The sequence below is a fragment of the Cetorhinus maximus genome, chromosome 8 (assembly GCF_964194155.1).
Source record: "Cetorhinus maximus chromosome 8, sCetMax3.hap1.1, whole genome shotgun sequence".
NCBI lineage: Eukaryota > Metazoa > Chordata > Chondrichthyes > Lamniformes > Cetorhinidae > Cetorhinus > Cetorhinus maximus.
The window spans coordinates 10,123,823-10,268,001 of NC_135886.1; the positions used below are offsets into that span (position 1 = coordinate 10,123,823).

Sequence of the window (144,179 nt, forward strand, 5' to 3'; positions counted from 1 at the left end):
AATTAACAAGAGTTAATTATAGGTCATACCATCAAGATCAGATAAATACAATGCAAACATTTCCTGTTTAACTGAACTTCTGCTGTTGAGACCCATCCTCAGGGTTACAGAGATACAGGGAGTTTTCCGCTCGGGCTCCAGCTCTAATGGTAAAGGGGAGGCCGCATCATTCAACTTTCACCCCTCACTGCGGGAACCTGGGTTCACAACTTGCCAGATCATGGGGACAAAAGCAAAATCCTGCAGATGCTGGAAATCCGAAATAAAAGCGGAGGGCTGAATGTTCACCTCGGGCGAGTGGGCGAGCATCCCCGACGTCCTCGCGCGATATTTCGGTCGACGCGCGCGCGCGGGAGTCGGCAGCACGCCTGCCGACAATTAAGAGGGCTGTTAAGCCCATTAATCGATTAATTAAATAGAATTTTTCCCTGCCCGCCCAACCTTACGGTTGGCGGGGGCGGGCGAATAGGCCAAGCGGGCCTTTCGATTTTTGAGGAAACCTCATCCACCGGGCGGGATGAGATTTCCGATGTTAATTAAAAATGAAATAAAAGTTCTCAGAGCTCATTTTCGACACGTCCCTGCTCGTGTGGGGACGCGTTTTCCTTCGTCTCTAAAACTTTTATTTTTAATGTGGGAAAACCTTCAGCTCCCTGAGGCAGCGCTGTGGCCTTCAGGGAGTTTTCTGTGAGCACACCACCCCCCAACCCCCCGGCGCACATGCGCTGACTTCCACGCTCGCCCCCCCCCCCCCACACACCCACCCAGGTAGCGCTGAGTGTTTCGGCGTGCCAGCCGGCATGAAATCGCGGTCAGGGCCGGATCACAGGCGGGGGAACTTTGCACGGTCGCTCCCGGCCCACCCACCGTGCCCGCCCGACTAAGGGAATATCCTCCCCTGAAAAAGTGCTGGAAGCACTCAACAGGTCAGGGAGCACCTGTGGGGAGAGAAGCAGAGTTAGCGGGTGCGATCGTCAGGTCCTGCCTGTCGCGGGACCGGAAATTCCCGCCCGAAGCCAAAGGACCTTTCGCTGGTCCGTCAAACCTTCGGTCCTGCCTGCGACGATTCCCGTGTGGTGGGTAGGACCGGAAAATCCTGCCCAACGTCGTCACAGCCTTTGAGATGGAGGTGGGAGGTCCTTCACCTGAAAGGTAAACTCCAGTTCTCTTTCCGCAGACGTTGCCAGACCTTCTACATACTCCAGAATTTTCTGCTCTTTGCTATTTCTTTGCAGCAAAGGTCAGTTAGTGCATCGGTCCCAAGTGAAATCAGTTTGCATTTTCTCAACTGAAACCCATAAGCAAAAAGGGCCCAGAACACAAAATTGCTCCAAATTTGACTTAAATCAGGTATTTTATTTAAGACAGTCCACAGAGTAGTAGCAGACAAGCTCGTAAGAGAAGACTTTCCGAGTTAAGGCTGAAGCTCATTGTTGTAAACGGGGTACAACTTCATAGATTTATGCAGAAGGAGGCCATTCGGCCTACCATTCCTGTGTTGGCTCTTTGAAGGAGGTATCCACTTAGTCTCAATCTCTTTGCTCTTTCCTCATAGCACTGCAAATTATTTTCCTTTCAAGTATTCATCCAATTATCTTTTGAAAGTCACTATTGAGTTTTCCTCCACCCCTCTTTCAGGCAGACATTCTAGATCATGACAACTTGCCACATTAAAAAAACACCTCCCTGCTGTTCTTTTGACAATTGCATTGAATATGAGTCTTTTGTTACCCAGCCATGTTAGTGGAAACAGTTTCCTCTTACTTATCTGTCAAAACCCTTCACAATTTTGTACACCTTTCTTAGATCTCTCCTTACCTTCTCTGCCTCAAAGGAGAAACATTCCCAGCTGCCTCTCCACGCAACTGCAACCTCTCATCCCTGTTACCGTCCTAGTAAATCTCCTCTGCACCATCTCCAGGCCCTTGGTCATCCTTTCTAAAATGTGGTGCCCAGAATTTGACACAATTCGGTAACCACTGGGCCCAATCATGCTCCCTTTTACCCTGAGTACTTAATGTCGGCACTGGAAGCCAAAAAAGTATGAGTTGATGAATGGGTGTTTGAACACAGAACTTTGTTCATCTCTGAGGCCCAGCACCAAAGGAATTAGTCATTGAGTTAGTGGGGGCTCAACCTGTAGGAACCTGTGGTACAAAAAAATCTAGGAGAGGCTGCTTTTGGTTCAAAGTGTCAGCATTAGCCTCAGGTGAATTTTATTTGATTTTTGTCCTGGGCAATATTTCGCACTCAAGTGACATCAGAACAGATTACCTGGTCATTAGCACATAGCTATTTGTGGAATCTTGCTGTGTGAAAATTGGCTGCTGCGTATTTCCCTACATCACAGCGGTGACTACAATTCAAAAGGACTTCATGAGCTGCAAAGTGGGCTTTGGGATGCTCTGAGGTCACGAGAGGCGCCACATAAATGTAAGTCTTTCTTTCTCTTCTCAAATTAACCTGAACTTTCTTAATGCCCTTGAGGATCCTTGAGTCAGAAATCCCTGTGACATCAGGATGTCCCCGTGTGGGCTTTCCCAGCATTCAGTGCGTGGTGGATCCCAGGATTGAGCAGGTGTCAAAGGGGCCTTGGAGACATGGAGCTTTTTCCTATCTATGGAATTGTTCTCATGGAGATCACACTACTCTATGGGTAGGGACACCTCTGCTGCATCCTCTAGAGCTCCGTTTTGCTGCAACCCAACAATTCTTTGCCCACCTAAAAAAGAGAACAAAATACCAGGGCCAAAGCAGCAGCGACCAACCCACAGATAGGCAAGGAGAGTAACTCTGAACAAGAGCTTGGATAACATGCCAAGCTCCCTAATGAGTCTAGAAGATTGAAGGGTGACCTCCTCAAGGTGTTTAAAACGTTAAAAAGATCCAATGGGGTGAAATATCGAGAAACTGTTTGCTCTAGTGGGGGGAGTTCAGAACAAGGGACATCATCTTAAAATTAAAACCAAACCATTTTGGAGTGAAATCCAGCAATTTTTCGTGCAACATATAGTGGAGATCTGGAACTTTTCCCCTGCAAAAGACTTTGGCTTCTGAGGAACAATTGAGGCTTTCAAGTCAGTGATTGATAAATGTTTGTTAGGTATTAGCTTCAAGTTTAATGGAACATAGGTGGGCAAATAGTGCAGATCACCCATGATTTAACCGAATGATGGAACATGATTCAGGGCTGAATGGCCCCCTCCTGTTCCTGATGATAGTCCAATGGGGCTGGATGGCCTCTTGCTGCACCCAATGCTCCCTTGGTCCCAGACTCAACTAAAACCCGAGACCAAACAAACTTCAGCGACTCTTAAACAAGCAACACACAGTCTATCAAAGTTAACAAACTCAAGTTTGCCATAGAATTGCTGCATGCACTGACTGATCAAAATAAACACTGGCTTCACAATAATAACTCACATTCATATAAATGGTCATATTGAACTTGAGTATTGCTGAAAAAGATGCAGTATAAACTGTTGTTCCCTTTAAGGTTTAATATTCTTGCGAATCTGTCCTGGTGAGTGCAAGGTGAAAAGTTTTGACAGCATGTCTCTTTTTTCAGCAACGCATTTATATAGCGCCTCTAACATAGTAAACCATCCCAAGGCACTTCAGAGGACAAAAATAGTCGACACGTGAGGAGGTATTAGGAGAGGTGACTAAAATCTCGATTAAATAGGTAGCTTTTAAGGAGAGTATTGCAGAAGCAGAGAGAAGTGCAGAGGCAGAGAGCTTTAGGAGGCAATTCCAGAGTTTAGGGCTCAGGCAGCTGGAGGCCTGACCGCCAGTGGCGAGCGATGAAATTTGGGGTTGCACAAGAGGCCTGGGTTAGAGAAGCTCAGAGGCTTCGGAGATAAAAACAGAAAATGCTGGAAAAGCTCAGCAGGCCTGGCAATGTCTGTGGAGAGAGAAATGGAGTTGACGCTTCGAGTCCAACATGACTCTTCTTCGGAACTCAGAGGGTTGTACGGCTGGAGGAGATTGCGGAGACAGGGTGAGGCTGGGGCGAGCTCAGGGAGGAAGTTGAGAGCAGGGATGAGAGTTTTAAAAATTGAGGCACTACCAGACCAGGAGCTGACATAGGTCAGTGAGCACAGGGGTGACGGGCGAATGGGATTTTGTGCAAGTTAGAACACAGGCAGCAGAGTTTAGAATGAGCTCAAGTTATTGGAACAGGTATATCCCTGAGGCATGGACACTGGGAGGGTAAAGGGACTGAGACTGCAGCCTTGCCTTTAAGTCACATAATCAGTTGACATTTTCCCAAAACAGTACAGTGGGCTGAAACATTATTCCTTCTGTCTCCTGTGCTACTTGTGTTCCAGCCCCCTTTCACTATGTTGATCAGTAAACAGGCTGTTTCTGCCTGACTGAGAGACAACCCGCAGCTTGAGGCTCGAGCTACTGGAACACTGCGGACATTTTGTGAAAGATTTGGCAGAGTTAATGTGAGGGGTGGTGGTGGTGGTGGGGGAGCAGTTTGAGGGAAGGGGGTTGCAAGGGAGAAATAAAAAATAACCCCAAAGGAACAGTACACAGGATTGGTGATGGAACAGGAACAGGCAGCTCTCAGAGTGACAGGAGGCTGGATCAAACAGTCTGGGGAATGTGGAGAGAGCGAGGGAGAGGCGGAGTCGGGACTAATATCAGTGCTTAGTGTTGATGTGATCTATGCTCTCATCAGACCATGAAGTATGTGTGCGTATGATGCTCTCTAAGGGAAGCTTCCAGACACTAAAATCCAGTGTTGCTGAACCACAACTAGCTGAAATCTAGTCTCTTCTTGTTAAAGTCTGTAAGTGGCTGTTTTTTTTTTAAAACATTTCTGCTTGGAATATTCTAGAAGTAATTTTACAACTCTTGCTTTGATCCTGTGACACTGTTGTAAGTATCTGATGATTTACAGAGATCACTGTAATTAGCAAAACCTGCAACATGACTCCTTAAAATGCCAAATATTCCTAAAACGCTTGTACAACAGCAGATCCTGCTATGGTGCAGGGAGAATGCTTTATTGCGTCTTGATACAAGGAGGTTAGTCAGTAAAATTTAAGTATGTTGCAAACACTCTTGTCAGCCCTCCCTCTGGGACTAATGCACACAGCAGGGCAATGAAGGGAAAGGTTGTGTGGTTTTACTGCTGAATAAGGGACTGTAAACAATAGCCATGAAATCTGGGGATGTGGTATCTCACAGAATGCTGAGGGATGGCGGCTGTGGGATTTCAGCAGCGAGGGCACAGAGTGCACTGTTGATTTTTACCTTAGCAGTGGAAATCTGAAACTCTCTCCTGCAAAAAGCTGTCGCGAGTAGGGGTGGAAAGATAATATCAAAACTGAGGTTGATAGATTTTTTGCGAGGCAAGGGCATTAAGGGTTACGGAACTAAGGTGGGCAGGTGGAGATAAGATACAGGTCAGCCTGGATCGAATTGAATGACGGAATGGGTTTGAGGGGCTGAATGGTCTACTTTGATTCTTATGTTTCTATGTTTATAATGTCTCTATGTTCCTATGCATGATTATGGCACCATGTACAAGATGAACTCATTACGAGGTGACTGGCTTCACGAATCTGATCCCCTATTCTGCTGACCAACCGGGCTTAGACCAGTAGCTTTAGAAAGATGATGGGAAGAGACCAGATGGAGAGAGGGGGGTAGGGGGTGTGAAAATCAGGCGCTCATGAGGCCACACTTGGGGACTGCCAGTCTCGAAAGAAGTGTAGTTCGAGGCTGAATCAGGTGAATAGATGTAGCGGCTGAAGAAAACATATCCGGAAAGCACAATCGAGATCGCTGGCTAGAACTCAGAGGTTATAACTGAGGAAAGACTAAACGGGCTAGAAAAGAGAAAGTTGACAAGTGACGTAATCAAGGTCTTCAAGATTATGAAGCAGTTTGATAGGGTAGATGTGACGAAGGTACTTTCACATGGCCAAACCAAAACTAGAGGTCATAAAGGTAAGATAGGGAATAGGGAATTCGAGGGAAACTTTTCCCAGAGAGTGGTGAGAATGTGGAACTCACTACAAGGGGTAGTTGAGGCAAATAGTATAGACGTAGTTAAGAAGAAGCGAGGTAAACACACGAAGGAGAAATAAATAGAATATGCCGATAGGGCGAGATGAAAAGGGGTGGGAGGACGCTCATGTGGAGCGTTGGAAGGCCTGTTTCAGTGCTGTAATGATTGTGAAACTCTGTGTAAGAATAAATTCTGTTTTCCTCCTTATCTTCTTCGGAGATCCTGACCCTTGCTGGGACAGAGTGCCACAGCTCGCAGACTTTCTTCAGTGCGTTGGCCAATTGTCTCCCATGCGAATCCAGAAGAAGCATGTCGGCAGCTATTCGACTGTGTGCAGCATCACAGTTGAGTCTGATCCTCTCCAGCAGTGCTCACTCACAGTGTTCTGGCGCAGGAACAGCGGCTGAGTTTTTTTAACCCATGCGAGGGAAGATGCTGCAGCAATACACCCTGATTTCCCAAAGGAAATCAAACAACCTTCCTGCCTATTGGGTTCAGAGGGATAACACTCTCCCCCTTTGAGTTAGAAGGCTGTGGGTTCAAACCTCGCTCTGGTCACTTGAGAATTAGCCATTGCAATACCGATTGAGTGCTGCGCTGTCAGAGGTGCCGTCTCCTGGATGAGACGCGATATTGAGGTCCTGTTTGCCCTCTCAGGTGGATGTAAGAGATCCCATGGCTCTGTTTGAAGAAGGGAAGGCAAATGCTCCTTGTTGTTCTGACCAATATTAATTCCTTAACCGACATCATTAAAACAGACCTTCTGGTCATTATCACACTGCTGTTTGAGGAAGCTTTCTGTGTGTAAATTGGTTGCTGCATTTTCTACAATACAACAGTGAGTACAATTCCAAAGTGCTTCATTGACTGTAAAGGGATGTCCTGAGGTCATATATATAAATAAGTGTAATATAGATGCAAATCTTCCTTACTTTCTTTCATCCTCTCATCCCCGCTATTCAAGCCTGGTCTGCTTCCCTCCAGGCTTTGGGGTTGGTGTGGGGGTGTGGAGCTTTCAAAGCAATAGATTTTTGGTAAATTAAGAGGAATTAAGCCTAATTAAGCCAAGGCAGCATACATGAAGTTGAAGTTTGGTTCAGCCACAATCTAACTGACTGGCAGAACAGGCCAGAGGGGCTGAATGGACTATGTTCCTTTCGAGCTTATGGGGGGGAGGTTTGGTGGGAGGGGAACCTTCCTGGTCAGTCACTTGCTGTCTTGAGACTCCACACAGTGCTCATACCGAACACCCCACAACTCAGACAAGGCCCAACAATGGACAGCGGACAGCCACAATTAAATGTGGAGAACTGTCGCTGTACAGCATGATTTGAAGCCCACATAAAAATCAAGTTTCATTTCACTTCGCATTACACAGAGCCTCACTCTCTCTCCCATGCATCATCTTTAAATGTTCTCCCTATTCCTCCCTGTCAGACAAATTCTTCGAAACTGTGAAAGCAGGCCGCCGCCGGTAGAAACAATAATTCTTTCCAAAATATGCGTTTACGTAACCAATGGCAACGGTCCTACTGCTTAGCAACCAACTGAAAAGTTACGACTGGGAAAGGCTGCCTCCGATGGCTCCTTTGATACACACACCGCCATGCTGAATGGAGCTGCTCAAGGGTCCCTGGTCCCTGTCGACTGAATGGGGGAGTTTTAACATGGGGGGATTGGGTGCAGACAGGAGAGTTAAATGGGTAAAATTCTTGATCACTTCTGGAAGTTGGTTCCAACCAGGTGTTACTCAGATGGGGCATGAACTGGGCGCCTGAGCCCCCCTCCCTCCTCGCAGGGCTGGCATTTTAAATACCTGAACGAGGCTGTAAAATTCAGGGCTAACCTGCCTTCAATGTGTCAGTCTGGGTTCCCCAGGCTCCAAAAGCTCAGCCGCTGCAGTGAGGTGAGGGGGGCCTTGGAGGGGAGATAAGTGCCTTTACAGCACTGCTTGTGGGCCAGGCGGAACTGAAACGCTTCCCCGCCCACAGCACCCGCCCTGCGCCCTCTCCAAGCTCCCCACCCATCAGACAAAGGCTCCCATGGGAAACGTCACACCCCTTTCCAGATTGGACCCACCCAGGGCCAGGGACGGGGCCCTGCTCTTGGGATCGGACCTACCTGGTCCAGCAACCTCCTCCAGATGCTCCCCAACCAACCGAAAGCCAAGCGGGAACCTATCAGTGGTGAAAGACATATGCTATGAAGTTAAACCTCCACAGCTTGCAGGGAACTTCCAGAATTCTGTCGCACTATTGGGCCCTCCTGGTCCCAACATTAACATTTCTCCTAATATCCTGAGCTAAGGAATGAACCCAGATCTGGTCATGGTAGAACCATGGAGTTATTTTGTCTGATGACGCCCCTGTAAAGCACCTTGGACGCACTTTGCTGCATTAAAGATGCTATATAAATGCAGGTATGTTGTTTTAAGACAAGAAGGTTGCAGGTTCAGATAGCTGGTCTGTGTGGTGTTCGCTGGTTGGAACAACCCTGAGCTAGGGAGGGGGGAAAGATCCCTTTTGAAAAATGCACGTGCGGTTGTCAGGTGAGGCGTGGAGAGGATTTTAGCTCTGTGAATCAGTGAATCATAGAATTGCACAGAACTGAAGGAGGCCATTAGGCCCATCATTTTGGTGCCCCCTCGCTTGTTCCCCATGGCCCTGTAACTTTCTTCATTTAAAGTATTTATCCAATTCCCTTTTGCAAGTTGCTATTGAATCCTCCGCCTCCTCCGCTCTTTCAGTCAGCATGTTTCAGATCGCAACTCACTGTGGAAAACAAAGATTCTCTTTAACCATCCCCCACCGACTCACACCACCTAGAGGAATGTCTGTTTATTGGCCGAGGAAAGGACCAGGCTGAGTTGCAACACTTCTGTGGTCGAATAGCCTTCGGACACACACTGTGCGGGCTCTGCCAGCAATTGTGGGCAATTGGGCACATTACCAAGAAGGCATCTATAAAAACCCCTGCAACCACAGGGGAGAGTGAAAGGAAATCTTACAGTGAGCGTGCACATTGTCACAGAGGCAGATGTTGGGCCTGCCCCCAATCCCCTTTTGTAACACCACAGTCTCTTTGGGGTTTTATTCAGGTGCTGAATTAGGGTGCTTTGTGCACAGGCTTTCACACCTAGTTCAATGTCACAATTTACGGTGCTCATTTTCATAAATGATACTTAGCAATAAATTGCAAGATTGAATCAGTTTTTGTAATTGCACCATCGCAGTGAGTTCTTTAATTGCATAATCATACAACGAAATTATAGCTATGCTACGGCAGAGTCACAGATTATGATCCCAGTCATGGTTCAATGGGAAGCACTCTCAATTTTCAGTAACAACTTGCATTTACATAGCACCTTTAACTTAGCAAAGTGCTCCAAGATGCTTCACAGGAGACAAAATTTGACCAAGAGCCAAAAATTGAGCTACGGTAGCATATGAATAATATTACTAGCTTTGTAATCTAGAGGCTGTGATTAATATCGTAGGGACATGAGTTCAAATCCCACCCTAGCAGCAGGTGGGGAACTTAAATTTAATTAAACAAAATCTGGAATAAAAAGTTTGTCTTACGAATGGTGACCATAAAACTACTGGATTGCTGTAAAGACCCAACTGGTTCATTAATGTCCAGGTTGGGACTGTTCTCCTTGGAGAGAAGGAGGCTAAGAGGAGATTTGATAGCCTCGTTCAAAATCATGAGGGGGCTGGACAGAGTAGGTAGGGAGAAGCTGTTCCCGCTTGTGAAAGGACCAAGAACGAGAGGGGCACAGATTTAAAGTGACTTGCAAAAGAAGCAAACGTGACGTGAGAAAAAAACTCTTTCACACAACGAGTGGTTCGGGTCTGGAACGCACGGCCTGGAAGTGTGGTGGAGGCAGGTTCGATCGAGGGCATTCAAGAGGGCATTAGATGATTATTTGAATAGAAACAATGTGCAGGGGTACGGGGAAAAGGCAGGGCAATGGCACTAGGTCATAATGCTCATTTGGAGAGCCGGTGCAAACACGATGGGCCGAATGGCCTCCTACTATGCCGTTAAAATTCTGTGATTCTTCAAGAAGGTGGCTCATGACAACCTTTTCAAGGGCGGTTAGGGATGAGCAAGGTCCACCTCCCATGAACAAATAAAGAAAAGAGGTGACCAGAAAGCTTGGATGATGGGTTAGATTTTAAGGAGCACCTTAAAGGAGGAGGGAATTTCCAGAGCTTAGGGCCTCAGCGACTGAAGGCAAGGACACCAATAGCAGGGATAAGGGAGAAAGGGATGCACAGGAGGTCAGTGGTGGGGGGCGGGGGGGCACAGAAGGTTCAGAGGGCTGTGCCTGGAGGAGGTTACAGACATAGGGAAGGGTGAGGGATTTGAACACAGAATTTTAAAATGGGTAGGATGGAAGCCAAGGTGGCTCAGCTAACACAGGGGTGACTTACAATGATAAGTGGGTGGTGCATTTACCCACCAGGCCCAGAGTGGTTCACGGAAAAATTATAACTTTGTCTCCGTCAAGACGAAGGCCGGATATTTTCGGCTCCGCCCGCCAATGGGATCCCACTGAAAGTCAATGGACTTTTGGCTGGCCCGTCGCATGTCTCGCGGGCGATCCCACCATGGCGAAGCCGGAAAATCCCACCCTAAGACTTGAACAAGACAGCAGCTCATACCCTCGACATGGCTCAAAATCGGTCACCCCGCTTCACTATCTTTCTGACGCATGTCGTTTTACTTTCCCCATTTGCGCAACCAAATGGCAGCTCCTGACGTGAATCTTTGCCTGGAAAAAGTTCCCAGGAGAACGGTGTGTTATGAATCGAAGGAATAGGACTCGGAAAACTGACAGGGATACAATCCTTTGACAAGGCCCAGTTATATTTCTCTTTGATGAACTCCAACAACACAGCAGTCGAAAAATATTATGCTATTCGCCAATCCTGACTTATCACTCCAGAGTCCAAAGTTCGGGAACTGCCCTTTGTGAACACTTGTTTCTGCTCCGACTCTTGCATGCGTTGCACAACCAGTCTCACCCAAACTGGTGTAACTGCGGAGATATTGGAATAATTTGCCAGCAACAGTTATTTTTGTGTCCTCAAAGCTCTCACCTCTATTGATAATGGGCTGGAACTCACCGGAATGGGGCATCTCGCTGGCTTTGCCCTTCAGCTCAACCACTTGCTTTGCCCTGCACGTTTTGCTGGGAGTGTGAGCTGATAACAGTGCGTCGAGGGCAAGTCAGGCATCTGGGGCCTCAGCAAACAACGTGACCAGCAGTCTACCTCCTTAACCGATGAGGTGTAAATATTCAGAAAGAAACAGAGAATGACTGAGCAGGAAATCGGACGAACTAGAATGAAATCAGATCTAGAAAGAGAAATAAAGAGGTTGAAAGAAAGATTGGATTAAGAGACAGAAAAAAAAAGAGACAGAAAGGGAAAGTAAAAAAAAATAGAATTTTGACATTTTTTAAAATCTGCAACAACTTACAGCCTGAGGGAATGACACTCCACACTTGTAATTGCTCACTTTCTGGGCTAGAGAGGTTGATTTGCAATTATTAAATTATCACATTGTCAAAAGGGGACTTAAGCTGTTAATTCCAAGACTTAAATTTCTGTGGTAAGTTTGACGGCTAATTTATGTACAATCGCAGCAATTTCTGGAAATTCGTGGCGAAGTTCGGGGCAAGATGCCATTTTTGTGAAGCTAATGGAGATGTAGCACAAATCGTCCAGAAAGTTTTGGCAATTTGTAATAAAGGGGATATTGCTTCCTGCCCACAAATTGCTGGTCGATTTGTACATTAATAACAGTGTCCACCACTCAGATGCCATTATATTTTGCAGCAAATCTTGAAGGATGGCCTTCAGTGGGAGTTGTGATTTACCTTTAGACTCTTGTCCTCAGCCCTAGCACAAGTAGAAACTCAAAGTTCTTTATGAGCCACACTAGTCGTTAGAACTGGGTGAACTGCGGCTGTGAGTGGAGCGAGAGTTTCAATGTTCAATCCTCAATGATTTGTGAGAATTATCTTTTATGTAGACACTGATTACACAAGCAGAAAACAGACTTGCATTTATATAGCACCACTCATGACCTCAGGACGTCCCACAGCATTTTACAACCAATGAAGTATTTGTTTGACGTGTGGTCACTTTTGTAACAAAGGAAACATGACGGCTAATTTGCTACACAGCAAGCTTCCAAATAGCAGTGAGATAGATAACAATCTGTTTTGCTGGTGCCTGAGGACAGGATTGGACTTAGCGCAAAGCCCTATAGTCAAATAGCCATACACACACGATGCTTAGGCTCACAAATAAAAAAAATGGCAACATGGGAATAGTAGGGTAGCCATTAGGAGTGTGACCCTTGGCTGATATTTTTTTTGCTCTACAGTCTACAGGCATTGAGGCCAAATGGAGCTACTCTGACTGAGCATAGCCTGTCCCTGAGGTCCCAGATAATTAGCCAATGGGTAGCACACAACAACAATGTGAGATCAGTACCCTCGCATCTCAGGGTGTACTGACCTCAGGCAGTTGTACCAAGTAGAGCTGTACAGGTTCCAGCTGCAGAGACCTCCCGCTGCCCACCTCCCACCTCAATCATGTCTCCCACGCCCGCCTCAGCCCATCTGCTGCTGAAATCCTCAGCTATGCCTTTGTCATCTCCGCTGTTGTCCCTTTCAATGTCCTCCTAGCCGGTCTCCCATCTTTCAGCCAATCCCACCCTTCAGATAAAATTAAGCTCATCCAAATTCTGCTGCTCATGGCCTAACGCATTATCACACTGCTAGTTTGTGGGAGCTTGCTATGTATTGATGCTCCATTAGAATAATAACTACACTTTGAAAGTATTTCTTGACTCTAAAGTGCTTTGGGATGCTGAGATCATGAAAGGTGCTATAGTAATGCAAATCTTTCTTTTTTTTCTTTAAAGTCCCACTTTGTATATGTTTGTGATCAGCATTTCATACATGCCCTTGTTTTTAACACAGTTTCTGTAGTTATCTCATTCCATCTCAGTGAAGCAACTTGTGGCTTCCTTCTTCCTTAGTGAAATTCTCTAAGTGAAAGTTGTTTTTTTTTTGCAGCGAGTGACTTGAACCTTATTATTCCCTCCCAACTCTTCTTTCAAATAGTTTTCTAATCCCTTTAATGACTTCTGCCTCAATAGCCACGTGTGGTCAAGCATTCCACGTTCTAATAACCAGAGATACGTGCGCCAAAAAAGAACAGGTTCTTCTGACTTCCCCTTTGAATTTTGGACCCGGGAGAGTGCGGTATTTCCAGTTCCCGAACAGGGCAATTTTATGCCTTCTCTCAGTGGGATTGCCAATTTAGAGCTAATTGCCTGAAGTGCACAGCTCTCAAGTGTGTTTAATGAGGGGATGTTTCCCCTCAGTCACACTGTGGCGTATGCCAAATACTCAGGAGCCGTTACATTTACTAGTCCTTTTTCCACTTATTTGGTGGGGGGGAGAGGGGTGCGGGGAGGAGGAAGCTTGACCTACATTAGGGAGAACATCACTTATTAAATGATCAGCAGGGAGCCACTTGGGACGATAGTACGGCTGTTTACAGGAGATTGACTGACTTTGGTTGGTTATGCTTTTGTAATAGATTTCTTTCTGGTGTTTTTTTTTCTCCCTCTCCCGTGGTGTTTCCCTGGCTACAACCTCGGCACGGGATAGATGCTGCGTTTTGACAACCTTCACTTGCTCGAGTCAACGGCAGGCGAGACCGTTTCCCAATTAATTCGTTGGCGCGCGAGATTAGTGGTTTAGTGTTAATTGCTCCGAAGCCTGGCACTCTCCCTTCTGCGCAGGTTGTGGTCAGAATCTGCGCGCTTCCGTTGAGCTGAGATGCCCGCTGTGCAGTTCTGTTCACAATGGGGAAGCCCTGGGATAATCCACTCACTCCCCAGTCTAGGAACCGTGGGCGGGGAGGGCCTCTGCTGGGTGGAAATCGACCGGTGCCAAATCACTGCCGCTATAATTCCCCTGTTCACCTGGAGACACAGAATTTTTTTTTTAAAAAGTACATATTTAAAGGGACTGTGCACTTGAATTGGCCGAATTTGCTGGCACTGAATTTTGCTTGAAGTTTTAACATCTACCGTTCATAACATATTCCTTTAATATTTGTTAATATTTTTGGAAAAGACAAGTGTTCAGTTTTTAACTTTAAAAACATTTAATATTATTAGTGATAAAACAAAAAGTGCTGGAAAAACTCAGCAGGTCTGGCAGCATCTGTGGAGAGAGAAACAGAGTTAACGTTTTGCGTCCGTAGGACTCTTCCTTAGAGCTCTGAAGGAGGGTCATACGGACTCGAAACGTTAACTCTGTTTCTCTCTCCACAGATGCTGCCAGACCTGCTGAGTTTTTCCAGCACTTTTTGTTTTTATTTCAGATTTCCAGCGTCCGCAGTATTTTGCTTTCATAATATTATTAGTAGTTTCTTTTAGAAGCTAGACGTGTTCTGACATGCAGAAACCCAGAGGGCTCTTCAGATCAAACTTCTCAGAAATCCATATGGAATTTCCATTTTCGTAGGTGTGAGTATTTATAAAATATGTGTCCATATAAAATAACCAACAACCTGCATTTATATAGTGCCTTTAGCCTAGTAAAATGTCCCAAGGTGCTTTGCAGACGCATTATCAAACAAAATTTGACATTGAGACATGTAAGGATATATTAGACCGGTGACCAAAAGTTTGGTCAAGTTTGGTTTGTGAGGAAATTCCAGAGCTTTAGGCCTAGGTAGCTGAAGGCACAGACACCAATGGTGGAGAAATTAAAATTTTCAAAACTCAAGAGGTCAGAATTGGAGGAGTGCAAACTCAGAAGGTTATATGGTTCGAGGAGATTACAGTGATTGGAATCGATGAGATCATAAAGGAAATTGAAGACAAGGTTGAGAAGTATAAAAATGAGGCATTGCCAGACCAGGAGCCAGTGTAGGTCAGTGAGCACAGGGGTGATGGTGAATGGAACTTGATCTGATATATGTGAGCACGCGTGTTGCATGTGTGCGTGTGCGTGTGTGCATTTAGCTTTGTTACAAGGCAATAGTATTGAATGTTTAAGTTGGAAGACTCCCTTCTCCAAGAATGGAAATCATTGCTTTTACACAGTGCTATGCACATCCTTCCGATGTCTCAAACTGTTTCACAGCCAATTCATTATTTTGAAGCATAGAGAGATATCAAGCTGAGGAGGAGGCTCCACAAACAACTCCATCCTCAATAAAGACAGAGTCCAGCATGTCAGTGCCAAAGGCAGGCTGAAGAATTTGCAACCATCTTCAGCCACAAGTGCTGATGATCCATCACAGCTTCCTGGTTAGGTCCCCTCCGTTATAGATGCCAGTCTTCAGCCAATTCCATTCACTCCACATGATATCAAGAAACGGCAAAGGCAGTGAATACAGTAAAGACAATGAGCCTTGAAAACATCCTAGCTGTGGCACTGGAGGCTTGTGCTCCAGGACTAGCAGCACCCCTAACTAAACTGTTCCCATACAGCTACGACACTGACATCTACCTGACATTGTAGAACATTACCCAGAAATATCCTAACCACAAAATGCAGGACGAATCCAATCTGGCCAATTGCCACCGCGTCAGTCTCTGTCAGTCATCAGCAAAGTGATGGAAGGTGTCACGGATAGTGCTGTGACGCCGTGCTTATTCAGCAATAATCCACTCACCAGTGTTCAGTTTGGATTCCACTAAGGCCGCTCGGCTCCAGACCTCATTACAAATTTGGTTCAGACATGGGCGAAAGAGATGAATCCTAGGGATGAGGTGAGAGCGACTACCCTCCACATGAAAGAAGCATTTGCCTGAGTGTAGCATCAAGGGGGTCTAGCACAATTGAAGCCAATGGAAATCGGGTACAAATTCTCCACTGATTGGAGCCATACCTAGCCTAAAGGAAAATGGCTGTGGCTATTGGAGGCTAGTCTCCTCATCCTGAGGGCATTATTGCAGGGGCTCCTCTGCGTAGTGTGCCAGGCCAAACCACCTTCAGCTGCTTCATCACTGACCTTCCCTCCATCATAAGTTTAGAAGTGTGGATGTTCGCTGATGATTGCACAATGTCCAGTACCATTCGGAACCCCTCAGACACTGAAGCAGTCTGTGTCCACATGCAGCAATACCTGAACAATATAGATGTTTAGGCTGATTAGTGAGCGAGTAATGCTTATGCCACACAAGTATGAGGCAATGGCCATCTCCAACAAGAAAGAATTTAATCACATGCCCTTGATATTCGATGTCATTACCAACGCTGAATCCCCCACCATCAAATTCTGGAAGTTACCATTGACCAGAAACTGAACAGGACTAGCCATATAAATACTTTGGCTACAAGAGCAGGTCAGAGGCTGGGAATCCTGTGATGAGTAACTCACCTCCTGGCTCCCCAAAGCCTGTCCACCATCTACAAGGCACAGGTCAGGAGTGTGATGGAATACGCCCCACTTGCCTGGATGAGTGCAGCTCCCACAACACTCAAGGAGTTTGAAACCATCTGCTCGATTGGCACCTCATCCACCACCTTAAACATTCACTTCCTCCACCACTGGTGCATACTGGCAGCAGTGGGTACCATCTACAAGTTGCACTGCAGCAACTCACCAAGTCTCTTTCGACAGCACCTTCTGCCTAAAACAATAAGAACTAGTATTTCTGTAGCGAGTTTCACACCCTCAGTACATCCCAAAGTGCCTTACAGCCGGGTGCTTTCTGATGTGTAATGTATTGTGTAATGCAATAAAACACATAGCCAATTTGCAAGATCCCCGCAAACAGCAATTGATTAAATTTGTTTAGTGGCGTTGTGTAAGGAATGAATATTCTCCAGAGATAAAGCCCTGACCTTCTTGGATCTAAATCCACCTGAGATGGCAGACAGAGCCTCAGTATAATGGCCAGAATTTTCCCGTCGGCGAGTTGGGGGCGGGGCCTGCTCGCTGACGTGAAAATGATGTGGGATGATGTTGGGAGGAACCCCCTATGTCATCCCGGTCCATTTAAATATTAAGGAAGGCGGGGGCACAGCAAAATCATCTGCGGGCCCGCCGACCTGTCAATGGCCATTGAGGCCATTGGCAGGATAATTAAACCAATTAAAGGCCCTGCCCATCCAACCTTAAGGTTGGTGGGCAGGCCAGGAGCCCCAGCGGGCAATCCACTGACGGGATGAGGTTTCATGTCCGTTTTAAATATGTTTAATAAACTTTATGTCCTTTTTATTAACATGTCCCATCTCGTGCGACATCGTCACATGAGGGGGACATGTTAATAAATTTTTTATTTGTCTATTCTTGATGTTTAAAAAACTTTCAGTGATCTCCTTGAGACAGCACTTAGTCTCAGGGAGCAGTGCGCTCTTTCGTGTGCATGTGTGAAAGAGCGCACTCTCGCATTTGGGGAATCCCTCCCCCCCCGCACAGGAAGCGCTTAGCGCTTCCCTTCGGGTGGCCCGCTGGGCGGGGCCTTAATTGGCCCACCCACTTAAAATGGCGGCGGGGCCCGCTTTGGCGACGGAGTTCGGCTGCCCGCCTGCCGCTGAGCCGGTGGGGCCCACCCGCCCACCAAGGGCAAAATTCTGCCCAATGTTTCATCAGAAAGGCAGCACACCTGACAGTGCCGGACTGTACTGAAATGTCAGCCTACATAACGTGCTCAAGTCTCTGGAGTGGACTTGAACCCATAACTTTCTGACTCCTATCTGGGAGCATGCTACGCTCTGATCCACAGCTAACTACAAAATGGGGGACCTGTGATGCACACTTTGTGAGAAACAGGTGGCATTCTTGCTCACGAATTAGCCAATGGCAGGCCGCAATATAATATTCCACATTTGAGTGCCTTGTAATATCTGACTGGTGTGATGGGTTAATCTGGTGGGATGGATGATCCCAAGAAAGGGAATTGAATTATTCCCAGTCACTATCCTGTTCTGCACTAAGGTGCGATGACTATCAACATTTTACATTTTCTTTTGCTTCTGTAAATAAATTGGCTTACGCCAAACAAACGCAGAGAGGGAATGGCCCTGGACTGGCTACTAGTCTCCAGTTTTTGCATTAGTATCCGAAAACCACTAAGGAAAACTGAAGATCACGGGTGTTTGGACCGCAAGCATTCCACACATAACGCTTCATCCTGAAGGAGTACCCTGGAGACTTTTTACAGGCTGCCAAGGAACAAGAGAAGGCTTGTACGATCTATCTAAATATACTGATCCATTTCAAGAAAAGTTGATAGCAACAGTTGTCCCAATCTGGAATTAACCACCAGTGATAGCCTAAAGCTTGAGGTGGAAAGATTAGTTCCTGTGTGCTGCTTCCAGTTGTCTTACACTGATAATGTGCTGCATAATATTCTGCTAGTCTTTCTGATTCTGTGTGTGATGTCTTGACTAAGTCTGGACAGTAGCTTAGCTTGTAGGAATTTGTTGAAAGCATGGGTGATGGGTTCTCAAGACTCAGATAGATAGACTTTTGTTGGGTAAGGGCCAAAGGAGGTATTGTGGTGCAGTGGTAACATCCCTACATTTGGGCAGAAGCTTTGGGTTCAAGCCCCACTTCAGGACTTGATGGCCATGGAAGGTATATTCACGATGTGGCCAAACATGTTGATTATCAACCTGTAAATCCTTCCAAAATGCCTGATGGCAGGCGGTAATAGCAGGAGAGTTTCCTGGTCAGCCATACTGCAGAAGGCAATGGCAAACCACTGTAGTGCTTTGCCAAGCAAAATCATGGACCAATCCAATGGAAGTCCATGGTCACCACTGCCCTCTCAGGGCATCTTACCTGGAGGAGGATGGGCATCAAGGGATATGGAACAAGGGAGGTAATTAGAGTAGAGATGCAGATAGCGGAATAGTCTTGATGGGCTGAATGAGCTTCTCCTATTCCTATCAGTACCTTTGTTTTCCAACTTCAGAACTCACAGGAGATGCAGTGGGCATTGTATGTATTCTTTATTAAGCAAGTTAAGGAATTTATCATGATCAGAGCTAATTATTGGAACAGAGCTACGCTTACTTAATAAAGCAGTTAAAAAAAGATCAGGTAGCAGCTTGTCGATGAGACAATCTTACTAAAACTGTCGAGCTGTTTATATGACGAAAAAAGTGTTAGGAAAAGTGTTGATTGAATGTGGAACCTACTTGCACAAGGAATTCTTGAGGGAAAGACCATGGATGAAATTAAAGGGAAGCTACATAAGCACATGAGGGAGAACGGTATAGAAGTTAGTGATGAAAGGAGTTACATTGATCTGGATTTTATGGAGGGGTGGGGCATACTGCTGCCCATCTCCCCCTCACACCCCCCACCCCCCAGAGGAAAATTTGGTTCTAAATGGACTGACGTTTGAAAAGCCTGGGGGCGGAATAAACAAGCTGAGGGTCAGACGGCTACCTCTCACTGGACAGGAAGTATCGCCCTTGAGAGTTGCCGGGCAATCTGATTGGCTGACAGCACTAACGGTCCCAGCAGTGCTAGCGTTCAGTAGTGGGCACTGCTGGGACTGCAAGCCAGCCTACGGTGATCATGGATGGCACCTGGACTGAGGTAAGTCCGGACTTTTAGGGCGGGAGGGGATTGGGCAACCCATAGATTGGGAAGGGAGGGCGGTGGGGTGGGGGCTGGTTCTGGAGGCCAGGCAGGGAAGAGCAAAGTAGGGGTAGCATCTTGGGGGAAGTGCCCCCAATCGCACAGGGCATCCCTTGAAAAATGTGCCCCCCCCTTCCTTCCCACCTTTTCAACAGTTGTAAACAAAAAGGTTTTCTGCTCTTGCCCACCTGCCACTGGCCAATGGAGGTGGATTGAGGGCCTTAAGTGGGCAATAATTGACCATTTAATGCCCTCAATAGGTCAGGGGTGGGCAGGAAGGCAGTGGGCTACCAACCCATCATATTTTACATCCCCCCCGCCCCCCCACACCTATAGCACAGAAACGAGGTATTTAGCCAAACTGGCCCATAATGTTTATGCTCAAAACGAGTTTCCTTTGTTCATCAGAAAAGAGACGACTGAGGGCTGACCTGATAGAGATCTTTAAGTTAATGAGAGGATTTGATAGGGTAGATGGAGAGAAAATGTTTTCATTTATAGGAGAGACCAAAGCCAGAGGTGATAAATATAAGTCACTAATAAATCTAATGGGCAATTCGGGAGAAACTTCTTGACCCAGAGAACAGTGAGAATGTGGAACCCGCTGCTACATGGAATGTTTGAGACAAATGCATTTAAGGGGAAGCTCATAAACACATGGACTGTTTCTGTGCTGTGTTATACGATTAAGACATGAAAGAAATCCAAACTGTGTACATCAGACTTTATTCATTTTTTTTGCTTTTTTTAAAATGGACTTTTGCTGAACCACAAGATGGCTGCTACAGGTCACATGACTCAAAATTAGCCATCTGTACTAGAAGCTTCCAGCAGAGATTACAAGGACAAAAGAGTTCCACTCTCAGCCTCGTGGAATCTCACACCCCATTGTAAAGCCACATTATAATCACAAAACTAGATGACTAACAGACAAACTGACTACCACCCCACCTCCTCCTTCCCCCAGCCAGAATGATAACAGAGACAGAGACATCAAAGCTTGTTATACCTGAAGAGGTTTCAACAGCCATCATTTCACTCCGAAGGGAAACAATGGACTTTGACCAGAAGCACAAAATCTGCTTGGGCGGCTGCAATTAACACATTAAAGGGCCATGTCACATGACCCTATGTTTCTAGCCTTTTGGATCATTTTAGTATTACATTTCTAGCCTCATAGCTCAATCTGCTGCTTTAACACCAACTGGAAGGAACTCCAGCAGATCTCCCGGCTGACCAAGCAGCCAACCACCATCTCTCAACTCCTTGAAGCCTGTTTGATTTTAAAGTCTCTGATCATCACCTGACAAGTGGTCTAAGCACAGAAACCCCATCATGCTGCATCGTCATTTGTTTCAAAGATTTTTGTGTTGCTGTCTCTAACCAGAAAGTCATTTGGACCGAACTCCGCCATAAAGGAAACCCCCTCTGGGATTTGACTTCTCAGGCTGGCAATGGGGTTGACTCTTAAATGCCCTCTGAAATGGCCTAGCAAGCCACTCAGTTCAGGGGCAATTAGGGATGGGCAATAAATGCTGACCTAACCAGTGACGCCCACATCCCATGAACGAATTTTAAAAACTCTGGAAATCACATGAACTAATATCCATTTCTGTGGTTCTTTTATTGTTGTTATCCATAGTTGTAAAAGCTCCCTCTTTTCTATACCTCCTTACTGTATATATAGTGTGTGTGTGTGTGTGTGTGTGTGTGTGTGTTACTTATAAAATTAGACCACACTAACTGAGGGTTTGGGGATACATGCCACAGCCTACTTTAAAAATAATTCAAAAACACCTCAGCTTATGGACAGACGGGGAGAGGATAAAGAACAAAAACAAAAATACCTGGAAAAACTCAGCAGGTCTGACAGCATCTGCGGAGAGGAGCACGGTTAACATTTCGAGTCCGAATGACTCTTCATCAGAACTAAGGAAAAAGAGAAAAGAGGTAAAATATAAGCTGATTTAAGGGGGTTGGGGTGGGACAGGTAGAGCTGGATAGAGGGCCAGTGATAGGTGGAGATAAACAAAAGATGTCACAGACAAAAGGACAAAGCGGTGTTGATGGTGGTGATATTAGCTAAGAAATATGCTAATGGGGACATTAAGGGTGGAAAGCAGGACGAGCAAGGGACAGATAACCCTGGGAGGGGGGGGATTGAAATAGGCTAAAAGGTAGAGATAAAACAATGGATGGAAATACATTTAAAAATAATGGAGATAGGTAGGAAAAGAAAAATCTATATAAATTATAGGAAAAAGAAGGATCGGAAAGGGGGTGGGGAAGGAGGAGAGAGTTCATGATCTAAAGTTGTTGAACTCAATATTCAGTCTGGAAGGCTGTAAAGTGCCTAGATGGAAGATGAGGTGCTGTTCCTCCAGTTTGCGCTGAGCTTCACTGGAACATTGCAGCAGGCCAAGGATGGACATGTGGGCATGAGAGCAGGGTGGTGTGTTGAAATGGCAAGCGACAGGGAGGTCTGGGTCATGCTTGCAGACAGACCGAAGGTGTTCCGCAAAGCGGTCACCCAGTCTGCGTTTGGTCTCTCCAATGTAGAGGAAACCACATTGGGAGCAACAAATGCAGTAGACTAAATTGAGGGAAGTGCAAGTGAAATGCTGCTTCACTTGAAAGGAGTGTTTGGGCCCTTGGACGGTGAGGAGAGGGGAAGTAAAGGGGCAGGTGTTGCACCTTCTGCGGTTGCATGGGAAGGTGCCGTGGGAGGGGGTTGAGGTGTAGGTGGTGATGGAGGAGTAGTTCAGTTTGCCTCTCTCCTATCCGTAGCAGATGTAAACCTGAATGATAACAGAGAACACATCCCACTTAACTAAGCCCAGGGATTGTCGATGCCGGACTGAAGGAGCCTAGCCTCAGGGAACCTTGAATACCTGTGGCTATCCAGGTTAACCATGCACTTCATCAGCACTGACTGAAAGGCTGGTGGCAGCAGTTTTAAAAGTAACTTTAAAAGGGAGTTGGATAAACACTTGGGAACAAAATAAAATGCGGAGCCATGGGGAGAGAGCTGGAGAGTGGAACTAATTGACAACATTGATAGACTTCTTCTGCCTGTCCTAGCTATGACCAACATATCCACTGGGGCACAGGGCTTACAGGGTTACCTGGAGCTTCCAGGTGCTATCATGAGTCTGGAGTCAGGAGTGATATATATGGAAAGTTCTGTGCCAGGAATCTAATCTATCACAAATGATCAGCTCAGTCTCAAGGTTGATTGTGTTGAAATTAATTTGCTCAATGATATCCTTCTTATCTTTGAGTCTGGGAAGAGTGTCCTCTGCAGTCACCATCACTGTGAAGCAGTCTGGGAAGAGTATCCTCTGCATTCACCGTCAGCGTGAAGCAGTCTGGGAAGAGTGTCCTCTGCAGTCACTGTCGCCAAGTGAAAAAAAGCAAAGGGTGACATCACAGGAAAACCGTAAGTTCTTTGGTTGGTAAGTAATTGCTAGTTTGAACTACCTATTCTAAGTTGATTTCAGATTAAAGGTGGCTACTGGGGCCCAGGATCGGAGGCCTAACACTTCAGCTTCAACTCAGCAGAGAGAGCGAGTTCCAGTTGATTTTAAAAAGTGTATTTTGAATCTCTATTCTAACTTGCTTTCAGATTAAAGGTAAATAGGAGGAATATTTTATAGATTGTTCAACTAAAGATCAGTAGGAAATTTAAAAACAAATTGGAAAACTAATTAAATAAAATAGAGGTGCAGGGCCAGGCGATGTGTTGTAGCTGCATGATGTGGGAGCTGGTGGACCCCATTGTGGTTCCTAGTGACCACATCTGTAGCAAATGTTGGCTGCTCGAGGAACTCCGGCTCAGAGTTGATGAGCTGGAGTCTGAGCTTCGGACACTGTGACACATCGAGGAGGGGGAGAGTTACCTGGACGCTGTGTTTCAGGAGACAGTCACACCTCTTAGATTAACTACCTTAAATTCGGCCAGTGGTCAGGGACAGGAGGGTGTGACTATGAGTGAGGCAGGTAGAGGGATCCAGGAAGTAACACTGCAGGAGCCTCAGCCCTTGCCCTTATCCAACAGGTTCAAGATTCTTGCTCCCTGTGTGGATGAGAGCGGGGACTGTAGGGAGGATGAGCAAACTGACCATAGCACCATGGTGCAGGGAGCCATTCAAGTGGAGGGAGAAAAGAGAAATGTAATTGTAATCGGGGATAGTATAGTTAGGGGAATAGATTCTGTTCTCTGTAGCCAGGATCGAGTGTCCTGAAGGCTGTGTTGCCTACCTGGTGCCAGGGTTAAGGATATCTCATCTGGGCTGCAGAGAAACATGGGGCAGGATTTTCCCGTCGGTGAGCAGGGGGCGGGGCCTGCTTGCCGATGTGTAAAATGACACGGGATGACGTCAGGCGGAACTCCCGGTGTCACCGCGCCCCATTTAAATTTTCCGGTAGGCGGGGGCGCAGCAAACTCAGATGCGCAATTGAGGCCATTGACAGAGTCATTTAACTAATTAATGGACCTGCCCGTCCAACTTTAAGGTTGGCGGGCAGGCCAGGAGCCCTGGCGGAATGAGATTTCATGTAGTTTTTAAAAAATGTTATTGAAGTTTTTGTAAAAATCATGGACATGTCCCAACTCATGTGACAGTGTCACATGAGGGGACATGTCAGGGATTTTGTATTTCCATTTTTCATGTTTGTCACAGAACAGCCGATCTCCCTGAGGCTGCACTTAGCCTCAGGGAGTTGAGTGCGCTCTGTTGTGCACATGCGCGAAAGAGCACACTCTCGATTTTGGGATTCCGCCCCCCCCACCCCGCCCACACAGGGAGTGCATAGCGCTTCCGTGCAGACATCGTGCTCGGCGTGCATTAATTGGCCCGCCCACATAAAATGGCGCTGATCAGAAGCGCGCCTGTGCGCACCCGCCCTTCAACTTCGGCCCCGATGGGGGGAAAGTCCTGCCCATGGATTGGGAGGGAAAAGATCCAGTTGTCGTGGTCCACATAGGTACCAACGATATAGGTAGAAGGAGGAAAGAGGTTCTGCTGAGGGAATTACGAGCCGCTAGGGGCCAAATTAAAAAGCAGAACCAAAAAGGTAATAACCCTGGATTACTACCCGAGCCACGAGCTAATTGGCACAGGGTCAATAAGATTAAAGAGGTAAATGCGTGGCTCAAAGATTGGTGTGGGAGAAATGGGTTCGAATTCATGGGGCATTGACACCAGTACTGGGGAAAGAGGGAGCTATTCCGTTCGGACGGGCTCCACCTGAATCAGGCTGGGACCAGTGTCCTGGCGAATCGCATAACTAGGGTTGTAGATAAAGCTTTAAACTAAATAGTGGGGGGGAGGGTCCAGTTGCATTGAAATATAAAAAATCAAAGTTTAAGGAGAGGGTAAGAGTGCAGGTTAGTGACGAGGCTGATTGTTACCAAAAAGTGAAAGGAAGGGACAGAGTGTGTGAATACCATATTGCACCAAAGGATCATATAAGAGTAGGGAAAACTGACAATAGGGCAAACTTAAAGGCTTTGTATCTGAATGTGCGTAGCATTCGCAATAAAACTAATGAGTTAACAGCGCAAATAGAGATAAATAGGTATGATTTGGTGGCGATTACTGAGATGTGGTTATGGGGAGAACAAGTTCGGGAGTTGAATATCCAAGGGTACTCAGTGTTTCGGAAAGATAGGCAGGAAAGAAAAGGAAGTGGTGTAGCTTTGTTAGTAAAGGAAGAGATCAGTGCTATAGTGGGGAATGATATAGGCACTGGAGAGCAAGACATAGAGTCAGTCTGGGTATAAATAAGAAATAGCAAGGGAAAGAAGTCCCTGGTGGGAGTAATCTATAGGTCCCCAAACAGTAGTTCAGCAGTATGACACAGTATAAATCAGGAAATACTGGGAGCATGTAAGAAAGGCACGGCAATAATCATGGGTGATTTTAATATGCATATAGGCTGGACTAATCAAATTGGCAAGGGTAGCCTCGAGGGAGAGTTCATAGAGTATATTAGAGATTGTTTCTTGGAGCAATATGTTGTGGAAACAGCCAGGGAGCAGGCTATTCTGGATTTAGTTTTGTGTAATGAGTTGAGATTAGTTAATGATCTCATAGTAAAGGATCCTCGAGGGAAGAGTGATCATAGCATGATAGAATTTCGAGTTCAGTTTGAGAGCGAGAAACTTGAGTCCCACACTAGTGTTCTGGGGTTAAACAAAGGTAACTACATAGGTATGAGGGCAGATTTGGCCCTAGTGGACTGGACAGGAGGACTACAAGGTAAGACAGTTGATGAACAGTGGCAGATGTTTAAGGAGATATTCAATTCCTCCCACATAAAATATATTCCAAAGAGGAAGAAAGATGGTAAGAGGGAAAAAGCATCCATGGCTAAGCAAGGAAACTAAAGATAACATAAAGGCAAAAATTAAGGCATACAAAGTTGCAACTGTCAGTGACAGGCTGGAAGATTGGGAAACTTTTAAAGATCAATAAAGGGCTACTAAAAAAAAATAAAAAGAGCAAAGGTTAATTATGAAAGAAAACTAGCGCAAAATGTAAAAACTGATAGTAAAAGCTTCTACAAGTATATAAAAGGAAAGAGAGTAGCTAAAGTGAATGTTGGTCCCTTGGAGGATGAGACTGGGGAGTTAATAGTGGGGAACGCAGAAATGGCAGAGATGCTAAATCAATATTTTGCCTCGGTTTTCACAATGGAGGACACTAGTACGACCTCAATAGTAACAGGTAGAGCAGAGGATACAGAGAAGGAGGAACTTAGAACAATCACCATCACTAGAGAAGATGTACTGAGCAAACTATTGGGGTTAAAGGGTGACAAGTCTCCAGGACCTGATGGCCTACATCTCAGGGTCTTAAAGGAAGTGGCAGCGGAGATAGTGGATGCATTGGCTATAATATTCCAAAACTCCCTGGATTCTGGAAAGGTTCCAGTGGATTGGAAAAATGCTAATACAACACCCTTATTCAAAAATGGGGGAGGCAGAAAGCAGGAAACTATAGACCAGTTAGTTTAACATCTGTCGTTGGGAAATTGTTGGAATCCATTATTAAGGAAGTAGTAATGGGGCATTTGGAAAGTCAAAATGCAATCCATCAGAGTCAGCATGGTTTTATGAAGAGTAAATTGTGTTTGACTAATTTGCTAGAGTTCTTTGAAGATGTGATAAGCAAAGTAGATAATGGAGATCCTGTAGATGAAGTATATCTGGACTTCCAGAAGGCCTTTGATAAGGTGTTGCAGAAAAGATTAATACACAAGATAAGATCACACAGAGTTAGGGGCAATATATTAGCTTGGATAGAGGATTGGCTAACCAACAGAAAGCAGAGAGTCAGGATAAATGGGTCTTTTTCTGGATGGCAAGCTGTAACTAGTGGGGCGCCACAGGGTTCAGTCCTTGAGGCCCCAACTATTTACAATCTATATTAATGACTTGGATTCAGGGATAGAAGGTACTATAGCTAAATTTGCAGATGACACCAAAATAGGTTGCACTGAAGAAATAAGAAATTTACAAATGGATGTGGACAGGTTAGGTGAATGGGCCAAAATTTGGCAGGTAAAGTTTAACGTGGATAAGTGTGAGGTTATCCATTTTGGTCGGAAGAATAAAAAGGCGACTTATTATTTAAATGAGAGAAACTTCAGAATGCTTCAGTGCAGAGGGATCTGGGTGTCCTCGTGCATGAATCGCTGAAAGCTAGTATGCAGGTACAGCAGGTAATAAGGAAGGCAAATGAAATTTTGGCATTTATTGCTAAAGGAATAGAATATAAAAATAGGGAAGTGTTGTTGCAACTGTAAAAGGCATTGGTGAGACTGCACCTGGAGTACTGTGCACAGTTTTGGTCCCCTTACTTGAAGAAGGATGTAGTTGCATTGCAGGCAGTTCAGAGGAGGTTCACTAGATTGATTCCAGAGATGCGGGACTTGTCTTATGAGGAGAGATTGAGCATGTTAGGTCTATACTCGCTGGAGTTTATAAGGATGAGAGGTGATCTAATTGAGGTGTATAAGATGCTAAAGGGGATAGACAAAGTAGACGTGGAGTGAATGTTTCCCCTTGTGGGGCATTCTAGAATGAGAGGCCATAGTTTTAGGCTAAGAGGTGGTAGATTTAAATCAGAGATGAGGAGGAATTACTTTTCTCAAAGGGCCGTGAATCTGTGGAATTCACTACCTCAGAGTGCAGTGGATGCCGGGACGCTGAATAAATTTAAGGAGGAGATAGACAGGTTTTTAATTAGTAACAGTTTGAAAGATTATGGGGGGAGGGCGGGAAATTGGAGTTGAGGCCGAAATGAGATCAGCCATGATCATATTGAATGGCGGGGCAGGCTCGAGGGATTGAATTGCCTACTCCTGCTCCTAGTTCTTATGTTCTTATGTTATCTCTTCCCTGACACCACTCCAGCCTATCTTCCAAAAAAATAGAACGCTCATTAGTTGGGTACAGTCACAGTCTAGTGATGGTGGCCATGTTTGGTGTTTATGGGTGATATAGAGATGCACGGACACAAGTACAATTAAATTAAAAGGTTTTTGCCATCTCATTAGGAAGTATCCAGAAGCGTTCATAGAATCTCACCAGCTCAGAAGTAGGCCGTTCAGCCCATTGTTCCTGTGCCAGCTTTCTGGAGAAGCTACCAATTAGACCCACTCCCTTGTTCTCTCCCCATCGCCCTGCAATTTTCTTTTCCATTCCAAGTAATTATCCAAGTAAATTCTCTATTAAAGTTACAGTTCCATCTGCCACCACTACACTTTAAGACAGCACATTCCAGATCGCAGCAACTTGCTATGTAAACTATTGTATTTTCTTATAAGCCCGCTGGTTCTTTTGCCAATTATCTTAAATTGCTTGAGCATCCAGCAACTGTATGGCCAATGTAGGGAGGTTTATGCAGTAAAGAGAGCGTCACCTTACATCTGCTGCAGACTGAAGCTTTGCAGATCTTTTTTATATTCATTCACAGGATATGGGTGTCACTGGCAAGGCCAGCATTTATTGTGCCCTTGAGATTGTGGTGATGTGTCACCTTGAACACAACTGAGCGGTTTGCTTGACCATTTCAGAGAGCAGTTAAGCATTAACAACATTGATATGGCTCTGGAGTCACATAGGCCTAGATTTCAACAGAGTCGTGTAGACTTCCAGAGCCTTTAAAAATGGTGGGTAAGGTCCCGATGATGAAGCCAACAGGTCCTTTTTTCACCTCGGAAGGCATGGAATGGGGGCGGGATGAACAGCGGCGGGACATGAGTCGAACATAAGGGAAACCTGAACTCAGCATAGCCATTTGAAATCAGTGCTCAGTTCAAACAGACCCCATTTTCACTGGAGCAAGGGCCTTATCCTGCAGTGTGTGACTTATGAATTTTTAAAGTAGACATAAATGCTCGTAAATAAGGTGGATAAGGTCTGTGGAACTGTCACGCTGTGATGTTATCTAAATAGCCTGCTCTTTAAAAACTAATTAAAAACTGCCTTTGTCTGTGAGAATTGAAAAAAAAAAACTGTTCTAGTAGATTCAATAGCTGTTTGTTGACATAACCCTAACTGCTATCATTATAGCATTATTACTGCTTGATTGTTTTCTACAACCTATCATTACCACACTGAGGGGCTGTACATTTACAGCTCAAAGAGTTTAATAAAGGATTAGCTCTCTTTGGTGTGGGGTTATGAATACTAGTGTCTGCTTTTATAAGGGATTATTTACTTGTGGAGATTTAAATGCATTGAATAGACTTTCATGAACGGGAATGTTTTTATTATATAGTGAAGCATGTCATAGAAATGTAGAACTTTATTTTGTTTCATCTCAGTATGGCTCCTGGGGTCTGCCCATGCTGGATACTGGGTGAGTTGGCATGGAGGCTACAAGGGCAAAGAGTGGTGGGTTTGGGGGGCATGATTTAGTGCTAACTTGGTATGGGGCTATAAGGCTCCATGGGGGTGGGTGGGGTGCACGGGTTAGCATGAATTGGCACTAAGTTGACCATGGGGGTGGGCAGGGGGTCATGGGTTGGCATGAGTTGGCATGGGGAGTGGGTGGGGAATGAGGGGGAGCGAGGGCTGAAACTTCGAGGGGTCTGATGTTTAAGAAAACAACTGGGATAAAGTCCCAGAGAACTGAGGCGGACCTTTTAACCAGGCCGCTTTGGCACTCGGCAGCCTCTGATCTGCTTCCAGGAGTGATGGGCCCGACCCCGTCCCGAACCCGCACCCCCCACCAACTCCTGAGCCGGGAGCGGTGAGCTGGGAGATTTCCGGAATTTCCTGATTCTGTACACCGACCTCGGGAGCAAACGTCCAGGCCATAGAGTCCAGTGAGGGCGAGGACAGCATATTTCTTTAAAGGACATTAGTTAATCAAATGGGTTTTTAAAAATAACCCAGAAGTTTCAAGGTCGCAGTTATTGATACGAGCATTCCCTTCCAGGCTTATTTAATTATTTATTGAACGCACTGAATTTCAATGCCCCTGGGGTTTGAACTCACATCTCTAGATTATTAATACAGACTGCTGGATGCTAACCCAGTAACATAACCACTACCATCATTAGCAAGGGGTGCTGCTCACATATTCTTAACTCAGAAAGATAGCTAGGCCTTGAAATTCTTTTTGGCCATTTGGAGAGGGGCAGAAAGGCTGAGGGAATGATCCCAAAGCCTGAAGGCTGGAAACTGACTCCAGGGCCTCCTCAAATCAATTAATAGTGATCTTGAACCCCCCCACAGGCACTCAACTGATGAAAGGGTCCCATTTTAATTGGGCCTTGCAATTAAGTTCAGGGAGCGAGGAGGACAGCCCAAGGGGGCCTGATTATGGCAGGAAGCAGCCATCAGGAGTACTGTGGAACCAAGAGGAGAAGGAAACCCTCCAACTTCCAATTATAACCAAAAGTTTACTAATAATCATTTGGTAGTACAGAACTTGAGTGTTTCTGAAAAGAGAGACGTGTCTAAGCTTTTCGTCTTGCACTCATCAGGACACTTTGCAAGAATACCAATATAAGGGGGAAAACAACAGCTTATACTGTATGTGAAGAGAGTGCTGATTGGCAAGTTGGCGTTGCCATGGAGAATGCACCACTGATGGTGACTGACAGTTAACTGCCAAGCATTGTTTAAAATTTAAATCAGGCAGCTTGACCCTGACAAGTGACAGCCATTCGCTGACTCATTCCTCAGGGCAATGCCTTGACCAATCATGGTCAAGCTGCCTTGTTTAAATTTCAAATAATGCTTGGCAGTTAACTGTCAGTCACCATCAGTGATGCATTCTCCATGGCGATGCCACTTGCCAACCAATCAGCACTCTTTTCGCATACAGTATAAATTGCCGTTTTCCCCTTGTATTGGTATTCTTGTGAGTGTCCTGATGAGTGCAAGATGAAAAGCTTAGACATATCTCTTTTTTTCAGCAATACTAAAATTTTACTTCTCAGTGGAGGCTTGTTTCTATGCTGCATGTTTGCCTAGAAACCTGAGTTAAGGAAGCTCGGATCAGGACAACATGTGGTCCTTCGATTGGCTTTGGGCCCTAATTAACAGCAACAATGCCAACTTGCTTTTATATTTTGCCTTTAAAGTTGTAAACCGTCCCGATTGGCCCTTCCCAGGAGCAATTATCAGATAAAATTGGACGCTGAGGCACATAAAGAGATATTAGGACAGGTGACTAAAAGCTTGATCAAAGAGTTAAGTTTTAAGAAGCATCTTTGAGGCGGAGAAAGGGGAAGAGAGGTTTAGGGAGGGAAATCCAGAGCTTGGGGCCCTGGCCGGTGAAGACACGACTGTCAATGTCAGAGCAAAGAAAAATCAGGGATGGATAAGGGTCCAGATTGGAAGAATGCAAAGACCTTGGAGGGTTGTGGGACTGGTGAAGGTTACAGGCATAGGGAGGGGTGATAACATATCCAAGAAGCTCAATACCTGATTTATAAGACTGCCCTGAACGCTTAAGAAATGGACGTGATAAATCTGGCCGATCCCCTGTGCAGATTGAGCCCAGGTTCTCCCCTGTTAAAGTAGTCAATGTTACACCATCTGTTCTGCATCCATGGGCATCCTGTGCAGCTTGAAAATAAGTGTAATCACTGAACTTTTTTTAAATTAAAATTCGGCATTGCTAATCATGTCTTTGTACCCTTATCTATTTAACTGCAAAATGTTACCACAACCATGCAGCAAGCAACCTGGACAAAATTAGAATACATTAGGACAATGAATTCACACACTGTCGAGGTAGGATGTGTCTAGCAAGTGAAAGATTGTGCGCGTGATTTTTGAAAGTTTAAAAGCATTAAAGTGAATTTAGAGACTTGCGTCAATCCAACTGAAGTAGGATGAGGGAGAATGATTAAAAAACTATTTTCTGCCTGTCAGCTTGAGCTAGTAATGTAAATATGATAATATCTTAAAATATTCACTTAACTATCTACTAATATTTATTACCATTTATTAATTACTCCCTTAATTATCTGGATAACGTAATTGAGCATGGACCGATGATGGAATCTGGGATTCTCTTGTTCTGTATGGATCAGTAGTCACACTATTTGGGCAATGAGTAGTTGGGGATCCTCCATTAACAATTCCTTAATCAGTAAAAGTGAAGTTAAGGTCTTACAGATCAGTCATGATCTTGTTGAATGGCGGAGCAGTCTTGAGGGGCCAAATGGCCTATTCCTGCTTCTGTTTCTTATTTTCTTCTGTTCTTATGTTGGCTTTACCTTGGGGTAAAACTATCCATGTTAAGGTGAATCATCTGATACAAGCAGCTGTGTCGTCCCTCAGCTAAATGTTGTGAAGTGATTTGGAAAGAAAATTATTCGTTCTCGGGACGTGAGCATCACTGGCAAGACTGGCATTTATTGCCCATCCTTAATCACCCCAAGAAGGTGGTGCTAAGCTGCCTTCTCCTTAAGGCACGGTGACGGGTTGATACGATTGGGTGGGAGTGAGGAGAGGGATGTTGCCTTTCCCGTTCTAGCACTATGCTGCGTAGGTTTTCAAAATGATGTCACGCATGTAGAGGGTGAATAAATCTGATGAGATCGTGCATCATTGATCTGGGTTGGCTTAAAACCAAAATGAAAATCAGGGCAAATTCAGCTGACAATTTACAGGTTGTTCTGACAGAAGCCAGTCCTTACCAAGGTTCAATAGGCACTGGCAACCTTCCAATAGCTCATCCAAGCGTTTAGTCTTCAAGTGGTAACACTCTTATCTTTTAATCAAAAACTCATAGGTTCAAGCCCAACTCCACAATGGAGTGCTATATTGTCAGAGGTTCTATTTTCTGGATGAGACTTTAAAGCAAGGCCCTGTCTGCTCACTCAGGTGGATGTAGAAGATCCCATTACCACTATACAATAGCTTTCATCTCCTCAGGACAATCCAAGGCACTCCACGGCCAAATAATTAGTTTTTGAAGTGTAAGCCTTATTGTATGTGGGCAACATCCAGCCTGCGCACAGCAAGGTCCCTCAGCAATGAGGTAAATGAACAATTAATCTATTTTAGTGCTGTCACTTGAAGGATAAATGTCAGTTGGTACACCAGGATAATTCTCCCATTCTTCTCCAAATATTGCCAAGTAATATTTTGCTAGATTTCACCCCCCACCGCTTTCCCACCTCTCCACCCTCCCCCCTCCCCCCTGACCTCTCCCGTGCTGTTAGGAAGGGAGTTCCAGAATTTTGATCCAGCGACAGTGAAGGAATGGCAAAATAGTTCCAAATCAGGATGGTGAGTGACTTGAAGGGGAACTTGAAGGTGGTGGTGTTCCCATGCGCCTGCTGCCCTTGATCCTCTAGATGCTAGAGGTCGCTGACTTGGCAGGTCCTGTCAAAGGGGGCTTGTTGAGTTGCTGCAGTGCATCTTGTAGATGGTACACACACTGCCTGCCACTGTGCCTCACTGGTGGGGGGAGTGAATGTTTAAGGTGGCGGATGGGATGCCAATCAAGGAGAGGAAAAATGGAGAGGTTAAGGGAAGGAATTCCAGAGCTTAGGGCCTAGACAACTGAAAACACAGTCACCAATGGTGAGACAAAGAGCAGAGATTGATGTCTGAACTGAAAGCAGAAAATGTTAGGACTACATAATCAGCATCTGAAAAGAGAAAAAGCAGGTCACTGTTTCCAGTGGAAACACTACTTGCGTTGGCTTTCCATGCTGGAGATCAAAGGCGTTCTGGAGGCCTGTTCTCTTGTCTAACAGCTGTTTAGAAGATGCAAAAATATTTCTTGTAAATTGATTCAACTAACAGCTCTGCAAAGTGCCTTTCCTTTGCCTTTAATGAGAACAGTGCTGACTGTTTGATCTAGCGCCTGTTGAACAAACGAGAGCTCTGTCTCTCGCTGTCTCGCTCTCTCCCACTGACCATCAAACCCATGGCAACCAACACTTCCTCAGGCACTATGCTGCATTTAACCACGAAGCTGGGAAAATAATAATCAATGAGGAAAATGAATCAGGGACATCTATAAGTGTTACGCGTGAAAGCTCAGCTTCAAAGTAACCAAAGTCTTCCAGGTTTTGTCACAATATATTGACTGATTTTGTAAACTAGATTCTTCATATGAACAAATTATTATTTGTGGAGTGTCATTGCCTCTCTTCAACCAGAATATCATTTTTTTTAAGCAATTATGGTTTCTTGGCGCTGATGAGGGGTGGAACTTCAGGTCCTCATCGTGGTAGGGGTGGGACCATAAAACGGGCGAGCTGTTCAAAACTCCATTGATTTTGGCGGGAATGGAAGGTCGGCCAATAGGAGGGGCTGTAAAATTCAGCCCTAGGTATACCTTGGATTGATGTAGTTAGGAATATAGGAATGTGTACAGCCCATCAAATATCACAATCATTCATGTGAAGCACCTCAGAACACTAAAGACGTTATATCAATGCATATGTTACTGATGTTCACTGGCCACGCCTGAATAATAGAGGACTGCGAGCGCTTATGGCTGACATTCCTCAACCAACACCACAAAAAGAACGCATTCATGATTACATTACTGTTTGTGGGAGCTTACTGTGCACAAACTAGCTGCCACCTTTCTTACATTACAACAGAGATCATACTTCAAAAGATATTCCATTGGGTGTAAAGTTGCTTGGGGCCTCTTATGTTATGAAAGGACTGTGTAAATGTGTTCTCTCTTTTCTTTCTAGCTAGGTCAGAGACTTGGGAAAAAAATAAGAAAACAGTTAGCAAAAAGAAAAACAAGAACTGATGAAGAGTCATACGGACTCGAAACGTTAACTCTGCCTTTCTCTGCACAGATGTTGTCAGACCTGCTGAGTTTTTTTCCAGCTATTTTTGTTTTTGTTACAGGAAAGTTATGTTTGATTAACTGTGATCTCTTGTTCTCTCTCTTTTGAGAAGACATTCGCTGGTTTTACTAACTTTTATGGACAAAGTTTCAGCACCAGAGAAACATTTTCGCTCTCTGTTTTTCTCCCCTTCCCCATTAAAGCTGCTAACTCTTGCTCAGGTATGGGTTTTACAGAAATAAAAACAGAAAATGCTGGAAGATCTCGGCAGGTTTGGCAGCATCTGTGGAGAGAGAAACAGAGTTAACGTTTTGAGTCCGTATGACCTTTCTTTAGAGCTGAGGTCTTACAGAAACTGATTGTCCTGGCAGTTACTGGATATTTACATTATTTTGTTATTCATTCATGGGATGGGGGCCTCGCTGGCAGAACCGGTATTTGTTTCCCAACCCGACTGCCCTTGAGAAGGTGGTGATGAGCCACCTTTTTGAATACAACCGAATGGCTTGCTAGGCCATTTCAGAGGGAAGAGTCAACCTCGTGTCTGTGGGTCTGGACTCACATGTAGGTCAGATTGGCAGATCCCCTTCCCTATAGGACATTTGTGAACCAGATGGGATTTCATGACAAGCCAGTAGTTTCATGGTCACCATTACTGATACCAGTTTTAAAAAAAATTCCAAATATATTTATTTAATTGAATTTACATTTCACAGCTCTTATTGTGGAATTTGAACTCACGTCTCTGGATCATTAGTCCATTAGCATAACCATTAATATACCCTGTACCTTTGACCAGGAGCAGGAACACTGTCCTTGACTGCTACTAATTATAGTGGCCATACTCACCAACATGATACATATTTCAGCCCAAACGAAGGGGCAATTCTTGGTGTTTTGTTTCTGTGCATAGTATCAGATATCCCAGCTTAGAAATACAATAACATATGGGATTTATGGCACAGAAGAAGGCCATTCTGCCCACCATGTCAATGCCAACTGATAAAGAACTATCTAGCCTAGTCCCAGCTTCCAGCTCTTAGTGGGTACAGCACCTCCTGTACATATCCAAGCGTTTTTAAATGCAATAAGAATTTCTGACTTTACTCCTGACTGAGTTCCAGACCCCCACCACCCTCTTGGTGAAAAACAAATACTCCTCAATTCCACACATTGGTGCCAAGATATGTAACAGAGTGAGACCTGACATTCACTTTAATTGCCTCCATCATCTCCTCTTTACCATCTTTTTTTGTATTATTCTGTGACGGGTGTCACTGGCAAGGCCAGCATTTGTTGTCCATCCCTAATTGCCCTTGAACTGAATGGCTTGCTCAGCCATTTTAGAGGATAGTTAAGAGTCATCCTCATTGCTGTGGGTCTGGAGTCACATGTAGGTCAGGCAATTTCCTTCCCTAAAGGGCATAAGTGAACCAGGTGGGATTTTATGATTCTCTCTCCACAAATGCTGCCAGACCTGCTGAATTTTTCCAGCATTTTTTATTTGGGATTTTATGACAATTGATAACAGCTTCACGGTCACCATTACTGAGACTAGCTTTCAATTCCAGGTTTTATGAATTGAATTTAAATTCCACCAGTTGCCATGGTGGGATCTGAACCCATGTCCCGAGCATATAGCCTGGGTCTCTAATTACTAGTCAGGAATGTTACCACTATGCCACCATCTTCCCCATGGTAGTTACTGGATGTTTACAATTTTTAATTATTCATTCATCTCTATAACCTCTACCTGCCCATTGCCCTGCCTCTAGATTCTCAATATGTTTCTCTACACCATTGTGGGGGTTGTGCCTTCAGTCAGCTAGACTTCACGCTCCAGAATTCCCTCCCTTTTCCAAACCCATCACGTTCTTCAAAATCATCGTCTAAACCCACTTGAGCCCTCCGAATCTTTCTATTTCTTTTATTCTATATCCATTTTTTCTGATTCATCTCTAAAGTTTTAAGAATAAATTAGATAGATACATGGATGGGAGAGGTCTGGAGGGTTATGGACTGGGTGCAGGTCAATGGGACGAGCGGAATAATATTTTGGCACAGACTAGAAGGGCCGAATGGCCTGTTTTTCTGTGCTGTAGTGTTGTATGGTTCTATGGTTCTAAAGAACCTTGGGGACCATTATCTACATCAAAGGTTTGTTGACGTGTTTTTAGGTGTCATGGTCCTTTTAAATATGTCACGGAGAGTAGCTTTGCTTTTTCTAATTTGCTAACAAGTGTGATTGTGTTGATCTCTGAGGCAGTGTTAAACTGTGCAGGGATCACATGCTAACAGTCTGACACTTTGGCTATGAAAGCCCATAATTGTAAATCTAAACCTTGTCACAGCAGCTGTGATCCAGAAAGTTACTGATTTACTCTCCCTGCCCTTTTTGACAACAGGGTATAATTTAAAACAAGAATCTCCCTGATTAAAGAAAGAAAAACTTACATTTATATAGCACCTTTCATGACCTCAGAACGTACCAAAATGCTTTACAGCCGACAAAGTGGTTTCGAAATATGGTCATTGTTATAATTCAGGGAATGTAGCAGCCAATTTGCGTTCAGTAAGTTCTCCGAAAGAGCAATGTGATGATGACCAGACGAACTATGTATGCAATACTGGCTGAGAGACTTCCTGACTCAGAAGTAAGAGTGTTATCCCAATGATCTTAGGCTGACACTTTATGTTGCAGTATTCCAATCCCAGGTCTCTGTTCATTCAACACTTCAGCATCTTCCCACGGAGTATAGGCTCCACTTTCTTGTTTCCCTCCCAAAATATATTGCCTCAAAGTCGTTCACATTAAACAGCACATGCCACCTTTCTGCCCATTTAACTAACCTGTTTATATTCGCTTGACATTGTTTGAGAGGATACAGATCCCCAATCTCTTTACGGACTGTTAAGTGCAGTATATCACTCATGTCTTAGACCTTACGATCCACCCCAGGTCATGGGGCATGGACGAACTGGAATGATGTCCTTCTGCTCCTACATTTCTCCTTGATTTGCAAACCCCTACTTTTGTGCGGTGAAGCCGTAATTAAAATCTGTTGCAGTATCCAGTCAGCTGAGGTCTTTCAGATTCCTCTCACATTAATCACATTGGAATAATTTAATGTGGAAATCAACTTTATAGCCATGAGGTTTCATGGTAAGCGATGGGGAAGCGTTTCTTCAGCTCACACACTCCCACTCCTTTCTTGCAGCTTCATCATTTGGAGCTCGGATAAATAAAATGAAGAAATTTAAGCGCCGTTTCTCGCTGTCAGCTCATCGGACAGAGACGATTGAAGAGTCACTCGCAGAGTTTCAGGAACAGATCACAAACCAGATAAAGAACAGGAGGAACGATGGTGAGTTACTGAGAATCCTGTAAGCCTGGCCACCAAGTACACTGTTAGATTATTGACTGACCAGTATCCTGTAGATTACTGACTGACCGATCGGTATCCTGTCGATTACTGACTGACCATTTAGTATCCTGTAGATTACTGACCGACTGACCAGTGTCACTCCAAGCCACGCACCATCCTGACTTGGAAATACATCGCCATCCTCCACTGTCGCTGGGTCAAAATCCTGGAACTCCCTTCCTAACAGCACTGTGGGTGTACCTACACCAAATGGACAGCAGTGGTTCAAGAAGGCAGCTCACCACCACCTTCTCAAGGGCAATTAGGGATGGGCAATAAATGCTGACCTAGCCAGTGATGCCCACAACCCATAAAAGTGCATTAAAAAATCTTGTAGATTACTGACTGACCAATCAGTGTCTTGTTAGATTACTGACTGACCGATCGGTATCCTGTAGATTACTGACTGACCGATCAGTGTCCTGTTAGATTACTGACTGACCAATCAGTGTCCTGTAGATTACTGACTGACCGATCGTTATCCTCTAGATTACTAACTGACCGATCAGTGTCCTGTAGTTTACTGACTGACCGATCGGTATCCTGTAGATTACTGACTGACCTATCAGTGTCCTGTTAGATTACTGACTGAGCGATCGGTATCCTGTAGTTTACGGACTGACTGATCATTATCCTGTAGATTACTGACTGACCGATCATTATCCTGTAGATTACTGACTGACCGATCGGTGTCCTGTAGTTTACTGACTGACCGATCAGTATCCTGTAGTTTACTGACTGACCGATCGATGTTCTGTAGATTACTGACTGACCGATCATTATCCTGTAGATTACTGACTGACCGATCAGTGTCCTGTAGTTTACTGACTGACTGATCGGTATCCTGTAGATTACTAACTGACCGATTGGTATCCTGTAGATTACTGACTGACCTACCAGTATCCTGTAGATTACTGACTGACCGATCGGTGTCCTGTAGTTTACTGACTGACCGATCAGTGTCCTGTTAGATTACTGACTAACCGATTGGTGTCCTGTAGTTTACTGACTGACCGATCATTATCCTGTAGATTACTGACTGACCGATCGGTATCCTGTAGATTACTGACTGACCGATCAGTGTCCTGTTAGATTACTGACTGACCGATCAGTGTCCTGTAGTTTACTGACTGATCGATCATTATCCTGTAGATTACTGACTGACCGATCGGTGTCCTGTAGTTTACTGACTGACTGATCGGTGTCCTGTAGATTACTGACCGACCGATCGGTGTCCTGTAGATTACTGACTGACCAATCGGTGTCCTGTAGATTACTGACTGACCGATCGGTGTCCTGTAGATTACTGACTGACCGATCGGTGTCCTGTAGATTACTGACTGACCGATCGGTGTCCTGTAGATTACTGACTGACCGATCGGTGTCCTGTAGATTACTGACTGACCGATCGGTGTCCTGTAGTTTACTGACTGACCGATCGGTGTCCTGTAGATTACTGACTGACCGATCGGTGTCCTGTAGATTACTGACTGACCGATTGGTGTCCTGTAGATTACTGACTGACCGATTGGTGTCCTGTAGATTACTGACTTGTTGGCCTTGATCATTCATGAAAACTACTCAATTTTTAAAAAATCAGTGGAGCCAATAGAAACATTGAAATTTAATGTTTTAATTTTTCACCCAGCCAGTGGATAACTCTGGTTACCGGAAAGGTTGACTATTCCCTTGGCAAGACATCAGCTAGAACCCAATTCCTTGTGTCTAATTCTTGGCTATGTACTTTTCAGGAGCAGAGATTCTCCAGCGGCTCCACTGAGATGCCTGTGTGTAATTGGGTCATATAGTCCATGATGGTCTGAGACTTGCTCTTCACCTGAGCCAGGTTAGGTACTCTCAGTAGGGAAGCTGCAAATTCGTTCATTCAAGAGGGTTGTGAATCTTTGGAACTCTCTACCACAGAGGACTGAGTGTTCAGTCATTGAACATATTCAAGACTGATTCTTGGGCACTAAGGAAATCGAGGGCTACAAAAACAGTGCAGGAAAGTGGGACCGATGGGGAGGATCAGCCATGATCTTACTGAATGGCAGGCTCGAGGGGCAGTAACGCCTACTTCTGCTCCTATTTGTATGTTTTTACATACTGCCATTGGTAGAGGCAATCAAGCAAAATCCCTGTTGGAAAGTGTTTGTCAGGATGTAAGGCAGGCAGTATCAAGCTTTTTAGTGATGAGCCCCCTCGCCCCCACCCCCACCCCAGCTCCACCCTCAGCCCCGATGACTCATTAGATAGTTGACACTCATGATTGAAGCTCAGACAAGAAAATTGGATCCATAGGATGATCTACTGGAGAGAGGATCTCAGCACCTGTGTAACCACAGCTCAACACAGTCGGTGCCTTTGGGAGGGCAGAGGACAAAATTAGGAACACAAGGAGCCATGGCAGAGGCCATTCAGCCCCTTGACCATTGAAGTAGATCATGGCTGCTCTGCACCTCCACTCCATTTACCCACCTTTGCACCATAATCCTTGATGCCCTTAACCCACAAAAATCTACCCACCTCGGTCTTCAAAGCTCTCAAGGTCCACGGCTTTCTCAGGCAGCAATTTTACAAATTTCAGCTGGGTGTAAAAGTGCTTCCCCGAATTTGTTCCTGAAAAGCCTGGATCTTATTTTCAGGTGATGATATTATAAAAATTAGAGGGAGGAGCCATGCTGTACTAGTCTAACGAGTTATTATTGACTAAATTGTGTTCCTACTGTGCAAGATTGTATCTAACAAACACAAACAGATATCATTGACGCCATCTCTTGTGCCTGTATTCACTAAGCATTTTTTTTTGGTTTGCTACTTTTCCAACAACTGCCTGGCCAAGGCCTTCTTTAACCCTCCCAATTCTACAAGTGCCACTACTCACGATTCACCCTCGAGACAGCTTTTGCCACCGTCTCGATTGTCACGTGCTTTTTCCTTTCACCAAATATAATTAAACCGTAAAAAGAGACATGTCGAAGCTTTTTGACTTGCACTCATCAGGACACTTGGCAAGAATACCGATATAAGGGGAAAACCAACCACCTATACTGTATGTGAAGAGAGTGATGATTGGTTGGCAAGTGGACTCTGATTGGTAGAGACCAACCAGAGTCCACTTGCCAGCTAATGAGCATTCTCTTCGTATAAGATATAAATTGTTGTTTTACCTTTTATACTGGTATTCTTGTGAAGTGCCCCGATGAGTGCAAGACATAAATAAAGCTTAGACATGTCTCTTTTCCAGCAATACTCAAATTCTGTACTACCAAATGACTATTTATAATTAAATCATTAAAATTGTATTCAATCAAGTTAAACCTTAGGGAAGCTAAGAATGGAGGAGAATGAATGAAGTATACATAATGAGACATAAACTCAAGGCTCTGGGTGAACTGGCCATTACTTTTTCCCCATGCTTCAGTTTTATGCAGCATCATTTTGACATTATCCAGACTCTGTGGGCAGAATCTGCTGCACGTAAATGATCTCATGGCTACAATACAAAGAAGGGCAGGGAAGCTTTCCCTGGTACTCTGGCTAATGGTTATCCTTCAACCAATATCACAACACAGATTATCTGGTCCTTATCTTGTTGCTGTTTGTGGGAGTTAGCTGCGTGAAAGTTAAGTTGCCACACTTCCTACATTACAATTGTGGTTACACTCCAAGAAGGAAGCTCATTTGTAAGGCGTTTTGGGATATCTTGAGATTGCGTAATATAAATGCAAGTCTTTCTTTCTTCATGCCTTTCTCTGATGTTCTACTTCCAGATGTGTTGAAGATGCTTTGTCAGTATGGAATAATATAGACAGTAAATACTCTAGGAACGTTTAGTGGCAAAATATGAGTATTGGTCCAAGCACAACCTCTTAGCCCACTGGCATGCTGTGAAATGTGGATATATTTTCTGCTTCCTCTGGTAACTGCAGTGTCAAACATGCACTCTCTAAATCCAGCAGTGCCCTCATCACGGGAGGCAATGCATAATCAAAACCGTTGCTGCTTTCGACTGAGTATTCATGTCACTGATTTTAAGTTTTATTACGAGCTCTCTAAATTTCACCCCATACCCCCCCTCCACAAAAATGACATTGAATTCTTGCTACTTCTTTTCCACTCTTTCCCTTCCACCCCGCCTCCCTCCCACAGGTGTGGAGCGTGTCCCACATCCCTCACACTGTACCTTAGATTAGAAAGTCATTTGGACAATGTTTTAAAATTGGTGATATTGAATCATCGGCTTATTACATGCATCATTCTCAATGTTTCTTGTTACTGAAGTCAGAGCCTGACGTATAACGGGTGGATAATTCAATATTGTCCATTTTATACCAATGCCCATAAGTTAACATTAACCCCACTCTGCCATAAATTGTTGCCATGACCTTGAATCCAGCAACTCGATGTTATAATGTCTCCCTCTACCAGTGCACTTCACCATCCTACTACACACTTGATTCTCTAACGTAATCATATCTAACAATGAACATTACCACTTGTGACACTGTGGGTCATCCCTCACTCCTCACTAAGTGAATTTGCCAAGTCTGCACTCCTGCTAATGGATTTGCAGAGATTTGTCAGTCACAATAGATCCCTTGGCTAAAGGTCCAATTCTGCAACTTGTGCTCTAGGATAGTGATCACCTAGGCTGAGGTGCAGTGTCACTGAACTTACTGTTAAATTCGCCTACTTTAGCTCATTGCCTATTACACCCTCAGAAATTGTGCAAGTTCTCAATCTTCTCAGTTGGAGCCAAGTAACTTACCTCTTCACTCCCCAAAGCCTGTCCACCATCTACAAGACACAAGTCAGGAGTGTGATGAGTACTCTCCTGGATGAGTCCGGCTCCAACAACACGAGAAGCTTGATACCATCCAGGACAAAGCAGCCTGCTTGATTGACACCCCATCAACCATCTTCAACATTCACTCTCTCCACCACTGATGTACATGGCAGCAGTGTGTACCATCCACAAGATGCACTACAGCGACTCACCAAGGTGCCTTAGACAGCACCGTCCAAACCCATGACCTCTTCCACCTAGAAGGACAAGAGCAGCAGGTGCATGAGAACATCTCTACCTGCAAGTTCCCCCCCCAGGTCACTCATCATCCTGCCTTGGAAGTATTTCGCCATTCCTTCACTGTCGCTGGGTCAAAATCCTGGAACTCCCTCCCTAACAGCACTGTGGGTGTACCTGTGCCACGTGGACTGCAGCAGCTCAAGAAGGCAGCTCACCGCCACCTTCTCAAGGGCAACTAGGGATGGGCAATAAATACTGACCTTGCCAGTGACGCCCACATCCCATGAATGAATGTAAAAATCTGTCACTCTTCCTTTAACCTATAACCCTAAATGCTTTACCAAGTTCGGCTTTATGTAACTCCTCCTTGATTCATCTCGTCCCCACTCGCGTTCTATTCGGCCTTGGTGACGTGTGGCCTCCTGGGTCTAGCCCCTTGTCTACGTTGGAAAAATATTGGTCCCTGACACTAAATGGGTTAAAGTTTTGGGCTTTGTGTGGTACAAGTGTTAATCTTCAGGATCAAAGGGATGTGGGCAGAGAGAATACTCTTTGAATTCTAAAAGCTTTTTGGCAGCATTCGTGTGCAGCTCCACATCCGTTTCCTTTGATATCCCAATTCTCATTATTCTGCTTGACAAAAATAAGCTTTAATAACAGCAGCAATATAATTAAAATAAATCATGCATGCATCCCATGTGGTGATGAAGTGACAATCATTAGCATTCACCTAACGGTGGCGAATCTCTTGGAGGGTTCGTTGCTGTTAAACTTTGCAGCCTTCGCCCTCCCCCATCAACCCCAGCTCCCTTGGGCTAATTTAAAGACCTTCTTTTCCCTGTTCCGCCTCAACCTCCTCATTTCATGGTCCACTCTCCGGTGTTTCCCCGTGCTTGCTCATCACTTTCTAATCCTGTTCCCTTTCCTCCTCTCTGCCCCAGTGATGTTGAATCAGGCTGACACACTGGCCTCTGTGGTTCCCCTGCAATGAGTCAAAAGCTGTGAATTGTGCACAGCCCAGGATTTTCACTCCTTTCACTGTGCTGGGTGGAGAATCCACCAACCTTTCCCCTAACAGACGCTATTGGTAGACGAGGAACCATTCAAACAGACGGCTATTCACACAATTTACCTGCAAAGTGACAATAAAAATCCCCGAATAGTAGAAAGATGAATCTGATATTAAGTGAAGTGACCTTTCATCTAATCACCAATAGTTACAGTCAGAAAACATTTCATTCAACACTAACATCATCCCACCACTGACCTAACATTGAACTGACAAGTAAAATGCAAACCAGACACATTTCTAGAGGATATGCAAATTGGTCAGTAATCATACATTGCTATTTAATATTGTTTTTTTTTGTGTGCTTGTCAATCTCTCATGGGGTTGCAGAAGTCTTAAGCTAAAGTCAGGCAAGAGGGTGGGAGATAATTGGACCAGGGTGCGATGAAGTAGTTCAGCCCCATTTTAAAGTCGTATTCCTTTGTCCACGTTTATAATGGAAAGCATCCATATAAACTTTTCATGCCGCATTTTTTTATTCATTCATGGGATGTGAGCATCGATGGCAATGTCAACATTTGTTGTCCATCCCTAACTGTCCTTAAAAAGGTGGTGGTGAGCCGTCTTCTGCAGTCTATGTGGTGTAGGTACACCCACAGTGCTGTTGGGAGGGAGTTCCAGGATTTTGAGCCAGCGACAGTGAAGGAACGGCGATATATTTCCAAGTCAGGATGGTGAGTGACTTGGAGGGGAACTTGCAGGTGGTGGTGTTCCCATGCCTCTACAGCCCTTGTTATTCTGGATGGTAGAGGTTGTAGGTTTGGAAAGTGCTGTCAAAGGGGTTTTAGCGAGTTTCTGCAATACATTTTGTAGATGATACAGACTGTTGCCACTGTGCATTGGTGGTGGAGGGAGTGAATACTTAAGGTGGTGGATGGGGTGTCAATCAAACAGGCTGCTTTGTCCTGGGTTGTGTCAAACTTCTTGAGTATTGTGGGAGCTGCACTCATCCAAGCAAGTGGGGAGAATTCCATCACACTCCTGACTTGTGCCTTGTAGATGGTGGACAAGCTTTGGGGAGTCAGGAGGTGATACTTCTACTAATGGTGGCACTAAAGTATCTCCACCACTTTGGGGTGGAAAAGTGGAATCTAGCCCTCGTGATATTTCTCTCTTGTTCTTCTCAGTAACACAGGCCACAGGGATGAGAGATGCTGGAGAGTAGCTGCAGCACATTTTGTAGATCATATACATTGCAGTTGTGGCAGACCAGTGATGGATTGGATGGTTATTTAGCACAGCAGCAGGGGTGATCACATCAGTCCCCAATGGTGTTTTAATGGAGGCTTCAACTTGTTCATTGTAAATTGCAGCTGTTCCCCTTAGTTGAAGGGTCAGTCACGAGGGGACATAAGTTCAAGGTGAGGGGCAGGAGGTTTAGGGGGGATGTGAGGAAAAACTTTTCTACCCAGGGATTGGTGACGGTCTGGAATGCGCTGCCTGGGAGGCTGGTGGAGGCGGGTTGTCTTACATCCTTTAAAAAGCACCTGGATGAGCACTTGGCACATCATAACATTCAAGGCTATGGGCCAAGTGCTGGTAAATGGGATTAGGTAGGTAAGTCAGGTATTTCTCACGTGTTGGTACAGACTCGATTGGCCGAAGGGCCTCTTCTGCATTCTGTGATTCTGTGAGGTAATGGCTCTCCCAGAAAAGCAGTGAGAGGAATCTGATTGGAGAGATTAGGGAAGCAGTGAGAGGAATCTGATTGGAGAGATTAGAGAAGCTGGGGTTGCTCTAGGAGTAGAGAAGACTAAGGGGAGGTGTGATGGAGGTGTTCAGAATTATGAGGGTTAAGTAAGGAGACACTGTTCCGAGTGGCAGAAGAACCCGAGGGCACAGATTTAAGGTTATTGGCAAATGAACCAAAAGGGAGATGTCAAGACTTTTTTTCTAATACAGTGAGTTGTTATGATCTGGAATGCGCTGTCTGAAAGGGCGGTGGAAGCAGATTCAATAGTACTTTCAAAAGGGAATTGGATAAACACTTGAAGGAGAGAGAATTGCAGGATAATGGGGAAAGAGCAGGGTAATGAGACCAGTTGGGTAGCTCTGTCAATGAGCCAGCATAGGTACGATTGGCAAATGGCCTCCATCTGTGCTAATATCATTCGATGATGCAGGCGGTGCCCATACACATACAAGCTCTGACAAATAAGAGTCAGATGATGGACAGTTTCATTATTCAATGCACAATACCTGTGGAGTTGTTACTATCCTCCTCCTTCCAAACATAAATTGAAATATTGAATTAATAAATTTGTAGTTAACTCAGCCTTCTTTACGCTCAAAAAGTTCAATTATGATGCCTCCTCCACTTGTTATCAAAACAAGTCGCTGTCACATCAGGTGGGTGGAGAGCACAGCTTCCTGCCAAATTTGGAATCTCCATTGAATCTGTCCTTTGGCAGTTCAAAGTGACAGAAATTTCGGGTGCTTTCTGTCAAGTTCCCAAGGAGGATTGACACTTCTGTTTATTGCTTATAAAAATATTAGACATATTGAAAGGCTGCTTGACTGACAGACCAGAATCATCCAATTGGGCAATGAAGTGCTTTCCCTTTCCAAATAGCGTGGGGAGGCGGGACTAGCAATAATCTATGTGTTGGCTGGTAAATGGGAGGTGTGGGGTGGGGCAGTCAGAGGCAGGAGGTCATGTGATGATACCTGCAGGAATATATTCAACCAGAGTTGATAACCCTACTCCCCAGTGTGTGTCAATGTACACAACTGAAAATTTTAAAACTGAGATTGACAGGCTTTTTTTTAGGCAAGGACATCAAGAGGTAAAGAACCAAAGTTGGTGGTGGACCTAAAGGTGGCGATCAGCCATGATCTAATTGAATGGTGGAACAGACTTTGAGGGGCTAAATGGCCTACTCTTGTTTCTATGTTCCTGCAATGGAACCATCCGCTCCTAAGAAACACTGCTAACTCCTACCAAGATATGAAGTACATTAACTGGATTGTGTTTAAGTTGTTTACTACTCAGGTCAACATCCCGCAGGGGTTACCATTAACCAGAAACTGAACTGGACTAGCCATATAAATACTGTGGCTACAAGAGCAGGTCAGAGGCTAGGAATCCTGTGGCGATTAACTCACCTCCTGACTCCCCAAAGCCTGTCCACCATCTACAAGGCACAAGTCAGGAGTGTGATGGAATACTCCCCACTTGCCTGGATGAGTGCAGCTCCGACAACACTCAAGAAGCTCGACACCATCCAGGACAAAGCAACCCGCTTGATTGGCACCCCATCCACAAACATTCACTCCTTCCACCACCGACGCACAGTGGCAGCAGTGTGTACCATCTACAAGATGCACTGCAGGAATTCACCAAGGCTCCTTAGACAGCACCTTCCAAACCATCTAGAAGGGCAAGGGCAGCAGATACATGTGAACACCATTTAACTCTCACCCTCTCTGTCTGTCTCTCTCCTCCTTTAAAATGTTCCTTAAAACCTACCAATTTGACCAAGCTTTTAGTCACATGTCCTAATATGTCCTTATGTAGTTTTTGACTGATAACACACCTGGGAAGCATCTTGGGGATTAAAGGTGCTATAAATGCAGATTATTTGTTGTCCTGAACCACATCAGCTGTAGCTGTAAGAGGAAATCTTGGCAGATGGTTGGTTGGTTTGACCCGAGCATTTTTCAAAAGTCATTGCTTCAGTGCTGGTTTTTCTCTCCTGCGTACCAAGCCCCTCCACAGGCAATGCCTACATCAGTCATGATCCAGGTCGAATGATTTGCTTTTCACTGTTTCACATTTTTCCAAGCTATCAATGTAAAAAGCGCGGGCAGCCAATCAATGGTGCCACTTTTCTCTGATTAAAACATGATTTGCCCACCCAGCAAACTGTGATATTGTAACGTAGGTGGAAAATAATCACATCTGTCAAGTGCTACAATCTATTATTAGCAATCAGCTCTGCCATCCTTGTGGGATTCCTCTTGTGTCTGAGAAACCAGAAGTAATTTATGACACTCAGGAATGGTTTTCTAAAATGTACTCTCAAATAAATCAACCAGTGTGAACATCATACAGAGAGAATTTTGACACTGACGTATCAGCCAATGAAATGGGGGTGGGGAAGAGGCTTGTGTTTTTAATTTACAGACTCTTTGAGCTCCTGACTGAAAATGTTTCATAACAAGAGCTACGGTAAATAGGGTTTCCTAACAACAGCGAAATGCAGTGAGTGGAGGACAGTTACTTAATACAAACCATGTGCGTAAAATTAATCACAAGCATTTACAGCAATTCAGTCTTCAGCCTTGATTGATTGGAAAATTAGCCAATCAGTTCCATTCTGTCTTAGTCTTGTGCCTATATATATATGTATGTATGTATGTACATATATACAAATGTATATGTATTATATATTGTGTATATATATATGTGTGTGTATAATATATATTGAAAATGTGTGCATTTAGTTTAAATTCATTATGGCTGATTCCCCCAGATACCCTGCTGGTATGGTGCCTTGCACCCACCCCACCCCCACAGTGCATGGTGCGTTACCTGTGCTGTAGCACGGCCGAGTTGTACTATTACTGATAGAGTTGATCTGCAGACATTTCTTGGGTGGAAACATTAAGTTTATTTACCATGCACTCAGCAGCAATTACACGTGCGCTTTCAACTCCAACTCTATCTCTACACTGCCCCCTGAGGTTGCCCACGCTACTTTCCTATTTGTCACTACAGATCATGTGACCTTCCTTAACAAATATTATTCTTAAAGGTACACTACACACCAAATAAAACCAGAATTACCACAACCTGTAACTTACTGTTCAAATGAAAATTATATTTGGGTATTGCACAGCCTTTTCACTTAAAGAAAGACTTGCATTTCTACAGCGTCTTCCCCTAGGACATCCCAAAGCACTTCATAGCCAGTGAAGTACTTTTTTGAAGTGTACTCACTATTTTAATGTAGGAAACTCAGCAGCTAACTTGTGCACAGCAAGCTCCCACAGATAACAGCACGATAATGACTGGATAACCTGCTTACTAGTGATGTTAATTGAGGGATAGATATGTTGGCCAGGATACAGGGGAGAACTCCCCTGCTCTTATTGACATTATTGCTGGGGGATCTTTTAAAGTCATTTGAGAGGCAGATGGGATCTTGGTTTACCATCTCATTCCTATGATTGTTGGGGTGGGGAGGTGGGATTGGTGAGGGATGAGATTGTAAGTTTAATTTTGTGCGATTTTAATTTCCAAGTCAATGTGTAACAAACAGCTGGATACCACTTTCCTCTGGTTTGATATTGTAGTTTTACAACTATGAGATTTATAAAATTATTATGCTTTGGGACAGTATCTTTAAATTTAGGGTAAATAAAGCAAGTCATGTGACCTGTTCTAAAGCCTTCCTGACAATAAACCTGGATGGTTTGATTGTTAGAGACCAAAAGAAGTCTTAGATTGTTTTATTGCAAAGAAGGTACAAGTTATTTACACTTGGAGGCAATGGCAGCAGGCTCTGAGTTTACAATAAGTGGACTCTGAGTCTCCTAAAGTCCCAGTATGGTTTTGAAGGTACTGGATTGTAACCAGTTGTGCTGTAAACTGTCCATTTACTCCTAAATTGAAAGGGAGTTGGGAGTTGAAAATAGCTAATCAGTTATACCTGGATGTAAGATTAATGTGTTTCACATCGCCATGGGGAAGAGGGTAGAGGAAGCCATTTTTGAGTTCAAGTTACAGTCTTCCCTGCAAATTAATGAACCTCACAGACAGACAGCAGTTCAGTGTGGTCAGCAGAGAGAAGAGGCTACTTGGCCTTGGCGCGCTACCATAGCCAGATGCAGGAAGGAGATGGTCTTTAGTCCAAGAGATGCATCCTGCAGCTATCTATGGATTCCAGAACATTTGTCCTAGCATGGCAGGAGAAGAAGAATAATCGGAACAGGCTTTACTGCCGGTGGTGGATTTCAGAAACTCTCTGAGAACTGAGGACAGCAGCTGGGGACAGTCCCTCGAAGTTACTGTTCTGTGAAGCGGAGATAGGGGAACCCATTGGAAGCCGGGAGCAACTGTGGGCTGTTTGCTAAAAGCACTGTAATTCCACGGAGAGTGCGATGGGTGTTAAGCATAAAAGAGGAACATCAATTTCAGTAGCTCAAAGTACAAGTTACCAACAAAAGGAAAATCGTGTTTGATGGATAGTATTTTAGTCATTTTTTTACAGTAAAAGTTGTAAAATGGGAAATCTTGGCATGACACTCTTTCAGCTAGTAATTGGAAGTTCTTTGTAAAAAATTATTGGTCTCTACGGAGATTGTGACAATCGGTAAATCCGACAAAGCAAATCCTCATGGATGTATTTTCAGTTCCGGTTGTTGATCTATGTTTCCCTTTTACTTAGATATTGCACATGAGAATCTTCCGCTGACCTTGAATGTGCACACGGACCGGATGACATCAGAAGATGCTCATTCTCCAAATCCCCTGCGTTACAGGAATCACCGACAGCGCAGGTTCTCGATGGAGGTACAATATAGTCTCTCACTTCATACCAGCGGCAGGGGGCATGGTGGTGTTGCGGGCCTCGAATATTTGAATTGTCTCCTGGCTGGCTTCCATCTTCCATCAACTTCAGCTCATCCAAAATGCTCCTGCCCGTAACTTAGCTCCCACCAAGTCACGGTCACCTATCACCCCCGTGCTCGCTGACCATTGCTGATCCAGCAATGCCTTGATTTTACAATTCACATTCATCTTATTAAAACCCTCCATTATCTTGCCACTCCCCCTACCTTTGTAATCTCCTCTAGCCCCAGGACCCTGTGAGATTGGTGCATTCCTCAAATTGTGGCCTCTTGTGTCTCTCACCTATTTTAATGGCTGCACTGTTGACTTCAGCTGCCTGGGCCCCAGACCTGGAATTCTCTCCCTAAACCACCAACCTTCCTCTTTCCTCATTTAAGCCGCTCCTTTAAACCACCTTTTTGACCAAGCTTTTGGTCACCTGTCCTAATATCTCCCTACCTGACTCAGCGTCAAAGTTTGTCTGATAATGCCGCTGTGATTTGCCGTGGGGTGATTTACTGGGTTACAGGTGTGATATAAACGTAGGCCTATGTTGAGAGTCACTTTTGAAATTTGGATTAGGATTCCAACAGCAGAATTGCATAAAATTACACAGAATTCATAGCATGGAGCAGACCATTCAACGCACCTGGTCTATGTTGGTGTTTCTGCTCCAGCCTCTTCAACTAATCCTACCCGCATATTCTTTCTACTCCGTATTGTTTGTCTCGCTTCCTCTTAAGGAATCGCTACCATTCACCTCGGCTACTCCAGGGCCAGAATTTTAAGCCACACGCGCCCGACTCGAACCGGCGTAAAATCGCGCGAGATGACGTCAGACGAGCATCCCAACATCATCACGCACTCGCGCGATATTTCGCTCGGCGGGCGCGCACGCGGGGGGCAGTCGGAAGAGCCCCCGCTGACAATTAAGCTCATTAACGGCCCCAATTGTCAGCGGTTTGTCGCGGCCCGTCCGACCTTAACGGTTGGCGGACGGGTCAATCGGCCGGGCGGCCTTCACATTTTTGATGAAACCTCATCCAAGGGCAGGGATGAAATCTCCTGTTAGGATTTAAAATAGAAAGAAATATCTGGGGGACAGCATTTTTTGTGAGGTCAGGTGTTGGATTGTGCCGCATGGACATTTTGTGCAGCGTTTTTGTGCTGTCTTTTATTCTGTGGGGGTCTGCAGCCCCCAGGCCGCTGTCTGCCTTCAGGGTGGTCAGTGGAAGTGCTCACCGGCACCCGCGGTGAGGTCTCAGCGCCCACCCTCTCCCCGCCCCCACCGGCAGTGCCGAACCTTTCTCCGGGCCGTTAGTTGGCCAGTCAGCGTGAAATCGTGGTCAGGGGCCAATCACAGTCGGGGGACTGTTTGCAGTTCGGTCCCGGGCCCGCCGATCATGCAAAATTCAGGCCCGGGTTGGGTGGGGGGGAAATTAAATTGAATGCGCAGAATACGCAGCAGAAAAGCAAGGCCATTCAGCCCAACCGTTTCATGCTAGTGTTGATGCTCCACTAGAACCAAATGTGTTCTCTCTTTCGCCTCTACCCTGCCTCCCTCCCCATCCCCACCCCACCCCCACCCCACCCCAGGACTTCAGCAAGAGACTGTCGCTGCCGATGGATATCCGACTACCAGAGGAATTCCTGCAGAAGCTGCAGCTGGAGAGTCCACCCCTTCCCAAGACGCTGAGCAGGACATCCCGCCGGGCCTCGCTGGTGAGTCAGTCACTGCGAACATTCGGAGGCTCCTGCCCGTTACATACAGCACCGACTTAAACCCGTCCCCAGTGCGATCGATCGATGGTGTCCTCGGCTGTAGAGCATCAGAGAGCAACTCGGACAAAGGCCAAAAATACAAAGGCAGCTGCCGGGAAACTTGCGATAGAAACAGAAAAGGCCGGAACTACTCAGCAGGTCAGGCAGCGTTTCGATGAACGGTCATCGATCAGAAGCATTAACTCTGTTTCTATCCCCGCACAAGTTGCCTGACCTGCTGATAATTCCCAGCGTTTCCTGTTTTTATTTCCTGTCCCGAACTGGCTTGTGACTACAGAAGATTAAGGGACGGATCTAATTCAGGTGCTTAAGATGCAGGGAGGTGTTTATGAGGCCCTGCTGAGTTTTATACGTGTTTGTGGGATCCTCCTAACAAAAGGTAACTAACATTCCGCTGTCCGTGCCTGGCAAGGCTCCGGAGGCTGTCCTCTGTTGTCGGGAAATCAAACACCAGTGCGCCAAGGCCTGGGTTTTCCGCTCCTGAGTCGGGATATTTCCTGGCTCTGCGAACCTGACCCAGGGAAAAGGGATCCCAGGAAGTTGGGATTTTTTTTTCTGAGGGTGGGGCTGGATTAGACATCGGGCTCGCTCTCCCCCACAGAGCGAGTGAGTGGGCTGTCGGGTGCAGAGGCAGGTTGGCCAGAAGGCCTGTCTCTGTGCACCGGTCCTGTGTGAAAGATATAAAAAAATACCCAAAAAGACACCCCTCTAGCCTTCACCACCGCCCCCCCCCATCCCCCTCACCCCTCCACACACTCCCCATGTCCCACCCATGCCACCTCATTGCCCTGTACCCACCCCCCAAATCCCCCATACCCTCCGTGCCAACCCTATGACCCTGTACCCATAGCGAGCAATTTTCTTTAATACTCCAGGCATTTTTTTCCCCAAAAATTTAAAGGGCAGGTCCTTTAAATGCCTTGAGAGCCTGACAGCTCACTTTGACAGTTGCTTTTGATAGGTGCTTCCGACAGTTTTGATAGTTGAGTTTTGACAGGTCCAATGAACTTGACAGTAAGGAGTTTATGAGCTTTTTATTGCACATTTATGCCAAATTTCAACGATTCCAAAGGGCACTGGACCTACCACAAATGGCACCTGACCTCCACCAAAGGCCACCTTACCTCACCACATGGTGTTCTGGGACTAAGTCCAAAGGGGTACCTTACCTATCCTTGGGGTACCCCAGCTAACCAAACGAATCCACCCAGTTCAAACCTGCTTGTAATGGTCTCATCCACGCGCTTCAGGTTTCACACCCTTGGCCTAAAATAATCCCACTACAGTGGAGGTAGCTGATGGGTTAAGTGTCCAGCTGCCTGTGCGAACCCCAGCCTGACCCCATTCCCGCGCCTGCGATAATCGGAGGTGCCGTGTTCAGGGGCGGGGCCTTCGATTTCTGGGCTCGTCCGCCATTTTCTCCGGGGTGGAGAGGCTTTCCGTCATGACGAAAATTCAGGCCCAAAACACAGCCTGAGGAATGCAAGCTGAAACCGTGCCTCCGTTTAGTGTCATAGAGTCATTTAGTTGAGGGGTTTAAGATGTTTAAAAGGAATTGATTAGGTACCAAGAGAGAAACAATTTCCTCTGGTGGGTGGGGCGAGTTTGGGACAAGGAGTCATAACCTCAAATGAGAGCTCGGCTGTTCAGGGGTGTTGCCAGGAAACACTTCTTCAGGCCATGGAGGGTGGAAATCTGGAACTTTCTCCCCCAAAAAGTTATCGAGGCTGGGCAGTCAATTGAAAAGGTTCTGGGCCCAGTGCTGGTAAATGGGATTAGGTGGGTAGGTCAGGTGTTTCTCACGTGTCGGTGCAGACTCGATGGGCCGAAGGGCCTCTTCTGCACTGTGTGATTCTGTGATTCTGTGAAAATCCCAAAACTGAAACTTATAGATTTTTGTTGGTTGAGGATATTGACAGTTACAGAACCAAGGTGGGTAGATGGTGTTAAATTACAGATCAGCCATGGAATTAAATAGTGGAGCAGGCCTAAAGGGCTGAATGTCTTCCCCCCCGTTCCCCACGCTCTATTAGTTTTTTTTCAGTGGTAGCATGGTTGCCTCTAGGTCAACCTGTAGCAGGGGATGTCGATTTTCTCTTAGCCTTTACACAGTCAAAATCTATCTTTCAATTTTGTTTCACACTAATTTCAAGCCAGTGGTGCACGTCGCCACCGAGTGGTGATATCCATTTACTACATAGTTCGTGGATTCACAGGTATAGCCTCGATAATAACTACCCCTCGCCCAAAGGCAATGTCACCTCGGGAAGGAGATGATATCAAGGCCAGGCCTACTTATTGACCTGGCGCATCTCCCTGTCTTAGGCACAAGGACGCCGTTCCCTGTCTCATGGAAAGTCCCAATAATCCCAGGCCAATACAAAATGGGGTAGAGAACCATGTGTTGTATTTTGCCCACTTTTTGTATATTTTATATATTCGATTTACCTCAGAGCGATGCAGAGTTGACACTAGTTTCTAAGTATTGCAACAGGTTTATTTACAATGCTTTAAAATGACCCTGCAATCCTAAAATGCCTGCTCCCATGCTGACCCCAGTTTAGCTTCTAGGTCAGGTCAGTCTGCAGTGTCTAATCACTTCAGCTCTGACTCAACACCCAGGCTTAATCAATCAACCACAGTGATTATAGATCAATTACCAGATTAACATGATTGAACACACAACAATTAAACGCTTCGCCCGTGTCACAAACTCCACCTTTAATTCCTGTCATTAGCAGCCCTTGGTGGTCAGGCTTGGCTCAGTGGGTAGTACTTTCAGCTCTCAACCAGAGTTGAAGGTTCAGGTCCTACTCCGGACTCTTGAGCACCTGGCACTGACAGAATGCTGCACTGTTGGAGGTGCTGAGGCATTAAAATCAAGTGGGTGCAAAAGGTCACTTTGCACTACTCAATGAAGAGTAGCTGGTGGTGTGTATTAATTCATGTGCATCCCTCAACCAGCGTCACTACCTGGTCGTTGCTGCTTGTGGGAGCTTGCTGTGCACAGATTGGCCGCTGTGTATCCTGTTACAACAGCGACTGTACTTCAAAAATTTAACCACCAGCTCATCACTCACGGCAGCGAAATGTTATTTTTTTTTCTTCTGTGAGGTGATTTGAATTGACTTGTGTTTCCTTCTTTTGCAGTCAGACATTGGCTTCGGGAAACTGGAGACTTACGTTAAACTGGACAAGCTGGGAGAGGTGAGGTCGAACAATCGCCGAACTGACCTATAACTTTGCTCACTCGCTTTCCATTTTCAGGTAACGAGGAATTTCCTCGTTAATATCGATTTATTTTCGGATTAGCTTCTGGCTTTTTTCTGTTGTATGTTTCAATGATCTGTGGGAACTAAAAGCAGGCAAGGCTTTTGGCGATAAGCATCCAGTTATCATTGTCCCAGCCCCATAGATATCGCGGTGGTCCTCCTGAGGATTAACTCTATGAAGGACATACCTGCACGAGCAAGTGATCACTTACCCATAGGGAAGTCTTGGGTCGCTGTCACTGCCTCGAACAGAATGACTTGACTGACAGTTTAATCGAAGCCCTGGGGAATAATTCTTGTTAAAACTGGTAACTATAACTGCATGAAGTAACATGGAACTGCATGGATTCTCATATCGCCAGAATGAAAGGTCTTAAAGGGGTGGCGATTGGAACAGGTTCTTCAGAATCCGGCCAATCCTGGACCACCATTCCCCTCAAACTCAAAAGCTGAGTCACAATGAGTTTTCCAGTAATTAGTTGCACAGTGAGGGTTACCTTACATATAAGTGTAATTATCAATATTAATAATTAGCATTGTACTGTATACTTATTTGGTATCAATGACCAGAGTGCACAGATGTAAAATGTTTGACAAGGAACCAGAGGCGACATGAAGAAACATTGTTTTACACGACAAACTGTTGTGGCCTGAAATGCCCGGCCTGGAGGAATGATAGAAGCAGATTCAATAGTAACTTTCAAAAGAGAATTGGATAAATACTTGAGGGAAATAGGTTACAGGGCTATGGGGAAAGAGCAAGGGAGTGAGATCAATTGGATAGCTCTATCACAGAGCTGACAGATGTAGGATGGGCCAAATGGCCTCCTTTATGCTGTAGCATTCTGTGAAAGTCAATAAATGCCTTTGAAGCTCTTGCTCTTGAAGAGTTGCTTGTAAACTTGTAAGAACGTCCGTGCCCAAACAGACCACTCTCCTAATCAATGAAGGCGTTATTTATCTGGTACATCCCGAGGGATCTTGTTGACCTTCCTGGGATTGTGACAATTGGGTTATTGCCCCTCACCACAGCCCTCCCGCAAGTTTGTGATCTGGCCTGGAGACTTGGAGAGGGACTTGCAGGCGGTGGTGTTCCCACACGCCGGCTGCCCCTCTCGTTCCAGGTGGTAGAGGCCGCAGGTTGTGGAAGTGCCATTGAAGGTGCTTTGCAGGTTGTTGCAGTGCATCTTGTAGATGGTATGGTTGGATTTCGTAACGCCGTAGAATGACAGAACCCAGAACGAGACCATTCGGCACATTGTGCAGGAGCTGGCTCTTTGAAAGAGCGATCCAATTAGCCCCACTCCTCTGCTCATTCCCTACATTTTTCCCTTTCAAGTACTTACCCAATTCTGCTTTTGAAAGTTGTTATTGAATTTCCTTCCACCGCCCTTTCAGGCAGCGCATTCCAGATCATAAAGACTTCGCTGTGTGAAAAGAAATTCCTCACCTCCCCTCGAGGCTCTTTCATGAATCATCTTCAATCTGTCTCCTCTGGTTACTGACCCTACAATGGAAACATTTTCTCCTTATTTGGTCGATAAAAATCCTTCATAATTTTACACGTCTCTTGTAAATTTCCCCTTAACCTTCTCTGCTCTGAGGAGAACAATCCCAACTTCTCCGGTTTCTTCTCATGGTCGCAGTCTCTCCTCCCTGGTACCATTCTAGCAAATATCTCTTTAGCCTTCTCTGCTCTGAAGAGAGTGACCATAATTTCTCTGCCTTCTTCGATATTTCTGCGTTATTCTTTCAGGGAACCTACGCCACGGTGTTTAAGGGCAGAAGCAAATTAACAGAAAACTTGGTGGCCCTGAAAGAAATCCGACTGGAACACGAAGAGGGGGCTCCTTGCACGGCAATACGAGAAGGTACAGTTCACTCCTTGAACCTGGCTCACACCTATAGTAATAGCAGCTCTGCTGGAGGCTGTGTGCTCTGAGTTCATGCAACCCTGGGACAATCCTCAATTGGGTGATGTTTATTCTTTCTTCCCTGGGATGTAGGCGTCGCTGGCTGGGCCCAGCATTTATTGCCCATCCCTAACTCCCCTTGAGAAGGTGGTGGTGAGCTGCCTTCTTGAGCCGCTGCAGTCCCTGTGGTGTAGGTACACCCAAAGTGCGGTTAGGGAGGGAGTTCCAGGATTTTCACCCAGTGATGGTGAAGGAACGACGATATATTTCCAAGTCAGGAGATGGTGAGTGGCTTTGAGGTTGTGACTCAGTAGGCACCGCTCTTGCCTCTGAGCTCTGTGGGTATGGTTTCGAGTCACATTCCTGACACAGAAGTAGAAAATCCAGGTTGATACCCCCAGCGCAGTGCTGAGGGAGCGCTGCACTGTCAGAGGAACAGTACTGAGGGAGTGCTGTTATGTCAGGGGAACAGTACTGAGGGAGCGCTGCACTGTCATAGGAACAGTACTGAGGGAGTGCTGTACTGTCAGAGGAAAAGTACTGAGGGAGTGCTGTACTGTCAGAGGAACAGTACTGAGGGAGTGCTGTACTGTCAGAGGAACAGTACTGAGGAAGTGCTGCACTGTCAGAGGAAAAGTACTGAGGGAGCGCTGCACTGTCATAGGAACAGTACTGAGGGAGCGCTGCACTGTCAGAGGGACAGTACTGAGGGAGTGCTGTTATGTCAGGGGAACAGTACTGAGTGAGTGCTGCACTTTCAGAGGGACAGTACTGAGGGAGTGCTGCACTGTCAGGGGAACAGTACTGAGTGAGTGCTGCACTGTCAGAGGGACAGTACTGAGGCAGTGCTGCACTGTCAGAGGAACAGTACTGAGGGAGCGCTGCACTGTCAGAGTGACTGTACAGTCAGAGCAACATTACTGAGAGAGTGCTACACTGTCAGAGGGACTGTACTGTCAGAGGAACAGTACTGAGTGAGTGCTGCACTGTCAGAGGAACAGTACTGAGGGAGCGCTGTTATGTCAGGGGAACAGTACTAAGGGAGCGCTGCACTGTCAGGGGGTCAGTACTGAGGGAGCACTGCACTGTAAAAGGGACAGTACTGAGGGAGTGCTGCACTGTCAGAGGGACAGTACTGAGGGAGTGCTGCACTGTCAGAGGAACAGTGCTGAGGGAGTGCTGCACTGTCAGAGGAACAGTACTGATGGAGTGCTGCACTGTCAGAGGGACTGTACTGTCAGATGAACAGTACTGAGGGAGCGCTGCACTGTCAGGGGAACAGTACTGAGGGAGTGCTGCACTGTCAGAGGGACAGTACTGAGGGAGTGCTGCACTGTCAGAGGGACAGTACTGAGGGAGCGCTGCACTGTCAGAGGGACAGTACTGAGGGAGCGCTGCACTGTTCGAGGGACAGTACTAAGGTAGTGCCGCACTGTCAGGAACAGTGCTGAGGGAGTGCTGCACTGTCAGAGGGACTGTACTGTCAGATGAACAGTACTGAGGGAGCGCTGCACTGTCAGAGGGACAGTACTGAGTGAGTGCTGCACTGTCAGAGGAACAGTACTTAGGGAGCGCTGCACTGTCTGAGGGACTGTAATGTCAGAGGAACAGTACTGGGGGAGTGCTGCACTGTCAGAGGGACAGTACTGAGGGAGTGCCGCACTGTCGGAGGAACAGTGCTGAGGGAGTGCTGCACTGTCGGAGGAACAGTACTGAGGGGGTGCTGCACTGTCAGAGGGACTGTACTGTCAGATGAACAGTACTGAGGGAGCGCTGCACTGTCAGAGGGACAGTACTGAGTGAGTGCTGTACTGTCAGAGGGACAGTACTGAGTGAGTGCTGCACTGTCAGAGGGACAGTACTTAGGGAGCGCTGCAATATCTGAGGGACTGTACTGTCAGAGGAACAGTACTGGGGGCGTGCTGCACTGTCAGAGGAACAGTACGGAAGGAGCGCTGCAATGTCAGAGGCACAGTGCTGAGGGAGCGCTGCACTGTCAGAGGAACAGTACTGAGGGAGCGCTGCACTGTCAGAGGGACTGTACAGTAAGAGCAACATTACTGAGAGAGTGCTACACTGTCAGAGGGACTGTACTGTCAGAGGAACAGTACTGAGGGAGTGCTGCACTGTCAGAGGAACAGTACTGAGGGAGCGCTGCACTGTCAGAGGGACAGTACTGAGGGAGCGCTGCACTGTCATAGGAACAGTACTGAGGGAGCGCTGCACTGTCAGAGGGACAGTACTGAGGGAGTGCTGCACTGTCAGAGGAACAGTACTGAGGGAGCGCTGCACTGTCAGAGGGACTGTACAGTAAGAGCAACATTACTGAGAGAGTGCTACACTGTCAGAGGGACTGTACTGTCATAGGAACAGTACTGAGGGAGCGCTGCACTGTCAGAGGGACAGTACTGAGGGAGCGCTGCACTGTCAGAGGGACTGTACAGTCAGAGGAACAGTACTGAGGGAACGCTGCACTGTCAGAGGAACAATACTGAGGCAGTGCTGCACTAATAGAGGGATAGTACTGAGGGAGCGCTGCACTGTCAGAGGAACAGTACTGAGGGAGCGCTGCATTGTCTGAGGAACAGTACTGAGGGAGTGCTGCACTGTCAGAGGAACAGTACTGAGGGAGCATTGCACTGTCAGAGGAACAGTACTGAGAGAGCATTGCACTGTCAGAGGAACTGTACTGAGGGAGCGCTGCACTGTCAGAGGGACTGTACTGTCAGAGGAACAATACTGAGGGAGTGCTGCACTGTCAGAGAAACAGTACTGAGGGAGGGCTGCATTATCAGAGGGACAGTACTGAAGGAGTGCTGCACTGTCAGAGGGACAGTACTGAGGGAGCGCTGCACTGTAAGAGGAACAGTATTGAGGGAGCGCCGCACTGTCAGAGGGACAGTACTGAGGGAGTGCTGTTATGTCAGGGGAACAGTACTGAGTGAGTGCTGCATTTTCAGAGAGACAGTACTGAGGCAGTGCTGCACTGTCAGGGGAACAGTACTGAGTGAGTGCTGCACTGTCAGAGAGACAGTACTGAGGCAGTGCTGCACTGTCAGAGGAACAGCACTGAGGGAGCGCTGCACTGTCAGAGGAACAGTGCTGAGGCAGTGCTGCACTGTCAGAGGAACAGTACTGAGGGAGTGCTGCACTGTCAAAGGGACTGTACTGTCAGATGAACAGTACTGAGGGAGCGCTGCACTGTCAGGGGAACAGTACTGAGGGAGTGCTGCACTGTCAGGGGAACAGTACTGAGGGAGTGCTGCACTGTCAGAGGGACAGTACTGAGGGAGTGCTGCACTGTCAGAGGGACAGTACTGAGGGAGCGCTGCACTGTCAGAGGGACAGTACTGAGGGAGCGCTGCACTGTCAGAGGGACAGTACTGAGTGAGTGCTGTACTGCCAGAGCGACAGTACTGAGTGAGTGCTGTACTGTCAGAGGGACAGTACTGAGTGAGTGCTGCACTGTCAGAGGAACAGTACTTAGGGAGCGCTGCACTGTCTGAGGGACTGTACTGTCAGAGGAACAGTGCTGGGGGAGTGCTGCACTGTCAGAGGGACAGTACTGAGGGAGTGCCGCACTGTCGGAGGAACAGTGCTGAGGGAGTGCTGCACTGTCGGAGGAACAGTACTGAGGGAGTGCTGCACTGTCAGAGGGACTGTACTGTCAGATGAACAGTACTGAGGGAGCGCTGCACTGTCAGAGGGACAGTACTGAGTGAGTGCTGTACTGTCAGAGGGACAGTACTGAGTGAGTGCTGCACTGTCAGAGGAACAGTACTTAGGGAGCGCTGCACTGTCTGAGGGACTGTACTGTCAGAGGAACAGTACTGGGGGAGTGCTGCACTGTCAGAGGGACAGTATGGAAGGAGCGCTGCAATGTCAGAGGCACAGTGCTGAGGGAGCGCTGCACTGTCAGAGGGACAGTACTGAGGGAGTGCTGCACTGTCAGAGGTGCTGTCCTTCAGATGAGATGCTAAACTGAGGCCCTGGCTGTTTTCATGGGTCGAGATAAGTGATTCCTGAGGCACTGTTTTGATGAAGAGCCGGTGAATTCTCCCTGGTGCCCTGGCCGATATTTATCCCTCTATCAACATCGTTAAAGGGGACAATCAGGTCATTATCACATTATTGTTTGTGGGAGCTTGCTGTGCACAAAAAGGCTGTGGCGATTCCCACTTTACAACAGTGACTACACTTCAAAAAAACAATTCGCCCATGGGTGGGGCACTGCTGCCCTGCAAGACCCAGATGTGGCCTAGTATCTCACCTGGGGTCTGTGTGCCACCTGGACAGTGAGTGGCAACAGGCTGTTGTACCATGGAGGGCATCACAGCTGAGTCTGATTCCGCTCTTATCGCAACAAATATAAACCCGCTCTTCCCACTGGGGACACGGAGCTGTGACCAGGAGTGAGAACCTCAGCTGATCTTTCCTTCTGCTTCAGGAAGACCTTTGGCCAAATTAATCAGCACAGACCAGTGATGCCCCCCTGCAACCTTCCTGGTCTCTGTGACTCTGGGCTTAGCATTCAGCCGTGGGTCTAACTTTCTTTTTGTGCGTTAAGTGTGAAAGGAATTTTGTACCATTTTTATCCGTCAGTAGAGGGCAGTGTTTCTCCACATAAATCAACAGTTAACATGCAACAATAATAACCTGCATTGATATATAAGCCTATTTAACACAGGAAGACGCCCCCCAAGGAGCTTCACGGGAAACGTCAGGGACAAAATGGACACCAAGCCCAGTCAAAGGAACAGGGGGAGCATGAAACTTCATTTTCGGAGCTCATTTTAAGGAGCGTCTTAAGGAAGGAGGTGGAAAGGTTCTGGGAGCAGGTTCCAGGGTGTCAGGAGGCTGAAGGCACGACAGGTGGAGACGGAGGGCAGTGTGGAGCAGGCAGGGGTTGGAGGAGTGGAGAGCCTGGAGGGGGTGGCCGTTCGGAATCGAGATGGGGCAAAATCACGACCGGGATGAACTTTAAATCTGAGTTGATTGGAAAGCGGAAGCTAATGCAGAGCAGGGAGGGCGGGGAGGATGGGTAAGTGACATAGGGTCCATGGGCTTAAAGGGGAAATAAGTTCAAAACTAACCTGTGGAGACAGGACTTCATGAGCAAGTGGTCAACGATGTGGCAGGTTTGGGGGTGTGGGTGGGGGTGGGGGTGTGGGTGGGGGTGGGGGCGGCAGTGGGGGTGGGGGTGGGGGGGTGAACGGGTGCACATTTGGGTTGGGGGGTGAACGGGTGCACATTTGGGTTGGGGGGTGAACGGGTGCACATTTATGGTTCACGGAGGCAACTGCACAGGTTAAAGTGCAGCTGCCTAAGTCAGACTTGATTTTGGCTAGTGGGGTGTCTAAAACATGACTTGTGCACTTCAGAGGAGATCTAAAACTGCCGGAACTTTTTGGCGAAATAGGATACCTTTATGGAGAGGTAAGGTATCCTTTGGATATGGTCCTTTGGCAGAACCCAGTTGCCCTTTTGGGGGAGGTCAGGTGATCTTTGGGATTGCTATTGCTAAAATTAGACTTGAATGTACATAAAAAGTGCATAAAACTCATTGGAACTCTCGAGAAAACTGCCAAGAGCGCTGTCAAGGCATTTAAATGTCCTGCCCTTTAAAATCTTAGAAAAAACTTTCCGCAGTGTTAAAAAAAATCAGTGCTTGCAATTTCACTCTGTCCTGAGGACTAACCTGAGGACTATCATTACAGGGTTAGTGCTGCATGACTGATTTCACAACCTATCTTTATCACAGTGGGGTGCCTGTCAGATCACAGTTTGATTGATGTTGTTATTAACTCTTTGAAACGGCTCTATGAGCACAAATGCTTGTTTTCAAAAGGGATTAAAGGAAGTTTAATATCGTGAATGAGTTTTTATTAATGAGTGATTTTTTTGGAAGTAGTGGATTGATCAATATATACTTAAGGGCTTTATTTAATCACAGCATGGACTCTGGTGTCTGCTCATAGTGGATACTGGGTGAGTTGGTATCGTAGGTCTAAGGGCAAAGGGTGGTGCGTGAAGGGGCATGGGTTGGCATGAAGCTGGCTTGGGGAATAAAGGGCCATGGTGGGGGGGTAGAGTGCATGGGTTAGCAAAGATGGGGCATGGAGAGTGTGTAAGGGACTTGAGGGGTGGAGGGCTGTTTTTTGTTTTATTCATTTTTTGACATCTTTGACAAAGTGTCGGAGCACCGGGGCAGACCCTCTGCCTAGCCTACCTCCCCACCGGGCACCCTCTGAGCTCTTTCCAGGGTCACCCACCACGATTCCTATTTTCACCCCACCCGCCGGACCAAAACGCGGGACTTCCAGGGCACTTCTTCCCAGGTCGGGTTTGGGGAGCCAGGAATTATCCCGACTCTGGACTCCTGACGTGGGAGCCAAAATTCAGGTTTTTGTGAGTGTGTGTGTGAGATGGTCTGTACGTGAGTCTTTGTGTATGTGAGGTGTGAGACTCTGGGGGTGGGGGGGTCGGTGTAGCTGTGAGAGTGTCTGTGAGTGTGTGTTTGTGTGTGAGACTGTCCATGTGCAGGAATGAATGAGTGTTTGTGTGTGTGTGTGAGTGTGAGTGTCTCTGTGTGTGTGTTTGTGTGTGTGAGAGAATGTCTCTGCGTGTGTGTGAGTGTGTGTGTGTGTGAGTGTCTGTGTGTGTGTGTGAGTGTCTGTGTGTGTGTTTGTGTGTGTGAGAGAATGTCTCTGCGTGTGTGTGAGTGTGTGTGTGTGTGAGTGTCTGTGTGTGTGTGTAAGTGTCTCTGCGTGTGTTTGTGTGTGTGTGTGTGTAAGTGTCTCTGCGTGTGTGTGTGTGTGTGTGTGAGTGCCTGTGTGTGTGTGAAAGAGTGTCTCTGCATGTATTTGTGTGTGTGTGTTTGTGTGTGAGAGAGTGTCTGTCTGTGTGTGTGTATGTGAAAGAGTGTCTCTGCAGGTGTTTGTGTGTGTGTGAGAGTGTGTGTGTGTGTAAGAGAGAGTGTCTCTGTGTGTGTGTGTGAGAGAGTCTCTCTGCGTGTGTGTGTGTGAGAGTGTCTGTGTTTTTGTGTGTGTGTGAGAGAGTGTCTCTGCGTGTGTTTGTGTGTGTGAGAGAGTGTCTCTGTGTGTGTGTGTGTGAGAGTGTCTCTGCATGTGTGTGTGTGTGAGTCTCTGTGTGTGTTTGTGTGTATGTGTGTGTGTGTGTGAGTATCTCTGTGTGTGTTTGTGTGTATGTGAGAGTGCCTGTGTGTGTGTGAGAGAGTGTCTCTGCGTGTGTTTGTGTGTGAGAGAGAGTGTCTGTGTGTGTGTGTGTGTGAGAGAGTGTCTCTGCGTGTGTTTGTGTGTGTGAGAGTGTCTCTGCGTGTGTGTGTGTGAGAGTGTCTCTGCATGTGTGTGTGAGAGAGAGTGTCTCTGCATGTGTGTGTGTGAGAGAGTGTCTCTGCGTGTGTGTGTGTGAGAGAGTGTCTCTGTGTGTGTGTGTGTGTGTGTGAGAGTGTCTCTGCGTGTGTGTGTGTGAGTGTCTCTGCGTGTGTGTGTGTGTGAGAGTGTCTCTGCGTGTGTGAGAGAGAGTGTCTCTGCTTTGTGTGTGTGAGAGAGTGTCTCTGCTTGTGTGTGTGTGTGTGTGAGAGAGTGTCTCTGCTTGTGTGTGTGTGTGCGTGTGTGTGAGAGAGTGTCTCTGCGTGTGTGTGTGTGTGTGAGAGAGTGTCTCTGCTTGTGTGTGTGTGTGTGTGAGAGAGTGTCTCTGCTTGTGTGTGTGTGTGCGTGTGTGTGAGAGAGTGTCTGCGTGTGTATGAGTGAGTGTCTCTGCGTGTGTGTGTGTGTGTGGGAGAGAGTGTCTCTGTGTGTGTATGAGTGAGTGTCTCTGCGTGTGTGTGTGTGTGTGTGTGGGAGAGAGTGTCTCTGTGTGTGTGTGTGTGTGTGTGTGTGAGAGAGTGTCTCTGCTTGTGTGTGTGTGTGCGTGTGTGTGAGAGAGTGTCTCTGCGTGTATGTGTGTGTGCGTGTGTGTGAGAGAGTGTCTCTGCGTGTGTATGAGTGAGTGTCTCTGCGTGTGTGTGTGTGTGTGTGTGGGAGAGAGTGTCTCTGTGTGTGTGTGTGTGTGAGAGAGTGCCTCTGCATGTGTTTATGTGTGTGTGTGTGTGTGTGTGTGTGTTTGTGAGAGAGAATCTCTCTGCGTGTGTGTGTGAGAGTGTCTGTGTGATTTTGTGTGTGTTTGAGAGAGTGTCTCTGCGTGTGTTTGTGTGTGTCTGAGAGTGTCTGTGTGTGTGAGAGAGAGTGCCTCTGCATGTGTGTGTGTGTGTGTGTGTGTGTGTGTGTGTGTGAGAGAGTGTCTCTGCATGTGTGTGTGTGTGTGAGAGAGAGAGGGAGAGAGAGTGGCTGCAATTTTCCGTGACACTTGGCGTTGGGCATGTTCGGTGCTGTGAGCGGACAAATGGCGAGAAGGCCATGAATCAGTTTCCCGACACTGTGAAGCCAGGTTGTGATTGTCTGCTCAGTCTGTTGACTCTGGGCCATGTTTCCCATCATCGGACATCAGGAACCTCATTTTAATACATCCCCATATCACAAATTACCTCCTCCCCCCCAACGCTGGATCTTCTGCCCATGTTAGCGTGATTGCACACGTGTTTTACAACAGCATATACAAGGCGTGAACTTGGCGGCTGCACTTTGAGGGGGACTCGGAGGTGAGTGCACAGTAACGTTGCACAGTGCTTACCCGGGTCGCCTGTTGGACTTCAGGGTTGAGGCGTGTTGGTGGGTGGGGCAAGGACTGCCCTGAGGTTGAGGGGACTTGGGGTGGGGGATAAGGACTGCCCTGCGGTTGAAGGTAGTGCACAAGCAGGTGCAGGGTGAGGGTGGGGGTGGGGGTGGGGGTGGGGGAGTGGGGTGGAGGGAAGCGGCCACACATTAGGGAAACCTTGTATAAAGTGACCATTCCTCTGCAGCTGAGACAGTTCAGGCGCAGCCACATTGACACGCTTGGAATCGAGTCTCTAGCTTATCTGCCCACCCAAGCAAAGCAGAGGCATCAATGCACCACCAAGTGCTCCAGAGCCTTTCCCCCCTCGGGCACAGACTGCAAACCAATGAGTGTTTTAGTGAACTACAGAAGTTGGGTGACTGCACACGTTGTACAATCTCCTCGCTAAAGCAGCCATGGAGCAGTCACTGCTGGAGGTTCTCACAGCCCCTCGCAATGTCATCACCCCGGTGTGGACCAGTCTCCCCCATGGTTCAAGCTAACAGCGCAGCCTTGCAGTGTGGGTTAGGAGAATGCCTGTGCCTGAGCTGAGAGCACAGCCTGCAGTCCAATGGGCAAAGCTGCTGCCAATCGGTTGGGTGGAATGGGGCGGAGGTGGGTGGGGTTTTGGGCAGCCATGCAGCGCACTAATCTCTGGCCATCTAAGTGATGGTCAGCACTCTCCAGGATGCATTAAAGGGCCTTCAGACTTAACCAAGACAGGTTCTTGGAACACCCAAGCTAACCCACGCATCTCTCTCTTTCATCCTGCAGGAGGAATACATCAGGATCATGGAGCCTGGTGAATTAGCTGTATGCCTGATGGTTACAGAGCGTGAAGACAATGGAGGAGAGAGTGACTGAGGCTCCTGTCTGTGCGCAGGGGCAGGAGCAGCACCCTCTGGAAGAAGGTGCGTCTGGGGCTCCCGCACACGCCGCCCAAGAGCCACAGTGAGCCATCGCAGGCTGGTGCCTAGTGACTCTCAGGGTCTATAGACACTGCCTTTCATTCCTGCAGATGACTGAGAACCAGTGTCACCGAAGACTGCGATTGTCCAGAGAACTGGTTGCTCACATTTGCCACTTACTGCAGGGTTTGGCGCCATGGGAACATGGAGGGCATCCACTGCCAGTGGCTGTGAAAGTGGCTGCAGCGCTCAATTTCTAGGCCAGGGGCTCCTTTCAGGGCTCCACAGGTGACCTTTGTGGGATATCACAAGCCTCCACCCACAAATACATCCATGTGGTCACGGATGCCATCTTTGTGATGGCCACACAGCTTTGTGCATTTCGCCCGGGACCAGGACAGCCAGGATGCAAGAGCGATTGGATTCGCCCAAATCTCAGATTTCCCACAGGTACAGGGTGTGATCGACTGCACTCGTGTGGTGCTTAGATCTTGGTCACAATACGCGGTCAACTAGATAAACCAACAAGAGCTTCACCAAGAGCTTCACCAAGAGCTTCCATTTGCTGAATGTGCAGCTGGTGTGTGACCACCAGAAACACATCCTGCAGGTCTACGCACGGTTTCCAGGGAGTGTGCACAACTCCTACATTCACAGTCGGTTACAGATCCCTGACATCTTCCAGGGTCCACAGAAGCTGCAGGGTTGGCTCCCCAGGGACAAAGTCTACCCACATAGGCCGTGGTTGATGAAACCTGTGCGGCGGCCTCAGACTGCAGCAGAGCGACGCTATAATGAGGCTCATGCTGCAACTCACAGCTTGGTGGAGCAGACCATCGGGATGCTGAAGATGCGATTCAGGTGCCTGGACCGGTCTGGTAGAGCCCTGCAATACAGTCCACAGAGCGTGTCACAAATTGTCGTCGTCTGCTGTGCCCTTGACATCCTGGCGCTGCAATGGGGAGAGGAGCTGGCTGAGGAGGAGATGGGGGAGCTGGAGGCCTCCTCCGCTTAGGAGGATGTCGACGGGGATGAGGGTGAGGAGATCCTGGGAGGTGACGATGACAGGGGAGAGGCCCTTGCACTGGCCAGATGAGACAGGCGCGCTCGGGTGGCCCTCATAGCTGCTAGATTTGAGGAGGATGATGACGACAATAATGCAGTGAGGTGACACCATAAATCCTCACATCGCATCTGTGAACGTTTGACTCCAGTCTGGCTTACGGCAGCGTGAATACTCTCTGTGAGAATGCTCCTGTCATGGAGACGCAGTGGACGCCCTAATATTTGCTTGATTGTAGGAGAATGATGATGACATGCAGTGAGGACACTCCATAGATCTTCACACAGCCTCTGAGAATGTCTGACTCCCGTCTGGCCGAGGGCAGCTCGCTTGCTCTGTATTCAGGGTTGTATCATAGAGACGCAGCCTTGAAACTTTAAAAGCATCTGATCCTTTGCCTGCCTTCAGCACCTCAGCCCTTCAGGAGCACAGCATCACTGACCAGTGCTGAAGAGATGGGGGCCAGCCCCACATTAAAGGTGCTGAGAGCACACAGAGAGAATGAGAGAACTCTGTGACGCCTGCCCATGACACTCTGGCAGAAAGGTTTCTCATCTGAGCGACATGAACACTGCTCATCAGAACAAGGAGCCATAGGCAGGGAGACGTTATTGAAAGTTTATTTACAATAGTGAACATTATGTACAAGTGATTAACACCCGCGCCCAGGCTGTGCAACTAATCCTCCTTAACCTTCCTAACCCTGCTGCTACATCTTGGAGCTTCCCCAACATCCACAGCGGAGGTGGAGGCAGCCTGCTGACTGCTAAGCCCTCTCTCCGATGACCTTAACGGGCGTCCTCTGAACGGCTGTGACTTGGAGGGCCCTGGCCTGCTTTCGGGGTCCTGCTGCGCGGCAGAGATATTGCCCTCAGCCTGTGGAGCTGGAGCTGCTGGGGTCACAGGAGGAGGGGATTCAGGTGGGCTGGACACTCCGGGAGTCACCTGGATGGATGGCCCCGGGGTGTGCACTTGCTGATCCTCCTCCCAATGGGTGCCCAAGGGCCCTGGTTCACTTCTTGAGGAGAAGGGGTAGTTGGAGTGAGACTGAGCTGCCCCGCACCCCTCTCACATACACAGTATTGGAGGCCAACTATGGGGCCAGCGATGGAGTTGAGCCCATGCAGCAGTGCAGGAGCGAAGTCCTGGACCAAGGTCTCCATGGCGGCCGCCATCCTGCCAGTGTTGACCTCGGTGCGTTGACATGCCGGCTATAACCTCAGATTGAAGCGGACGGACTCCTCCATCGTGCCTTACAATCTGAGGAGTGCAGCGGACATCCCTTCCTGATGTTCCCGAGTTTGCCTTTGCAGCTCCAGCAACTGTGACATGACCGAGTCCAGAGGGTCGTCATCTGACTCAGACTCAGCAGATTTCTGGCCTTCAGCAGTCCCCTGAGTGCCGGACTGTTTGACTGTGCGTGTGTGTCTGTTTGACTGTGTGTGTGTGCGTGTGTGTCTGTTTGACTGTGTGTGTGTGCGTGTGTGTCTGTTTGACTGTGTGTGCGTGCGTGTATGTGTCTGTTTGACTGTGTGTGTGTTTGACTGTGTGTGTGTGTTTGTGTATTTGTGTGAGAGGGAGAGTTTGTGTGTTTGTGTGAGTGTGTGTGTGTGTTTGACTGTGTGTGTGTGTGTGTGTGTGTTTTTGACTGTGTGTGTGTGTGTGTGTGTGTGTGTGTGAGAGTGTGTATGTGTGAGAGTGAGAGTGCCTGTGTAAGTGACTGTGTGTGTGAGTGTATCTGGTTGAACCTCCATAAAATCATCCACCTTCATCCTTACTTCAGCACACCTACTAATGAAACCCACATTCACCTCTTTGACACCTCCAGATGTAATTATTCCAGTGCTCTCCTGTTGGGCCTCCCATTCCCCACTCTCAAAATCTTGAGCTTATCCAAAACTTCACTGTCCTTATCCTAACCCACATGATGTCCAGCTTGCCCTGGGTAGTACCTGTGTGTTGTGAACTGACCGCTGGATGGAAGTGCGGACATTGTAGAAATTGCCCTCGAATGGCTTCTCTTATGTTCTTTTGATTTTTTTTGATAGAATGTCCTACTGGATCTGAAATACGCAGTCAGGCGTTACTACACCGATTTGAATAGTTATTCAGACATAACAGTGGTAACAAGGACCGATAACCAGATTGAATATTGGACATCTTTGATACTTGAGGAGTGATCTGCCCTGTAAATAAAACTATTGGCAAAAGCTTTAAAATCAGAGAGCCTTGAATGGGGTCAAGCCAGAGTAAACGTGTAGGAAGATTTAGGCCTGAATTTTGAACTCGTGTGCGATCAGTGGGCTCGGGAGTGGACGGGAAACAGTCCCACGACCGTGATCGGCCCCTGACCGCGATTTCAATTAACAGCGTGAAACGCGCCTGGAGAAAGGTTCGGCACTGCCGGTGGGGGCGGGGAGAGGGTGGGCGCCGATGTCACCGCGAGTGTTGGTGAGCACTTCCGCTGACCCCCCCTGTAGGCAGACAGCGGCCCCGGGGGGAGCTGCAGGACCCCCACAGAATAAAAGACAGCACAAAAACGCTGTAAAAAATGGCCGTGCAGCACAATCCAACACCTGACCTCACAAAAATACCGTCCCCAGATATTTCTTTCTATTTTAAATCCTAACGGAGATTTCATCCCTGCCCTTGGATGAGGTTTCATCAAAAATGTGAAGGCCGCCCGGCCGATTGGCCCGTCCGCCAACCGTTAAGGGTGGACGGGCCACGAAAAATCGCTGACAATTGGGACGTTAATGAGCTTAATTGTCGGCGGGCGCTCTTCCGACTGCCCCGTGCGTGCGTGCCCGCCGAGCGAAATATCGCGTGAGTGCGTAATGATGTCGGGATGCTCGTCTGATGTCATCTCGCGCGATTTGACGCTGGTTCGAGTCGGGGGGTGGGGGAGGGGCGCCAGCCTGCGGAACATAAATTCTGCCCTTAATTTTTTACTTTATGGCAAAGGAGCTTGCAACAGATGCCAAAATGAAAGCAGATTTCACTTACAGACTGAAGACCGGAAACATATACGTAGCTTACCAGAGTGATCGCTCCTGTCCAACACACGTGTGTGTGTGTGTCTGAGCGAGAGTGCGCTGTATTCGAATCTGTTTGTGTCTTTAATTGCCTGTGTATATGAGTGTGTGTGTGCGTGTGTGTGTGTGGGAGAAAGCCCAGTGTGTTTGTGTTTGTGTGTGGGGTCCAAGTGAGATTTTAACTCGTTCAAAACGCATTCACTTACAGAGTTAAAATAGGGCCCTATGTGCGTGTGAGTGCATTTGCAAAGACGTGCTAAGATGTGTAAGGGAAGGGGGTTAACGCTGAGGCCCGTGTGTTTGATGTAAATATTTCCTGGAGCTCATCGTGAGTACTGACAAAACAGTGGAAGTGTGTTAGAGCAGGAAAAATGCACCATGCCCTGGCAGAGTGAGATAATACCGGATTCATACTTAGCTACCACAGGCTGGTGGTGGTAAGACTGTGAGACAACCTGTCTTGAAGCCAGTGCCTGTTCCCGAACACAGGGTACAATAATTTCCTCATTCAATCATGGCTGACTGGCAGTCTACACCTCCCGAGTATTTTCTGTTGATTTCTCTCCTGCTCTCCTGACTGGACACCGAGATACAATTCCATCATTCTAGAAATCCCCCAAAGTGACCTCTCCTGTGTGGGAATAGATGGTTGCCTGTTCAAGCATGAAGAGAATCCTAGCCAAGTCTAATTTTGCCTTCACCCAATGTCGTCACACATGAGCAGGATGCACCTGTGTAGTGGCCTTGTTATGTGACCAATAATCCAGAGGACATGAGTTCAAATTCCACTATTGTCATAGATAAAAGCAAAATACCATAGCCACACCTTTTATTTGGAGGAAGTGAGACAAGTTTAAGGAGAAATTGTTCAGTGAGAGACCAAGTTCAGCCAGACGGAGGAGAGTAGTGGTGGATGGGGATTGTTCGGGCCTCTGTTCGAGGAAGAAGTGGAGAGCCCTCAGACCATCCCGGTGGGGAATGGAGGTGTAGAGGGATTGAACGTCCATGGTGAAGAGGAGGCGGTTGGGGCCAGGGAACTGGAAATTGTTGATAGGATGTAGGGCATCAGAGGAATTGTGGATGTTGGTGGAGACTGAAGAAGGACAGAGAGAATGGAGTCAAGATAGCAAGAAATGAGTTCCATGGGGCAGGAACAGGCTGACACGATCGGTCTACCAGGACAGCCCTGTTTGTGAATTTTGGGGAGGAGGTAGAAGCGGGCCGTCCGACGTTGGGAGACTGAGGTTGGAAGGTGTGGAGGGAGGATCTCCAGAGGAGATGAGGTCAGTGACAGTCCTGGAAACAATGGCTTGATGTTCAGTGGTGGGGTCATGGTCCAGGGGGAGGTAGGAGGAAGTGTCTGAGAGTTGGCGCTCAGCCTCTGCGAGGTAGAGGTCAGTGCGCCAGACAACAGCAGCACCACCCTTGTTGGCAGGATTGATAACAAAGTCAGGGTTGGACCTGAGAGAATGGAGTGCAGCAAGTTCAGAAGGAGACAGGTTAGAGTGGGTGAGAGGAGCAGAGAAATTGAGACAGCTGATGTCACGCTGACAGTTCTCAATGAAAAGATCAAGAGCAGGTAAGTGGCCAGAGGGAGGGGTCCAGCTGGAGGGAGAATATTGGAGGCAGGTGAAAGGATCCGTTGAACAGGGTGAGGACCCCTGCCCAAAGAAGTGAGCACGGAGACGAAAGGGGTGGAAGAAGAGTTCAGCATCGTGCTGAGCCCGAACCTGATATATTTATTTTTATTTTTATTCATTTATTCATTGCTTTATCCCCTTTTTTATCTCCCCTTTTTATCCCATTTTCTATCATTTTTACCACAACCACCGCCCCTCCCCTCCTCACCCCCAATATGGCCGCCTGTTACTTGTTCCATGTTGTTCTTTCACAGAGTGCTGACCCCTGTTCAGCTATTATCACATTCTGCTTCTTTACCTTCACACCACTGTCAGCACCTTTTTTAGCCCTGACCGCTACCATTAACACTCCCTTTGTCTTTACGTCCATGACGTCTTTGTCAATCTCTCCTTTGCCCCCACCTATCGCTGGTCTATCCAGCTTCACCTGCTCCAACCCCCTTAAACAGTATAAATTCAATCAGATTTCTAGCTCTCTTTAGCCCTGAAGAAGGGTCATATGGACTTGAAACATTAACTCTGGTTCTCTCTGCACAGATTTTTTAATATATTTGTTCATGGGATGTGGGCATCGCTGGCTAGGCCAACATTTATTGCCCATCCCGAATTGCCCCTTGTTGGGCCTTTAAGAGTCAACCAGATGCTGTCAGACCTGCTGAGGTTTTCCAGCATTTTCTGTTTTTAATCCCACCATTGTCACTTTGGAAATTGGAATTTAGTTTACAAAACAGAAGTAAAACAGAAAACCTGGAAATAGCGTGTCTGGTATCAGTACAGGTGACCATGGAGACTGCCAGATAAAGCAAACTGGTTCAGGGAAGGAAATCTGCCGTCCTTATGGAACCTGGCCTATACGTGTCCCCAGTCCCACACCAATGTGGCTGATTCTTAACTGAAGTGCCCTCTCCAAGGCTAGGGATGGGCAATAGATGCTGGCCTTCCCCAAATCCTGAGAATGAACCCACTTGGCCACTGGGATAGTGATGAACTTTTTAAATTTGTTTGCGGGATGTGGGTATTACTGGCAATGCCAGGACTTATCCCCCATCCTTAATTGCCCTTGAGCAAGTGGTGATGAGCCGCCTACAACTGAGTGGCTTGTTAGGCCCATTTCAGAGGGCAGTTAACAGTCAACCACATTGGTGTGGGTCTGGAGTTACGTGTAGGCCAGACCAGGTAAGGACGCAGGTTTCCTTTTTACGACCATTCAGTGGTTTGCGGTCATCATTACTGATATTAGCTTTTCATTTTAACAAGATCATAATAAGATCATAAGAAATAGGAGCAGGAGAAGGCTATTTGGCTCCCTGAGTCTGCTCCGCCTTTTAATAAGTTTGTGACCGAACTGATTGTGGCCTTAACTTCACTTTCCTGCTGTTCCCCCATAACCTTTGATTCTCCAGTTAATCAAAAATCTGTCTCAGCCTTGCAAATATTCAGTGACCCAACCTCCACTGCTCTCTGTGGAAGAGAATTCAAAGACTAATGATTGAATTCAAATTCCTTAGTTGCTTTGGTGGGATGTGAACTCTTTTTTTTAAATTCATTCACGGGATGTGGCCTTTGCTGGCTGGGCCAGCATTTATTGCCCATCCCTAGTTGCCCTTGAGAAGGTGGTGGTGAGCTGCCTTCTTAAACTGCTGCAGTCCATGTGGTGTAGGTACACCCACAGTGCTGTTAGGGATGGAGTTCCAGGATATTGACCCAGCAACAGTGAAGGAACAGTGATATATTTCCAAGTCAGGACGGTGAGTGGCTTGGAGGAGAACTTCGAGGTGCTGGTGTTCCCATCTATCTGCTGCCCTTGTCCTTCTAGATGGTAGCGGTCGTGGTTTTGGAAGGTGCTGTCGAAGGAGCCTAGATGAACTCCTGCAGGGCATCTTGTAGATGGTACACACTGCTGCTATTGTGCATTGGTGGTGGAGGGAGTGAATGTTTGTGGATGTGGTGCCAATCAAGTGGGCTGCTTTGTCCTGGATGGTGTCAAGCTTCTTGAGTGTTGTGGGAGCTGCACTCATCCAGGCAAGTGGGGAGTATTCCATCACACTCCTGAATTGTGCCTTGTAGATGGTGGACAGGCTTTGGAGTGTCAGGAGATGAGTCACACGCCACAGAATTCCTAGCCTTTGACCTGCTCTTGCAGCCACAGTATTTATATGACTAGTCCAGTTTAGTTTCTGGTCAATGGTAACACCCAGAATGTTGATAGTGGGGGATTCAGTGATGGTGATGCCATTGAACATTAAGGGGTGATGTTAGATTCTCTCTTGTTGGAGATGGTCATTATCTGACACTTGAGTGGTGTGAATGTTACTTGCCACTTGCCAGCCCAAGCCTGGATATTGTCCAGGTCTTGCTGCATTTGGACATGGACTGCTTCAGCATCTGAGGAGTTGTGAATGGTGCTGCACATCCCCACTTCTGACCTTATGATGGAAGGAAGGTCATTGATGAAGCAGCTGAAAATGGTTGGGCCGAGGACACTACCCTGAGGAACTTCTGCAGTGATGTCTTACAGTTGAGATGATTGTCTCCAGAGCATTACTCTGGGACCTCTGGATCTCTAGCCCAGTAACATTACCACTATTTGATCTGACTGAGGTCTTCCTCTTCCTTGTCCATGGGCTAATTGTGCCATCCTTCCATTTCCTTGGCTCAGCTCAGCTGACACAGTCTGAGTGCAGAGAAACCCTGAGGCTTTCTGAGTTCATTTGGCTCAGTAACATGTAAACAACAAGTTAAGGGAATTGTCAACTATTACACTCCTATGTGCCTTTGATATGTTAAACATACTCCTCTCAGCTTTTGAATTGACTCTTGTTAATGGATTATAACTATTAAAGATTTCCTCTTGTGTTACATGATTACCTAAACACTAAAAGGTTGGCTTGGGAAAAGCACGTAGCTGAGGTCAGGTGATATGTCACCTGGAGAGACTGGCCAATCATTAATAGGCCATTGTATTGTGCTAATGTGAGTGCGCTGGGGATCGTATAGTTAAAATCAGGTGTTGTTTTGCTGTCGGATCCTGCAGACTGCTGTTTATCACCGTATTTATTGTGGGAGGATGAGAGAAAAAGGGTGTGAGAGTGATCGCAAGTGCAGGAAAGACAGGGAGTGAGGAAAGGTGGGCAGTGTGAGGGAGGCAGAGGGAATGTGAGAGTTGGAGAGACTGGGAAAGAGAACAAGCTAGTGAGAGTGAAAGTGGTGATGAGTGTGAATGACATAGAGAGTGTGAGACCAGACCATGTGAGAGCGAGTATGAGAGAGAGCCTGAGACAGTGAGAAAAATGGAGCAAGTGAAAGCATCATGAAAACACAAGGAATAGAAGCAGGAGTCAGTCACACGATTCCTCAAGGCCGTGCTGCCGCTCAGTAAGATCATGGCTGATCTTTTACCTCAAATCCAGTTTCTGGCCTGATTCCCATATCCATTAATTCCCGTAGTCCCCAAAATCTATCCACCTCTGTCTTGAATATACTCAATAGTTGAACAACACAGCCCTCTAGGGTAGAAAATTTCAAAAATTCACCACCCTCTGCTTGAATGTCTCCCTTTCTCTGTCCTAAATGGTCAACTCCTTATCCTGAGACTATCCTGAGTGTTCTAGATCCTCCAGCCAGGGGAAGCAGCCTCTCAGTGTCTATTGGTGTCAGTGTGGGTAATTTTATTTTGGGTAGTTAATGAAATTCTAATGGGTTTATAATGGTCAGCAGAAATGACCCAGCATGTGTGAGAGAGGCAACAATGAGAGGAGGGTAGTGTGTTGTGTGTGAGAAAGAGTGTGAGGCTGAACTAGTGTGTAAGAGAGGGAGAAAGCGCATGAGAGATGGATAGGGTGTGCGGGAGACAGAAATAAGATCACAGTATGAGGAGTTGGCGAGAGAGTGTGTGTTGTGAGGCAGTGAACCATAACTGCATTTTTAAAAGAGACTGACTCTCCAACACTAAAATTGGGAGTGTGTAAGTTGGCTATCATTGAAGTGTGGAGGTTTATCCCAATTAATTACTCTGTTCTTTCTCCACAGTCTCCCTGCTAAAGAATCTGAAACATGCAAACATTGTCACTCTGCATGACATCATTCACACTGACCGCTCACTCACCCTTGTCTTTGAATACTTGGTAAGACATCAAACTGGGGAAACTCACTCGCAATCTTTCTTTTCATTCTAAAATAAGTTTTCTTTTGAAGTTCTGTCCTCAATACAGTGTCAGTTTTGCACCAGTGTCTCATCAAATACTCCCAGAGCAGGTACAACACAAGTTAGATACAAGGCAAAAATTCCTCTACACTGTCCCTCTCAAACACTCCCAGGACAGGTACTGCCCAGGGTTAGATACAAAGTAAAGTTCCCTCTACACCGTCCCCATCAAACACTCCCAGGACAGGTACAGCTCAGGGTTAGATACAAAGTAAAGTTCCCTCTAAGCTGTCCCCATCAAACACTCCCAGGACAGGTACAGCATGGCATTAAATAAAGAGTAAAGCTCCCTCTACGCTGTCCCCATCAAACACTCCCAGGACAGGTACAGCCCAGAGTTAGATACAAAGTAAAGTTCTCTCTACACCGTCCCCATCAAACTCTCCCAGGACAGGTACAGCTCAGGGTTAGATACAGAGTAAAGCTCCCAATATACTGTATCAGTCTTGGTTCAGTGAGTGGCACTCTTGCCTCTGAGTCAGAAGGAGTATGGGTTCAAGCCTGACTATAGAGACTTACATATATAATCTAAGCAGTTTGTCCTGATGGAGTGCTGCCCTGTTGGAGGACCCACCTTTCAGATGAGATGTTTAACTAAAGTCACTCTCAAGCGAATGTAAAAGACCACATGCCATCATTTAGAAGATGAGCAGGAGATTCATTCCTCCTTCAATATCTCTAAATGACCTGATCATTGTCACATCACTGTTTGAGGGAGCTTGCCATGTGCAAATTAGCTGCCAGTATTCCTACATTATGACAGTAATTACATTTCAAAAGTACTTAATTGGTGGGAAAGTTCTTTGGGACTTCCTGAGGTTGTGAGAAGTGCTGTAGAAATGTAAATCTTTGTTTGAATTAACCTTCCAAAAGTGAATTTTTAGGGGGTGTGGGAGTTGCAGAACTGACCTCCCACCACCAGATGACAGAGTATCCGTTTGTTTTGCAGGACAGTGACCTGAAGCAGTACATGGACAATTGCGGGAACATCATGAGCATGTACAACGTCAAGGTGGGAGGAATTTCCAGTTGCTTGTTTGAGGCACTGAAAAGAGTTCAAGATAGAGAGCAGAGCTCAAGATTCTGTCCGACAAAGTTTACCTGTAGGCTGCCGGGTTGCTTATTCTGGTTGGATCTATTCCTGGAGGCTCCATCACATGAACTCCCCCTGTGAATGACCCCAGTCCCCACACACTCACCATTGGTCCATCCTTTGGACATTCCGAACCAATTGGAAAAGGAACAAACTCCGTCACCTGATTAGGTTAATCTTGACTGTCACTGAGATCCCTAATATTTTGATCATGATGTTTAAAAAAATTCTTTCACTGGGTGTGGGTGTCACTGGCAATTAAAGGCTAGCATTTGTTGCCCATCCGTAACTGAGTGGCTTGCTTGGCCAATTCAGAGGGTAATCAACCACATTGCTGTGGGTCTGGAGTCACATGTAGGCCAGACCAGGTAAGGACGACAGATTTCCTTCCCCCAAAGGACATTAGTGAACCAGAAGGGTTTTTATGACAATCGATGATAGTTTCATCTTTTGTTCCATCCAACTGTGTCTTGAAACTCTTTCGAGTTATCAACAGTCACAGATTGCAACTCTTTCGAGTACAATCATAGTTCTTGGTTTCCGGGAGTGGGACATGAACCCACAACCCTCTGATTCAAAGGCGAGGGTGCTATGAACTGAGGCACAGCTGACACCTCGATGATAGTTTCATGGTCGCCATGACTGAAACTAGTTTTCAATTCCATAATTATTAGTTAATTGAATTTAAATTCCACCAGCTGCCATGAAGCCCTGTCCCCAGAGCATTAGCCTGGGCCTCTGGATTACTAGCCCAGTGACTTTACCACTATGACGCCCCACCATTCCCCCCACCCCGGAACCAATGAGAGTGTTCGAAGGAAATTAAATGAATAAAAATTTCTATAATGCCCCCTACGCTTGCAAGCAAAGTCCTGGAAATTGACTGTCAATTCCTGGAGAACCTGGGAACATTCTAGTTGAACCCAAGCGTTCAATCTTTTTTATTAAGCAGCTGAGTTACTGAGCAACCTGTCTTGGAAATTTCCAAAATGTTGACAAGGCACCGAAAGTCCATTTGCTTTGAAGTAGATTTCTATTTTCTTCCCCGCTCATGCTGAGCCTCGTGATCTGGGAGCAATAATTGGAATTAATGTTTAATGAAATTTCATCTTCAGTAAAGCAGATTTTCAAAACTCAAAGCCTCACCCAGTCCCACCCCTCGAGTTGTGTGTCTTTATCCAGGTCTCAGTAATGCAATAATGTGGTGCCCTTTGTGCTGCAAATGTTGCTCTAAAATATTCCAGGATTGTTGGCTAATCCTGTTGAGCTAATGCATGACAAATCGACATGCGTTTGCTTTAAATAATTAATTGGAGAGAACGAGTTGAAACCAATTGTATAGTTTTTGAAGGAAAGAAATGAGGAAAAGATCTTCCGTAACTTGCAGCTTTTGTATGATCCTATTATGTTCCTGTAAATTAGCCTGGGCCAAATCCTGTTCACTTCTCACTTCTCACTTCTGCGCTTGCTGACCTACACTGACCTGGGTCCAACATTGTCCAGGTTTTAAAATTTTCATCTGCTTTCAAATCTCGACAAAAGATTGGAATGGACCAGATCACAACACTTCCTAAATGGCAAAAAAACAGAAAATGCTGGAAATACATTATCTGATGAAAGGTCATCGACCTGAACTGTTAACTCTGTTTCTCTCTCCACAGAAGCTGTCTGGCCTGCTGAGTTTTTCTGGCGTTCTCTGACGTTATTTCAAATTTCCAGCATCCGCAGGAGGTTACCTTTGTACTTTCCAAATGGTAGATGCTGGGTACATGGTTGGAGTTCTCGATTTTAAAATTCCCACCCTTGTTTTCAAATCCCCCCCTTGGCCTCACCCCTCCCTAGCTCTGTAATCTCTACCAGCAGCATAACCCACCAAGCTTCACCGAATTTTGGTCCTGTTTTCCATCGTTCCAACATTGGCGGCTGTACCTTCAGCTGCCTGGGCACTAACCCCTGGATTTTCACCCCTAAACCTCTCCACTTCGCTACCTCTTTCTCATCCTTTAAGATGCCCCTTAAAACCTACCTCTTTGACCAGGCTTTTGATCGATCACCTGTCCTAATATCTCCTTCTGTTACTTAGTGTCAAATTTTGTTTGGTTATATTCCCGTGAAGTGCCTTGGGACATTTTACTATGTTAAAGGGGCTGTACAAAGTCAAATTATTGTAATAGATACACAGACACATTACCATGGGTGAAAAGATGCTACAAGAGGCTTCTTGTTGTGGAAGATGAATCTGCAAACGGTTTTGCTAAGATTTTTACGACATTAATTTTCTCTTTCCTGCATTATTTTAAAATTTATTTTCAGTATTTTGCCCTCATTCCTCCCATATGAGAGACGGGGCTTGATTTTCAATCTGCGATCAGGAACCCGATGTCTGAATAATTTCCGGGGCCTCATCCTGCATAGCATCTGAATTGTTCACGAGTCACATTCCTCAAATGTGAGCTCAGCACCCAATGAGTAGCACCGAGTGTTACCAGGGGGGGCGGGAGCTGCCTGCAGAGCACGAGCATCAAAGGCAGACAGCAGCCATGATGGAGCCTGCCACTTCATTGCGCCTTGGAGGGCCAGCAGCCTCGCCGAGCACAAAAGTAACCAAACGGCATAACTGAGAAGTATGGTGCCCAATTGGGTAGAAAACCCTCAAGTGCCAAAATTTCTCTTATTTAAAAAAAAATCACTTCATTCATCCCAGCATTGCATCCGACAGTTGTGCATTAGTATGCATCAGACTGTTCTGCCTCGGCAATTTACGAATTGAAAATTGACTTCTGGCCCCCCCTTTCCCGTTAACGAGCTCCTTATGGAGGAGGCCACTGCTCCCAGGTCACCCCATGTGCTGGTAAACTGTTTGTTGGACCTCAGGAGACATCGCGATCCTGTGCAACCACTGAGAGGAAACTGTAAGGACAGCTTTCCCACTGTCTCCCTAACCAAGGAACGATGTAATCAACTGTAGCACCGCTTGGATGAGATCAGCAGAAGGAAGCTAACCTCTGACCTCATTGTTCTAAATGTCTCTTTTAGAAGCTTCCTCTGACCCACTCAGTTGTACCAAAGTCACTACAAAGTCAATAAAAAGGTATGAAACCGGACAGACCACCCGGCATCAACCCAGGCCCCGGAAACGATAATGGCAAACTCAGCCCTGTTGACCCTGCAACGTCCTCCTTAACACCTGGGGGCCTGTGCCAAAGTTGGGAGAGCTGTCTCACAGACTAGTCAAGCAACAGCCTGACATAGCCTTCCTCACAGAATCATACCTTACAGATAATGTCCCACTCATAACCATCACAATCCCTGGGTATGTCCTGTCCCATTGGCACAGTGATATACAGTCAGGTGGGTGTTGCCCTGAGAGACCTCAACATCGAAGCCGGAGGCACGAAGTCTCATGGCATCAGGTCAAACATGGGCAAGGAAACCTCCTGCTGATTACCACGTACCACCCTCCCTCAGCTGATCAATCAGTGCTCCTCCATGTTGAACACCGCTTGGAAGAAGCATTGAAGGTGGCAAGGGCGCAGAATGTACTCTGGGTGGGGGAATTCAATGTCCATCACCAAGAGTGGCTCGGTAACACCACTAGAGACTGAGCTAGCCGGTCCTAAATGACATAGCTGCTAGACTGGGTCTGTGGCAGGTGGTGAGGGAACCAGCAAGAGGGAAAAATGTACTTGACCTCATCCTCACCAACCTGCCTGCCACAGATACACCTGTCCATGACAGTATCAGTAAGAGTGACCACCACACAAAGTTGTTGTGGAGACGAGGTCCCTCCTTCAGATTGAGGATACCCTCCATCGTGTTTTGTGGCACTATCACTGTGTTGAGTAGGATAGATTTCAAACAGATCTAGCAACTCAAGACTGGGCATTCATGAGGCGCTGTGGGCCATCAGCAGCAGTAGAATTATACTCAACCACAACCTGTGACCTCATGGCCTGGCATATCCCCCACTCCACCATTACCATCAAGCCAGGGGATCAACCCTGGTTCAATGAAGAGTGCAGGAGGACATGCCAGGAGCAGCACCAGGCATAGCTAAAAATGAGGTGTCAACCTGGTGAAGCTACAACACAGGACTACTTGTGTGCCAAACAGCATAAGCAGCAAGTGATAGAAAGAATTAAGTGATTCCACAACCAACAGATCAGATCTAAGCTCTGCAGTCCTGCCACATCCAGTCATGAATGGTGGTGGACAATTAAATAACTCACTGGAGGAGGAGGCTCCACAAATATCCCCATCCTCAATGATGGAGGAGCCCAGCACATCAGTGCAAACGATAAGGCTGAAGCAATTGCTACAATCTTCAGCCAGAAGTATCGAGTGGATGATCCATCTCAGCCTCCACTGGAGGTCCCCAGCATCACAGATGCCAGTCTTCAGCCAATTCAATTCACTCCACGTGATATCAAGAAATGGCTGAAGGCACTGGATACTGCAAAGGCAATGGGCCCTGACAATATTCCGGCAATAGTACTGAAGACTTGTGCTCCAGAACTTGCTGCACCCCTAGCCAAGCTGTTCCAGTACAGCTACAACACTGGCACCTACCCGGCTATGTGGAAAATTGCCCAGGTATGTCCTGTACACAAAAAGCAGGACAAATCCAACTTGGCCAATTACTGCCCCATTAGTCTACTCTCCATCATCAGTGAAGTAATGGAAGGGGTCATCAACAGTGCTATCAAGCAGCACTTGCTTAGCAATAACCTGCTCACTGATGCTCAGTTAGTGTCCCACTAAGCCCTCTCAGTTTCTACCTCATTGCAGCCTTGGTTCAAACATGGACAAAAGAGCAGTACTCCGGAGGTAAGGTGAGAGTGACTGCTCTTGACATCAGGGCAGCATTTGACCGAGTGTGGCACCAAGGAGCCCTAGCAAAACTGGAGTCAATGGGAATCAGGGGGCAAACTCTCCACTGGTTGGAGCCATACCTAGCACAAAGGAAGATGGTTGTGGTTGTTGGAGGTCATCTCAGCTCCAGGGCATCACTGCAGGAGATCCTCAGGGTAGTGTCCTTGGCCCAACCATCTTCAGCTGCTTCATCAATGACCTTCCTTCCATCATAAGGTCAGAAGTGGGGATGTTTGCTGATGTTTGCACAATGTTCAGCACCATTCACGACTCCTCAGATACTGAAGCAGGCCATGTCCAAATGCAGCAAGGCCTGGATAATATCCAGGCTTAGGCTGACAAGTGGCAAGTAACTGGCAAGTGCCAGGCAATGTCCATCTCCAACAAGAGAGAATCTAACCATGGTCCCTTGACATTTTTTAGCATTATCATCAATGAATCCCCCACTTTCAACATCCTCGGGGTTACCATTGACCAGAAACTGAACTGCACTAACCATATAAATACTATGGCTATAAGAGCAGGTCAGAGGTTAGGAATCCTGCATCCCCTGACTCCCCAAAGCTTGTCCACCATCTACAAGGCACAAGTCAGGAATGTGAAGGAATACTCTCCACTTGCCTGGATGAGTGCAGCTCCAACAATACTCAAGAAGCTCAACACCATCCAGGACAAAGAAACCCATTTGATTAGCACCACATCCACAAACATTCACTCCCTCCACCATTGACGAACTATGGCAGCAGTGTCTACCACCTACAAGATGCACTGCAGGAATTCACCAAGGCTCCTTAGGCAGCACCTTCCAAACCCTTGACCACTACCATCTAGGAGGACCAGGGCAGCAGACACCACCACCTGGAGGTCCCCCTCCAAGTCACTCACCATCCTTACATGGAAATATATCGCTGTTCCCTCACTGTCACTGGGTCAAAATCCTGGAACTCCCTCCCTAACAGCACTGTGGGTGTACCTACACCACAGGGACTGCAGCGGTTCAAGAAGGCAGCTCACCACCCACCTTCTCAAGGGCAATTAGTTATGGGCAATAAATGCTGGCCCAGCCAGTGAAGTCCACATCCCGTGAATGAATAAAAAAATAAGCAGCTCCACCTCTAGCCCCGTCTGAGATTTTCATGTTGAAAACATCTTGTTCTTTCTCTCCCCTTGTGATTTTAAAAACTATTTGATTATTAGAAAGGACTGGACATTTTGAAAGAAAAATGTGTGTGGAGGGAAGACGAGGACATACAGTGGAATTCTGCTGTAGAGTGACACAGAGGGGTTGTAGCCACATATTGCTTTGTGACATAATGAAACTGGGTTGCGGGGTGGGGGTGGGGGGAGGAGGGGGTCCAAAACTAGGGGCCGTAAACCTAAACTAAATCCAAGAAGGAATTCAGGGAAAAAAAAACTTCTTTCCCGGGAGAGTGGTGAGAATGTGGAACTCGCCACCACATGGAGTAGTTGAGGCGAATAGCATGGTTACATTCAAAGGGAAGCTGGATAATCACACGAGGGAGAAAGCAATGGGAGGATATGCTGAGGGGGTGAGATGAGTCGGGTGGGAGGAGACTTATGTGGAGCATAAACATTGGCATTGAGCAGATGGGCCGAATGGTCCAATTCTGTGCTGTAATCTGTGACCCGATTCTTCTATGGAAGAATCAAGAGGGACTTAAATCCAGTTTAATATTCATACGATGCAGCTGGTGTTCAAAGAGTGTTCAAAGTACCTGTTTGAGGTGACTGGCCCCTTTTAAATGGAATTGAAATTGTGGTCCTTTGATGTAAATAGGATTCTGATTGCCATTTTAGGTTGGAACTAGTTTGGAAACTGCACCTTATGCACCCTGAACAATTCCACAATGCCATGAAACTTGGAGAGACTTTGAAGGCCAAATATAATTTTAATTTAATTTATTTTAGTTTAAATGATATAATTATAATTGGGGCCTCAGAGAAGCCCTGGCGCCAAAAATAATCTGTTGCCATAGCAGATGCCATGCAACTCTGTCCACCAGATCATGTAATCTCCTGCCCAACCTCTGCAATTTATTTTGGTGCACCACTTGATCATGCCTCAGACCAGCCCTGAGGCTTCAGTGCAGGTGAGATGAACCAGGATCACCTACATTGTCTAATTCACCAAGGCTCCTTCATCAGCACCTTCCAAACCCAAGACCACTACCAGCTGGAAGGACAAGGGCAGCAGGTAGTTGGGAACACTACCATCTGGATGTTCCCCTCCAAGTAACTCACCATTCTCACTTGGCAATATATCGACGTTCCTTCCCACATGGAATGTGGGGATTAATCATCACCCTCCCCCACCACCTCCCCTGCCTGGTCCATTGGCCAAAAGTCAAAATTGACCCCATAGAGATTTTAAGAAGGGGCGGTAGGATAATATGTTTATAATAATTTTAGCGCAGAAACAAAATGAAAGAAAGCATGATATGATGCTTCTGTTGATGTAGATATTCATGTTCCAACTATTGAGAGGATTGGCCTATTGCCACAAGAGGAAAGTTCTGCATCGAGACCTGAAGCCACAGAACCTGCTCATTAACGAACGAGGAGAATTAAAATTAGCTGATTTCGGTAAGTCTTTTTTTCCATCTTCTTTCAAGATAGTATTCGCTTTTTTATGTTTTGTCCATATCATTAAACCAAGAGATTAAGACCAAGAGTGGGCGAATGCAGAGTTGGGAAATTCCCTATCTTTCCTGTGGCAGCTGCACTTGAAAGCAGGATGTTCACTCAGGGAGTAGCTGGTAACGACTGTATTTGGCTAAGGAGATGGAATCAAAGGCTAGGCTTGCAGTGTACTGGCTATCAATGGGTGGAAAGCCTTACCCACTGCAGGGGAGTGTCCCAGAGAGTGCCCGCGGCCTGTGTGCACAGGTTAGTATTGTAGAGATTGCCAAGGCGAGATGCTTTATGGGAAAAGCTAAGTGACGGTCCATAGCGCAGGACATTACTAAATTTGTAAAGAATGATAGCTGGAATCCAAAGGTTAAATTATGATGAGAGATGATAGAGTAGATGAAGAAAAACTATTTCTGCCGCTCGGGGAGTCTAAGACTAAGAGGGCATAGACTAAAAATTGCAGCCAGACCTTTACAGGAGTGAACTTAGAAAACACTTCTACAAGGAACGGATGGCAGACATTTGGAGCTCTCTTAGCCATGCTGGGTTAATTATCAATTTTTAATCTGAGATTGACAGATATTTGTTAACAAAAGGTATTAGGAGATATGGGGCAAAGACAAAGTAAATGGAGTTAGGTCACAGATCAGCCATGATCTCATTGGCTGATGGTATTGGCTGTCGGGTTAAATGGCCTAATTCTGTTCCGATAGGTGAAATTTTAATTCATTCACAAATCACCCACTTCCACAAAGTTAAAATTGGGCCTTATTATTGAGTTCCTCTTGGAGACGTTGGGTCAGCTCAGGACAGAGAGACTAGATGAGACTAAATTTGGGTCTTATATGTTTGTAGGTGGAAGAAGGAAAGGAAAACTGAAGGATGTTCAGGAAATGTCCATAGGTCAGCTGTGTTCAGATCCTGGCAACTCACCTCAGCAAGGAAATTGACCTCGGAGGGGGTGCAGCACAGATTTACTAGGCTGATACTGGAACTAAAAAGGTTAAATAATGGGAACATCGTCCCAAGAGTTTGGCTTATATTCTCTCACCTACAGAAGATTAAAGGGTGATTTGATTGAAGTATAAGATGACGGAAGGAGTTGATAGGGTAGAAAGGAAGAAACTTTGGTGGGAGAGTCCAGAACAATGGAGAAATAACCTTAAAATTAGAGACAGGCAGTTCAGGTGTGGTGTCAGAAAGCACTTCCTCACACAAAGGGTAATGGAAATCTCGAAGTCTCTGTCCTGAAAGCTGTTGATGCTGAAATTATTATGTCTTTGTTATGTAAGAGCATTAAAGGGATAGAGAACTACAGCAGGTAGGTGGAGTTAAGATACAGATCAACCATGACCTAATTGAATATGGAATAGGCTTGAGAGGTTGACTGTCCTTTCTCATATTGTTATGTCTTCTTGGTAACTATTGTTAGTCTTCTCGGGGAAGAATTTGAACAGAAAGAAGGGTGTGATGAGCTTTCATTTCAAACAGGAAGGGTATTTAGGATGACACATCTGAAACCTGTGAAGAAAAAGGGATAAAACTTCAGAGGATTAGACTGACCAGGATTTCTTCTTCTTTTTCTTGAGTTCCCTGCATGAAGACAGGTTCTTGGTGATTATTCACCAAACCACCAATCATCGCCAAAGTGCAATGATTTTTTACTATGGGTAGGTGAGGAGGCAGGCCCAACTGGAACAATTAACTAACAAGGGGGTCAAAGGTTATTGGGGGTAGGTGGAATGTGGAATTGAGGCCGCAATCAGATCAGCCATGATGGCGGAGCAGGCTCGAGGGGCTGAATGGCCTACTCCTGCTCCTAATTTGTATTTCGTATATGATGGGTGTAGACAGATGAACATGCACTTCCCCTCTTATACTCTTAACTTTAAAATCCAACCTGAATCTGTCTGGGTGGAGAAAATGGTCAAGGATCATAACTCAGTATGTCTTGGTATCTTTTTAACAATTTAGTGTACCACCAATAACTTACAAACATTCATAACCTGCTCCCTTCAAGATAAATCAATACTTACAAACCCTGTTTCTAGAGCTTCTGAACAGCACCCATCCTGCCGATTACTCAGAGGAGCACGTTTCCATGTATGTGGTTGATCAATCCCACCCGCAGTTAACCCTGCAAGTCGCTGCTCTGTCCTTAAACACGCATTTCTTAAAGTGCAAAAATTGCACCTGTGACACAGCTTGACACAAAACCCTCTTTTGGTTGTACCACCTTAAATCTTGCAACAACCCCACATCCTGGGTTCGTGAATAGTCCATTAACATATGAGGTGTTTTGATGGGGAAGACTCTGGCTTATCAGCATCATCAAATTGATGAATAAGTTTAGTCCTAATGAAACAGTTTTTGGGATTAGCATTTCCAAGAGATTTGGAACTGGAACTCACAGCTCATTAGCTTGTAAGCGATATTTGTGGCTCTACATTTAGCCACAGGAGTTCAATGGTCGAGATAAGTCACTTAGTTCTGGATAGACGCAGCCCAGTGTGTGGTCTGACTGCACCTGCCATCTCTTGACTAGTGTGTTCATGAAGCCATTTCATTTCGCCTCTGTTTCATTTCAAAGATTTTTTAAAAATCCAGTCCCAAACCCTTGTGAAACCCTGGGATATAAAACTTGGCCAATTTCTGACAACTGTCCATTACAAACAACCTTTATTTTCAGTACCATCGCTTGAGCTTTAAATGTTGGTTCCCTTTTAGCTGAATGCCTTCTTGCTGAAGGACTGGTTACATGGGGATTGAATCCCGTGCTGTTAGCGTTAATCCACACGCTAGCCGTCTAGCCAACTGAGCTAATCGGCCCCCACTGACCAGGATAGTGTTAGTAAAATAGGAACAAAGAGTTGAGGACTAGACATGAGTGAAAGGTCACCTATCACATGCCAACATTTCTCACCTGTGCCAATATAGGTCATTGTAGAATACGCCAATAGTTAGCGACTGGAGATGGCCACTGTTGTTGATGTAAATTGTAAACAAGCAATATGTTTGAATGTCAGCTTGTAATCTGTATAGATGGCTACTGTGGAGAAAGTAATTTGGGTTGAAATGCAAATGAGTACCACAGTGTGTGCAAAGAATTTAGAGGATCGGCTGTTGAGTACAATACCAGTAGATTGATAACCAAGAAGCTAAGACAAACTGTAGTCGATGGTACCTTCCAAATCTACAACCTCCACCACCTAGAAGGGTAAGGAAGCAAGCGCATGGGAACATCACCACCTCCAAGTTCATTTGGAAATATATTGCCTTTCCTGGGTCAAAACCTTGGCGCTCCCTACCTAACAGCACTCTGGGAGAACCTTCACCACATGGACTGCAGTGGTTCAAGAAGGTAGCGGCTCAGTACCACCTTCTTAAGGGACAATTAAGGATGGACAGTAAATGCTGGGCTTGCCGGCAACACCCACATCCCAAGGATGAATTAGCTTAATTCCCCCATTATTTTTTATTCATGCATGGGGGTGGGAATTGCTGGTTAGGCCAGCATTTATTGCTGAGTTCTTGAACCATTGCAGTCCATGTGGTGTAGGTTCAGGGCATTTCAGATTCTACCACATTGCTGTGGGTCTAGAGTCACATGTAGGCCAGACCAGGTGAAGATGGCAGATTTTCTTCTCTAAACGACATTAGTGAGCCAGATGGGTTTTTGTGACAATCAACAATGGTTTCATGGTCATCATCAGACTTCTAATTCCAGGTTTTTATTGAACTCAAATTCCACTATCTGTCATGGTGGGATTCAAACCCCAGTCCTCAGAGCATTACCCTGGGTCTCTGAAGCACCAGTGACAATATCACTACACCATTGCCTCCCCAAATACTCTGCTGTGGGAATAAATACCCAAGTGAAGCTAAACCTTATCCCATGAGGGAAGAGGGGGGGAGAGGGGTGGGTGGGGGTTAAGCAGGAAGGAGAACCATCCCTGGTGAATCCTTCTGGTGGTTAATATGGAGCGGAATTAATGGACACTGGCAGGTTAACCTCCTTATCCCAAAATGTTTATAACCTAATCAAGATCTAATCAAGAAAAATTAAACTGTGTATGGTAGATGGACTGTGAGATTCAGTAACAAGTACAATTACCACATTCAAACAGAATTAACTGTTTCCCTTTCAGGTCTGGCTAGAGCAAAATCTGTTCCCACAAAAACCTATTCAAACGAGGTAGTAACCTTATGGTACCGACCCCCAGATGTCCTCATGGGATCCACGGAATACTCGACACAAATCGACATGTGGTGAGTGATTAGCAGAAAATAAAAATATTTACATCTCTCCAAACCACCAGATTTTACTGACAAGGCATTTTCAGTAATCAATGGGATACGATCAATACCTGTCCAGATAACAGACATTAATTCAATTCCTTCCTATCAAAGACTCAGATTTATATAGCACCTTTCACCACATCCCAAAGTGCTTTACAGCCAAAGTATGTTTTTGAAAGTGGAGTTCGTGTTGTAATGTAGGAAATATGACAGCCTATTTGCACACAGCAAACTCCCACAAACAGCAATGAGATAATGACCAGATAAGTTGCTTTGAGTGATGTTGATTGATGGATAAATCATGGCCTGGACGCTAGGGATAACTCTACTCTTCTTCAAAATAGTGCCACACAATCTTTCACATCTACCTCAAAGATAGAATGTCTCATCTGAAAGACAGCATTTCCAAGAGTGCAGCATTCTTCATTACTACACTGGGAGTGTCAGCCTACATTTGTATGTTCAAGCCTCCAGAGTAAGACTTGAACCCACAATCTGCTGACTCAGGTACCCATGAGCTAGTTAACGACACTTAACTGTGTTGGTGTCTCAAGACCTAAACATAGGACTCATTCTCCCCCTCCCACAATTCACTGCACTGTATTTTGTATATGAGACACTGTGAAAGATGTGGCTGAGTTGTACTAACACAACTGACCAGATGATGTTAACTTGGAATAAATTGCCCTTTTTGTTAGGGTGCATAGGAACATAGGAACAGGATATTCACCCCACCATGTTGATCAGCTATTCAGTTAGATCCTGGTTGAACTGTATCTTAGCTCCAGCTACACAACTTTGTTCCCTAACTCTTAATATTTACATAAATACATCAATCTGAATTTTGAAATGTTCAGCTGATCTCCAGTTTCAACAGCTATTTTTTGGGTGGGGGGTGTGGGGAGATGGGGAGAGAGTTTCAGATTTGCACTACCCTTTGAGTGAAGAAATGCCTCCTGACATCATCCCTACGAAGGCCTGTTTTTAATTTTTATGTCTCCTTGTTCTGGGCTTTCCACCAGAGGAAGAAGTTTCTCTCTATCCACTCTGACAAATCAGAGGAGCTACTTCACCATCTCCATAGGCAGTATTTTTTTTACATTCGTTCACGGGATGTGGACGTCACTGGCAATGCCAACATTTATTGCCCATCCCTAATTGCCTTTGAGAAGATAGCGATGAGCCACCTTCTTGAATCTCTGCAGTTTATGTGATGTGGGTACACCCACAGTGCTGTTAGGAAGGGAGTTCCTAACCCAGCATCTGTGAAGGAACGGCGATATGTTTCCAACTCAGGATGGTGTGTGAGCTGGAGGAGAACTTGCAGGTGGTGGTGTTCCCATGTATCTGCTGCCCTTGCTCTTCTAGGTGGTAGAGGTTGTGGGCTTGGAAGGTGCTGTTGAAGGAGCCTTGGTGAGTTGCTGTGCTGATACTGCTGCCACTGTGCACTGGCGGTGGAGGAAGTGAATGTTTAAATTGGTGGATGGGGTGCCGTTCAAGCGGGCTGCTTTGTCCTGGCTGGTGTCGAGCTTCTTGAGTGTTGTTGGGGCTGTACTCATCCAGGCAAGTGGAGAGTATTGGATCAAACTCCTGACTTGTGCCTTGTAGATGGTGGAGAGGCTTTGGGGAGTGAGGAGATGAGTTACTCACCACAGAATTCATAACCTCTGATCTGCTTTTGTAGCCACAATAATTATATGGCTGGGCCAGTTCAGTGTCTAGTCAATGATAACCCCCCAGGATGTTAATGGTGGGAATTCAGTGATGGTAATGCCATTGAACATCAAGGGGAGATAGCTGAATTCTTTCACGTTGGAGATGGTCATTGCCTGGCACTTTGTGGCACCAATATTACTTGCCACTATCGGTCTAAGCCTGAATGTTGTCCAGGTCTTGCCACATATGAGCATAGACTGCTTAACTTTGAGGAGTCGCGCATGGTGATGAACATTGTGCAGTCATCAGCAAACTCCACCACTTCTGGCCTGATGATGGAGGGAAGGTCATGCTGATGCAGCTAAAGATGGTTGGTCTTAGAACACAACCCTGAGGAACTCGACACTCTCCAGCCTTCCAGCCTCAACATCGAGTTCAACAAAGTCAAATCATAACCTCTGCCTTCTTTTTGTTTCATGCTTCTTTATTTTTGCTGGTTCATTCTTTTCTCATTTCTTTCTTTATCCCTTCACTTTGCATTCGGACAGCTGCTATTCAGCCATTCATACCTCGTCTGGACATACCTTTTGTTTCTTTATCTGCCCTGTTACCACTCCCTTCGGCTTTTTTTTACCATGAAGCCTTTGGCCATTTAATTTGTCCTGCCCTCCAGCCTATCACAGACCTTTCCTTTTGTCCGACCCTCTTCCTCTTTCATCTGCTCAAAGCCTATTACATCTTATCTCTCCTCAGTTCTGATGAAAGGTCATTGACCTGAAACTCTGTTTCTCCCCACAGCTGCTGCCTGACCTGCTGAGTAATTCCAGCATTTTCTGCTTTTAATTCTTATGTCAGATTCCGGGGTTACTGAGCACCTGTTTACAGATAGCTGTTCTCCAAAAGGTCAGGTTTATCACACTTGTTAGCCTTCGTGAAATTTACAACAACTTGAATGTTTACTTCACATAGCGTGGCGCAATATTACAGCCCTGATCTTTTTAAATTCTAAGTTATTTTGCACAGTTACAGCGACAGAGGGGGCACAATGCTTTTGGTATTATCAACAGCATGGCACTGCTTAGTGTGTTGTAAATCAGCACTGTGGGTGTACCTACACCACATGGACTGCAGTGGTTCAAGAAGGCAGCTCACCACTACCTTCTCAAGGGCAACTAGGGATGGCCAATAAATGCTGGCCCAGCTAGTGAAGCCCACATCCCGTGGATGAATAAAAAAAAAAATCCCTGAAATCCATGCAATATTAACCTATACAGTCGTTTGGTAATACAGAACTTGAGTGTTGCTGAAAAAAGAGACATTTTTTGTCAAAGCTTTTCACCGTGCACTCATCAGGACAAGTCGCAAGAAAATACCAATGTCAGGGGAAACAACACATTTATACTATAAATTGATTGGCAAGTGGACTCTGATTGATAGAGGCATTGCCATGGAGAATGCACTATTTGATTGTGACTGACAGTTAACTGCCAAGCATTGTTTGAAATTTAAACCAGGCAGCTTGACTCTGATTGGTCAAGACATTGCCCTGGGGAATGAACCATATGTCCAATATGTAAGCCGTACGTCCCAAAGACTGACGAACCATATCAAACAGCATGTCCCTTCCACTGTTCGCAACAGGCAAAGTACGGACCATACCCACCAGCCTGTGCTTGCAAAACTCAAAACACAGTGTCCAACGTTAGATGTGACTCCGCAATTGGACAACATTTGCTAAATAATTGTCTGTGTGCTAAGAATTACGCTGACAACCAATTTAAGATTGGCAGTCGGGTTCGCAGTATGGCACATTTGCGAGTACTGGAAGCTACATATGTTAATACACAGGGCCCTGTTCTTTGCAGACAGAAAGAGCATGTACACTCATTGTGCCTGTTACTGCTAAACAAAATATGTGGTTCATTCCCCAGGGAAATGACTTGACCAATCAGAGTCAAGCTGCCTGGTTTAAATTTCAAACAACGCTTGGCAGTTAATTGTTAGTCACCATCAACTGGTGCATTCTCCATGGCAACATCTCTACTAATCAGAGTCCACTTGCCAACCAATCAGCACTCTCTTCTTATATAGTATAAACATGTTGTTTCACCTGACATTGGTATTTTCTTGCTAATTGTCCTGATGAGTGCAAGACGAAAAGCTTCTGCAAAAAATGCCCCTTTTTTCAGCAATAGTCAATATTAGCCTACTGTAATCTAAGCCTGTAGCAATGAATGGACCTGCGCTGATTCTGTTATTGTTAATAGTTCTGTCCTAGACTGAAATTGTTAAAGTATGTAGATCTGCTCTAAACTGAGACTGTCCCAATGAGTAGCTCTGAAGTAGACAGACAGTCATGGAGTTATAGACCTACTCTGGACTGTCGCTATTACAATGCATAGCTCTGTTCTAGATTTAAGACCATTGTATATGTGATAATCTCAATCTCAATTGTTCTATGCTCAATATTTCCAGGGGAGTTGGTTGTATTCTATATGAAATGGCTGCTGGAAGGCCTTTGTTCCCTGGGTCCACAGTGAAGGAAGAATTACACTTAATTTTCAGGCTTTTAGGTGAGTGGAGTATTGACGTACTGTGATTGAGACACCAAAAATATACCAAGCCCCTGATGCTGACACGATAAGCACGCCTAGAGTTTAGCAATCAGCGTTAACACATTCACGATGAAGAGATTAGTTAAGCTGAAGGCTGTCATTAAGAAAAACAATTAAGCTGTAAATGTCATTACAAAATATAACCAACAATAACTTATATTTATATAGCACCTTTAATGTAATGAAACATCCCAAGGCGCTTCATAGGAATATTATAAAACAAAGCATGACACCGAGCCACACAGGAAAATATTAGGTCGGATGACCAAAAGCTTAGCCAAAGATGTACGTTTTAAGGAGTATCTTAGAAATGGAGGTAAAGTGGTGGAGAGGTGTAGGGAGGGAATGCCAAAGCTTTGGGCCTAGGCAGCCGTAGGCATGGCCGCTAATAGTGGAGCAATTATAATTGAGAATGCACAACAGGGTAGGATTAGAGGAGTGCAGATATCCCGGAGGGTTGTGGGCTAGAGAAGATTACAAGGTTTAGGGAGGACAAGGCCATGGAGAGATTTGAAAACGAGGATTTTAAAGTCAAGATTGGGAGCCAATGTAAGTCAGTGAGCACAAGGTTAATAGGGGAACTGGGGGCTTGCTGCGAATTAAGACATGGGCAGCTGAGTTCTGGATGACCTCAAATTTATGGAGGGTAGAATATTGAAGACCAGCCAGGAATGCATTGGAGTAGTGGAGTCTAGAGGTAACGAAGGCATGAATGAGGGATTTCAACAGCAGATTAACTGAGACAGGAGCAAAGTCATGTGATGTTATAGAGGTGGAAAGATGGAGCTAGGTCTTACTGATGGCACGAATTGTGTTTGGAAGCTCCTCTTGGGGTCAGATATGACACCAAGGTTATGAATAGGTTATTTTAATTGCAGACACTTGCCAGGGAGAGGGATGCAGTCAATAGCTAGGATCAACCTTGTCTTAAAATCCAGTCTCCATTGATAAATACGGAATGGATAACACAGCTCAGCACCTCATTCAATAAACACTTTGTTGTGCAGTTACTTTTCTTTATTTTAAACATGAGTCCTACAAATGTCGTTTCAGGTACTCCAGCAGAAGACACATGGTCGGGAATAACATCCAATGAAGAATTCAAAGCTTATAATTTCCCTTATTACCGACCCCAACCAATGATACACCATGTTCCCAGGTACTCTGGTAAACCATCCTTCTTATTTTCCCCTAATTGTAAATCATCTATTACATACTTACTTACAGCACAGCAAAAGGCCATTCTACCCAATAGGTCTAAACTATTATTTATGTTCTGCAAGTGCATCTTCCCACTCCCTTTACTTCATCTCTACCAAACAATAAATCCTTCTATTCCTTTCTCCCTCATCTATTTATCAAGCTTCCCTTCAAATGCTGTACGCCTCACCCACTCTATGTGGTAGCAAATTCTACATTCTCATCACTCTCTGGGTAAGGAAGAATTTTGTATTAGATTTATTAGTGACTATCTTACATTTATGGCTTCTACATGTGGAAGTATTTTCTTTATGCCTACCCAAGAGAACACCTTCATAATTTTAAACACCTCTATTAGACCACTTCTTAATTGCCACTTTTGTAGAGGAAAGACCCCTATTTACTGTTGCCGTCTCCCAATTCCCCCTCTTTATTCATGTCCTCCCCCAGCTCCATTTACTGGTGACCTCCCACAGTATCTGGTGCTGTCCTATTTCCCCTTGTGCCTCATACTAAGTTTAGGTAGCTCACCAGCATTGGCCTTCAATGCAAGCCTAGGCTGTAGGCTCTTCAACCATGGACAGAATCATTTTTAGTCCCAACCCTGACCCTCCAGTCCGAGTCTCACAGTTGTGGACGTCCTTCTCGTTATTTCACTGGCTTCAGGAGCAAGAACCCAGTTGCAGCAAGTATTGAATGTAGCAAGGCCACACTGCACAAGATCTGCCATAATGGTCAGATCACGATGAGAGCTGTGCTGTGTGCAGCGGCTGACTTTATTAACTTCAAACTGTTTATACCAGAGAAAGAAATAATTACACCTGTAGTATTCTGTTTAGAACTGGCAGCGGGGGAGGTGGGGGCAGGGGGAGGTAGAACCTGGCTTACGCAGCTGTGCGTGATAGTGAAGCATGTATTAAATGTATTACAATATCCATAGGGGTGTTAGCTGTGGCTCAGTGAGTAGTGTCTGAGTCAGGAGGTTATGGGTTCAAGACCCACTGCTGAGTCTTGAGCACACAAGTCTAAGCTGGCACTCCAGTGCAGTAACTGAGGAAGTGCTGCGCTGTCAGAATTGCTGACTTTCAACAAAACATTAAACTGATGCCTCACTTGCTTCTCATCTGGGTGCTGTTCTTCATTAAATAGATTGCGTTTCTAAGCTATTTTAATGCAGCAATGGCAGATTTATTTTAGATGGGTTGACACTGGCAGTAAAACCTGGACTAAGGAATTTCAGATCATATTTTAAGTGTCCATCTGTCAATATTGGCAGTAATTACTCCCAGGCTATGATAACATTGTTGAAAAAAGAGAGATGTCAAAGCTTTTCATCTTACACTCATCAGGACCCTTTGCAAGAATAAGGGGAAAACAACAATTTAAAAAGTATGTGAAGAGAATGCTGATTAATCGGCAAGTGGACTCTAATTGTTAGAGGCATTGCCGTGGAGAATGCACTAGTGATGGTGACTGACAGTTAACTGCCAAGCATTGTTTGAAATTTAAACCAGGCAGCTTGATTCTGATTGGTCAAGGCATTGCCCTGAGGAATGAGTCAGCGAATGGCTGTCACTTATTTTGTTTCACTGAAACAGGCGCAATGTGTGTACATGTTCTTTCTGTCTGCAAAGAACAGAGCCCTGTGCAAAATATTGCGGATGTTGGAAATCTGAAATAAAAACAGAAATTGCTAGAAAAACTAATTTTCTGTTTTTACTCCTAGACTGTGTTTATTTAAATAATTATCTATGGCAAGAATTCAAGCTCCTCGTCTCGCTGTAAGTGTTTTAATTTTTGTGTTTTGTTTCTAGGCTGGATGCTGAAGGACTAGATCTTTTTGCCAACCTTTTATTGGTAAGAAGCTAAATAATTGAATTAATTACAAATGGATTCCTCTTTAAAGGATGAATTGTCATGGCAATGTGTTTTACAAGTTGCTTTATTTCCTATGTCTCTCTGTAGAGGAGAATGTAATGATGCAATTTTTAACCATAGTGATAATTGTTATTTTTATTCATTAACATGATGTGAGCATTGCTGGATAGGCCAGCATTTATTGCCCATCCCTAATTGCCCCTTGAGAAGGTGGTGAGCCGCCCTCTTGAACTGCTGCAATCTGTGTGTTATAGGAACACCCACAGTGCTGTTAGGGAGGGAGTTCCAGGATTTTGACCCAGCGACAGTGAAGGAACGGCGATATATTTCCAAGACAGGATGGCGAGTGGCTTGGAGTTTCCCATGCAGGTGGTGGTGTTCCCCATGCGCCTGCTGCCCTCGTCCTCTTTAGGCGGGAGAGGTTTTAGATTTGGAAGGTGCTGTCAAAGAGCCTTGGTGAGTTGCTGCAGTGCATCTTGTAGGTGGCTCTAAAGGAGACCAACCCCAGTTTCTGTCGTCTCTCCACGTAACATCTTCCCCGTTCACACTGAGGTCTAAAGGCTTTAGCTGAGCTGCACAGAGAAAGGCAGGTTAAGCCACAAGCCCTGAAGAATTGCAGAATCTCCTTTGGAGCTTCAACATTCAGAGGCAAGGAAAGAAACAGCGAGAAATCATGGCTGGAAAATGCCAAGTGTGCGGAGAAGCTGCCTCCTGCTGTGCCACTGAACCACATTATTGGCACTGTTGGCAAGTGCAGCAAAGTATCGGATTATTCTGCTGTACTTTGAGGTTTCCGCTCCTGGTGATCATGACTCAATTTCTTGCAAGGCTGCAGGGAAGTCAAAACATTTTAGTAGTGTGTTTATGTTTGAGGCCTTATTAGATACAGACTTACTTAATTGAAGGCTTGTGTTTTCCTTTTGAACTATCCTGTTTTGACTTAAGTTGTGGCAAGTTAAAATGCAGGCTTTGCTAGTGGAACCTGACTGACATTTCAATTGATTTCTCTGTGTCAGTACGAGGCCAAGAAGAGGATTTCAGCCGAGGATGCTCTCCAGCACCTTTATTTCAAGAACCTAGGAGAAAGAGTGCACTTTCTACCAGACAGTGAGTTCCTTCTCAATGTGGGATCCTTTCCCTCTCTGTGCCAGGCCCCCATGTTTTGGTGTTAAGCTACCTAGTGCTTTCAGAGCTCTGCTGTTGTCACTTGGGAAAATTCCACCCTACTTGAGCACAAGGGCTAACGCTAAGACGTGTTTACACAAAACCATCAGCTGTGACCTAGGGGCAGCTCTCTCATACCTCTGAGGCAAAAGGCTGTGAGCTCAAGCGCCACTCAAGTGACTTGAGCATAAAAGCTCGACTGAGGCTTGCAGTGCAGTATTTAAGGATTTCTGCACTGTCGGAGGTGCCATCTTTTGGATGGGACATTAAACTGAGGCCCTGTCTGCCATTTCAAGTTAACACAAAAGATCCTACTGCACTGCTGAAAAAAGTTCTCCACTCAACCAACATCACTAAAATCGGATATTCTGGTCATTAATGCCTTCACATCTTTCTCAAAGTGTGGAGCCCAGGATTATGCACAATACTCCAGTTGAGGCCGAACAAGTGTTCTATAAAGGTTCATCATAACTTCCTTTTTTTGCACTCTATGCCTCTATTTATAATGTCCAGGGTGCCGTTTGCTTTATTAACCACTTTCTCAATCTGCCCTGCCATCTTCAACGATTTGTGCATATATACCCCCAGGTTCCTCTGTTCCTGCAACCCTTTTAGAATCGTACGCTTTATATTGTCTCTCTTTGTTCTTCTTACCAACATGAATCACTTCAAACTTCTCTGCATTAAATTTAATCTGCCTTGTGTCCACCCATTTCCAACATCCAGTCTATGTCCTCTTGAGGTCCATCACTATCCTCCTCACAGTTTGCAATACTTCCAAGTTTTGCCACAAAGGCAAATTTTGAAAGTGCCCTGTACACCCAAGTCTAGGTCATTAATATATAATCAAAAAAAGCAGTAATCTACAACCGGCCCCTAGGGAACATCAATATACCTTCCTCTAGTCCGAGAAACAACCGTTCACCACTATCCCGTTTCCTGTCACTCAGCCAACCTCACCCACTGTCCCTTTTATTCCATGGGCTTCCAATTAAACTTCAGAATTGGCTGTAAAGCGCTTTGGGATGTCCTGAGGTGATGGAAATCGTTACGTAAGTACAAATCTTTCTTTCTCTCTCCAAGCCAAAGTGGCTGACCGCCCTCCATCCATGTTCAGGCACTTTTACTGTGGAGAATGGGTACAAAATGACATTTTGAGCAATAGAATTCCCTGCCCAAGATCCCCTAATGGTCTCGATCTGCCAACACAGACTGTAGTAGCTAAAAAATGTTTTTCTGGGGCTCATCTGAGCGCCTCCCAATGACCCCTGATTGATTTCAAAAGTTTAAAGCCTTTCAACTCAGAAGATAAATCTAAGGTAACTGACATCCTCTTGCATCTATTAACTTTAGGAACATAGGAGTTCAGAAGAATGAGGGGGGATCTCATAGAAACCTATCAAATTCTAACAGGACTAGACAGAGTAGGTGCAGGAAGGATGTTCCCGATGGTGGAGGAGTCCAGAACCAGGGGTCACAGTCTGAGGATATGGGGTAGACCATTTAGGACTGAGATGAGGAGAAATTTCTTCACCCAGAGAGTGGTGAGCCTGTGGAATTCGTTACCACAGAAAGTAGTTGAGACCAAAACATTGTATGTTTTCAAGAAGGAGTTAGATATAGCTCTTGGGGCGAAAGGGATCAAAGGGTATGGGGAGAAAGCGGGAGCAGGCTATTGAGTTGGATGATCAGCCATGATCATAATGAATGGCGGAGCAGGCTCGAAGGGCCGAATGGCCTACTCCTGTTCTTAGTTTCTATGTTTCTATAGGATTATATTCGCTGGAGGAACAGGAGGAGGCCATTCAGCCTCTCAAATCTGTTCCTCCATTCAGTTAGCTCATGGCTGATCTGTACCTCAACTCCATTAACCTGCCTTGATTCTGTGACCCTTACTACCCGCCCCTAACAAAAACCTATCAATCTCAGTTTTGAAATTTTCAATTGTCCCTCAACCTCAACCTTTGAGGGAGAGAGTTCGAGATTTCCATGACCCTTTGTGTGAAGAAGTGCTTTCTGACATTAAACCTGAAGGGATAGCTCAAATTTTAAGGTTATATCCCCTTGTTCTAAATTTTCCCACCAGAGGAGATGGTTTCTCACTATCGATCCAATTAAAACCTTTGCTCATCTTAAACACCTCAATGAGATTGCCCATTAATCTTCTTTACTCAAGGGGATACAAGCTTCATCTATGCAACTGGCCCTTGTAATTGTACCCTTTTAGTCCACCTGTCATTTTTTTCAGTAAACATATGCGGGGAAGGGTGGGGGATTGTTCTTCCATTGTACCTGGTGCTTGTTTACCCTTTTCCCTGCTGAGTCCAAACTCCCTCTGTCCGAGGTTACACATGACAGGCTCAGAACATGCACCTCCCCCCACCCATCCCCCACGGGAAATCCACTTCCGCTGTTTTAAGCAAAATTACAGATTATGATTCATTTTGCAGTTTTAAAAACAATTGAATACAAAATCCCTTTTACTAACAATACCAAACAGACAGATCGTCCTGTACACATGTTATAATGAGGGCCTAGAGTTACAAATATAATGTTACTAAACCGTTCTGGTTAAATCAACACTCAATTCACAGCTTTCACTCAGTGTTCCATCTCCTCCTTTGAACACGATTTCAATCGTCGTGAAGCTTGTTCTACTCTATTGTTTCTGTTCTTTCTTAGAACCACATAAATAAACCAAATGTGGCTGGCCAAACTGTTTAAAATACTTTTAGATGAACTATAAGATGCCTAAGTGTTATGTTTGACTTCTTGCCCAGGAGTATGCAGTCAGGCTGAGTAAGAATCAGATGAGGCCTTTAAGCTTTCTGCATTTGATAACTTGCCCATGCTCATAGTTCAGGTTTACTGGGGTTATAGTTTGGACAGTGTGAAATGGCTGATGATTCCTTATCACCCTTTTACACTATCGCAAATTTTCAAATTACATTATTCCCTGAAAGGGCTGCTGCAGGCAGATAAATCTACAATCAGCGTCATTAATGTGTTATGTTTTATAAATGGCTATATATATATTTTAAAAATCCATATATTTATATATTGAAACCACAATGATTACACTTCAAAAGTACTTCATTGTCTGTAATTGTCTGTAAGCTGCTTTGGGACATCCTGAGGTTGTGAAAGGGCATTGAAGCAACGGTGGGCATATATGGTTACTAGGGGAATAAAACTCTAATTACGAAGAGAAACTTGAAATACACGGACCATTTTCACTGGAGCAGAGCTGGCTAAGAGGAAATTTAATAGAGATTTTTAGCATTCTGAGGAGCATCGGAAATAGAAGCAGGTGTAGGCCATTCAGCCCCTTAAGCCTGCTCCGCAATTAAACTAGATCATGGCTGATTTCCTTCCTCAATGCCATTTTCCCATTACCATCCACATTTTCCTTGATATCTTTAATATCTAGAAATCTATCGATTTCTGTCTTGAATACACTCAATGACTGAGCCTCCACAGCCCCCTGGGGTAGAGAATTCCAAAGATTCACCACTCTAATGGTGGAGGAGGATTATTTCCTCTGCTAGGAGAGTCAGTGACAAGTGATCATTAAAGGTGATCTCACTAAAATAGGAGAGAGGTTAGGGGGAGTAAGCTCTTGAAAAGAAAGACTGCACTTACATAGCGCCTTTCACAGCCTCAGGCTGGCCCAAAGCAATTTACGGATCATTAAGTACTTTTGAAGTGTAGTCATTGTTGTAATGTAGGAAAAACAGCAGCCAATTTGTACACAGCAAGATCCCACAAACAGCAATGTGTTAATAAACAGGTGATCTCATTTTTAGTATGTTCGTTGAGGGATAACTATTGAACAGGACACGGGGAAAGCTCCCCTGCTCTTCTTTGACAAAGTGCCATGGGACCATTTACATCTACCCAAAAGGCAGAGGGGAAAAGATAAGAAAGCTTTACATTTATATAGCGCTTTTCATGATTACCGGATCTCTCAATGTGCTTTATAACCAGTGAAGTACTTTAGAAGCATTGCAATGTAGGAATTGAGGCAGACACTATGTACACAGCAAGGTCTCACAAATAGCAATGTGTTAAATGGCCAGATAATCTACTTTTGTGATGTTGATTGAGGGATAAATATTGGCCAGGGCACAACTCCCCTGCTCCTTGAAATAGTGCCTTGGGGTATTTAACATCCAGCCAAGCAGGTGGCACCTTGGTTAAGCATCGCACCTGATAGGCAGCATCTCTGGCAATTCAACACTCCCTTTGTTACTACATTGGAGTGTCAACCTAGATAGGGTGCTATGTTCCTGGAGTGGGGCTTGAACCCACAACCTTATGACTCAGAGGGAAGCATGCTACCCAACGACCTAAGGGTGACACTAATGAGAGTGGTGAGAATGTGGAACTTGGCACCAGAACTTGGCGTAGGCGCATTTAAGGGGAAGCTAGATAAGTGCATGAGGGAGAAAGGAATTGAGGAATTTACTGATAAGATTAGATGAAGTAAATGGAATGGGTGAAGGATAGTGTGGAGGATAAACAACAAGAAAAACATATTTATATAGCACCACCATCAAGGTAATGAAACATCCCAAGGAGAAAAACACTAGGAAACACTGAGTCACCTAAAGAGATGTTAGGTCAGATGACCAAATGCTTGCCTAAAAAGTGGGTTTTAAGGAGTGCCTTAAAGGAGGAAAGTGAGGTAGAGAGGCAGAGTGGAGAGGGTATTCCAGAGCTTGGAGCCTAGGCAATTGAAGGCATGGCCAGCAATGCTGGAGCGATGAAAATCAGGGATGTTCAGGAGGGCAGAATTAGATGAGTGCAGATATTTCAGAGGGTTGTAGGGTTGGAGGATATTACAGAGATAGGGGCGAGCGAGGCCATGAAGGGATTTCAAAACAAGGTCAAAAATTTTAAAATCAAGATGTTGCTTGACTGGGAGTCAATGTAGGTCACCGAGCCCAGGGGTGATAGAGAAATGGAACTTGATGCAAATTAAGGCAGTGGCCAGTTGGATCCTCCTTCTGTTCTGTAAATGTTATCTAATTCTACATCATCAACCCATGTGTTACTTAAGCAAATACTGAGGTCTCTGAGCAGTGAGGGGCAGTGCCCTGCAAACTGGCAGGAGAACATTCCATATTCGACCTTCCTGAACATGTGGGAACAATCTGGTGCACCATGGCCTTTCTCGGGACTCTGCTTTGGCCACAGGACGCTATGCAATTAAGTGTGATAGCACAAAGCAAACTCAGGTCGCTGAATCAAATTCTCATGTTTGCTTTCATTTTTCACTCCTATGTAGATATCAGTATTTTCACTTTGAAAGAAATCCAGTTGCAGAAGGACCCAGGTTACCGAGGGTCGTCATATCCCCAATCCGGTAAGTTTTGTGTGGGATATCAGCCCGGTGCAATGGTCAGCGAGACATTCATCAATGAGTAGTAAAGGAAAGTGCAGTGATTCAGTTTGAATAAAGCAAGGTATCAGTTGAGTTGAATAGCAGAGCCTCGAGATATTCCCTCAGTAACTGGGATCAGAACGCTGGTGTTTCCTGAATAATTGGGACCAGAGTGCTGGTGTTTCCTGAGTAACTGGGATCAGAGCGCTGGTATTCCCTGAGTAACTGGGATCAGAGCGCTGGTATTCCCTGAGTAACTGGGATCAGAGTGCTGGTGTTTCCTGAGTAACTGGGATCAGAGTGCTGGTGTTTCCTGAGTAACTGGGATCAGAGAGCTGGTGTTTCCTGAGTAACTGGGATCAGAGCGCTGATGTTTCCTGAGTAACTGGGATCAGAGTGCTGGTGTTTCCTGAGTAACTGGGATCAGAGTGCTGGTGTTTCCTGAGTAACTGGGATCAGAGTGCTGGTGTTTCCTGAGTAACTGGGATCAGAGTGCTGGTGTTTCCTGAGTAACTGGGATCAGAGTGCTGGTGTTCCTTGAGTAACTGGGATCAGAGTGCTGATTTTTCCTGAGTAACTGGGATCAGAGTGCTGGTGTTCCTTGAGTAACTGGGATCAGAGTGCTGATGTTTCCTGAGTAACTGGGATCAGAGTGCTGATGTTTCCTGAGTAACTGGGATCAGAGTGCTGGTGTTTCCTGAGTAACTGGGATCAGAGCGCTGGTGTTTCCTGAGTAACTGGGATCAGAGTGCTGGTATTTCCTGAGTAACTGGGATCAGAGTGCTGGTGTTTCCTGAGCAACTGGGATCAGAGCGCTGGTGTTTCCTGAGTAACTGGGATCAGAGCACTGCTGTTTCCTGAGTAACAGGGATCAGAGCGCTGGTGTTTCCTGAGTAACTGGGATCAGTGTGCTGGTATTCCCTGAGTAACTGGGATCAGAGTGCTGGTGTTTCCTGAGTAACTGGGATCAGAGTGCTGGTGCTTCCTGAGTAACTGGGATCAGAGCGCTGGTGTTTCCTGAGTAACTGGGATCAGAGTGCTGGTATTTCCTGAGTAACTGGGATCAGAGTGCTGGTGTTTCCTGAGCAACTGGGATCAGAGCGCTGGTGTTTCCTGAGTAACTGGGATCAGAGCACTGCTGTTTCCTGAGTAACAGGGATCAGAGCGCTGGTGTTTCCTGAGTAACTGGGATCAGTGTGCTGGTATTCCCTGAGTAACTGGGATCAGAGTGCTGGTGTTTCCTGAGTAACTGGGATCAGAGTGCTGGTGCTTCCTGAGTAAGTGGGGTCAGAGCACTGGTATTTCCTGAGTAACTGGGATCAGAGTGCTGGTATTTCCCGAGTACCTGGGATCAGAGCGCTGGTATTCCCTGACTAAATGGGATCAGAGTGCTGGTATTCCCTGAGTAACTGGGATCAGAGCACTGGTATTCCCTCAGTAACTGGGATCAGAGTGCTGGTGTTTCCTGAGTAACTGGGATCAGAGCGCTGGTGTTTCCTGAGTAACTGGGATCAGAGCACTGCTGTTTCCTGAGTAACAGGGATCAGAGCGCTGGTGTTTCCTGAGTAACTGGGATCAGTGTGCTGGTATTCCCAGAGTAACTGGGATCAGAGTGCTGGTGTTTCCTGAGTAACTGGGATCAGAGTGCTGGTATTCCCTGAGTAACTGGGATCAGAGTGCTGGTGTTTCCTGAGTAACTGGGATCAGAGTGCTGGTGCTTCCTGAGTAAGTGGGGTCAGAGCACTGGTATTTCCTGAGTAACTGGGATCAGAGTGCTGGTATTTCCCGAGTACCTGGGATCAGAGCGCTGGTATTCCCTGAGTAACTGGGATCAGAGCGCTGGTATTCCCTGAGTAACTGGGATCAGAGTGCTGGTGTTTCCTGAGTAACTGGGATCAGAGTGCTGGTGTTTCCTGAGTAACTGGGATCAGAGTGCTGGTGTTTCCTGAGTAACTGGGATCAGAGTGCTGGTGTTTCCTGAGTAACTGGGATCAGAGTGCTGGTGTTTCCTGAGTAACTGGGATCAGAGTGCTGGTGTTTCCTGAGTAACTGGGATCAGAGTGCTGGTGTTTCCTGAGTAACTGGGATCAGAGTGCTGGTGTTTCCTGAGTAACTGGGATCAGAGTGCTGGTGTTTCCTGAGTAACTGGGATCAGAGTGCTGGTGTTTCCTGAGTAACTGGGATCAGAGTGCTGGTGTTTCCTGAGTAACTGGGACCAGAATGCTGGTGTTTCCTGAGTAACAGGGATCAGAGCGCTGGTGTTTCCTGAGTAACTGGGATCAGAGTGCTGGTATTCCCTGAGTAACTGGGATCAGAGTGCTGGTGTTTCCTGAGTAACTGGGATCAGAGTGCTGGTATTCCCTGAGTAACTGGGATCAGAGTGCTGGTGTTTCCTGAGTAACTGGGATCAGAGTGCTGGTGCTTCCTGAGTAAGTGGGGTCAGAGCACTGGTATTTCCTGAGTAACTGGGATCAGAGTGCTGGTATTTCCCGAGTACCTGGGATCAGAGCGCTGGTATTCCCTGAGTAACTGGGATCATAGCGCTGGTATTCCCTGAGTAACTGGGATCAGAGCGCTGGTATTCCCTGAGTAACTGGGATCAGAGTGCTGGTGTTTCCTGAGTAACTGGGATCAGAGTGCTGGTGTTTCCTGAGTAACTGGGATCAGAGAGCTGGTGTTTCCTGAGTAACTGGGATCAGAGCGCTGATGTTTCCTGAGTAACTGGGATCAGAGTGCTGGTGTTTCCTGAGTAACTGGGATCAGAGTGCTGGTGTTTCCTGAGTAACTGGGATCAGAGTGCTGGTGTTTTCTGAGTAACAGGGATCAAAGCGCTGGTGTTTCCTGAGTAACTGGGGTCAGAGTGCTGGTGTTCCTTGAGTAACTGGGATCAGAGTGCTGATGTTTCCTGAGTAACTGGGATCAGAGTGCTGATGTTTCCTGAGTAACTGGGATCAGAGTGCTGGTGTTTCCTGAGTAACTGGGATCAGAGCGCTGGTGTTTCCTGAGTAACTGGGATCAGAGTGCTGGTATTTCCTGAGTAACTGGGATCAGAGTGCTGGTGTTTCCTGAGCAACTGGGTTCAGAGCGCTGGTGTTTCCTGAGTAACTGGGATCAGAGCACTGCTGTTTCCTGAGTAACAGGGATCAGAGCGCTGGTGTTTCCTGAGTAACTGGGATCAGAGTGCTGGTATTCCCTGAGTAACTGGGATCAGAGTGCTGGTGTTTCCTGAGTAACTGGGATCAGAGTGCTGGTATTCCCTGAGTAACTGGGATCAGAGTGCTGGTGTTTCCTGAGTAACTGGGATCAGAGTGCTGGTGCTTCCTGAGTAAGTGGGGTCAGAGCACTGGTATTTCCTGAGTAACTGGGATCAGAGTGCTGGTATTTCCCGAGTACCTGGGATCAGAGCGCTGGTATTCCCTGAGTAACTGGGATCAGAGCGCTGGTATTCCCTGAGTAACTGGGATCAGAGTGCAGGTATTCCCTGAGTAACTGGGATCAGAGCACTGGTATTCCCTCAGTAACTGGGATCAGTGTGCTGGTATTCCCTGAGTAACTGGGATCAGAGCACTGATGTTTCCTGAGTAACTGGGATCAGAGTGCTGGTGTTTCCTGAGTAACTGGGATCAGAGTGCTGGTATTCCCTGAGTAACTGGGATCAGAGCACTGGTATTCCCTGAGTAACTGGGATCAGAGCGCTGGTGTTTCCTGAGTAACTGGGATCAGAGTGCTGGTGTTTCCTGAGTAACTGGGATCAGAGTGCTGGTGTTTCCTGAGTAACTGGGATCAGAGTGCTGGTGTTTCCTGAGTAACTGGGATCAGAGTGCTGGTGTTCCCTGAGTAACTGGGATCAGAGTGCTGGTGTTTCCTGAGTAACTGGGATCAGAGTGCTGGTGTTTCCTGAGTAACTGGGATCAGAGTGCTGGTGTTTCCTGAGTAACTGGGATCAGAGTGCTGGCGTTTTCTGAGTAACTGGGATCAAAGCGCTGGTGTTTCCTGAGTAAGTGGGGTCAGAGTGCTTGGCCGAGATTATCCATGCCGCCGGCATTGTGCAGTTCAGTGGAATGCGCGGACAATATTATGCGATCGGTTTCACAATGACATGAAACCAGTTTGCGATTGTCCGCTGGGCAGGCCTTTTCTCCGGCCATTAGACCTCAGGGACCTCATTGTAACACATCTGCATATCATTATTAGGCCAGCCCGCCAGAATCGTCCCCCATCCCGCTGAATCGCCTGTCCAGATCAGCGGGAAAGCACGCTGACATGTTTAACAATGGCATGTAAAGCCATGCGCTTGGCGGGGCTGCACTTTGAGGGGAACTCGGAGGTGATTACCCAGCAACAATGTGCAGCACTCGCCTGGGTCACCTGCTGGATTTCAAACTTGAGGAGTGTTGTCCGAGTGCCGGACAGCTGGGAAGTCCCTGCTGCTGCCTGCTGTGGTTCAGACAGTGCGATGTGCTCACCAGATTGTGATCCCGGGGCTACTCTAAAGCTAGGTCCCACTGAGGTGTGTGTCTCTGCGCTGGTGGAGGGTATGGGTGGGCGCTGTGATGGGACTTCAAGGAGGGTGCCTCCAGATTCCTCTTCAGAGGTTTCTTCGGGACTTGATTGGAGGCCCTGAGTCATGGACTCTGTCGGCTGTTTCCCAGATGTGCCTACGAAAGCAAGAAGAGATAATTAGTGCATAGCAGTGGCCTGTGAAACAGGACACATCACTCACAGCATGGTTGTCTGATGGATGTTGCACTGCTGGACCCTCAGTTCCTAGAGCACTGCTGACCTCACCGTCAGCACAGGACCGGTCCAGATCCTCGCCGGCCAGCTGGATGGCTCTGTTTTCAAAGTCCGTGAGGATCTTGATTTCAGGCATTCCTCCACCGGTCTGCGATCTCTACCTTTTGTTGTGTGCCAGCTTGTCCTGCATGAATAGAGATGGAGAAAGTATAAGCAGGATGCCTGTCCTGTGTGGGTGGTGAGTGGTTCCATGGACGGGATGAGGACAATGACGGTGAGCGTGACAGAGTGAATGGTGATGTCCCTTGAGCTGGCAGTGAGCGAGGGCCCTGTGGGTTTGTGAGTGTGTGAGTTGAGAGTGATGAGAAGAGTGACTTACCCTGGCGGAACAGAGGAGATCATTCATCCTCTTGCGGCATTGGGTGGCTGTCCTCCTTTGAAGGGCGTTGGCGCTGACCACTGCTGCCACCTCCTCCCAAGCCTGGTTGGTCATGCCGCTGCCCATCCTACGGCCAGAGCGGGGATGACTCCACGGCATCCAACAGGTGTTCCAGTGTCGTGTCGCTAAACCTGGGGGCTGCAGTCTTTTTGCCTTTCCTGGACATCTTCCAGGCAGCAGCAGTCATGGGCTGGAAACGCTGAAATGTGTGCGCGCGGTTGGAGTTTAAATATGGTGCCCAGCGTGATGAAGCGGTGAGGCGATAGTGGGCGGCGAATGAGAGCCCACCCACCATGGAAATGGCGTGTTTCCCAGGAATGCATAAATAACGTAAATAGATAAATAACTGGCATCGGGGTGCAGGTGTTCCCTGAATAACTCACCATCACTGGGTATAGTCGAGGCGAATAGCAGGAATGCATTGAAAGGAAAGCTACATAAGGGAGAAAAAAGAGAGGGTGATGCTGATCAAGTTAGATGAGCAGAGAGGCTCAAGTGAAGCAGAAATGTTGGCAGGGACTGGTTGGGCCAAATGTTTCTTTCACTGTTTATTCTACGTATGTGCAGGATCTGACTGCTGGTTTTCCATTTTCCAGCCCGGGGGAAGAATCGAAGACAAAGCGTTTTATTCTAGATGAGCCCTTGCTTCCACCTACTCCCCACATTACAAAAGAACAGCAGCTCATGGCCGTCCCGTGGTCGTGGAGCCTCACTGTTGCAACGTGTAATGGGTACAGGTGAGGCTCCACCAATAAAACCAGACAATGGCTGCAAGGGGTTACCATCTTCGAAAGGTGATGAAAGACCATCAGACAAGATCGCTTGGAACAGAAGGACACCATTCAGCCCCTCAAACTTGGTCTGCCATTCAATTAGATGCCGGCTGTTCTGCATTTGAGCTCCATTGACCCACTTTGGGACCTTAATGCTGAATATCCGCTGTTAAGATATTTGGGATTCGACCCCTAATGTCCCGATCTGTCCTAATGCCACAAACTGGCTTAATTGCCAGAGTCAATTATTTCAATGCCAGCAATGGTCAGATGTCTGCACTAGACTCCAGTACTGCATCCTATCATAGCAGATTAGCTTTTGCATTGAAGCTGTATTCCCATCAGTTTAGGACTAACCAGCATTGACATGCAACAGCTAACCTTTCCCCCTTCCCCACATTTGCAGAGACAAAATAATGCTGCTGACATTTTGTTTTCCTCAAAATTGCAGGTGTCAAAAGCATTTTTTGCATTTTTGTTCAGCATTTCTGTTCAGGACACGAATTCATAGCAGGCCCAGCGAGAAAAGGCTCAGAACAGGCCTAGCGGGCATGGGTTCATAGTATCCTAGGAGCTTATCGTCGGCCCAGAGCGCAAGGGTCATGGTAGACCTAGGGACACAGATTCATAGCGGGTCCAGGGGGCCCAGAGTCATGGTGGGAACAAAGGACATGGGGTTACAGTGGGAATGGGGTCTCTTTCGTTCTTTCTTCCTTCCTTTTTCCCTTCTGCCCTTCTATCCTCCCTCTAATTAGTGGATAGCAGGGTTATCCACCAGCTAGATTTGGGATGACTTTGCTTATTTCCTGGTGAGATCCCTCATGTCCTCCCAATGAAGAGGTGAAAGTGGAAATACAAGCCAGTATAACCTACAACAAGGGTGACTCCTGCTAGTGGAACATGGAGTAGCACAGGCACATGTGAAAGCGGCCTGGGCCTTATGCAGGACACTGAAGGGGGCTGGCTTGGGGTGAAACACCTTGAAAGGCTAAAACTGGGGAGCGGAAACAAGGAAAGTAGTTTCAGGAGAAAGATTCTCTCAATCGGACAAACTATTTGTGTGACATTTTTCAATTGTGATTTGCCTGAATTTGAGCACAGAAATATCAATATTAAAAAGAACAAAAAACATTGTTAAATCTGGAAGGGATTTGTGGGTACCTCACTGAACATCAATCACTCATCTACACTGTCACGTACCGGTGTTAGATTTAAGAATACTGAAAAGATTTTGCTGGCAACAAGTTTGTCACGGGAGGTGTATTTTTCAAAGCCTATGGCCAGAATTTTACGTGCTGTGATCTGACACGCAGCCAACCCGCCCTAGAGCGAAATCGCACGAGAAAACGTTGGGCGGGTGTCCCAACATCATAGCGACTTTGCGCCGTATCACGGTCAGAGGGTGCGCGCAGGAGTTGGAAGTTCGCCCGCCGACAATCAAAGTTGCAATTAAGCCAATTAAAGCCCTAACTGACCGGGATTTTTAGTGGCCTTTGCACTTTTTGTCTGGCGCACAGGCTAATCGGCTAAGCGGCCTTCACGCTTTTGCACAATTCTTGATCCAGGGTGGGATAAAATGCCCAGAAGATGTTTGAAGGTTGAGGAGCTAGGAGCATTGCTATCTGTTATTTGTAGAGAGGGCTTGTGGCATTTTCTGTGTGCAAATATCCTTCGAACAATACTGCAGCTCCCTGAGGTAGCTCCACAGCAGTTGCCAACCTTCAGGGAGCTCATTGTAAACTGTCCGCCCACACCCTCACTTGTCTCAGCACCCACTCTCTTCCCACCCCCCCACCACCACCCCCACACACCCTCCCCCGGCAGCGCTGAGCCTTTCTCAGTGCGCATTTTACGCTGGCCACCAGTCAATTGGCCAGCATAAAATCATGTTCTTCCCTGATGTCAGCCGGGGGCGGATTCCACGTCCGTTTCTGGGCCTACTGATCACGTGTGCCCAACGGATGCAAAATTGAGGCCCATGTGTGTTCTAGATTAAGGTTGTCCGAGCTGGTTAATACTGTATCCCGGTAGAGTGAGCTCCCATATCCTTCTGATTTAAAGTGTCCTATTGTTTCCTGTTTTCCAAACGTGTTCCTGGAAAAATATTGGAAGAGAATTGGAATGTCAAGAAACGATGATTAAGGCAATGTCATGCAAATAGCTTTGGTAAACTAGAGATAGATCCATTCTCTACATTCATGAGAGAAGTGCTATGTCTGAATAATATAAATGCTTCTCTGTATTCACATGACCCAACCTTCCTTGGCCTCAGTTTTGGTTTAGACAAACCGAGGCCACCTCTGCCCTCTCAGATGAATGTAAAAAAATCCCATGGCTTCCCTTTCAAAGAATCACAGAATTTTACCGGTACAGTAGAAGGCCATTCGGCCCATCATGTCTGCACCGGCTGAAGAGCTGAGGAGTTCTCCCTGGTGTCCTGGGGCCAATATTTATCCCTCAACCAACGTCACAAAAAGAAAAGCAGATTTGCTCATTATTACATTGCTATTTGTGAGATCTTGTGTGGAAAATTGGCTGCTACAATTTCCCATATTAGAATAGTGACTACACTTAAAAAATACTTCATGAGCTGTAAAAAGCCTTGGGATGTCCCGAGGCTGGGAAGGGCGCTATAGAAATGCAAGCCCTTTTTTTTCTCTCTCTCCCGTCACCAAACTCTGATTGTGCCCCTGGTGACTCTGGCAGGTATTGTGTAGTCGCTATGCTAAACGTCTACATGTTATATTCAACTATTGTAATACAAATGTCACTTTATAGGAAAGCTCTAAGCTCCAATTTCTATTTAATATGCAAATCATTGCCCCAATATCTGGTACCTGTCAATAATTCATTTTTGAACAGTTTCACAAGGCTGACAAGTTTCAAGGTGACTATTTTCTCAGGTTCTGAGAGGAACTATTTTGAATTTTTTTTAAACATTAGAGTGCTTCTGCCATTAGAGTTTGATGTCACAGTTCATTCTGCTTCTTTTTTACTCTTTCATGGGATGTGGGCACTGGTAATGCCAGCAATTGTCACCCATCCCTAATTGCCCTTGAACTGAGTGGCTTATAGCCATTGCAGAGGGTAGCTAAGAGTTAACCACATTGCTGTGGATCTGGAATTATATGTAGGCCAGACCAGGTAAGGATGGCAGATTTCCTTCCCTAAAGGATATTAGTGAACCAGATGAGGTTCAACCTCGCCTTTGAATCAGAGGGTTGTGGGTTCATGTCCCACTCCCGGAAAACCAAGAACTGTGATTGTACTCGACAGAGTTGCAATCTGTGACTGTTGATAACTCGAAAGAGGATCACTGAAACTAGCTTTCAATCAATCTATTCCAGATTTTTTTAATTTTAGTAATTGAATTTAAATTCCACCAACTGCCATGTTGGGATTTGAACCAGTGTCCCCAGAGCATGTTACAAATTAAGTTTACAAAATGTCGATGTGGAAATCAGGCACAATCACTTTTTGGGTGACAGGGTCCAGTATCTGCACCTGAGTGGTGAGGCCCAAGAGCCCCTCGAAATTGTGGCTCGAGCCACATTTCCATCAAGTTAGCCAACAGCTGGCAAAGCGTCAAGAAATATTGGACCAATCATTGTTCAGTAAGTGATGACTGGAATCGGAGGTCAGAGAGCGAGAAGGTTGATTGGGGTTCAGCAAGCAGCAGTGAATGATGGGGCCAAGAGGCGCAGGAATGCTTTTCCCAGCTCATCATTCAGGTAATGACTGTTTCAGGTGACAGCAATTCTTTTTTGTCCTTTCCAATATGGCGGATGACACACTTCCTGTTGGAAGTGTGTGTCAGTGCCTCTTGCCACCATATCCCAGGCATTGTATGTGGTTTAGCATCTGACTAATTGATGCTCCTTAGGCAATTTATAGGCAAATGTATGAAGAAAGTTCAAATACAATGGACACTAGCTAATTATTAGACATTTCGGAGTAAAACTAAAGGAAAGTTCAGGAGAAAGATTTTCATCTAAAGGTAAAAGAGTTGGAGAATTAATTACCAGGGATGACATTGAAGTTGATAATATAAAGGGATTTAAGAAGCAACTGAGTATATTCATGGAGAGTGAAGGGATTGAGGCTATGGTAAGAGGTTGGGGAAATGGGGTTGGTCTGGGGGTTGGGTAGGTAGGGTTGGTCTAGAGGTTGGGCAGATGAGGTTGGTTTTAAGGTTGAGAAGATGGCGTTAGTCTGGGAATTGGGTAGATGGGGTTGGTCTGGGGGTTCGGTAGATGGGAATTGGCACGAGCTCAAAGAGTACAGAGCTTCTAGCACAAGGTCCTTATTAGAACTCAATGTAACATGGCTGCCCATGCCTCATGGCAGAGGTCACATGACTAAGGCAAGCCAGTTAGAACCTTTAGTACATGATTGCATTTCATTCCCAAACATCCCCCTTTCCATAACAAACAAAAGACAAATTTGCATTCGCTATCATGTGTAACCGTGAGTTACCCAAGTTACTTACTATACTACCACTGTTCTCATGCATTAACAAACTGTTCATTATTCTCATCAGCCTCTCTGCACACATTGCATACATAATGGTTAAATCGTGCAATGGCACGTGTGCGTGTTGTCATTGGCTGTTCATCTGGGTGATGTTCCTTCTCTAGGGAGTGTCATTCCTTTGGCACTTGTTGCTGTGGTAACTGTTGCTGTTGTTGTTCCATTTCCATTGTTGGGGACTGGTGGACCTCTGGGAGTGATGGTCACTCTGTGCAGCTAGTGATATCCAATCTTCCTGATTGGCCGCTTGCAGTGAAGGAAGAGCTTCTCTAGCTGTGTACATAGGCCTGGGGTTGCATTGGTATATTTGATTGTTCACGTCCACCGTGTACGATTGAGGTGACAAGTGCTCTACACATGTCCCAAGTTTCCACATGGGCTGACTCCTGTTATGAACATTGAAAGTTTGCACCCTGACTGGTCTCAAGTGCCCCATTCTGGCAATGGTTTGGCAGTTTTGTCAAAATGAAATTTGGCTTTCTGCCATTTCACTTCGATCTTTTCACTCACGTCCGTTACTACTTCTAGCTTCAGTAGCTTTTTTGATATTGGAAGAGTGGTTTGGGTGTGGCGTGACATTAGTCTTTGGGCTGGACTACTTTCCATGCCTTCAGTTGGCGTTTCTCCACTCGAGGATTGTTTTGTATACATCTGTGCTATATTTACTCGATTTCTTGATGATTCCTTGGCAATTCTCACTGCCGCCTCAGCCTTTCCATTCGACTGTGGATAGTGTGGAGATAATGTGTAATTTTGAATTTCTCAATACTTTGTGAAGTGGCTGAATTATTCACTCATGAACTGAGGGCCGTTGTTGCTCATCACAACATCTGGAATGCTGTAATTACTGAAGTATGTTTTCAGGCATACTACATTCTCTCCGGTAGTCATTGACATCAGCTGGTCTAACTCCCTGTAGTCAGAATAGTAGTCTAGGGTGATAAGATAGCCAGTGAAGAAGTCTACTCCCAGCTTCATCTATGGTCTGTCTGGGATGTCAAATGTCATCAGTGGCTCTCTAGCTTGCTTAGCTTGGTACTCACACTTGGCACAGCCACATTGGCTGATGTGGTCCTTAATTCCATTGTTCATGTTTGGCCAGTGGAGCACTTCTCTTGCCTTCCTTTGACTTGACTCAATTCCTTGATGGCTTGAATGGATGCGCTTCAGAACCTCTCATCTCATCTCCTTAAGGATAATCACTCTATTTCCTTTGTACAAGATGCCATCTTGGGCTGTCAATTCATCTCAGCATGCCCAACATACTCTTGTAACCATAGATCTTGATGCTTTCAGGTCATCCTTTCATCACTACTCCTTGCAGCACTTGGAGTGTTGCATCTTGTTGGGTAGTTTGCTTGATTTGGGCAAGGTGCTTGTCTGTCAGATTCACTGTCTCTGCTGGGTTGATGACTTCCAGAGCATGTCGAGCTGCTGCCTCATGTTGAATCTGAAAGATTTCACGTTCTATTTCAGCATCCTTAACTTTCTTCATAGGGAATGCTGCTCTTGACAACATGTCAGTGATGTATACCTGTTTCTCTTGCTTGTATGTCATGTCCAGATGATATCTCTGTAGCATTCTTTGTAGATGCTTTGGGGCAGATAGTAACGGTTTGAGGAAAATACTTTGAAGTGGCTTGTGGTCAGACTCCACTGTCATTTTGTCCCTCCCAAGCAGGTATTAATGAAAATTCTCACAAGCAAAGACAATAACCTGGCATTCTTTCTCGATCTGAGTGTAGCGATGTTCAGTTTGCGTTAACACCCTGGATGCAAATGTGACTTGATGCATTATGGTTGCTCCAGGACCTGTCACACTGCAAGGTGACCTCATCATTGATGTCATAGTACTTCAGCACTGGTGCAGTCGTCACTAGTTGTTTGATTTTAGTGAACGCTGCTTCTTGTTCTGTGCCCCAATACCTTTGCCACATCCTTGGCAGTGAGCTGGCATAATGGTTCACACTCCAATGACAAATTACGCAAAAATTTTGCTTGCTAGTTCACAAATCCAACAAATCGTTGTACTGCTTTCACATCTGTTGGTAACTGCATCGCTGCTACAGCTCTCGCCTTGTCAGGATCTGGGCGAAGACCTTTTACTGTCAGTACATGACCTATGTACCTGGCTTCAGGCATCTTCAATTGCAATTTTTTCTTGTTCAGCTTCAGGTTCATCTAGCGAGCTCTCTCTAGCAGTTGCACTAGATTCTGATTGTAGTCAGCTCTGGCTTCATCCATTGTGTCTGCACATCCATAGACTAGCAGATCATCCACTATGGCTTCTACTCCGGGAAGGTCAGCGACTATCTCATGTTGTTTGCATTGATATTCTTCTGGAGATGTGGAAATACCAAACGGCATACGCAATCATCCGTATCTCCCGAACGGCATCCAGAATGTAGTTAGAAAACTGCTGCTTTCATCCAGTTTCACTTGTCAGTAACCATCCTTCACATCGAGGGTAGTAAAGATCTTTGCCTTGGCAAGTTGTGGCAAAATTCCTTTGATGGTTGGCATGGGGTGGTGAGCTCACTTCAACGCTTTATTTAGATCCTTTGGGTCTAAGCATACTCTCAGCTTTCCCGGTTGTTTCACTGCTACCATGCTGCTAATCCAGTCTGCAGCAGTTGCCACTTTCTTGATTCTTCCCTTCTTTTCCAGCTCTTCTACCTTTTTTCAGGTTGAACCTGAGGGCAGCTGGAACTCTTCTTGGCAGATGCTGGATTGCTTTCACAGTCTCATCTACTTTGAGATGATATTCACCAGGAAGCCGTCCAAACCCTGTACACATCTTTGTCCTCCTCTAGAATCTGTTCAGCAGTCAATGGTTTAGTGTGCTGCAACACATTGTGAATCTCTTTTGGCATGATTAGGGCTACCAGTCCAAGCTTTAGACTTGCTCTGGCTGAAATGAGTGGCTGTTGCATCCCATCTATGACCTGGAGCTCCAGATCTTTCTTCCTTGCCATTGCTTTGGGCTCTCAGACTAATTTGGCCTGTCGGTATGTGTATCGTGCCATCATATAGCCTCAACCTTACTTTTAAGGGCTTAATTTTTGAGTTGCCACATTGAGCCACTTCGCACAGGTCTGTGAAGGTCATGATGTTGCGTGATGCACCAGTGTCTATCTAACACTTCTTGTTCACTTGATGCTCTCCATCTGCGGTCATCATTCTAACAGTCACAAACCATTTATCAACTATAGACTTGACAGAACCAACCTGTTGTATGGGGTATAGTGATTCAGCAGACTCTTCAGCTGATATCTCTCCAGTGGCCATCTGTATAGGCTTGTTTTACTTCTTTCTAGACAAGCACTTGTGTGCAAAATGAGTTGGCTTCTTGCATTTAGAACACTGCTATCCCCAGGCTGGATAAGCCTTTTTTACCTTATGTGATTTTCTCCTCAGTATTTGCATCCTGCCCTTTTTGTTCTTTTGGTCTGGGATTCTATCAACATAATGCAAAGCCTGGTCTGTTCTGCCATACATGTGCTCTAGCTGACATTTTACAACCTCCATGCTTCTGCACATGTCAATTGCTTTCTTGAGAGTAAGTTTATTCTCTCAGTAGATTTGCTCTCACTGTGGGATCTCTTATGCCAAGCAACTCAAGACTGGGCATTCATGAGACACTGTGAGCCATCAGCAGCATTTGTTTGTTTTATTCATTAGATGTAGGAATCATTTATCACCCATCCCTAGTTGTGAGGGCATTTAAGAGTCAACCACATTGCTGTGGGTCTGGAGCCACATGTAGGCCAGACCAGTTAAGGACAGCAGATTTCCTTCCCTAAAGAGCATTAGTGAACCAGATGGGTTTTTACAGCAATCAACAATGGTTTCATGGTCATCATTAGATTTTAATTCCAGATTTTTATTGGATACAAATTCCACCATCTGCCATGCAGGATTCGAACCCAGGTCCCCAGAGCATAACCCTGGGTCTCCAGATTACTAGTCTGGTGACAATCCCACTATGCCATCACCTCAAACACAATCTGGAACCTCATGGCCCGGCATATCCCCCACTCTACCATTACCATCAAGCCAAGGGATTAGCCTTGGTTCAATGAAGAATGAAGGAGGGCACGTCAGGAGCAACACCAGGCATACCTAAAAATGAGTGTCAACCTGGTGAAGCTATAACGCAGGACTACTTGCATGCCAAACAGCCTAAGCAGCAAACGATAGACAGAGCCAAGTGATCCCACAACCAAAGGATCAGATCTAAGCTCTGCAGTCCTGCCACATCCAGTCGTGAATGGTGGTGGACAATTAAACAAGTCATTGAAGGAGGAGGCCCCACAAATATCCCCCTCCTCAATGATGGAGGAGCCCAGTACATTAGTGCAAAGGATAAGACTGAAGTATTTGCTACAATCTTCAGCCAGAAGTGCCGAGTAGGTGATCCATCTCGGCCTCTTCCAGGGGTCCCCAGCACCACACATGCCAGTCTTCAGCCAATTCGATTCACTTCATGCAATATCAAGAAATGGCTGAAGGCATTTGATACTGCAAAGGCTAAGGGGCTTGAAAATATTCTGGCAATATTACTGAAAACTAGTGCTCCAGAACTTGCTGCGCCCCTAGCCAAGCTGTTTCAGTACAGCTACAACACTGGCATCTACCCGGCTATGTGGAAAATTGTCCAGGTATGTCCTGTACACAAAAAGTAAGAGAAATCCAACCCGGCCAATTACTGCCCCATCAGTCTACTCTCGATTGTCAGTAAAGTAATGGGAGGGGTCATCAACAGTGCTATCAAGCAGCACTTGCTCAGCAATAAGCTGCTCATTGACACCCAGTTTGGGTTCCGCCAGGGTCACTCAGCTCCTGACCTCATTACAGCCTTGGTTCAAACATGGACAAAAGAGCTGAACACCCGAGGTGAGGAGAGAGTGACTGCCCTTGGCATTAAAGCCGCATTTGACCGAGTGTGGCATCAAGGAGCCCGAGCAAAACTGGAGTCAATGTGAATCGGGGGAAAACTCTCCACTGGTTGGAGTCATACCTAGCACAAAGGAAGATGGTTGTGGTTGTTGGAGGTCAGTCACCTCAGCTCCAGGACATCACTGCAGGAGTTCCTCAGGGTAGTGTCCTCGGCCTAACCATCTTCAGCTGCTTCATCAATGACCTCCCTCCCATCATAAGGCCAAAAGTGGGGATATTTGCTGATGATTGCACAACGTTCAGCACCATTCGCGACTCCTCAGATACTGAAGCAGTCCATGTCCAAATGCAGCAAGACCTGGACAACATCCAGGCTTGGGCTGACAAGTGGCAAGTAACATTCATGCCACATGAGTGTCAGGCAATGACCATCTCCAACAAGAGCGAATCCAACCATTGCCCCTTGACATTCAATGGCATTACCATCGCTGAATCCCCCACTATCAACATCCTGGGCGTAACCATTGACCAGAAACTGAACTGGACTAGCCATATAAATACTGTGGCTACAAGGGCAGGTCAGAGGCTAGGAATCATGCAACAAGTAACTCACCCCTTGATTCCCCAAAGCCTGTCCACCATTTACAAGTCAGGAGTCTGATGGAATATCCCCACTTGCCTGGATGAGCGCAGCTCCAGCAACACCCAAGAAGCTTGATACCATCCAGGACAAAGCAGCCCACTTGATTGGCACCGCATCCACAAACATTCACTCCCTCCACCACCAATGCACAGTAGCAACAGTGTGTACCATCTACAAGATGCATTACAGGAATTCACCAAGGCCCCATTGACAGCACCTTCCAAACCCATGACCACTACAATCTAGAAGGACAAGGGCAGCAGATAGATGGGAACACCACCACCTGCAAGTTCCCCTACAAGCCACACAGTATCCTGATATGGAAATATATCGCCGTTCCTTCACTGTTGCTGGGTCAAAATCCTGGAACTCCCTCCCTAAAAGCACTGTGGGTGTACCTACACCACATGGACTGCAGAGGTTCAAGAAGGCAGATCACCACCACCTTCTGAAGGGCAACTAGCGATGGGCAATAAATGCTGGCACAGCCAGCGAAGCCCACATCCCGTGGATGAACGAAAAAAAGGACAATCCTATCTTTAATAAGATCACCTTTTGGTTGCCTGAATTCACAGGATTCTGTGAGCTGTATTACTGCAGTCACATACTGATCCAATAGACTCTGTTTTACCATGAGCCCTAATGTTGAACACATAGCGTTCATAAGTTACATTCACTTGGGGTTCGAAGCGCGCTTTCAAAGCTTTCAAGATTTCTGCTGTTTGCTTTTTCTGTTCAGAGAGATTTAGGGTGGAATACAATTTGTAGCAGTCTCTCCCCAACAGTGTTAAAAATGTTACTCGTATTGGTTCTGACTTGTTAATTGAATCTGTTGCAATCTTGTAGTTTGGTCATTGCAAGTGGAAAAACTGTCAGTTCTTCTGCATATCAGCTTTTATTTTTACAGGAGTTGGGAGAGTAAAATTAACAGTTATTTTGGCTCACTCAGTGATTCACTTGCAGTTTGTTTGCTTTTCTTTTCAGTGGCTTTCAGTGTGTTTTTTTTAGTGCGATGACACAGCCAATGGTAAATGCTGAGCTGCTCAAATCCCAGAGGGAAATTTTTGCAATTTATATGTTTCGAGATGCAGGCTTTGAATTCATGTATAATAAGACCACTGAGTCTCAGAAGATTTTTATTCAACTAAATTAAGCATTTATTAATTAAAAGATAGTAAGGACATACATGTGTCTACAAATTACCACGATAATAACTTCTAAAAATCCCCTAATTAATCTGACTCCCAGTTACACCTCCGTTAAGGCAACAGTAAAACACACAGATTTAAACAGACCCCTGGCAATGTGCACACTGGGAAGTTGCATTCAAAATAAGTTTCTTTCAGCTCTGAGCCCTTGCAGAAAGTGGCTTGAGGCTTACAGGCTGGAAGCTTTAGACCTTAGAATCCCTCTCCTTTTACCAACAGCTTTCTCTTCCTTTATACATACTTTCCTCTTTGAATGCAAATTCTCATTGTATCACTAAGTTTTTTGAGCTTTACCTCCTCTAACAATAAAACCCCTTCATAGCACCAATTTTATTAGTAAGCTTTGGAAAAAATAAACACATTGTTTGGCTCCTTCTGGCTAGATGTAATATTTCATCAATTTTTTGAATGGTTTATTTAAAAATACAAATTGCCCCCTTTACACTCCACCTTCTAACTTCCCAATGTTTATCTAATTAACATTTCAAACCAACTTCTCTTCTATACATCAAAGCCCCTAGCCCAGCTGGCATTAATCCAATTAAGACACAGACACACACAGACACACACACCACTAGAACTCTATTTTAAAATAATTTCCAATAACATTATAGACATTATTATACCTTCTTGACATTAGCAGCTTTCTGCAGCTCTGAACATTCTGATGTTCCTCTTTCAGTGGCTATGGCTTCTCTCCAGCTCTTCAAAACTCAATCTCAGCTCTACTTCTGACACCATGATACGAACTCAAAGAGTACAGTGCTTCTTGGTACAATGTCTTTATTATAACTCAGTGTAACATGGCTGCCCCCAGCCTGTGCCTCATGGCAGAGGTCACATGTCTACAGCAAGCCAAGTAGGATCTTTAGTAAATGATTTCAATCCCAAACAGGGATGGTTGGGAAAATAGCCTGGCCTGGGGGTTAGGTAGATGGGTTTGGTTTTGAAGCTGGCTTGATGGCATTAGTTTGGGTATTTGGTAGAAGGGATTGGTCTGTGGGTTGGTTAGATAGGGTTGGTCTGGTAGTTGAGTTGATATGGTTGGTCAGGAGATTGGGTAGAGGATGTTGGTCTGGGGATTGGGTAGAGGGGTTTGGTCTGGGGTTGGGTAGAGGGGTTTGGTCTGGAGTTGCATAGAGGGAGTTGGTCTGAGTTGGGTAGAAGGGGTTAGTCCAGGGTTGGATAGAGGGGTTTGGCCTGGGGTTGGGTAGAGGAGGTTCGTCTGGGGTTGGGTAGAGGGGCTTGGTCTGGGATTGGGTACAGGGGGTTGTGGAAGAGGGGGTTGGTCTAAAGGTTGGGTAGGTGGGTAGGTTTTAGAGCTGGGTGGATGGTATTGGCCTCACAAAAAGTGAAGTTGCTGGGTCTAACACTTCTACATTCTCACATGTAAACAGACAGTAGTTACTTCAAGTCCAACTTTTGTTTAAGCCTACTCTGTGAAGGATGATTTGATACACGCATGTATATGGCAGTGTGTGATAAACATTTCTTCACTATGCAAATTGGAAAGGATAAAAAGCTAATGAACCTATGGAACTGTTCTTTTTAGCACTGCAGAATCTTTCTGCACTGCCTGTCCAAACTCTAAATAACGGCCAAGCATAACGTAGAGAACTGCATAGTACAGTGGGTCAGGAAACTGGCTTCCATCTCTGGGAAGTGGGCTCACTGGAGGAACAAAAGTGTAACACCTGACTTGGCAGCACTTGGTGCTGATACTGGAATCTAGAAGTGCAAAGTGCTCAATTTCCAATAACATCCAATATCCTCATGAGCATTACATTCACAAATGTATTATGGCACCTCAGGTATTTTTTACTAGTAGCACATCATCAACATTTGGCCCCAAAAGGATATTTCTGACATTCCAACCAAAACTATTAATGATTGTTCTTGGTATGTAAAAGCACCACTTTGAAAACTGTGGTGATTCTAGATATTAGGAATGGGAGGAATATGTGTTCCCTATATTAAATTGAAGCTCTCTGGAGCTCAGAGCTTCCTTAAACTTTGTTTTGTGCTCTAGGTGAATGTTTGATAGCACATCCTGTATGATAACTGTACTATAAATCATAGAGAAAGAAGGAAATATAAAATGGTTTCACTCCTGAAGTTTATTAAATGTTTATTAAAATTTGCGTTAAAAGATTATAGATTGGGTGTGTTCTTCCTGTGATTTGCTTGTTGTGCACATATTCTAATGTTTGAACTTGCATGAGTTATTGTACCAGATTTTGCCTTTAAAGTTTTGGTTCAGGATTTTCGAAGGATCCTTGTTGATCTTTGGTGACACGGTTGGATGGATTGTTGGGGATGTGGAGCTGTAAACCTGGTCTGTTCCTCTTCAGTTACTAGGCAGCTCTTCCTCTGAGGAAGTTGTTTAAATAGGTCATGTGGTTAATTTGAGTTGAATTATAGCACTCTCACCTCTGAATCAAAATGGCATGGGATAAAATCTCACACATGACAATGGAGCTTGTAACCTAGGCTTCAGTGCGGGGAGTGCTACACTGTTAGAAATCAGTTTTTTGGATGAGACATTAAACCCTCTCAGGTGGACATAAAAGATCTCATAATATATGGCAGAGGTCTGTGTATTCACCACTGAAATATTACCAGAGGACAATGCCCTTGACTTGGCCCTTTTGGTGAGTTCCCAATCTTAGACATTCCTTCAGTAAGGGTACTAGAATAAAGGGGGATAAGTTCATATAAAAGGGACAGTTTTAGTGTCAGGGCGAAGCTCTTCACTTAAATAATGAGCAACACTTGGAATGACCAAACACTTAGGTTCATTCGCAGGTGGGTGGGAACACCACCACCTGTAAGTTCCCCTCCAAGCCACTCACCATCCTGACTTGGAAATATATCGCCGTTCCTTCACTGTCGCTGGGTCAAAATCCTGAAACTCCCTCCCTAACAGCACTGTGGGTGTACTTACACCACATAGACTGCAGTGGTTCAAGAAGGCAGCTCACCACCACCTTCTCAAGGGCAACTAGGGGTGGGCAATAAATGCTGGCCCAGCCAGCGAATCTCACATCCCATGTTTGAATAAAAAAAAGAGTCAGGTAGGTAGCGTAGATAAGGGTAGAAGGAGGTGTTGGTCGTTATTCTGGCTGAATGAGCTCCCTTATCCCTCATCTTCCCACTCCCATCCACTCCCCTCCCCCTACCCCACCAGTACAAGCAAGGCAACTCTGCTGCACTGAGACTCCTCTCACATGTATCTCCTGATCAGGGCATTGCCAAGCAGGGTTTCTATTCAACCTTTACTCAGGGGTCATAAATACGATAGCCACTAATAAAGCCAATAGGAAATTCAGGATTAACTTCTTCACCTAGAGAGTGGTGAAGCTGAGTAGCTGAGGCAAATTGTACAGATATATTCAAGGGAAAGCTAGATAATCACGTGAAAGAGAATGTAATAGAAGGATACACTGATAGGATTAGATGAAGAAGTGTGGGAGGAGGCTGGTGTGGGGGATAAAGAAGTTACAGCACATATCAGTTGTGTGTAATGGTCAGTTTTTGCACTGTAAATACTTTGTAATACACAGAAGTGACAGTGTCAGCAGACCACAGCCAGGTCCCTGTCGTGAAACCACAGCCTTGCAGTGAATAGAGTTGCGTTACATTAACAACAAGTGATCCTGGGTGGGATGGTGCAAAAATAGTTTGCGATTCTCTGCTCCTGACTTTCATGCCAGTTGGGCAGCTCACCGTGCCTTGTCCTTTCGTGTCTTTTCTTGCTTTTTACTCTCGTCGCCAGTTTGTTGGATCCAGTGACCTGGTTTGTTGGGGCTAAAGGGTCCGGGTTGCACAACCGAGCTGCTACCAAGACAGAGAAGATATATAGACCGTTCTCAGAAGAAACACCTTCTGTTTATTTACAAAAGGAACTCAGCAGCTACACTTGTGTGCTTATTTCTCCCAAGTTCATCAAATGTTCCTTTTCAGTCAGTCCAGTCACCAGAACGTCATCCAAATAAACGACAACTTGGGGCAGTCCCTGTAGTAAACTTTCCATGGTCCTTTGGAATATGGCGCAAGCTGAAGATACTCCAAAAGGTAAATGTGTGTATTGGTACAACCCTTTGTGTGTATTAATAGTGACAACTTTCCAGGAGGCCTTCTCTAATTCCAATTGTTGATAAGCATGACTCATATCAAGCTTCATGTAGGCAGTTCCACCTGTTAGTTTAGCGTACACGTCTTCAACGTTCAGTATGGGATGTCTGTCCAACTTAGCTACTTTATTGACTGTTAATTTGTAGTCCCCACAAATTCGAATGCTTTGGTCATGTTTGAAAACAGATACAAGTGGTGCTGCCCATTCTGAAAACTGCACTGATTGTATCACTCCCAGTTTTTCTCATCTGTCCAGTTCGGCATCTACGTTTTCCTGCATTTCATAAGGTACTGGTCCTGCCTTCATGAATCTTGGTGTTGCCTCAGGATTTACACAAATTTTTGCTTGTAACCCCTCAATCTTTCCAAGTTCGTCCTTGAAAACTGAGGCATACTTTTGTGGTAGCTCTGATAGCCCATTAGTTCTCAGTTGGGAGATTTCAGTCCATTCCAATTTAATTTCTTTCAGCCAGTTTCATCCAAGGAGACTAGGTCCCTCACCTGCTACCACCAACAGGGTAATTTCACTGTTTGACCTCCGTAGTATACTGTGACTTTACATATGCCCTTGAATTGTATGTCTTCTCCTGTGTAAGTTTTCAATTTGGCATCAGTTTCTTCCAAATTTAGTTTCCGTTCCCCATGATTCAGGTGTTTAAAAATATGCTCACCGGTCACCATAGTGGCTGCTCCAGTATCCTCCTCCATTCTGATAGGCCTCTCATTCACTCTCATGGTTACATGGATAGGTTCTGGTCTTCCTACCTTTTAATTATATAATGAATAAATATCTGAATCTATCACTTCAGGCTTTTCAATCCTGTTAATCTCATTGGGTTTTTGCTTTTGCCTGAAAGTCTGCCTGATTCTATCTTTACAATGTCTCATGAGGTGTCCATTTCGATGACAAAAAAAAATCGATCTTTTTAAACTGTGATTCATTACAAGGTTGTCTGCTTCCAATCTGTTACCATTATGCTGTGTTTGTGCTGCTAAGTTATCTCTTTTTATTTGTCTGTTAGGGGTGGCTGCTTCTAGCTTCTGAGTAAAGCTTTGCACTTTCGCGCTCTGTTTGGCTGAGACTCTCCGCCCAGCCTGGAGGACGGCGCCATTTTGCAATCCCTGTATGGCTTTCGAGTCTCGCATTGCACCTTCCATTGCCAGAGCAATTTCCAATGCCTTCTGAAAATCTAAATTTGTTTCATACAGTAATCTCTTCTGAATTGTATTTTCATTTATACTGCACACCAAACGATCTCTAAGCATATCATTGATAGATGTACCAAACTTGCAATGTTCAGTTAATTGTTTCAGATTTGCCACATAACAAGCAACTGTCTCCCCCGCGGCTCTATTCCTCGAGTTAAATTTGAACAGATGCATCGTGACCGACGGCTTGGGCTGGTAATGATTCTTTACGAGGTTCACTAAGACATCAGAACTTATCAAATCTGGAGCACTGGGTGTCAACAAATTTCGAATTAATCCGTATGTCTTACTCCCACACGTGGATAAGAGGATCGAGCCCTTCTTTTCCCCTGCAATGTCGTTCGCTTGGAAGAAGAACGCAACGTGTTCAACATAATGAGACCAGTCGTCCATGTTTGGATCGAAAGGCTCCATTCTTCCAAATTGCGGCATGCTCTGAGGAGATTGCTTCAACGATCAGGAAGGAAATCTTTCTTTACTTACAACAACCGTGCGACGTACGTCCCGATTTCGATTCTTCTGATTTCCTTTGTTCTTTCTCGCTTTTTCTCGTCCTTTCGCATCTTTTCTTGCTTTTTACTCTCGTCGCCAGTTTGTTGGATCCAGTGCCTGGTTTGTTGGGACTAAAGGGTCTGGGTTGCACGCTTGCTTTGGGGTGACCGAGACAGAGAAGATCTGTAGACCGTTCTCAGAAGAAACATATTCTGTTTATTTACAAAAGGAACTAAGCAGCTACACTTATGCACTTACAACTCAAAACTCCGTCTTTACTCTTTAGACTCTAACTCAAGACTACTGACTACAGAGGTAGCCCACGCTACTCTGCTATTGGGTATTGAGATCATGTGATCTTACATTACAACATTTGTCTTAAAGGTGTATTTCACATCAGATTACTACAGTCAGAAACTGCATTTGCATTCATTTGAATACCATGAATATTCATTAAAAACTCAGCTCACCAGAATCATGCCCCCGCTCCAGATCAAAAGCCAGACGGGTGGTTATTTAGACCAGCGCGATTCACGACTGGATATAAGTGATGCATTACTTCACTTGTGACCTCGAGGTGTGTGTGCACAGCGTTCACCTACCTTTCATTGCGCTGTGCTCACAGCAGCTCCGACTCCATGCCAAGGCTGTGCAGGCAAGGCAAGATCAGCAGGAACTCAAGGTGGTGGTGGGGTCAGAGCCAAAGCTTACCATGTGAGATCAACGGGAAGGTGGGAGGCTGGAGGGCAAAGGCTTGACTGGGGGGTGGTGGGGGGGGTGGTGCTGAGACCAGACAGAGGCAAGGGAAGGGGCTGGAAGGCAAAGGTTTGACTGGGTGGTGTGGAGGTGGGTGGCAATGGAGCCCAGGGGAAAGGGTACACAGAGACAAATGAATGTGGGGAGGGGTGACTGGGGAAGAGAGCATAGAGACGCATCACTGGGGTGGGGGTGTTGGTGGGATTTAGTCGGGGCCAGAAAGTGTAGTCAGTCCTGTGGATCTGCACCATAATTTAGAAGGCTGTGCTTGGCATCCCTGTCCTGGTCCAGGGATGGGAGGGTCTGTCAGTCCTGCATCAGTTGTGCCTTGCAAGGAGCACAGGGCACGTTTAGTCCCTCAGTCACTTTGGTCCTGGGGGTTGGTGGCTTGATACCAGGCCACAGATGGCACAGTCACAGCCAGGGAGGCATCTGCAGCCTGTAGATAGGGAACAGATAATGTAGAAGGGCATTTGATGGTCTCATGGTGGTGGGGGGAGGGTTTCAGTAAGTCATATTGCAATGGGCCTTGAGATGGAGTGGAGTCAGGTCTACACCGGGCATTAGGACATCCACATCGAACGCTTCAGTGAGGAAGTTAGGGTTATCACCAACTGTCACGATGGGGGAGGATGGAGAGATTTTTTTATTCATTCACGGGATGTGGGCTCCGCTGGCTAGGCCAACATTTATTGCCCATCCCTAATTGTGAAGATGATTGGTGAGCTGCCTTCTTGAACCGCTGCAGTCCATGTGCTGTGGGGACAACGACAGTGCTGTTAGGGAGGGAGTTCCAGGATTTTGTCCCAGTGACAGTGAAGGAACGACGATATATTTCCAAGTCAGGATGGTATGTGGCTTGGAGCAAAACTTCCAGGTGGTGGTGTTCCCATGTGCCTGCTGCCCTTGTCCTTCTAGATGGTAGCATTCTTGAGTTGGAAGGTGCTGTCTAAGATGCCTTGGCGAATTCCTGCAGTGCATCTTGTGGATGGTACATACTGCTGCTACTGTGCATCAAACACTCGAAAAAGGGCAGGAATAGGCCATTTGGCCCCTCAAGCCTGCTCCGCCATTTAATAAGATCATGGTTGATCTGAGAGTAACCTCAAATCTGCATCCTGCCTACCCCCCATAACCTATCACACCCTTGCCTACCAAGAGTCTACCCACCTCTGCCTTAAAAATATTCAAAGACTCTGCTTCCACCGCGTTTGCAGGAAGAGAGTTCCTAAGACTTACGAACCCTGATAGAAATATTTTTTTGCCTCATCTCCATTTTAAATGGGTAACCCCTTAGTTTTAAACAGTGACCCCTATTTCTAGATTTTCCAACAAGAAGAATCATCCTCTCCACAGCCATCCTGTCAAGATCCCTCATGATCTTATATGTTTCAATGAAGTAGCCCCTTACTCTTCTAAACTCCAGTAGATACAAGCCTAGGCTGTCCAACCTTTCTTCATAAGACAACCTCCCCATTCCAGGTATTAGTCTGGTAAACCTCCTCTGAACTGCTTCCAATGCTTTTACATCCTTCCTTAAATAAGGTGACCAATACTGTATACAATACTGCAGATGTGGTCTCACGAGTTTTCTGTATAACTGAAGCATAACCTCACTACTTTTGCATTCAATTCCCCTCGCAATAAATGATAACATTCTATTAGCTTTCCTAATTACTTGCTGTAACTGCATACTGGCCTTTTGTGATTCATGCACTAGGACACCCAGATCCCTCTGCATCTCAGATCTCTGAAATCTCTCACCATTTAGATAATAGGCTTCTGTTTTATTCTTCCTGCCAAAATAGACAATTTCACATTTTCCCACATTATACTCCATTTGCCAGATCTTTGCCCACTCACTTAACCTATCTCTGACCCTTTGTAATCTCCTAACGTCCCCTTCATAAATTACTTTCCTACCTATCTTTGTGTCATCAGAAAATTTAGCAACCAGCCTATCCATCCCTTCATCCAAGTCATTTAATTAAATTGTAAACAGTTGAGGCCCCAGCACTGATCCCTCTGACATACCACTCATTACATCTTGCCAACCTGAAAAAGACCCGTTTATGCCTACTCTCTGCTTCCTATTAGCCAGCCAATCATCTATCCGTGCCAATATGTTGCCCACAAAACCATGAGCTTTTATTTTCCGCAATAACTTTTGATATGGCACTATATCAAATGCCTTCTGGAAATCCAAGTAAGGCACATTCACTGGGTCCCCATTATCCACAACACGTTACTTCCTCAAAGAATTTCAACAAGTTGGTTAAACATGATTTCCCTTTTCGGCAGTGGAGGGAGTGAATGTTTGTGGGTGGGGTGCCAGTCAAGTGGGTTGCTTTGTCCTGAAGGGCGTCAAGCTTCTAGAGTGTTGTTGGAGCTGCACTAATCCAGGCAAGTTAGGGGTATTCCATCACATTCCTGTCTTGTGCCTTGTAGATGGTGGACAGGCTTTGGAGAGTCAGGAGGTGAGTTACTCACTGCAGGATTCCTAGTCTCTGACCCGCTCTTGTAGCCATAGTATTTATATGGCTAGTCCAGCTCAGTTTCTGGTCAATGGTGAACACCAGGATGTTGGTAGTGGGGAATTCAGTGATGGTAATGCCATTGAATGTCAAGGGCTGATGGTTGGATTCTCTGTTTGGAGATGGTCATTGCCTGGCACTTGTGTGGCATGAATGTTACTTGCCATTTGTCAGCCCAAGCCTGGATATTGTCCAGGTCTTGCTGCATTTGGACATTGATTGGAGGGAGGGAAACCTGCACATGATGCCCCTCCAGAATGGTGGGAGGGTTATGTGGGGGTGGCGGCATGCGTTGAGGGGGAGCTGATCTGGTAGTAAAACCTCAGCACCACCATTTTTCAAACTGGTTCAATGACGTAGTTGAAAAACAAGGTATGAAAAAAATTGCCAGGGGAGGGCTTATGGGAGGAGTGGACCACTGCCCTTGTGGACCAATTGTGGGGGCACCCTACTCATTTCTGTTTTTGCAAATGGAGAGGAAGGCACAGCTGAGGCATCTTAGGAACAGTCAAATGCAAATTTAGGGAATGTTGCACATTCTTGCGAGAGCATAAACCTGATTGAGGCCATCGTAGAATTGGCTTCCAAAGCTCCTTTGCCCCTCTCGTAGGAAATCCCAAGTGTCAGAAGGAACCAACTGAAAAGGGGCAAATGGGCCAAAATGCATATGCCTAATGGCCCAAAGACTTCTAAACCTCGCAGCTGGCAGGTTTAGGATTTGAATGTCCCCTACTCCTGTTCCCCTGCCCCCAATACTCTCATAACATGAGTGCAATTTAGAGCTGCTGTGTAATCCAAAGGCTACAGTCTGACAGTGCCCTGACTGAGGTCTCTGTCACCTGGCAGAACTCAGTCAGATCCAAGCCCCTGTGTCAAAGCCTTGTCAATGCCTTTTGCATTGTTTGGAGGAGGGATGCAGGGTTTGGGGGAGTGGGTGCAGGGTTTGGGGGAGTGGGTGCAGGGTTTGGGGGAGTGGGTGCAGGGTTTGGGGGAGTGGGTGCAGGGTTTGGAGGAGGGGTGCAGGGTTTGAGGGAGTAGGTGCCCTACCATTGATCCAGAAGACAGTACTAGCGCTCCAAGGGACAAGTTGGGGATGTAATAGCTGGGATGAAAGCAACCCATGGGCTTCACAATGGCTCCTTAGTTGGCGACTGGAAGGTGACCACCGTAGGCTTATTTTCATTCATGTTTTTGTTCAATGTTTCCACAGAGACGAGCACGAGTGCCTCATGAGTGGAGCAGGCAATTTTGCATTCTCCTGGCAATCAGGCAACTGAGGAGGGGGAGGAGAAAAGCCCCTTGCCGGGAGGCTGGGCAAAGAGAAGAGCCTCACCCCGATGAACAAAGGCCAGTGGGGTTCCCCCAGGACCCCGAAGATGAGGATGACAGAGCCATTGAGCAGAGGCATCTGGGAAGACCAAGGGTTTACAGAAGACACTTCTCATACTTCCAGATGAGTGAGAGACAGTGCTGTAGACGCCTTCGCATGTCTAGGGCTGTGGTGGCTCACATCTGCCACATTCTCTGGGAGGAGTTGATGCCGTAGGGACTGGGAGGCCATCCATTGCCAGCGACTCTAAAATGCCTTTGTGAGTGGCTTGTTTCAGGGCTCCACTGGGGACCTCAGCGGGATTTCTCACAAATGCATTTGAGAGGTTGCAGATGCCCTATTTGGCAAGGTGCACAATTACGTTCAGTTCTCCCTAGGTGAAGCCAGCCAGGCCTCCAGAGCAGTGGGATTTTCAGCGATCTCCGGATTCCCACAGGTTCAGGGCACCTAAACTGCACCCATGTGGCTTTAAGAGCTCCCTGGGAACTGCCACTTCAATTTGTCAACAGGAAAGGGTTCCACTCTCTTAGTGTGCAGCTGGTCTGCAATCACCAGAAGCAGATAATGCAGGTATGTGGGAGATAGCCTGGGAGCTGACATGACTCATACATCTTGAGTCACTCACAGGTGTCACAGATCCTTGAGGGCCCTTAGTGCATCCAGGGTTGGCCTCTCGGTGACAAAGGCTACCTGCAAAGGACATGGCTGATGACATCTGTTTGTCGGCCGCAAAGTGACTCAGAGAAGAGGTATAACACTGCTCAATCTGCAACACGCTCATTGATTAACCAGACCATTGGCATCCTGAAGATGTGTTTTCAATGTCCGGAGAGGTCAGCAGGCGCTCTCCAATACTCTCCCCAGAGGGTCTCACACATCATTGTGACTTGCTGCACTCTACACAACACGGTGCTCCAAAGGGGGGATGTCTTGCCAGAACGAGAGATGGAGGAGCTGCACCTCTCCTCCGATGAGGAGGATTTCGTGGGGGCTGATCTCGATGAGGGCAGGGAAGCGGTGGCTCCAGAGGAAGAGGCTATAACACGGGCCAGACGAGGCAGGCGTGCTTGTGAGATGCTTACAGCCACCAGGTTCCAGGAGGATCATGATGACCAGCTCATATGAGCCACTATCACCAGTGCCCTCCATGCTGGATCTACCTTGACACCTTCATTGTGATCCTTATCATCTCCACGCAGCACATCAATGTCTGAATGAGGACTTACATTGTTGTGTCATGATATCCTCATCCTCGGAACGTGAGGCAGCTTCTGGAGCATGTGGCCTTTCTGTAATGGGTTAATAACTGCAATGGCAAGTTTTGTGAGCAGAGGTGAGATGGTGCGGCCTCTTCAAGCATCTCACCAACATTCCGCTGCCTATGGCAGCCTTCAAGAGGCAGGAGCAGCACTGCAATCTTCAGCGCACTCTTGACAGTATGCCTGCAGTCTGGCAAGGTGCCTCAAGGAGGACAATCATCACTCAGTTGTTCTGGCCTTCATGTCTGAGGTCGATTCTGAATCCGCACTGCGGTATCGCTCCACAGGCAATCGTTCATGCTAGATGAGTGGTCAAGCCTCACCACCATACTGAGTCCACAGCATGAGACCGATCTTCAGGACGCAGTCGTCTGTAACTCTCAGTCATAGATGCGAGGCTGCAATCCAGCTCACCTTTCAGTGGACTGCGAAAGCCTCAGGAGCAGCATTGTTTGATATCTGTCAGGCATTCATCTCCATGCCTCCGTTTGGAGTCTCCCAACTTCCTATGTAGCCTAGCCTTGGCATTTGTGGGCACAAAAACATTGACACTCCATCTAGCCTTAAGGACTCAAATCTTTAATAATATAGAGCACACAGATGTATTGGAGTTTCGCTCTGATCCCATTTGAGGCCTCCATATTTTCATTCCAACAGTCTGACATATCCACACAGAAACTAGTCATGGAAACCAATGGCAAACTGATGCCATTGTAAGTAGCACATAACCATGTCGATTGACCATCTGAGAGCTGGCAGAGGGTTACTGTCACGAAGCACTAGCCAGACCTTCTGGCCCAGCACTGCATCCTCCCATTTCCAAGGCCAGCATCTGGGGCTTTACACACAAATCCTACGTTGCACAGGTTTAACCATCTAGCGGGAATCGCCAGGCTCAACATTTGTCAGCGAGGTCCATTGCTCTAAATCATGGAGGTGGGAAAGTGGGCTAATATTGGGATGATGTTCAGATGTACATGCGGACATGAGATAATGCAGCAGGCAGGCAGGAGCGCTTAAGTGCCCTGAGTTTTGGTTCATATGTACGGCACACTCAAGGCTAACGCTAAGTACATGGAGGCCAATGAAAGATGCACCGACTCAGTGAGCATCGCCATTCAATCCTGTGAGATCCACATTGAGCACTCTACAATGCAGAAGCATCGGGGAGACCAAAGCAGCCTCCACGGTCTAAACTCTTGAGGCAACATCAGATGAGCCTCTGAAACAGGTCTCGGAGATGCCTAGCCCAACCACCAAGTTCATAGAGGCAGAGGCTTCACTCATGTTGATACTGCTCAGAGAACAGTCAGGCGCGGTATTGAGATGGTTTGAGACACCAGAGGGCTGAGGCAGACGATGGGACATCTGGGGTGGGGTGTGGGTGGTGGGGTGGGGTGCATTTGTGTCACTTGACAGACTGCAGACCATATCACCAGATAGAAGAGGCATATACCACGTGAGGAGTGGAATGAATCAAAATCTATTTACATTTGTGAAATCAATATACAGATTGTGGTCACCCATGCTATCTTTGTGCTCCTAGTATTGCCCGACATCCACAGCAGAGGTGGAGGCAGCCTGCTGACTGCTTTGCCCTGTTCTCTGACCTTGGCTGGCATCATCTGGAGGGCTAAGACCCGGCCTGCTTTGGGTCTCCTGCTGTGGGACAGATGCCCCCTCCTCGGCTCGTGGGGCTGCAGCTGATGGGGTCACAGGGAGAGGGGATTGGGATCGGCTGGACGTTCCCGGAGTCACCTTGGTGGATGGCCCCGGAGTGTCCAGCTGATGGTCCTCCTCCCTATGGGTGCCCGAGTGCCCCTCCCTGACTTCTTGAGGGGAAGGGGCACCTGGAGTGAGGTCGAGTGGCCCCGTCCCCCTCTTGCCTAGCCACTGATAGATTCCACATATGCCTAGAGGGATGGAGTGCCGATCCTGGCATATGCCAGGTGCAATGTCCTGGACAGAGGTCTCCATGGTGGTCGCCATCCTACCACCGTTGACCTCGGTGCACTGGCGTGATGGCACAACGACATCAGATAGATGGACTCCTCCATCATCTGTCACAATCTGGCGATGGCACCTGACAACCCTGCCTGAGGTTCCCATGTCTGTCTTTGCAGCTCCAACATCCGTGTTAGGGCCAAGTCCAGAGGCTCATCATCTGATTTGGAATCTGCAGGAGCCTGGCCTCCAGCAGTCCTCTGAGTGCCAGTGACCTTGGATGTCCCTGCCTCCCCCTGCCATGACCTGAGTCTGTGCTGTACCCATCAGGCTGTGACCCTGAGCCTGCTGTACAACGAGCTCCCATCGAGGCATGTGTCTCTGCGCTGGTGGAGGGTTCAGTTAAATGCTGAGATGGGTCTACATCTAATGTGTCGTCAGGGTTTTCCTCTGAGGTGGTGTGGGAGCTGGTGCTGATGGGCTGGCTGCTGGTGGGCCCCTTCCTTTTCCTGCTGGTGCCTGTCAAAGAGAGAAAAGATAATGAGTGATTGGCTGCATAGTCACCAACATTGCAAAGCGCTCACAGTTTCATCGGGTGAACAATGAGCTGCTTATGGGCCCTCACTGGCTTGGGAGATGCCCGGTCTCACCCTCAGCACAGGCATGACCCTGGTCCTCGCTGACCAGCTCTGCCACCCACTCTTCATAGATGGTGAGGGGCCTGAGCCTAAGCATTCCCCCTCTGGTCTGGGATCTCTCCCTTTTGTTGTGGGCGAGCTTCTCCTGCAAACAGACAGATGGACAGAGTGTGAGCAGGACAGATGCCAACAGATGATAAGGATGCCGGTCTTCTGAGTGCACTGAGTGGACCTGTGTAAGTGCTGAGGATGTGAGCTGCACAGGATGTAAGAAGAGATGACGATGTCAGTGTGTGTGAGAGAGTCAGTGGTGACGTCCCTTGTAGTGGTAACCTGTGAGATCAGACTGTAACCCTGCGAATGCCTGATGAGCTTGTGAGAGTGTGAGTTGAGAGTGAGGAGAGCTTACCCTGGCAGAGCGGATGAGATCATTCATCCTCCTCCTGCAATGTTTAGCAGTCCTCTTCTGAGGCTAACTGCCCTGGTGACCTGCTCCCAAGCCGGTATAAGGAGGTTGGTGGACTTTCTTCCCCCATCACAAATGTGAAGGGTGTCCTGGTGTCCCTCAACAGTGTTGAGAAGTGCCCCCAGTGTATTGTTGCTGAATTTGGGGGCAGTAGGCTTCTTCCCTCTCAGGGCCATCATTCACCATGACCAATCCTGGGCTGCAGCCCGTGAATGATGTGCACGGGGACGGTTAAATACGGCTCCCAGAAGGACGATCCGACGAGGTTAAGGTCGAGAGGACAAATTCTAGCCCACCCTGCCGTGAGATACGACTTGCTTCACATTCACGCATAAATAATGAGCTGAAAGTGGACGATTTGGCACAGAAACCTGCCACTCTGGCTGACGGTAAACACACGCTTATCCCGCCCTCCACCTCCCTTAGTCTCCGGAGCAGAAAACTCCTTCCCCTGTGTTTTCCTTTCCTTTTACTTTTGTTATCTTATTTAACAGCCAATATTTATCCCTAAACTAACATCCCTGAAGCAGATTATCTAGTCCAGTACCACACTGCTGTTTGTGGGAACTCGCTGTGTGCAAATTGACAGCGCATTTCCCTACTGTACAACAGCGACTGCACTTAAAAAGTACTTAATTGGCTGTAAAGTGCTTTGGGATGACATGCAATGTACGCAATGCAAGTCTATATTTTTCTTCTTTCTTAAGCACTGATGCCAAGTTCAAGTAAATTGACTTTGGCTCCGACAACATGCGGCAGGACCTTGCTGAATGGGTCAATGACTTTAAAGCTTTGTGTAAGGTGAGAATAGGCAGGAGTGTAAGAAAGAAAAACCTGCGATTGGTCAGGAAATGCAACACCCAGTGCGGTTTGTGTGACTCAGCCTCACAAGCCAAGGAATTTTAACTGTTCAATCTCTGGTCCATGTTAAGTTAGCTGACGAGAGGCAATTGCTGCAGCGTCGTTGGTCGCAATGCTCTCTGCAGTCCAATACCACCAACAATAACTTGCATTTATATAGTGCCTTTAACGGAGCAAAAATGTCCCAAGTTGCTTCACAGGAGCATTGTCAGACAAAAGCTGACCTGAAGTCACAAAAGGCAATATTAGAACAGGTGACCATAAGCTCAATCAAAGTTATAGGTTTTAAAAGGATCTTAAAGGAGGAGAGAGATGTGGAGAGGTGGATGGAACAAATACCATTTCAGAAAACCTGAGCGGCTGAAGACACAACCACCAATGATGGAGCAATGAAAATCAGGGATGCACAAGAGGTTAGAATTGGAGAAGCTGAGGGTTGTTTTCCTTAGAGCAGAGAAGGCTGAGAGAGGAACCTGATAGAGGTATACAAAATTATGAGGGGCATAGATAGGATAGATAGGAAGAAACTTTTTCCCTTAGCGGAGGTGTCAATAACCAAGGGGCATAGATTTAAGGTAAGGGGCAGGAGGTTTAGAGGGGATTTGAGGAAATATTTTTTCACCCAGAGGGTGGTTGGAATCTGGAACACACTGCCTAGGGGGTGGGAGAGGCAGGAATCCTCACAGCATTTAAGAAGTAATTAGATGAGCACTTGAAACGCCATTGCATACAGGGCTATGGGCCAAGTGCTGGAAAGTGGGACTAGGATAGATAGGTGCTTGATGGCCAGCAAGGACATGATGGGCCGAAGGGCCTGTTCCTGTGCTGTATAACTCTATGACTCTATGAGAAGCTTGTAGATCCTGGAGTGTTGTAGGGCTGGTGGTTATTATAAGGATACAGCTGAAGCTCATTGACTAGGTCACACATGAAAAATGGACAATTTCATAAGGTGAGAGTTTTGGTGCAGGAATGAGAAGAGAATCCATTATAGGTATTGACTGGCTAATGCAAGAGAGGTTTTGGAGGAGGGTATCATGGCCAAATGTACTGAACACTACAAAAGAACTGAGAAGAGAGAAAGCTTGATGTTCACAGTCACAGGGAATGCCATTCATGACTTCCAACTGAAAGTATTCAAGCATCCAAGCCCAATTTTAACCCCTTACACCTGGTGAGAACAAGCTGGGCAGGAGTTTAAAAATCCTTGCAATGTTGCACTCACCTTACCCTTCCTGGCCTCGGGTCACGCGCCATTCTATCTTGCACATTCTGACCAGCCAGTAAAGCCCATGAACCAAACACATGAGGGTCTCAATGAAATTCGGAAGTTGGAGTCTAATGACATCATTCAGACCCTGACTCTTTTAACTCGGGATAACCTTGTTCAGTACCTGGGCTCTTCCCGCCCAAGGCACAGGCGCAAAGGAAAAGAAAGCTGAGAGGATGACCGAAAGGGAAAGTGGAATTTAGTTTTCTGAGCATTGGCAGGAAGAGCTGGAGTGAGACTGTGGGCCCCACAACGAAACTTAGAACTCAGGTTTCTGTTGACTTCAATCACTTATCTACCCTGCCACCCCCAGCTCTGCCTCCCACAACCGCCTTAATCTTCAGTTGCTCAAATGACACACACAAATATATATATCTAACAAGATGAACTGTAGCAACTCTCCAAGGCTTCTTCCAAAGTAATAAATGCAGAAAGTACTGGAAATACTGGGCAGGTCTGGCAACATCTGCACAGAGAGAAACAGAGTTAATGTTTTGAGTCAAATATGACTCTTCTTCTTTGACTCAAAATGTTAATTCTGCTTCTGCAAGTTCCCCTCCAAGCCTCACACCATCCTGCATTGGAAATACATCAGCATTTCCTTCATCATCACTGGGTCAAAATCCTGGAACGCCATCCTTAACAGTGCTCTGGGTGTATCTTCACCATATGGACTGCAGCAATTCATGACAGTGGCTCACCACCACCTTCTCAAGGGCAATGGTTTTGCCAGAGATTCCCACATCCTCAGATGAATTCTTGCTAAATTCGGGGAGCATGAACTTAAGTCACATTTAACAATAATTATGAAACGCTACAAGAACAGGCCACAAAAGTTAATAGTCACTTGGGTTTGACCCCTTAACACAAACAACACAGATTGGTCTTTTGCAAACTCATCTTGTACCAAGGTTTAGTAATTTCAAAGATGTAAAGGAGAAGTAGCAAAATAAATGGTTTCTAATGTGGAGTTAAATCTATTTTCAACTGGGCAGACCTGGGGTATAACGGATTGGACACACGTGCTTCAACAGAAAAACATGATTACATGCTGTTGTTGCTAGGCCAGCAATAGGTTGCAAATTGCAATTACCAGGAGCTGGCACCAGTCATTTGGAATTGTAATTAGAGCCTGGCATGCCTCCAGCATCTGCTGCGTAAATCAGCACCTGGCATGAGCATCCAATCGGTCATAGAGATTCTCAAACTGGTGTTGGCACAGTCCCAATCAACTGCGCATCACTGGCACCCAATCCATCACAGGGACTATAATCAGAAGTTGCCATTGACTCTGGGGAATCACTAATCACCAGCTGTCACACAAAGACAGCACACTATTTACAGCACAGAAACAGGCCATTCAGCCAACTGATCCATGGCATAGGAGCAGGAGTAGGCCATTCGGCCCATCGACCCTGCTCCACCATTCAACTAGATCTTGGCTGATCATCTACCCTTAACACCACTTTCCTGCACTATCCTCATATCCCTTGATGTCATTAATATCCAGAAATCTATTGATTTCTGTCTTGAACGTGTTCAATGACTGAGCTTCCACAGCCCTCTGGGGTAGAGGATTCCAATGATTCACTACCCTCTGAGTGAAGAAATTCCTCCTCATTTCAGTCCTGAATGGCCTGCCCCTTATTTTGATACTGTGCCCTCTGGTTTTAGATTCACCAGCCAAGGGGAACATCCGATCTATATCGACTTATCTGTAAGAATTTGAAATTTTCAATGAGATCAGCTCTCATTCTTTGAAACTCTAGACAATATTTATGCTCCACCTGAGCCTCCTCCCACCCCTCTTGCTCTAACCCCATATATATAAGATAGACATATTTAAGAAGGGCTGTAGAGATAAGTCAGGGAACTACAGGCCAGTGAGTCTCACGTCAGTGGTAGGGAAACTATTGGAGAAAATTCTGAAGGAGGGAATCTATCTCCACTTGGAGAGGCAAGGTTTGATCAGGGATAGTCAGCATAGCTTTGTCAGAGGGAGGTCATGCCTAACAAATTTGATTGAATTTTTTGAGGAGGTGACCAGCTGTGTAGATGAGGGTAGTGTAGTTGATGTAGTGTATATGGATTTCAGCAAAGCCTTTGACAAGGTCCCACATGGGAGACTTATAAAGAAGGCAAATGCACATGGGAAACAGGGTAATTTGATAAAGTGGATTCAAAATTGGCTTAGTTGTAGGAGACAGAGGGTGATGACAGAAGGATGCTTTAGTGACTGGAAGTCAGTGTCCAGTGGCATACCACAGGGATCTGTGCTGGGTCCCCTATTATTTGTCATTTATACAAACGACATAAATGACTATGTGGGGGGGCAGGGTTAGTAAGTTTGCGGATGACACAAAGATTGGCCGGGTGGTTAACAGTGAGGTTGAGTGTCTTGGGCTACAGGAAGATATAAACGGGATGGTCAAATGGGCAGATAAGTGGCAGATGGAATTTATCCCTGAAAAGTGTGAGGTGATACACTTTGGAAGGAGTAATTTGACAAGGAATATTCAATGAACGGCATGACACTAGGAAGTTCTGAGGAACAAAGGGACCTTGGCGTGTGTGTCCATAGATCTCTGAAGGCGGAGGGGCATGTTAGTGGGGTGGTGAAAAAGGCATATAGGACACTTGCCTTTATCAATCGAAGCATAGATTACAAAAGTAGAGAGGTCATGTTGGAGTTGTATAGAACTTTGGTGAGGCCACAGCTGGAGTACTGTGTGCAGTTCTGGTCGCCACATTATAGGAAGGATGTGATTGCACTGGAGGGGATGCAGAGGAGATTCACCAGGATGTTGCCTGGGATGAAACATTTAAGTTATGAAGAGAGGTTGGATAGACTTGGGTTGTTTTCATTGGAGCAGAGAAGACTGAGGGGCGACCTGATCGAAGTGTACAAGATTATGAGGGGCATGGACAGGGTGGATAGGGAGCAGCTGTTCCCCTTAGTTGAAGGGTCAGTCACGAGGGGACCTAAGGTCAAGGTGAGGGGCAGGAGGTTTAGGGGGGATGCGAGGAAAAACTTTTTTACCCAGAGGGTGGTGACGGTCTGGAATGCATTGCCTGGGAGGGTGATGGAGGCGTTGCCTCACATCCTTTAAAAAGTACCTGGATGAGCACTTGGCACGTCATAACATTCAAGGCTACGGGCCAAGTGTTGGTAAATGGGATTAGGTAGGTAAGTCAGGTGTTTCTCACGTGTCGGTGCAGACTCGATGGGCCGAAGGGCCTCTTCTGCACTGTGTGATCCTGTGATTCTGTGATATAACCTTCTATTTATTTCTCCCTCATGTACATATTTAGCTTTTCTTTCATCTATATTCATCTCTATATTCCCTGTGGTAGTAAGTTTCACATTCTAATAGCTCACTGGATAGAGACGCTTCTCCTGAATTCCCTGTTAGATTTATTAGTGACTGATATTTATAGCCCCTCGTTCTGGTCTCACTGGCAATTGGAAACATTAGGTGGAATTTAATGTCGGCAATGGAGGTCTCACCTGTCAGCTGGAGAGCCAGTTGGAGCCCCATGTTGCCTACTTTCTGGAAGGCACTTAGCTAAGCAGTGGCAGGTCTTCCCTGGGATCAAGGACCTCAGACCAGAAATCCTGCCCCCCCCCCCCAGAACTGCCAGCCAATAAGAAGCCGGCAGCTGTGCATTGCTCAGCAATGCCACTGGTAAGACAGTCACTGCTGCCAGTAATGCACCTACCTGAGGTCCAGAATTGATGCAGGACCCAGGCCACAGGTGAGTGATGGTGGGGGCAGGGAGGGGTGGGGGAGGGAAAGGGTGTGGGGGGGGTGGGTCATGAGAGAGGAGGAGAGAGGGGTCAGCAGCAAGGGCATGGAGAGTGGCTCTCAGTGCGGCCCTCCTTCCTGATATCGGGTCCCTCATTTAGGTACTGACTGCTTGACAACGAGGAACCATACCTGACAGTGTTTGCTTTTCAGGATTTCAGTATGGTGACCCCACTGTCCGCCACCACTAGTTGATTACCAGCAGCAGCGGGATGAAGCACTTAAGTGGGTATTAATTGCTGCTGTGCGGCACTTTATTAAATGACTTTTGGAAGTCCATGTACACCACATGAGCAGGATTGCCCTCATCAACCCTCCCTGCTACCTCATCCAAAAACTCCAGCAAGTTAGTTAAACATGATTTTCCCTTAACAAACCTATGTTGGCTTTCCTTAATTAACCTGCATTTACCCAAGTGACTATTAATTTTGTCCTGAATTATCTAAAAAATGTTTCTAAAAAATTTCCCAGCAACAAGGTTAAACTGACCAGACAGTAGTTGCTAGGTTTATCTTTACACCATTATTTGAACAAGGGTGTAACATTTGCAATTCCCCAATCCTCTGGCATCACCCATGAGTCAAAGGAAGATTGGAAAATTATGGCCAATGCCTCCGCAATTTCCATTCTCACTTCCTTCAGTATCCTCGGATACACCTCATCCAGTTCTGGTGCCTTATCATTTGAGTGCAGACAGCATATACACTACCTCCTCCTTATCAATTTTAAATATTCAAATGCCGGAACTATCTTCTCTTTCACTATATCCTGGGCAGCATCTTCTTCCTTGGTAAAGATAGATACAAATTATTCACTTTAATACCTCATCCATGTCCCTTGCCTTCATATGTAAATCTTCTTTTAGGTCTCTAATTAGCCCCACTCCTCCTCTTATCACTCTTTTACTATCTATGTGCCTATGGAAGACTTCTGGATTCCCTTTTATGTTAGCTGCCAGTGTCTTCTCATGCTCTCTCTTTGCTTCTCTTATTTGCTTTATCAATTCCCCTCTGAACCTTCTATATTTGGCCTCATTCTCAATTGTATTATCCACCTGACATGTGTCATAAGTACACTTTTTCTACTTCATCTTAATCTCCATCTCTTTCATCATCCAAGGAGATCTTTCCCCACCTTTCCCATTCAATATACCTTGACTGTACTTGAACTATCTCTTCTTTAAAGGCAGCCCATTGTTCAGTTACAGTTTTGGCTGCTAATCTTTGATTCCAATTTATCTGGGTCAGATCCATTCTTACCCCGTTGAAGTTCCCCCAGTTAATTATTCTTACTCTGGATTGCTCCTTGTCCTTTTATATAACCAACTTAAACTTTATGATACAATGATCACTATCCCCTTAATAGTTGATTCACTTTTCTCACCTCAGTCCCAAGAACCAGGCCCAGCAATGACGCCTTTCTTATTGGGCAGGGAACACATGCTGCTGTAGAAAATTTTCCTACACATACTCTAGGAACTCTTACCCTCCTCTGCCTTTTACACTCCTAATATCCCAGTCTATATTTGGATAATTAAAATGTCCCTTTATAACTACTTTATAATTCTTACACGTCTCCGTAATTTCCTTACAAATTTGGTCCTCTGCATCTTTCCCAGTAGTTGGCAGTCTATAGACTACGCCAAGCAATGTAATTGCACCTTTCTTGTTCCTTAGCTCTAGCCAAATAGATTCTGTCCTTAACCCCCTTCTTACATCATCTCTCTCCAGCACTGCAATGTTCCCCTTAATTAATACTGCCACCCCTCCTCCTTTCCCTCCCTTCCTATCTTTCCTGAAGAGTCGTATCCAAGAATATTGAATACTCAATCCTACCCTTCTTTGAACC

The 144,179-nt window shown here is 46.1% G+C and overlaps 1 protein-coding gene across 1 annotated transcript; it reads left to right on the plus strand.

Annotated features, from left to right (window-relative positions):
• Nucleotides 1-4,669: 4,669 nt before the first annotated feature.
• Nucleotides 4,670-113,547, plus strand: LOC144683424 (cyclin-dependent kinase 18-like). Its single transcript, XM_078546417.1, has 16 exons — nt 4,670-4,801; nt 38,196-38,342; nt 50,893-51,017; nt 52,653-52,778; nt 55,989-56,045; nt 57,867-57,981; nt 77,414-77,508; nt 78,538-78,600; nt 86,034-86,157; nt 90,354-90,474; nt 94,636-94,733; nt 95,829-95,934; nt 97,790-97,832; nt 98,870-98,960; nt 104,308-104,385; nt 110,176-113,547. Exons 2-16 carry the CDS (start codon nt 38,225-38,227, stop codon nt 110,211-110,213), a joined length of 1,398 nt encoding a protein of 465 aa, XP_078402543.1. The 5' UTR covers nt 4,670-4,801; nt 38,196-38,224; the 3' UTR covers nt 110,214-113,547.
• The last annotated feature ends 30,632 nt before the right edge of the window (nt 113,548-144,179 follow it).

What these genes read in the sequence shown, in the direction of transcription:
- LOC144683424 (XM_078546417.1), top strand. Translation starts at nt 38,225, where the DNA reads ATGAAGAAATTTAAGCGCCGTTTCTCGCTGTCAGCTCATCGGACAGAG. An exon ending in AAAGAACAGGAGGAACGATG is followed by an intron (nt 38,343 to 50,892) that starts GTGAGTTACTGA and finishes CCTTTTACTTAG; the next exon opens with ATATTGCACATGAGAATCTT. An exon ending in TTGCACGGCAATACGAGAAG is followed by an intron (nt 57,982 to 77,413) that starts GTACAGTTCACT and finishes CTTTCTCCACAG; the next exon opens with TCTCCCTGCTAAAGAATCTG.